The sequence below is a fragment of the Macrotis lagotis genome, chromosome 3, assembly GCF_037893015.1.
Source record: "Macrotis lagotis isolate mMagLag1 chromosome 3, bilby.v1.9.chrom.fasta, whole genome shotgun sequence".
NCBI lineage: Eukaryota > Metazoa > Chordata > Mammalia > Peramelemorphia > Peramelidae > Macrotis > Macrotis lagotis.
This window is the reverse complement of record NC_133660.1, coordinates 218,390-325,350: the sequence shown is the minus strand read 5'-3', so window position 1 is coordinate 325,350 and position 106,961 is coordinate 218,390. Positions and strand designations below refer to the sequence as shown.

The 106,961-nt window shown below is 47.1% G+C and overlaps 2 protein-coding genes and 5 pseudogenes across 3 annotated transcripts; 3 read left to right on the top strand and 4 right to left on the bottom strand.

The window, feature by feature from the left end:
* Nucleotides 1–3,132: 3,132 nt before the first annotated feature.
* On the top strand, nucleotides 3,133–5,677 carry LOC141517201 (GTPase NRas pseudogene; annotated as a pseudogene).
* Nucleotides 5,678–12,020: 6,343 nt separating this feature from the next.
* Nucleotides 12,021–13,851, top strand: LOC141515934 (GTPase HRas-like; annotated as a pseudogene).
* Nucleotides 13,852–38,297: 24,446 nt separating this feature from the next.
* Nucleotides 38,298–44,416, bottom strand: LOC141515932 (GTPase NRas pseudogene; annotated as a pseudogene).
* On the bottom strand, nucleotides 42,053–61,686 carry LOC141515931 (GTPase NRas-like). 2 transcript variants are annotated; one of them, XM_074227344.1, is made up of 2 exons: nucleotides 61,264–61,686; nucleotides 42,053–43,300 (listed from the first exon to the last, which is right to left on the bottom strand). In XM_074227344.1, the coding sequence occupies exons 1-2, from the start codon at nucleotides 61,645–61,647 to the stop codon at nucleotides 42,722–42,724; spliced, it is 963 nt and encodes a 320-aa protein (XP_074083445.1). In that variant the 5' UTR covers nucleotides 61,648–61,686; the 3' UTR covers nucleotides 42,053–42,721. The 2 variants fall into 2 exon arrangements, with proteins under 2 accessions (XP_074083445.1, XP_074083444.1); XM_074227343.1 differs by lacking the exon at nucleotides 42,053–43,300 and adding an exon at nucleotides 59,091–60,298.
* LOC141515930 (GTPase NRas pseudogene) lies at nucleotides 55,441–56,885 on the bottom strand (annotated as a pseudogene).
* Nucleotides 61,687–75,140: 13,454 nt separating the features above from the next.
* On the bottom strand, nucleotides 75,141–76,625 carry LOC141515929 (GTPase HRas-like). The gene is made up of 2 exons (XM_074227342.1): nucleotides 76,469–76,625; nucleotides 75,141–76,003 (listed from the first exon to the last, which is right to left on the bottom strand). Exons 1-2 carry the CDS (start codon nucleotides 76,589–76,591, stop codon nucleotides 75,722–75,724), a joined length of 405 nt encoding a protein of 134 aa, XP_074083443.1. The 5' UTR covers nucleotides 76,592–76,625; the 3' UTR covers nucleotides 75,141–75,721.
* Nucleotides 76,626–92,779: 16,154 nt separating this feature from the next.
* LOC141517200 (cardiolipin synthase (CMP-forming) pseudogene) lies at nucleotides 92,780–96,447 on the top strand (annotated as a pseudogene).
* The last annotated feature ends 10,514 nt before the right edge of the window (nucleotides 96,448–106,961 follow it).

The following is a 106,961-nucleotide window of genomic DNA, read 5'->3' as shown; positions in this document are numbered from 1 at the left end:
TATTTTTTCCACAGTTGACATTAACTATATTTCCCTTCAACCTATTCTTCCACCACTCCCATTTATTCTGTTCTCTTTTGCTCTCCTTTCACCCTGTCCCTCCTCAGAAGTGTATTATGTCTGACTACCCTCTCTCATGACCTTCCTCTCTTCTCTCACCTACATCCCACCTCCCCCATCTCCCTACTCCCATTCCCTTCCTCTTTCCTCTACGGTAAGATAGAGGTCTGTTTCCTCTTGCTTGTGTATATTTACTCTCTGAGCCATTTCTGGTAAGAATGAAGGTTCACTTTCATTGCCCCTCACCTTCCCGCTTCTGTCCCACTGCAAAAGCTTTGGCTTGACTCTTTTACATGAAATATCTTAGTCTATTCTACCCCTACGTTCCTTTTCTCCCAGTCCTTTCCTTTATCACCCATTGACTCCATCTCTATACTGTATGATACCATTATCCTCAGCTCCCTCCTGTGCCTGTCTCTACACGCTCCTTCTAACAGCTCTCGTACATGAGACAGTTAACATGAATTATCACAATATCCCATGCAAGAATACAAGTAGATCATCATCTTTAAATCCCTCATAATGAGCTCTTCCTGTCCACCCTCCCTAATGCTTCATTTCAGTCCTAGACTTGAAGATCAAACTTTCTGTTCAGTTCTGGCCATTTCAACAGGAAAGTTTGAAAGGTTGCTGTTTCATTCAAAGTCCTCTTTTTCCCACTCAAAGATGATGTTCAGGAGCAGCTAGCTGGCACAGTGGATGGAGCACTGACCTTGGAGTCAGGAGGACCTGAGTTCAGATCTGGCCTCACATAATTGGTAATTGCCTAGCTGTGTGACCTTGGACAGGTCACTTAACCCCACTGCCTAGAAAAAACAAACAAAAAAGGAATAAGTCTGGGAGGGAAAGACTTTTTCGAAAAAGATGTTCAGTTTTTCTGGGTAGTTGATTCTCAGTTATAATACAAGCTATTTTGCCTTCTGAAATATCATATTCCAAACTGTTTCCAACTCCATTCTTCCCAAGGACTCCCTATGTCTGGCAATATGATCACATATCCAATGAATTGCAGGTAGGAGGATTTTCTTTTCAAAGCTCAAGACAGGAGGAAACTAATTTTTATAAACATGGTATTATTTCTCCTTTTTCTTACAGTTGTTCTTTCACAACCTAGCTTATCTGGAAATAACTTTAATATAGTTATACATGTATAACTTATATCACTTGCTAAAAGGGGAGGTGAGTGGGGCAGCTAGGAGGAGCAGTGGATAGAGCACTAGCCCTGGAGTCAGGAGTATCTGAGTTCAAATCTGGACCCAGACACTTAATAATTACCTAGCTGTGTGGCCTTGGACAAGTCACTTATCCCCACTGTTTACAAAAACTAAAATGGGAATCTTTTCAAATTGACTTTGATTACTACATTTCTTTTCGTTTATTTATTTCTTTGTTTATTTATTAACTTATTTATTATAATTATATATTTATTTATATATTATTATAATTATATATTTATTTATATTTATATTTAATTATATATTTATTTATATTTATATATTATATTTATAATTATATATTTATTATAATTTATATATTTATTAATTTATTTAATTTATAAAGATTTTATTTGAGTTTTACAATTTTTCTCCCAATCTTACTTTCCACCCCCCACCCCCCACAGAAATCAATCTGTCAGTCTTTATTTTGTTTCCATGTTGTACCTTGATCCAAAAAATTGAGTGTGATGACAAAGAAATCATATCCTTAAGGAAGAAACAAAATGTATAAGAGATAAGAAAGATCAGCCAATAAGATATCTGTTTTTTTTCTAACTTAAAGGGAATAGTCCTTGAACTTTGTTCAAACTCCACGGCACTTTATCTGGATACAGATGGTATTCTCCATTTTGCGTATAGTCCAAAATTGTCCCTGGTTGTTGCACTAATGGAACAAGCAAGTCCATCAAGGTTGAATGTCACCCCCATGATTACTGCATTTCTGAGAAGAATTAAGTTTATCATGGTTGATCATCACACAATGTACTCTCTTTCTTCCATTTAATTTTTCTGCCTTTTCTTCTCTAAACTAAGAACTGCTATAGCCAAATTTTTCCTTCCTACATTAAATCCAAATGTCGAAAGTTGCATCACCTCTGTTACTACGTCTCTGGTTAGGTGATGGGATACATTTATTTATAGTTTTCTGATACATTTTATATTTGTTCCTTTGTTTTACAGGTATATGTAAAGATAATTTTTTTAGAATTTTTTTTTTGCAAGGCAAATGGGGTTAAGTGGCTTGCCCAAGGCCACATAGCTAGGTAATTATTAAGTGTTTGAGATCGGATTTGAACTCAGGTACTCCTGACTCCAGGGCCGGTGCTTTATCCACTACACCACCTAGCTTCCCCTAAAAGATAATTTTTAACATTTATTATTTAATGACTTCTTTCAAATTACATGCAAAGAAGAATTTTAATATTCATTTCTGTAGAATATTTTTTAACTATTACCTTTAAATTTTAGAAAAGGTATCTTATGTAATTTTGCTTTCTCTTATGTTTTATTTTTCCTTTAGGATATGATTTCTCTCTCAATACATTCAATTTTTATCAATGTATAGCATGGAAGCAATGTAAAGACTATCAGACGGTCTTCTGTGGGGAGTAAGGGGCGGGAAGTGAGATTGGGGAAAATTATAAAATTCAAAAAACAATAAAAAATCGATTTTTTTTAAAAAAGAAAGGTGGTGATGTCCTTTGAAAGATAGTGGAGACGTTTAGAAGGTGGTGGGGGTATTTGAAAGGTGGCTGTGGGGGTATTCGGAAGGTGCTGTGGGTGTCCAAACAAATGGTGTGCGTGCTCAAAAGGTGTGGGAGGCCTGGGAAAGATGGTGGGCCATTGCAAAGGTGGTGAGGGGGGTTGAAAGGTGGTGGGGGCATTGCAAAGGTGAGGGACCTGGGAAAGGTAGTGGAGGTGTTGAAAAGGGGGTGGGGCATTGGAAAGGGGGTGGGGGCAATCCAAATAGGTGTCATTTACCAAAATAAGTTCAAAATGTGTACAGGATTTAGACAGAAAAAGCAATATTAAGAGCAACCTAGGAGGTCCAGGACTAGTGCACCTAAAAGACTCAATGAAAGGGGAGCAGTTTCTGACCGAGGAAGAGATGGAGAACATCATTAAAAGCCAACTGGATGATTGGGACCACATTGCATTACAAAGGTTTTCCACAAACCTTCTGCACAAAACTACTATAACCAAGATCAAAAGAAATGCAGTAAATTGGAAAACAGCATTTAGAACTAGTATTTTTGACAAAGGGCTCATTTCTAAAGAAGAGAACTGAGTCAAATCTATTTTTCCAAAAGCCATTCCCCAATTGAGAAATGGTCAAAGGATATGCAGAGGCAATTTACAGATGAGGAGATCAAAGCAATCCACAGTCATATGAAAAGTTACTCTAAATGATTATGGATTAGAGAAATGCAAAATAAAGCATTTCTGAGGAACCACCTGACATCTCTCAGACTGGCCAATAAGATCAGAGGCTGAGGGAAGGCCGGAGAAGGGAACCAAGCTGTTGCTGCTACACTGCTGGTGAGTGGCTGCGGTAGGATTTGAACTCGGCTCTCTGCACAGCACTCCCAAGAAAAAGACTCCAGTCTAAAGGGGCCGGGACAGAAGGAGGGTGCTGCCGAGAGCGGAGGAGGGAGGGGGCAGACGGTTTTAGGATGACAGATGTTGGGGGGGGGGAGTGTCAGAAAAGCCAGGGAGACAGAGAGGGGCTGCCCGGGCCAAAGGCAGGGGCCCCCCCGAGTATGGAGGCCACGATGAGGGGGGGAGGGTGCAGCGGGGAGGAGATGCGGAGGAAGACAGGATGTTGCCGAGGAAGGGGCTGAGGGGTCCGGGTAGGGCTGCCCACACCCCCGCGTCACCCCCACCAAAAGCAGGGTTTGGGAGGCCTCGGAGCCTCCGGCCTGCTTCCTCCTCCGGACATCGAAGTGGGGCCCTGAGGGGGGCAGAAAGGGGCCTCTCAGGGGCCACTTAGGGGCTGGGGCCCCTAGAATCCCTGAACTTTGCGGGGAGGCGCTCCCCAAAGACACGCTGGTTCCCAGAAGTCCTAGCGCTTTGGGGTGGGGTTCCCAAATCCTGGGGGCGCGGCTCTACGTTGCCAGGATATCTGGGTGGGGAGGGGGCGGGCTTCCCGGGAGGCAGTACTTGAAGCTGGTGGGGCTGCGGTGCCCTCAGTCTCTGCTTCCCCTGAGCCCGTCCCTCTGCGCCTCCTGGTCAGGCTTCCTCGCTGACATCCCCGAAAGGGTAAGTAGAGGCAGGCGCAGCGGAGCGGGGCTGGGGAGGCAGTGAGTGAGCAGCCCCCCACCCCATGTGTCCGGGGTTGCATTAGTGCAGGGGACACGCGCTGAAGGGTTAGGGAACCGGTTCGGAAATCTTGGGGTCAGACCTGGAGGCCCAGGTCAAGGAAGTTCCCGGGGCCGGATTCTCAGTCGCCTCTGAATCCGGGGTCCCTGAGGCAGGTGGGGAGCCGGGTGGGTGGAGTGCAGGGCTTGGGGTCTACGTGACCCAAATTCAAAGCTCTTCAGTTCTGCGGGCCTCAGTTCCCCGAGCTGTAAAGTGGAAAGGAAATCAGCGTGACTGGATGGGGTGATGTCAGAACCCGTGAACTGTAGTCCCCCATCCATGCGGGTTTCCCTTTCCCCTTCTTTCCGTACCCCCCAGGTGGGCAGCCAGGGCAGAGCCAAGATGCCCTACAAGCTGGTGATGTTGGGCAACCGTGGTGTGAGCAAGAGCGCGCAGACCCTCCACTTCCTCATGAATCGCTTCGAGGAAGAGTACGAGCCCACGCTGAGAAATGTGTACCGCGGGCAGGTGATGGTGGATGGGGAGCGCTGCCAGCTGGCCATCGTGGACATCACCGGAAGGTTCCAGGACATTCGGGAGGGCTGCATGGACTGGGGCCATGGCTTCTTCTTTGTCTACACCATCGACTCCATCAGGACCTTTGTGGACGTGAGCCTCTTCTGGGACCAGCTTCAGAAGGTCAAGGGCACGAGTCGGGTACCCATGGTGCTGGTGGCCAACAAGGTGGGCCTGGCCCACTGCCTGGTGGACTCCGCTGTGGGCCAGGAAGCAGCCAAGAGCTTGGGAGTGCCCTTTGTGGAGACCTCTGCCAAGTCCCAGCAGGGTGTGGTGAATGCCTTCCAGGAGCTGGTTTGGGAGATCCAGCAGTCCAGGATCCCCGAGATCCAGTGGCCCCTGGTCCAGGAGCCCCAAGAGCACCAGGACCTCCTCCGGGAGCTCCAGGACCTTTCCAGTTTAGAGCAGGACCAGGGCTGCACGTTGGAGGAATGCATCACCTTCTGAGCTGGTGCCCCTGGTCCCGCCCCCTTTCCCTGATCCTGCCCAAAGCCTTGTCACCTTCCTCCTTCTGCCTGTTCTATGGAATTCACAAGGGTGGGGCCCTGCTAGACTCCACTCCCAGGATGACTTCCAGAGATTTTTGGTGGGATGCATCTGCATCCACCCAGAGGCCCAGGAATCCCCGTGCTAGCCCGGGAGTGCAGGTCCAAAGGGCCTTGTGCAAGTCTCCTGTGTGAGCCAGGGTGCCAGGGATTCTGCAGCTGCCCTCTTGGGGGAGGGGGCATTGGGTCTCCCAAAGTTACTTTTCTTGGTCTAAGTTTTATGATGAATAAAGACTTTTGGGTTGTTTCCAGGTATGTTCCTCGTGGTTTCTCCAGAGCCAGTGTGCTGGGGGCAGGAAGAGCAGGAGGGCAGTGGGAGGGCCCAGGGGAGACAGCTGGGCTGGGGAGGTAGGAAGGCACGGGGACTTTAACAGGGAGACCGTGGGCTTCAGTTTCCTCAGCAGGGAGATGGCGCAATGGTTGGAATGGCTTCTCGAGTCCTACCCAGCTCTGTGTCTAATTCAGAGACTAGACTAAAACCTATGAACCCCTTGCTTCTCAGAACCTCAGTTTCTTGATCTTCAAAATGGGGCTGATGGCACTTGACCACCCAGAGTTGGGGGCTGTCAGAGGAGACATAGAGGCCAAGACTAGGCATCCCTGCATGACCTGCCTGGCTTCCCCTTCCCACTGGGCTGGCTCAGCTGCTTCAGGTCCCTGATCGAGCCCTCTTCATCCTCATTGGTGGCTCTCCTCTATCACTTCTAGTTGGGCCCTTGCTTAGCCGGGCACTCATGCTCTGCTGCGGGCAGTAGCTGATCTGGTCTCTTAAGAAAAGCCAGCTCTGCCCCCCCACCACCACCACGCCTGACATGTCTGGGGAGGGAGTGGAGGGAGCTTTGGCCCTTCTCTGCTTTCTGAGCTGAGATGCGGGGAGGTAGTCCAGGGTGTGTGGGGGACCCTTCCACTGCAGGCCAGGCTGGGTGCTTGGAAAGGGTCTCCCCATTCAAAATTTGAGGCTGAGGATTGAGGGAATGCAGCCTTTGGGGGAGGAGTCTCTCTGGGAGGATGAGAGACCAGGAGCCAGGCCCCTACTCAGCCCCAAATCTGCATCGTAGTCAGAGGCTCCCTGTCTCTGCTCCCCAACTGCCCAGCCTGGGTCTTCAGGTCTGTGCTCCTTAGAATCCACCCCCGCCATTTCAGAACCCATGGAGACGGCTGGGACACGGTCCTCCCCAGCCTCCTCTGTAAGGACAGACAGAAGCACCTCTGTTGTCACATGAGGAGCTCCTGGGGAAGGGGGGTTAGGGTCCCCAATTCTCCAGAGAAGGGGGGCCGTAGTGGGCTGAACCCTTGCCCAGGGTCACCCAGCTAGTGAGGGGCTGAGGCAGGATTAGAACTCAGGTCTTCCTGACTCAAAGCTCCATGTGCTCTCTACAGAGATCGCTCCCACACTTTTCCTTTGCTCCCTGTTGGGGCCAGGTCTAGTAGGGGTCCCTTTGGGCTGAGGGGAAAGGGATGGGGATGCCCACTGGATGATTTTCAGGGCCCAGCTCCCCCTCTTCTGTCCAGCATGCCACCTTCAGCTCCTCAAGAGCCTCCCCCCAGGTTAGGCAGACCCTTCCCCTTTGCATCTTGGGAGACTTGGGCATCTTTGCTTCCATTCATCAGGATGTCTTCCAGGGTGAGCTCTTGCCCAGGGCGGGGGGGGGGGGGAGTCTATGTAAGCCCAGGGCTCAGCTTGGCCCTCTTCCAAGCTTCCCCTCCAGGGCAAAGGAGTTGCTGAGTGAACCCCAATCTTAACTAAGGAATCCACTTTCCAGCCTCGGACTTCTGTTCCTCTCGTTTTGGAAGGTGCCAAAGCATAGAAGGCAGGCAGCCTGGTCCCTCCTTACTTTGTGTTCAGATAACTACACCACCCTACTTCGTGCCTCAATTTCCCCTGCTGTAAATGAAGAAGTTGGGGCAGACAAGAACCTGGATGGGGGGGAGGCTGGGGAGCCTGGGGAAAATAAAGACTCGGACCTGAAAAGTTTCTCCAAGCTCTGAGGAGTTGGATCTGTGCCAGTGGGCACCCAAGGGTCACCCACGTCTGTCAGCCAGGTAACCAACCCGGGCCTGGTTCTGGGCTTTGTGGCCTCCCAGGCTTGGCGGGTGGGACCCACCGTTCGAGCTGTCCCGCAGGGGTCCCTCCCTCCCAGGCCAGGACTCCACGTGGCTCATGGGGGCCGGCTAGCTCACTGGGGGGACTCGGGGTAGGGCTCCATGGAGCAGGAGCGGGCGGGATGCCCGGAGACCACAGGGTGCGGGGGCAGAGCTTCTGACCCAGAGAATTCTGGGGTGAAAGGTGGTGCTGCTGTCAAGTCCATTTGCCAGGCTGGGCTCCCCTTGGTATGAAACCCCTTACCCTTGCGTCCCCCGCGTCTCTGGGGCGCCTTCTTGCTCAACTCCTTCTTCTCTGGGAAAGGGTAAGTAGAGACAGCTGGTCCTTAATAGATCAAGGATTGACCAAGCTGGGTGGTGGACTGGCATTCTCACCTCAGTCCTTGGGCCAGGCCGGGGGCCACACTAACTGGGGTACCCTGCCCTGGAGCCTCATTGCCCTCTGTCCTCCGGCAGCTTGTGGGGGAACCTGAGCAGAGTGAAAGGACATGGGGAAGACCCTAGAACCCCTGTTCTCTGAGTATAGCTTGGAGGGGGTAACAGAGGGGGAGTGTTCAATGGGGGAGGACACTGGCCGACCTCTAGATGTGGAAGCTCAACCAGAACAGAGAGATGACCCAAAGGCCTTTGTCCCCTCTGCCATATGTGCCAAAGGTATCGAACCAAGCCAGGATCCAGTCACTCACTTGGACCCCAGACCCAGCCAAAGAGGCCTATGATTTACTCTGGGCCCTTAGGGTGCATAAAGCCTGAAGGCATGGTGGGCACTGTGATCTCCCCTAAGAAAGGAGCTCAGTAACCACAACCTTCTTTAGGGAAAGTGGGCAGTGCCTATTTAGTCCCCCTGGAAGGGAGAGGAGATGACACACTCTAGGGTTCTTGGGGGTGGTGAAAGCACAGGAGACTGAGTGACCCTGAATCCCAGACTGGCTCTGAGAAGATAGGCCCCTGTTCCTTGGTGGGGATTCTCATGAAGGAGAGGCCCAGGGGCATCAGAGAGCTGTACCCCAGGGCCCGGCACCATGCTCAACGGGAACTACTTATAATGATGTTGAATGAGTGAGCATTGTTTCTGGGGACCTGGCCCTAATTTGAGACTGTGGGTGCAGCCGAAGGACCCCTGCTAGGAAAGGTTAGACTGCCCTGCTTGGCTAGGAGCAAAGGATTATCAGAAAGGAGCACCAAGGCTAGGTGTTAGGGAAGAGATGAGGAGAGCTCTGCGGAGGTACAGTGGTGGACTAGGGTCCCTCAGCTGTCACAGGCACCCTCTGTTGTCCCCATCTCCCTAGGTGATCAGCTGGGCCACAGCGCAGTACAAGCTGGTGGTGATGGGCAACAGTGAGGTGGGCAAGAGTACCCTGACACTCCAGTCAAGAACTGCAGTGTTTCTGACCACGACCCCTCCCTGGGAGACTCGTACAGTGCCCACCTAGTGGAGGATGTCGAGCTCTGCCAGCTGGACATCCTGAATACGATGGGCAGTGAGTAAGGATTGCCCCAGCCAGTGGCGGGACTTCATGTGCTGAGGACAAGGATTCCTCTGTGCTTACACTGTGGATGACATCAAGTATTCATGGATGTGGACATCTTCTGGGAGGAGCTGTGGAGGGTCAACAGCAATGTCCATGTTTCCTTCATCCTGGTGGCCAACAAGACAGACATGGCCAACTGCCAGGTGACCTGGGCCCTGGGCAAGGCAAAGGCCAAGGGTTTCTGGGAGCCCTTTGTGGAGACCTCAGGCTGGAACCAGAAGGGTGTGGAGCAGCCCTTCCAGGAGTTGGTTCTGGAGAACTGGAGGGTCCACCAGGGCCTCTCCTTAGCTGGTCAGGACCTGGGCTATGGGTCCAAGCCCTGCATGATCCTCTGAGGCTGTGCCTCTCTCCCTGGTTCTGCCTGCCCCCATCCTCCTGCCCCACCCCACAATTGGCCTGCAGGCCTCCATCTGGCCTGGCCAGATCCTCTGGATCCGGGCCCTGCTAGGCATCACCAGGATGTCTCCAGGAGCCTCTTGGGAACTCCAACTTTTGGGATTTTTGCTCATTTTTTCCCTTGGAGAAGGGATGTCCACCTCACTGACTTGGTTTCCCCACCAGGCCACAGACTCCTCTTCCTCCTGTCTAAAGCCTCCCTTGGCTACCCAGGCCCCAGAAGCAATGGGCCTCTGCCAGCTTTGTGTCTCATCTAGCACTGTGGGAATATGGGAACGTCTTGGGGGGCTGGGGCTAGGGGGGATTTTCTTTCTTGGACTTTCCCTATTATACCAAATCATGATGCCCCAGTAGAGGCCCTGGACTCCGGAGAGCAGCGCCATCTTGAATGATTATCCCTCCTGCCCCTGGGCTTCGGGTATTTGTTGTCTGGGGCCAGTCAAGCCTTGAGGTGTCCCAGAAGGCCATGTCCGGGGTGTTGGTGAGGAGCCTTGCCAAGAACTGGCCCCCAGTCAAGCATCCCCAAAATCAAGCTAAAGTGATGGATGGGGGGGATAGAAGGGGCCTGTTTCCTGGAGGTGGGAGACATGGGACTTAAGGGACTTGCCCAAGGCCACAGGGCTAGTCAGATGGCTACTGGGGTCCTTCTGACCCCAGGTGAGCTCTCTATCTCTATCACTCCCAGATGATCCTGATCTGACTTGTTGCCTCTAGGAGATGGGGGGGCTCACTGTCAATGACCTTGGCAGAGGCTGGCACTGCTGTGGGTCAGGTAGGGTCTGCCTACAGAGGAACCTTTAGCCTGCGTATGTCTGAGCCCCCTTGGGAACATTGGTGAAGCAGGCAGGTGGGGCATCCTCCTGATTCAGATTTTTATAATTGGTCAGTTAACAGCTGGGTGCTCTGGGAAGTTCTGTCTCTGCATATGCCTGCCTTCGATGCCACCTTGGCCTCCAATAATAGCATGCTGACACCTCTCATCTGGAGGAGCCAACCATGCCTCCCCCCCATTCCCCAAATGAAAAAGTGGTCATGTGACATGATGGTGATCTGTATTTCATACTGGACCTATTTGTCATCGTTCAGTCTTTCATTTCGGGCTGCCTCTTCATGACCCCATCTGGGATTTCCTTGGCAGAGATCCTGGAAGGCTTTGTGTTTCCTTTTCTGGCCCATTATACAAATAAGGAAACTGAGGTGACATAGTGAAGGGACTGGTCCAAGATCACCCAGCTAGGAAGTGTCTGAAGCTGGGATCCAAGTCCAGGGCTTTCTTTGGGCCTGGTACTTTATCTACTTTGCCACCCAGCTGTCCCTATTCCCCCTGTACTTGATTTTAAAAACCATCCTCTACAAGCATTCAAATAAGAAAAAGGGCCACAGCCCCTCGTTTTTCTTTCCCTGGTCCCCAAGTTTCCATTCTGGGCCTCTGTCCGTTCCAGGCAGTTTGGGAGCCAGGCTGCCCAAGTCCTGGACAAGCTTGGTTGGTGGGTTTTATAAATCAGCAGCCCAGGGGAGAGAGGGTTTTCCACCGTGTGACTGAGGCCTGTCCCTGGTGGTTGGGGGCACCTTGAGAGGCTCCTGACTGAACCAAGTCCTCTAGGGTTTTCCTCCCATTCTGAGACCTGGCTCTTAATCATGAAAGCCTTGGAACACAGATCTGGGGTGGGGGTGGGGTCAATGTCCCCATTCTTTGGGGTCTGGGAGCTGGAGGTGTCTAAAAGAGTCCAGTAAGAAGGATCACACATGCTGTCCCACTGGGCCTGCTTCACCTAAAGCTTGGGCTCTTCCTTTGTCTCCCTCAAGAACTCTGGAAAAATCAATCTATTTTTTTAAACAGCATTTTGTTCTTGCCCCAGAAGTGCCCCAGGGATTTGCCCCCAAAGCCCTGGCACGTGGGGAGCCTCAGCCCCCACTTCCAGGCTTCATGCCTCTGGTTGGCATGTGCCAGAGTTGAGGCTCCCAGGGAAAGGAAATGGCACCTGGACTGTGCTGTGTCCCCACCTGGGTACCCCCGGCCCAGCAAAATCCAGGGTCCAGGGCCCTCCGGTTCTTGGCAAGGAAATGGGCAGGTAAGACCACCAGTAATCGGGAGTGGGGAAGAGAGGAGGTGAGGTGCGGGGGGAAGGGAGTTGGGGAGGAAGCAGGTCCGGGGGGCAGGGGGATAGATTAGATAAGATCAGAAGCTGAGGTAAGGCCAGAGAAGGGAACCAAGCTGTTGCTGCTACAAGGCTGGTGAATGGCTGCGGTAGAATTTGAACTCGGCTCTCTGCACAGCACTCCCCAGAAGAAAAAGACTCCAGTCTAAAGGGGCCGGGACAGAAGGAGGGTGCTGCCGAGGCAGAGGGAGGGATGGGGCTTGGGTTAGGATGGCAGGTTGGGACCCAGCTTCCGAGGGTGTGTGAGGTGGGCTGCCGGGAGACAGGGGCCTGATGGTATTAGCCTGAGGGCGGGGATCGGGAGAAGGCAGGAGGGCAGGGAGGGGCTGACCTGGCCAAGGCAGGGGCCCCCAGAGGATGGAAGGCAGGAGGAGGAAGACAGGATGGTCCCAACAATGGTGCTGAGGCTCCGGGCTCGGGCTGGTCGGGGTTTGGGGAGAAAGCAATGCCCCCCAGAAGCAGTGGCTGGGAGCCCCAGCCCCTCCGGGCTCGGAAAGGGGAGCCCTCTGCCTCCTGCTCTGGACATCGATGGGGGGCCCTGCGGGTGCAGAACGGGGCTCGGGGCCGCCTAGGGGCGGCGGCACCTGCCACCTCTGAAATTTGGGGCAGGCGCCCCCCCCCCCAGACAAGGGCCGGCTCCCTTGGCCCTTGAAGAGTCCTAGTGATAGGGGTGGGGAGGGGGCGGGCTTCCCAGGAGGCTCCGCGGTATGGGGGCGGGCGGCCCCCGGGACTTGAGGTTCGTGGGCGTGGACAGGCCCAGGATCTCGGTGCTGCTTCTGAATTCTTGGTCTTGTGCCTCGTCGCCAGGCTTCTTCGCTGAGAACTCCCAAAGGGTAAGTAGAGGCAGAAGGCGCGGAGGCTGGGCAGCCAAACGTGGGGGGAGGTAGTTAATAGGTTAGCAGGTAGTGGCTGATGCCCCCCCATGTAATGCCCGGGACCGGCTCGGAAGGATTAGGGAGCCCGTCGGGAATCTTGAGTCCCCACTTGGGTCTCACTTGGGTCTCAGGTTCAGCAAGCTCCCGGGGTCCCATTCTCAGCCCCCTCCGAAGCCGGGGTCCCAGAACCAGGTGGGGAGTCGTCTGGGGACAGTCTCGGGGTCCTCATGGGTGGGGCGTGGGGTCTGCAGGACGCTAATTCAACACCAGCCTTAGCTACTTAGTAGATGGCAGAGCCAGGACAAAGCTCTACATTTCGGCAGACCTCAGTTTCCCCAGCTGTAAAGTGGGATTGCTGACAGCCTGACTGCCGGGGTGATGTCAGAGCCAGTGAACCGTAGCCCCTTTCCCCTTCCTCCCTTACCCCCAGGTGGGCAGCCGGGGCAGAGCCGAGATGTCTTACAGAGTGGTGCTGCTGGGCAGCTCTGGTGCGGGTAAGAGCGCACTGACTCTCCGCTTCCTCGAGAACCGCTTCGTGGAGGAGTGCGAGCCCACGGCCAGAGACTTGTACCAGGGGCAGCTGCTGGTGGACGGGGAGCCCTGCCAGCTGGCCATTATGGATACCTCCGGAAGGGAGCTGTACCGGGACCCGCGGGAGGACTGCATCCGCCGGGTCAGGGCTTCCTCCTGGTCTACACGGTCGACGTCATCAGGACCTTCGTGGACCTGAGCCTCCTCTGGGACCAGCTTCGGAAGATCAAGGGCACCAGTCAGGTGCCCGTGGTGCTGGTGGCCAACAAGGTCGACAAGGCCCACAGGCTGGTGAACTCAGACATGGGCCAGGATGCAGCCAAGAGCTTCAGAGTGCCCTACGTGGAGACCTCAGCCAAGACCAGGCAGGGGGTAGAGCAGGCCTTCCATGAGCTGGTTCGGGAGATTCGCACCCAGGCCCTGCAGGTCCAGGCCCGCCGGTTCCAGAAGTGCACGATCTTTTGAGCCGTTCCCCCTGCTCATGCGGTCCTGCCCCTCCTTTTGCTGACCCTACTCCCCTGGCCCTGCCCCAAAACCAGCCCACTTCCTCCTTCTGGACCCCCAGGTTCTCTCAAACTGACTTTTGGTGGAACCCATCAGCATCCTCCTAGGGGCCCTGGGCATCCCTGTGCCAGCTCGGGAGTGTAGGTCCAAAGGGCCTTGTACCAGGGTGCAAGGGATTCTGCAGCTGCCGGCCTGGGGGAAGGGCCTCGGGCTTTGTCACAAAGTTACTTTTCTCATTCTCAGGTTGATTACAAATAAAGATGTTACTGTGTTTCCAGGTGTGTTCCTCCTTGTTTGTGGGGAGCCGGTGTGCTGGGGGCAGGAAGAGCAGGGGGGCAGTGGGCAGCCCCGGGGAGACAGCCGGGCTGGGGAGGCAGGAAGGCAGGGGACTTGAACAGAGAGAACCCAGGCCTCAGGCTCCTCAGCAGGGAGATGGGGAGCTGGTTGGAATGGCTGCTTGAGTCCTACCCAGCTCTAGGTTTAACTAAGAGACTAGACTGAAAGCCAGCCTAGGAACCCCTTCCTTCTCAGAACCTCAGTTTCCTGATCTGCAAAATGAAGGTGATGGCACCTGACCCACCCAGAGTTATTGGAGCCACACTGGCAAAGTCTTATGGAAGCCCTGCAACAATGGAAGTCATAATCTCTGGTCACTTCCTCAGGCGTCTGCCCTAGGGCAGACCTCGCCTCTTTTTCTTTCTCAGGAATTTAAGTTCCCTCCCTGGTCCTTCCCCAAACCCAGCCAGAACTAGCAGGATTCTGAATCCCAGGGAGTCATCTCGGGATACGTCGTGGCATCAAGGAAATGGGGGGTGGCCATTTAGAGGCTGAAGGGTCTGCAAGACCCTGCAATCTTAAGCGTTCACTTCACTGGTGGGAATGGGGCGCTAGACAGGGGGAGCCTTGTGTCCAAGGGTCACAGAGAGAAGAAATCAATGTCCTTGTTGCTTCGGGGTGCCCTGAGACTCCCTGGGTTTGCTGAAACCTGGTGGGTCTGGCTGGCTTTGGGGAGGGTCCAGAGAGAACTGAGGCTGCTGAGTTGGAAAAAGTGGCCAGGGTCTGCCCTGGAGGCACTTCCATTGTCTTAGGGGCAGAACTCAGCAGGAGGGGAGAGCTGAGCTGGGAAGGGTGAGGGAAAAGGGGGTGAGGCCAGAGGAGGTAGTCCCAGCCCATCCCTCCTTGGGTTAGCAAGTGGCCATGGCCTGGCCTAGTGTAGTCCTGGGAACATGTGTCCAGTGGAGACCCAGGATGTGCTGGCATTTTGGTGAGAGCAAAGGACTCAGCAGGTCTGGGGTGGGGGGGAGTCTTGTCCTCCAGGTCCTTGATCCAGGGCAAGTGTGAGTGGGGGAGAGGGGAGAGCAGGATAGGGGAGGCAGGGAGAGGTGAGGTGGCTGAGATCCACTGAGGCAGGAGCCACTTTCAGGTTGGTGTAGATGAGGTTGGGGGGGGGGGGAAGAAGAGGAAATGGAGAGGAAGGGGGAGGAAGAGAAGTCTATCCATGGACCTGACCTCGGAGGTCAACTAGATGAAATCTCCCCTTTCTAGGAAGGCAGCTGCTGAACCAAGCCCAGATTTGGCCTGGGAGCCCTGAATCCATTAGCCCAATCAGCCCCAGGGAAATCCTCTGGCCTCTCTGACTCAGTTTCTTCTTTCAGACAGGAGGGTGTAGTCCTTTGGTGGGTGCTGTCTCTCAGATCATGACTCCCATATTCAGAGGAGGAGCGGGAGCCTAGCAACAGAAAACAACCCTACCAAAGTCTCTTTCTCCTTCCCCTCCTCCCTCAGGCTGCAAACACCATCATGATCCCCTGGTCCCCTGTGTCTGTGGGGTGGACACTGTCCTCTCCTCTAACAGCTGCCCAGGCTCCTCACCTTCCTAACAATTGAGAAGGGGTCCTGAGAATGTCCATCTTTGTCTTTGTCCAGTGGCTCTAATGCAAACGGTAATAGCTGGGGTTTGATTTCTACCCTCTGTGACCCGTGGACACATGGCTTCCCCATTTCTAGGGCCCCTTTCCTCACCTATAAAGTCAAGGCTTCAGATTGCCTGTCTTTGCAGACCCTTTGGCCTCTAAATATCCCCTCCCCCAACTGGAAGCCCTGCCATTCACTGCTTTCCTGCTCTAGTGAGTCCCTGCCCTCGACAGGTGAGTCCCCCCTGCCCCTTCCAGGCCTTGGTTCCCTTCCAACCCTGCTCTGGCTCCTACCGACATCAACAAAAGCCCCAAACCCCTGACCCTCAATCAGAGTCCCTGTTTTAAGGGTCTGACTCTGACTCCCCTAGTTCAAGTGGGTGTCTAAATGGGGTGCTGACTCCCTGTCTCTAATGAGGTATTTAAGTCTGTGTTTAACTGGTTATTTACTGGGTGGATTTCCTCCCTGGCCTCAGTGGACCATTCTTCATTTGGGGATATGTTGGACACACCCTTCAAGCTTCTGGATGGAAGAGACCTTGGTCTGTTGGATTTTCTTCATTTGACCAACCTCCTCAAAGTGGGGGGGGTCTCATTTTATTCCCATATAACCAAACCCCTCCAATCCACATTTGAGTTTCTCCTCTTGGTTCTGATGATTGAAAAGAAAATCTTCTGGATCCACAGACTAATAGACAACATAGCATCTCTCTTGCTTCCACTGGATGCCCAATTCAAACCGTTTTTTTTTCTGTTTCCCAGGACCAGGCAATGCTTTATTTTTTTAATCAAATTTCATTTCCCCCCCAATTATATGCAAAAGTAAATGTATCACAGTTTTTAAAATTCTGACTTCCAAATTTTCTCCCTCCCTCCCTGAGCTGCTAAGCAGGTTTTAGATTTTTTTTCATGGCAAATGGAATTAAGTGGCTTGTTCAAGGCCACACAGCTAGGTAACTATTAAGTGTCTGGGTGCCAATTTGATCTCAGGGTCCACTGACTCCAGGGCCAGTGCTCTATCCACTGCGCCACCTAGCCATCCTGATAGTAAGTAGTTTGATAAATGTTACGTATATTCAGTTAGGCCAAGCATGTTACTATCTTAATCAGGTTATCAAAGAAGACCCAGGACCAAAGGAAAAAAAAACCTGAAAAAATGTGACAATGTGCTTGTCCTTCACTCAGACTCCATCCGTTCTGTCCCTGGAGGTGAAAGGCATTTCTGTCCTGGGTCCTGTCATCTTGGCTCATTGTGTCACTGAGAAGAGCCAAGTCATCCCTCCTCATCCCCAGTACCGATGTTGGGGTGTGGGCATGAAGCCCCCCTCTTGTCTTTTCCCATTCTTCTCCTTTTGAATTCCACCCATCACTTTCTGCTTGAATTTGTTGACATTGAATTCCAAGAACTAACTTGGCAACTTCAACTAAAGTTAATGAGATCTTGGGTCCTTTATTTACACTGATGGAAACTGAAGCCCCAATGGGCAGGAGGTCATAAGGTCTGAAGTTCAGAAAAGTATCCATCATCTAGGGTGGGCTCTGATTGACATTTAGGTGGTAGAAGGAGCTGGGACTCCCCCGCTCCCACTCCTTTTCTCTAGGACTGTCTGCTTCAGTTTCTTTTTTGAATTTACTTACATTTATTTTAATATAAATTTGTTATTTGCTCTCCAATTGTATAAAATAGTATTTTCTACTAATCATTTTTCAAGGTTTTGAATTTTGCCATTTTCCCCATTTTCTCTCTCCCTTCCCCTCTCCCCCCAATAAAAGGCAGTGTGATAGCCTTTGCGTTTGTTTTCATGATATGTGTATATCAACATTTGGTTCAAAATGTCTCCATCGGGGTCACCCACTTAGTAAGTGACCGAGAGCAGATTTGAGCTCAGGACCAGAAGTCTTTGTGACTTCAAGCTCCAGGACTCTCCTCTCTACCACCAGTTGCCCCAGCCCTTCCCTAGGCTAGGTTGTTTCTCTACTGAGCCAGCTGAGTGCTCTCGGCTCCAGTTCAGCCATAGTCCTTTCTCCCAAGGCTTTTGAAGGTCATGATTCATTTGGCCTACATCTTCTCTGTATTCCAATCTTTTTTAAAGAATATTTTAAATTTTATTTATTCTATTTTTAAGGATCTAGATTTAATTTATAATATTACAATAATTTTGTTATAAGAGTAAACATAACTCCACCCAAGATGATGACAAGCCTCAAGAATACTGAGAGAGAGAGAAAAAAAAATGTCCTTCAATCTGTGTTCAGATTTCAGTGGCTGTGTCTCTGGGGTGAGCTGCATTTTTTATCCTAAGTCCCCCAGAGAAGTTGCTTCGATATTTTTTTCATAGTTGCTATTACTAGCCGTATTTCCCTAGACTCTATTCCTCCCAGCTCTCATTTATTCTCTTCTCTCTCTCCTTTAATGCTGGCCCTGTCTAAAAGTGTGTTGTAGCTGAGTACTCTCTCCTTCTCTCTTCCCTCTCTTCTATGCCCTATTCTCCCCGCCCTCCCCCCTTTCCCCCTTATCCCGTCCCTTTTTAGGGCGAGGGTTAGGGTTAGGGTTAGGGTTTGCTGTAAGGAGGGATCCAGCTTGGCTTTCTTAGTATGGGAGAACAAATAGCAACCTCGATCTGAGTAAGGGAAACAGCCAAGTCCCGTCCCATGGAGAGCAGAGATATTTCTGTAGTCTCCCCTGACCTTCTTACCATCTATGGACTGTGCTCTGGAGCTGCAGGCTGCTTTCCCTTGATTCTCCCTGCAGGTACCTTGGTCGTGTTCCTCACTCCACACTCTTTCTTTCAATTTCTAATTCTTTGCCACTACAAAAAGAGATGCTTTGAATATTTTATCCCTGTGAGATTTTTATCCTTTGTCTTGATCTCCTCTGAATACAGACCTGAAGTGTTACTGCTACATCAAATGGAAAGCACATTTTTATTGCCTTTGAGTATAATTCCAAATTGCTCTCCAGAAAGGTTGGATCTTCTCACAACTCCACCAACAATGCATTAGTGTCACAGTTTTCCCACATCCCTTTCAACATTGATCATTTTCCTTTCTAGTCATATCGACCAGTCTGAGAGGTGTGAACTGATAACTCAGAGATCTTTTAATTTTCATTTCTCTAATCAATAATGATTTAGAAAAAATTTTCATCTGCCTATAGATAACTTTGATTTTTTATATATTTGACTCAGTTCTCTATATATTTTAGAAATGACTAATTTATAAAAAAAAACATTAATCGTAACAATTGGTTCCCAGTTTAAAACATTCCTTTTCATCTCTGTTGCAGTAGTTTTGCTTGTGCAAAAAGTTTTTTAATTTAATGTTATCGGAGGCAGCTGGGTGGTTCACTGAATGAAACTCCAGTCCTGGAAATGAAAGGACTTGAGTTCATATCTGACCTCAGACATTTAATAATTCCCTAGCTGTGTAAACTTGGGCAAGTCACTTAGCCCCATTGCCTTAAGTAAATAAAAATTTTTTAAAAACCCATAATGAAATTGCAATTCTTTAAAAAATTTTATGTACTCAAAATTATCTAGCTTCTTTTTTTTCCAAGGCAAAAGGGGTTAAGAGGTTTGCCCAAGGCCACATAGCTTTGTAATTATTATGTGTCTGAGGCTGGATGTGAACTCAGGTACTCCTGACTCCAGGGCCGGTGCTCCACCCACTGTGCCACCTAGCCACCCCAGTTGTTCATCATCATCATTAAGTCCCTCATAATTTACCCTTCTCGCCAACCCCTCTGTGGTTCACCAGAGTCCTGTACTTGAAAAGCAAACTTTCTTTTCAGCTCTGGTTATTTCAACAGGAACATTTGAAATTCCCCTGGTTCACTGAAAGTTCATCTTTTCTCCCTGGAAGAGGATGTTAGGTTTGCTGGGTAGTTGATTCTTGGTTGCTTTCCAAGTTCTTTTGCCTTCTGGAATATTATATTCCAAGGCATATGAGCCCTTAATGTGGATGCTGCTAATACCTGTGTGATCCTGACTGCAGCTCCATGATATTTGTTAGAAGGAAAGTAGTAATGGGACTTGTATCAGTAAAGAAATGAAAGACACATCTGCCTAACCAATGTCCTTCCTTTTGCCGGAAGAAATAAAAACTCAGATGAGGACTATACAGAATATTGAAAACTCACATTTATGCATTATTAGATCTCTAGAGTGCTTTTGATATATTTGTGAATTTACATGTGAGCAGGTCATCAGATACCACAGAGATAGAAAGACAGATCATTGAGAGACCCTGCTCTAGGCTTTATAGAAATTTTGGGCAAAGCAATTTTTCATCTCAGTCTGACTTCCACCTCTTCTAAACAAGATCTTTATTTCCCAGATAGCTATAATATCAGGCTCCACAATGTTTAGTTGAATATGGAAAATATTCTATTAGGCATGTTTTAATGAAAAAAAGTATAAGGATTATCAAAAACAATAGTCATTGTCTTTGCTCTTAAAACACGATTATTTTTTTTTTTACTGTATACAGTGTCCTCTTGGTTCCACTCATTTTGCCATTCTTTTTCTTGGGCAAGTCTGTCCATGTTTTTCTAACATCACCAAGATCATGATCCCTTATAAAGCAGTAGTGGTCCATCTCAATCACATACCACAGCTTGTTCATCCATTCCCCCATCCCTATATTTTCCAGTTCTTTGCCACTACAAAGAGTTTTTTCCCCTTTTCTCTAATCATATTGGGAAACAGACATGATAATATTGTTACTGAGTCAAATTATAGAGGCTGTTTATTAAATCCTTAGGAATGAATCCAGATAGCTCTCCAGAATAGGTCAATCAGTTCACAGTTCCATGAATAGTGAATTATTGTCCCAATTATTCCACACCCCCTGCAACATTTGTCCCTTTCCCCTTTCATCATTTTAGCAAATGGGATAGGTATCCAATGGCATCTCAGCGTTATTTTAATTTGCATTTCTCTAATCAGCCATGACTTAGAAAATTTTTCATAGGCCTATATATTGTTTTCTATTCTTCATTGTTAAATTGCTTGCTCATTTCCTTTGAGCACTGAATCGGTTATGGAATGTCTCCTTATAGATTTTACCAAGTTCTTTATATATTTGAGATCTGAGGTCTTTATCTGAAAAACTGACTAAAAATTCCCCCCAAACCTTTTGCTTTCATTCTGATTTTTTTCAGGTTTTTGCAAGGCAAATGGGGTTAAGTGGCTTGCCCAAGGCCACACGGCTAGGTAATTATTAAGTGTCTGAGACTGATTTTGAACCCAGGTACTCCTGACTCCAGAGCCAGTGCTTTATCCACTGCACCACCTAGCAGCCCCTTCCTTCTGATTTTGATGTTCTTTATTCAAAACCCTTTTCACTGAATGTAATTTAAATTCATGTTTTACCTTACACAGCTCTCTCTTCTTATTCATGCATTATTTACCTATCCCTAAAACTGCTGGGGAATATGTTCTGTTTTCTTCAGTTTCTTGTAATATTTTTCTTTACATTGAAGTCAAGTATTCATTTTGATTTGATCTTGATAGCTAGTGAAAGATATTGGGAGTTTCCCATCCAGTGTGCCCTCAACCCCATCATGTCCTCTCAGGAAAACTAAGGTTTGGGAGGATGACTTTTTGGAGTGACCTTTTGTCAGTATTCCAAGATTAAATGAATCTCACTCCCTGGGCAAGTGATTCTCTCACACCACACATGAAGCTCAAGAAAAAGGCAAATGAAAGGTCAAAGTAGAGTTAAATTGTCCAGGGTGATGTTTGCATGCTAGGGAATGAATTTGAAGACCATTTCTTGTTTGTTTGTGTTTTTTTCCCAAGATTAGACACTATTATAAAAAAGGAACTAGGCAATAGACAGGAGAAGAAAGATACTCACAAAAGGAAAATGGAACCAAGCATAAGTAGGGCAGGAGATTTGGCAGAGTTGTCTAGAGTGTTCTGAGATTCTCCAGGTGGCAGTGATTTAAGGAGGCTAACATGTTCAAGCCTTTAAGAGCCTATGATTACATTCAAACCTAATATATGATACGAAGAGGTCACAGACATTGTGAAAGGGGTCCCAAGGCATTCATCCTTAAAAAGGGAATGCTGAATACAAGGAAGACATATAAATTATGAAATTATAGGAAAGGCAACACAGAATCATCAGCAGTAACTAATAAATCAAAGGAGAAATGAACAAAATTAAAATAAGGAAGTTATTGAACTATTTTTAAAAGCTATGAAGTGATATTCATAATTAAAAGAAAAATCTTCTCAATCAATAAGTATTTTGCAGTAAAGAAATTAGAATAGAAATTTCCTAAGGAAGAGAAAGGTATAAGAACTAATTTTGTGAATGTAACTACCTTGCCACGCCCCCTGTATTGAATGCAAGGGTGTTCTGTCTTACTGTATGCTAGGGTTCTCCAGGAATGTTATCAGAATTTGCTGTTTCTGTGCTCTCTCTCTCTCTCTCTCTCTCTCTCTCTCTCTCTCTCTCTCGATTCCAGTCTTCACAATGCACTTGCTGAAGTATTGGGCTTATGTCTCCTGTACCTCAGTTCCAGGAGCCCACTAACAGTCACTTTTGCTTTAAAAAGGAATCTTGACTACAAAGGTATAGAATATATTGATAGACATACTCTCCCAACTTTTGGAACCGTGCCATTTGTTTTTGGGTCAAGGAGGGTTAGGCCTTGCATTACCTCAGTTCATAATGAGCAGAATTCCAGGTTCCCAAGTTCTGAGCTCCTTTCTCCTCTTGGGCTCAATGCCCAGTCATCCTCTGAAGCATCGTGCCTGAAATCCTGGCTCCAAGGAGACCAAGGTTCGAACTCATGAGTCCAGTGAGAATGAACTTCAACACTTGAAACTGAGGATGATACAAAACAGAAACCCATATACCTCAAACCTGGGGGCAAAAAAGGGTGAGTGAGGAGGGAAAGAGAGCCTCCCCTTCCAGTTCAGTTGATGGGGCCCAGGCTACAGGTAAGCTTCATGTCATCTTTTCCTTCAACAAAGGACCATGGAAAGACAAAGAGGAAAACAATCTGGAAGTTTGACTGGTATACATTGGTTCACACCCACAGTCCAAATAGTGCTAGTCACATGGTAGGGGAGAAGGAGACCTCCATGTTAGGTAATCTGAACATGTTAGAAGATGCCTACTCAGATCCTACTGAAATGAATATAGAATAATTTTTCCAAAGAACTGAGAAGGAATCAAGTGAGAATATCAAAGTATCAAAGATAGAAAATTGAGTTCTTAAGGAATAACTTTGAGGTATAATAATGAGACTAGAAAATTGTAGGGGCTTTTTGGTGGAGGAGGTTAAGTTACTCAGGAGAATAGTAAATTCTCTGCTGTAATATTAAAACTAATGATAGAATTGGAATTCAGATGTTCGATGCAAGAAGGAAAATTAAGTGAAGAAACAAAAAGGTAGTGTGATTGTAAGAATACCTGAGAACTGTAAAAAACAATAATTATAAAGATAGGGTAGAAATGCAACATTGAAGGATCCTATGACTTCAGTATTGTCTTGCATTTCAAAAAAAGTATGTAAAACATGTAAACGATTATGATTAATAAATAGAAACTATTTTAATCATTAATTATGACAAATTAGTGAGAAATGTGAGGAAAAACCTGCAAAGTATATGCATAGAACAAGGGGTGTACAGTGATTTTCTGGTTCTGCTCGTCTTGCTCAGCATCAGTTCAGGCAGATCCCTCCAGGTTTCTCTGAATTCCCATCCCTCCTGGTTTCTCATAGAGCAACACTGTTCCATGATATGCACACACCATAATTTGCTAAGCCATTCTCCACTGGAAGGACATTTACTGGATTTCCACTCCTTTACCCTCACAAATAGGGCCGCTAGGAATAATTCTTTTTCTTTTTTCTTTTTTTTTTTTCTTTTTTTGCAAGGCAAGTGGGGTTAAGTGGCTTGCGCAAGGCCACACAGCTAAGTAATTATTAATTGTCTGAGAGTGGATTTGGAGCCAGGTCCTCCTGGCTCCAAGGCCGGTGCTTTATCCACTGCCGCCACCTAGCCGCCGCTGAGAATACTTTAGTACAAGGGATGTTTCCCTCACCCATTCTGGAGCCAGCCAGTGCCTGCAGGGAATGACATTGCCCCAGGTCCCAAGGCTGAGGAGCCCGGAGCCAGAGGCCAGGAGCGCCGAGCTGGAGGAACGGCCGGCTGTAGTGGAGGGGCCGTTGGGGCAGCGCCCGAAGCAGCCCCTGGGTGCAGAGCACCGAGAAGCCGGGGAAGAAGAGCGCGGCTCCGGCCAGCCGCAGCGCAGCAGCCTGGGCGCGGCGGGCGCTGACCACTCTGCGCTCTGCCCGGCCCGGCCCGCTCCACGTTGCTGCCCGGCCTCTGCCTCCGCCCCCCCCCCCGGCGCCCCGCTGGCCTGGCCGCGGCCGGAGGGGGAGTGGCGGGCCCGGACCCGGGAGCCCAGAAGGCGGCCACTTCGCGGAGCCCCACCGTAACATCCGCAACTGGAGAGTCTTCATCACCTCCCTCTGGCCATCCTCGCCTCAGGGGGCACAGCTCTTGGGTTCCCAGTCTGAAGCAGAGAAAAGGAAGGCCCCTGCCCACCCTGCCTCTTCTGCCCACCCTGCCCATCCTGCCTCCCCAGCCCACCCAGCGTCCCCTGCCCACCGTGCCTCCCTTGCCCACCCTGCCTCCCTGCCCACCCTGCCTCCCCAGCCCACCCAGCGTCCCCTGCCCACCGTGCCTCCCCTGCCCACCCTGCCTCCCCTGCCCACCCTGCCCAGCCCACCCTGCGTCCCCTGCCCACCGTGCCTCCCCTGCCCACCCTGCCTCCCCTGCCCACCCTGCCTCCCCAGCCCACCCTGCCTCCCCAGCCCACCCTGCCTCCCCAGCCCACCCAGCTGCCCCCCGTGCCTCCCCTGCCCACCCTGCCTCCCCTGCCCACCCTGCCTCCCCAGCCCACCCTGCCTCCCCAGCCCACCCAGCGTCCCCTGCCCACCCTGCCTCCCCAGCCCACCCAGCGTCCCCTGCCCACCCTGCCTCCCCTGCCCACCCTGCCTCCCCAGCCCACCCAGCCTCCCCTGCCCACCCTGCCTCCCCTGTCCACCCTGCCTCACCAGCCTACCCTGCCACCTCTGCCCACCCTGCTTAATTACACATATGACACAACATCATACTGTCACTGTTACCCGTGGGAAAGGAAGGAAGGAAATGTGTCTGTTCCTTTTAAAACCCCAAAGCCTCCACCTCCTTATTGCTCACCCTGCTCACCCCAGCCTGCAGCCCTCTTCAGTGGGACTTTTTCACCTCCTCGGAATTAAAATCATTTCTCAGCAAAAATGGAATGAAGACATCTGCCGACCCATTTGTGGAGAGGTGTGTTGGCATGGCCATTTGAATGAGCTCCAGCCCAGCTGGGACTCAAGCTCATCTTGGAACGGTGCCCAGGCCAGCCTTAGAGAAAACCAAGAAGATGAAATCCGATTTCAGTCAGTAGAATTTGGAGTCAGACTGTCCTGAATCAAAGCCTCCTCTGGTAAAGGACCTTTCCAATCATGTTGAAAGCAGCACTATGTAGAAAAGCAATGAAAGTGGTGAATCATTCAGCTTCTTCTCATTGTCTGCTTTTAGACTTTTAAGACCAAGTCCTGTGCCAACTTGGCTTGCTGGATCCCAATAATGTTTAAATACATTTTTCCTAAAGAGATCAATCCTTGTCATTTGTCATTATGTTTCCCTTCTCCAGAGCACAATTGTCTGGTATGCCTGCTTTTCTAGGGAAATATATAGATAACTCCTCGGCTTCTTTTCCCTTTCTTTCAGGGACCTCTCTTTTTGGAATGACTAGACTGAAGGGGGCAACAAGGTGGCACAGTGGATAGAGCACCAGCCCTGGAGTCAGGAGGACCTGAGATTAAATCCAGCCTCAGACACTTAATAATTGACTAGCTGTGTTAACTTGGGCAAGTCACCCAACTCCATTGCCTTAAATAAATTTAAAAATTAAAAAAAAAAACTTGGCTGAAGTCTCCTCAGGCTTCTCTCCCTCAATGGCTAACAGGGTCTTCTTTGAACATCTTCCATGGCCTCTCACTCCTCTAAGTAGTCGTTCTGTAACAGGGCTGGGGCCCTGGTCAGGCTGAAGTATTCTCTTCAGTCTTTTAGAAAAGGTATGGACAATTGTTCATGGTTAGACCAAGCTAATATAATAACAAGAACAATTTTACCTAAATTAGATTCATTATTCAGTGTCAATACAATCAAATTTCCAAAACCTTGCTTTAGTGAACTAAAAAAAGAAGTAACTAAATTCATATGGAGGAATAAAAGCTCAGGTATATCAAGGTAATTAATGATGAATATGCAAATGAAGGTGGTCTAGTCCTTCGAGATCTAAAATTAGAAAGCATCAGTCATCAAAATTGTTTGACTAAGAAATAGAGTTGGAGGATCAGTGGAATAGATGAGGTGCAAAAGAAACAGCAGGAAATGACTATAGTAATGGACTGTTGGATAACCCAAAGTTTCAGACTTCTGTGATTAAAAGTCACTCGTTAATGAAGTCTGCTGGGAAAAGTGGAAGAATGCATGGCAGAAATTAGGCCCAGACCAACATCTCACACACCGTATACCAAGGGAGGGTCAAAATGCAGACAGGATTTAAAAATATAAATGATGTTATAAACCAAAACCAAGGAATAGCTTACCTGTCAGATATATGGAAAGGGGGACAGTTCAGGATCAAGGAATAGATAGAGAACAGTATGAAAAAGAAGCTAGACAATTTTGAGTACATTAAATTTTTTTTAAAGAATTGCAATTTTATTATGGGGTTTTTTAAAATTATTATTTACTTAAGGCAATGGAGCTAAATGACTTGGCCAAGGTTGCACAGCTAGGCAATTATTAAGCATCTGAGGTCAGATATGAACTCAAATCCTGCCGTTTCCAGGGCTGGATTTCCATCCACTGAACCACCCATCTGTAGCTGATAACATTAAATTAAAAACATTTTTGCCCAGGCAAACTACCGCAACCAAGATGAAAAGGAATGTTTTAAATTGGGAACCAATTTTTTACAATTAATGTTTCTGATAAAGGACTCATTTCTAAAATACATAGAGAACTGAGTCAAATATACCAAAAAAAAAAAAAAAAACACGAAATCATTTCACAATTGAAAATGGTCAAAGAATATAGAAAGGCAATTTCTTTTTTTTTTAGTTTTTTTTTTGCAAGGAAAATGTGTGCACAAGGCCACCCAACTCGGTAATTATTAACAAGTGTCTGAGGCCTGATATTAACTCAGGTACTCCTGACTCCAGGGCCAGTGAGCTATCCACTGAACCACCCAGGGGCCCTGAAAGGCAGTTTTCAAACAAAGAAATCCAAGCTATCTATATTCAAATGAAAAATTTCTCTAAATCATTATTGATTACAGAAATGCAAATTAAAACATCTCTGAGTTACCACCTCACACCTCTCAGAATGGTTGATATGAATAGAAAACAAAATGATCAATATTGAAGGGGATGTGGGAAAACAGGGACACTGATGCACTGTTGGTGGCATTGTGAGCAGATTCAACCTTTCTGGGGAGCAATTTGGAATTATGCTCAAAGGCAATAAAAATGTGCATTCCATTTGATCCAGCAATAACACTACAGGTCTGTATTCAGAAGAGATCAAGACAAAGGATAAAAATCTCATAGGGATAAAATATTCAAAGCATCTCTTTTTGAAGTGGCAAAGAATTAGAAATTGAAAGCAGAAAGACTGTGGCGTGAGGAACATGACCAAGGAACCTGCAGTGAGAACCAAGGGAAACCAGCCTGCAGCTCCAGAGCACAGCCCATAGATGGTAAGGGGGTCAGGGGAGACTGCAGAACTCTCTCGGCTCTCCCTGGGACAGGACTCCGCGGTTTGCCCACACTCAGATCCAGGTTGCAGGGTGGCCTTCCATACTAAGAAAGCCAAGCTGGATCCCTCCTTACAGCGAACTCTAACACTAACCCTAACCCTAAAAAGGAACGGGATAAGGGGGAAAGGGGGAAGGGAGAGGGGAAATAGGGCATAGAAAAGAGGGAAGATGGAAGGGGAGAGTACACACTTTTGGACTGGGCCAGCATGAAAGGAGAGAGAGAAGAGAATAAATGAGAGCTGGGAGGAATAGAGTCTAGGGAAATACAGCTAGTAATAGCAACTATGGAAAAAAATATTGAAACAACTTCTCTGGGGGACTTATGATAAAAAAAAATGCAGCTCACCCCAGAGACACAGCCACTGAAATCTGAACACAGATTGAAGGACATTTTTTTTCTCTCTCTCACTATTCTTGAGGTTTGTCATCATCTTGGGGGGGATAGGTTTACTCTTATAACAAAATTGTTGTAATAATATAAATTAAATCTAGATCCTTAAAAATAGAATAAATAAAATTTAAAATATTCTTTAAAAAAGATTGGAATACAGAGAAGATGTAGGCCAAATGAATCATGACCTTCAAAAGCCTTTGGAGAAAGGACTATGGCTCAACTGGACCCGAGACCACTCAGCTGGCTCAGTAGAGAAACAACCTAGCCTAGCAAAGGGCTGAGGCAACTGGTGGTAGAGAGGAGAGTCCTGGAGCTGAAGTCAGGAAGACCTCTGGTCCTGAGATCAAATCTGGTCTCAGTCACTTACTAACTAGGTGACCCTGATCGAGAAATTTAAACCTATAGGCCTCCATTTCCCCATCTGTAAGAGGGCTTGGAGGAGGAAATGACAAACCCTCTAGCATCTTTGCCAAGAAAACCCCAAATGGGGTCACAGAAAGTCAAATGTGAAATAGTTGGCGTACAAGCAAAACTCCCGAATAAGTCAAACATTTTAATAGTGAGGCTGAAGAAGATGACGCAAAAGGAAACCTGTTTAAGGGAGATGGACCCGGGGATGTGGAATCTCCCAGGGAAGAGTCATTGAATGTCTTCAGCTTGTCCTGGATGGTGGAATCTCAGTTTCTCCCATGTCTCATGTCCCTCCAACTCTCAGGGCTGGATAATTCACTGCCCCCTTACCAGGACCCTGAAGAGAGGATACCGTTACCCTCTGGCCACATAGCATAGAGCTGGGTTCTGGACCCCTCCCAGGGTCCCCAGAGACCCACTGGAGGCTCTACCTTCTGCTCCTACTTGTGATCTCAGGGGAGGCAGAGCATCTCCTCCCCCATCCCACAGAATCAGTTTAGGAATAATTAAGTCCAAATGATAAAATCCATTGTTCTGCCATCTCAATATAGAATTGGACTATCAGAAGAGACCTACCTCCATGCCCTTCCTTGGCAGAGGGGGTTTGGGGCACTGGAGCACACACGGGAATACAGAAAATGTGAGAGTTTTTCAAAGCCTGGATGAGTTTTGCCAATTTTCTACCCTCTGAAAACATTTCTTTATGACCAGAGCATGGCGCTGAACATAGTTAGGTGAGAGGTTGAGGGGGTGGGGAAAGGCTAAGGACAATTAGATGGTGGAAAAGAGTGATAAAATGTGTTTCAAAGCCTATTGGTTGTTAGAGATGGACACTCAAATGAACCCGATTTACTGGACTAAATTGGAAATTATACAGAGAAAGGCTAAATGAGTGACTCCAAGACTGTCTAGTCTCAGTCCCTCATTTGACAGAGGAAGGAAACTGAGGACAAGAAGAGGGCATCACCCAAACTGCTAAGAGCTTGAGGGTTCCCCTTCCCTGTGGTTTCCCTTGGTCCTTGCCAAGGATCTCTAACTCCATTTCCTTTCTAGAGGCTCCTCCTGGCAGCACCCCCTCCAACCTCTTTTCTATCTTCACCCCAAGTTAGAGTTTTCCTGCCCCAACTCCTTTATTTACTGTAGGGGAAACTGAGGCAGGAAAGAGGGTGATGCAGAGAGTCCAGGGCAATATAGTTATCTGAACCCAGAGTAGGGAGGGACCAGGCTGGCTTCCTTCTAGGCTATGGCACCTTCTAGGGGAGAGAAGCAGAAGCCTAGGACAGAAAGCAGATTCCTTAGTTAAGATGGGGGTTCACTCAGCTCCTACCCTGCCCTGAAGGGGAAGCTTGGTAAAGGGCCAAGTTGAGTCCTGGGCTCACAAGAACTGACATCCCCCCTCCAAAATTCACCCTCGAAGGGGGCTTGGGGAAGAGAGCAGCTTCCCAGTGCCCCCCAATATAAGGAAGAGAGAGGGCATCTGAGCATAGGAAAACAAAATCAAAGCATCCCCGCCTTCAGGATGGTCACACTGGGCTAAGGGGAAAAACCTAAGCTCCAAAAAACGTCAATACAAAGGAAGTATCCATGATTTTTTTACTTTGGGAGCAGGGTGGGACTCAGGTAGGGGAGCAAGAGCTCGAGGGAGCTCCGTAAATGGGCAAGAGAGAACCTGGCCAGGGCATAATCAGGTACCCACGTGGCCAGGCTGTTGAGAAGGGTATGGTGGCAGTGCTGGAGAAGAGCCTCAACCATGGGAGGAGGCTGTAAGCTTATTCTAGATCCCAGAGAAACTGGCAGGTCTATGTCTGTCAGAAATGAGTAGGCATGCCCGACCAGAGGGCAGGAGTCTTGTGGGTGAGCTGCTGTGGACTCCAGGTGTGGGTGGGGAAAGGGCTACCCCTACCAAGGAGGGCCCTGGACAAACAAGACCCCAAAGTGCTATTTGGTTGAGGAGACCCTTTCCGATCACCTAGCCTGGCCTGAGGTGAAAGGGTGGCTTGCCCACAAACTCTGGACCTCCCCCCATCTCAGCTCAGAGACCAGAGAAGGGCCAAGACTCTCTCCACTCCCTGTACAGATATGACTCTAGAATCGGAGAGATGAAATCACCCAGTGGAGTCAACCAGGGACCAGGAGACAAGAGTGGGGTCTGGTGAGGCAGAGAGGGGAGAACATGTTTCCACAAAGATTTCTTCTGCTTTGAGGGCTTTCGTTCCCAACCATGGATCTTGACCCTAGAAGCAAGAACCTGTTAGAAATGGAGTTAGAGGGGGCAGCTCGGTGGAACAATGGATAGAACACTGAACTTGCGGCCAGGAGGACATGAGTTCAAATACGGCCTCAGGCACTTCATAATTGCCTAGCTGTGTGACCTTGGGCAAGTCCCTTAACCCCATTGCATTGCAAAAACAAAGCAAATTAAAAGAAAGAAATGGAGTAAGAGATCCTTTGGCAAGTATCAAGGGGTACCAGAGGGAAGGAGAGCCCCCAAGGTCTGAGCAAGTTGGCCATGAGACTTAGATTAGAGAAGCTGGCTGCAAAGGGGGTGAACCTTCAGTCCAAGAGGGACCCATGGGTGGAGAATGAGGAATTCTGGAGCCTGGTCGGCAGACTTGTTTTCCCCTCACACACACATATACCCTGGGAGCCCCCAAGCCCGAGAAACCACATTTCCAGCTTTTCTCCTCCCCAGACTAGTGACTGTCCCAGTGGCTGGGACAACTCAGCTGTTTATCCTCAGCTGCTGCCAGTGACCTGAGGATGTTCTGAGGCTGAGACCCTGGGGCGGGCAAAGTGGGGGTCTGCAGAGCAGGGGTCCACAGAACAAGGATCCATGCCTGCCTCCACTGCCAAGGAAGAAGACTGACTCTAGCAAGTCCCAATCTCAAGGCACCTTTGTTTCCTCCTCTGTGAAGTGGCAGTGATAACAGAATCCCCCTCTGAGGGTGACTGAGAAGATCAGAGACCTGGGAGCTGGAAAGGGTGGGGCCCATCTGGGAGATCTAGAAATGCCAGTGAGTGCTGTGACCATCTCACAATAAATAGATAAACAAAGTTCGTGATTTAGTCATCAGGTGAACAGTGGAGCAGAGATCCACTGAGAAGGGGTAGGGGCGTAGCAACTGGGAAGTCAGGAAGGAGTCCCTGTGTCAGGTAGCATGAGGCGGGGAGGGCAGGCTTTTCTTAGAGACCAGTCCAGCTACTGTCCACATCAGAGGATGAGAGCCCAGCAAAGCAAGCGTCCAACTAGAAATGATGGAGGGGATCTGCCAGAGAGGATGAGGAGGGCTCCGATCAGGGGCCTGAAGCAGCTGAGTCAGCCCAGTGTGAAGGGCTCTCCCCAGAAGAAGAAGCCAGGCAGGATATGTAGGGATGCCCGGCTGACCTGGCCTTGCCCCTCGGGGGTATGGCTGTTTTACAAGAGAGAGAAGCTTTTCCAATGTAGCCAACCATGGGAATAGGCAATGATGGAGGTGGTGCCCTCCTCTCTGGGAATGGATAACCCACTTGGGCATGGGAACGTGATAGGATTGTATGAGAAGGGAAAAGACCAGAGGACCCTGAAAAGGCTTCTCTGAGCCAATGGAGGGGTGCCAGCAGGACCAGAGCAACTCAGACAATGACCACCATGTTCAATCTAGAGGCAAAGACCTTGGAAAGTCTTAAGAACCAGGATCTGCTTGATGGCAGGTGGCTGTGAAGAGGCCTCTCATTTCTGGGCAGAGATGCAGGAAATGGAGCACACTAAGAACAAAAAAAAGAATATTAGGAAATACTTTAAGTTGTTTAAATGATTTAAGTTGAACTTATTTGCTAGGGGCTTTGTAATTACCATCTTACACCATCCTCCCAATAACCCTGTGAGATGGTACTGCTATGAGAGCCATTTTACAGATAAAGAAACTGAGTCGACACATTCCATGTTGATATATGCATATCATGGAAACAAATGTAAAGACTATCACACTGCCTTCTATTGGGAGGGAGAGGGAAAGGGAGGGAGAAAATGGGGAAACCTGCAAAATTAAAAACCTTGCAAAAATGATTACTAGAAACCACTATTGTATAGAATTGGAAAACAACAAATTTATATTAAAATAAATGTAAGTAAATTAAAAAAACAAACTGAAGCAGACAGTCCTAGAGAAAAGGAGTGGGAGCGGGGGTGTCACAGCTCCTTCTACCACCTAAATGTCAATCAGAGCCCACCCTAGATGATGGATACTTTTCTGAACTTCGGACCTTATGACCTCCTGCCCATTGGGGCTTCAGTTTCCATCAGTGTAAATAAAGGACCAGAGATCTCATTAACTTTAGTTGGAGTTGCCAAGTGAGTTCCTGGAATTCAATGTCATCAAATTCAAGCAGAAAGTGATGTCTAGAATTCAAAAGGAGAAGAAAGGCAAAAGGCAACAGGGGGGCTTCATGCCCACACCCCAACATTGGGACTGGGGTTGAGGAGGGATGACTTGGCTCTTCTCAGTGACACAATGAGCCAAGACGACAGGACCCAAGACAGAAATGCCATTCACCTCCAGGGAGAGAACGGATGGAATCTGATGAAGATCAAGCCCGTTGTCACATTTTTCTCAGGTTTTTCCTTTGGGCCTGGGTCTCCTTCCATAACACGATAAATATAGTAATAAACTTTGCATAAAAAAACATTTATAACATATAACAAACTGCTGACTGTCTAAGGGAGGGTGAAAATGTAGAACTCATAACATATAACAAACTGCTGACTGTCTAAGGGAGGGTGAAAATGTAGAACTCAGAACTTTAAAAATTGTGCTAAATTGATCTTTTCAGGTAATTGGGAGAAAAATAAAATATTATTTTTTTAAAATACGGGGCAGCTAAGTGGTGCAGTGGGTGCTCTCACCGGCTCTGGAGTCAGGAGGACCTGAATTCAAATCCAGCCTCAAACACCTAGCTGTGTGACCTTTGGAAAGTCATTTAACCCCATTGTCTTTCAAAAACATCAAAAACAAAAACTGAACCATGCCCAGCACTGCCTGGTCCTAGGAAACAGAAAAAACGGCTTGAATTCGGCATCCAGTGGAAGCAGGGGAGATGCTAGGTTCTCTATTAGTCTCCGGGTCCAGGAGAGCAACTTTTCAAAAAACAGAACCAGGAAGAGACACTCAAATGTTCATCAGAGGATTTGGTTCTATGGGGATAAAATGAACCCACCCCCCAGTTTGAGAAGCAAAGGATAAACCTGAAGTAAATGCAACAGACCAAGATCTCCCCCATCCAGAAGATCAAAGGATGAGTCCAACATATCCCCAAATGAAGAATGTCCCACTGAGGCCGGGGAGGATATGCACCCAGGAAATAAGCAGCTAGACACAGACTTAAATAGCTAATAATGAGAGGCAGGGAGTCGGCACCTCATTTAGACACCTACTTGAGCTAGGGGAGTCGGAGCCAGACCAACAAAACAGGGACTCTGGTTGAGGATCAGGGGTTTGGGGCTTTTATTGATGTCTGTAGGATGACAGACGAGGGTTGGAAGGGACCCGAGGACAAGAAGGTGCAGGGACTCACCTGTCCCAGGCAGGGCAGCTGTGCATGGCAGGGCTTCCAGTTTGGGAAGAGCCATTTAGAGGCCGAAGGGTCTGCAAAGACCTGGCGATCAGAAGCCTTCATTTTACAGGTGAGGAAACGGGCCCTAGAAAGGGGGGAGAAGGGGGCGGAGCCAAGATAGCCAAGAAGAGATCAAGTCTTAGGCGCTCTCGGATAAAACGCGTAACTAAGGACTCTAACTAAACTTTCAAGAGACAGAACCCACAAAGGGACCCAGTGAGGGAGTTCTCCTACTCAAGGTGATCTGGAAAAGAGCAAAAAGGCTCTGCTCCCCGGGTCGGAGGGGTGGATTGCCAGAGGGAAAGAACTTCAGCCTCCCGGAGGCAGCCCCAGGGCGCTGGGAGTCTCAGCTCACAGCAGCGGGCGAGTCTCCTGAGCTGCACCCCGAGGAGCACCGAGCACAAAGTGGGGGAACAGCGGGGGACCTCTGCCAGAGTGAGCACGTGGAGCCCCGCCCTCAGGGCACACAGTGACCAGCTTGGTCTTTCCCCAGCCCTGATCCAGGAAACAGAAGCAGGCGGAGCCAGTAAGTAGGAGCCCCCAGGGCATGAGCCCATTGAGCTGAGGGAGGGGAGTGAAGAGAGACTGCCCAGCTCTGTCCTCTGACTCTGGAACAGGACTCTGGGGCTCTGACCACATTCAGATCCTGATAGCAGTATAGGCCCCCCCATAAAACAGCACACCCCCCACCTCAGCCCCGCAGCAGAGGGGGGGCACTTACGGTCATTCACAAACCAGGAGGGAGGACAGAGTCTCCCACACGGAGACCCTTGTGTGAGTGTCCCAAAAGCTCAGGAAGCACCCCAAAACCAGGCCCAGGCTGGGAAAATGAGCAAGCAGAGAAATAAGAGGGAGACCATTGACAAATATTTTGCTCATGAGCCCAAGAAGGATCAAAATACTCAGTCTGAAGATGAGGAAGCACAAGCTCCTGCATCTGAAGACTCCAAAAAAAAAAAAACAGAAATTGGGCTCAGGCTATGACAGAGCTGAAAAAAGATTTTGAAAAGCAAATGAAGGAGTTGGAAGAAAAACTGGGAAAAGAAAGGAGAGGATGCAGGAAAAACAAGAAAATGAAGTCAGCAGCTTAGTCAAGGAAATCAAAAAAAAATGCTGAAGAAAATAGCATGCTAAAAACCAGCTTAGGTCAAATGGATAAAACAGTTCAAAAAGTTATTGAGGAGAAGAATGCCTTAAAAAGCAAAATTGGCCAGATGGAAAAAGAAATAAGAAAACTCTCTGAGGAGAACAAATCCTTCAGACAAAGAATAGAATTCAGGGAGATTGATGGATTTGCCAGAAATCAGGAATCAATACTTCAAAACCAAACAAATGAAAAATTAGAAGAAAATGTGAAATATCTCATTGAAAAAACAACTGATATGGAAAACAGACTTAGGAAAGATAATTTAAAAATTATTGGAATAAAGTCATGATCAGGAAAAGAGCCTTGACATCATTTTCAAAGAATTACTATTGGAAAATTGCCCTGATATTCTGGAAGCAGAGGGAAAAATAGAAATGGAGAAAATCCACTGATCCCCCCAAGAAAGAGATCCCAAAAAACCAACCCCCAGGAATGTTATAGCCAAGTTCCAGAACTCCCAAGTCAAAGGGAAAATATTACAAGCAGCCAGAAGGACACAGTTCAAATATTGTGGAGCTGCAGTCAGGATCACACAGGACTTAGCAGCAACTACATTGGAAGCTCATAGAGCTTGGAATATAATATACCGGAAGGCAAAAGAGCTTAGAATGCAGCCAAGAATGAACTACCCAGCAAGGCTGAATGTCCTCTTCCAGGGAAAAAGATGGACTTTCAATGAACCAGGGGAATTTCAAATGTTCCTTTTGGAATGGCCAGAGCTGAACAGAAGGTTTGATCTTCAGATACAGGACTCAGGTGCAGCATGGAGATTGGAGAAGAGGGGGGAAATATGAGGGACTTAATGAGGATGAACTGCATGTATTCCTGCATAGAAAAATGACACTGATAAAACTCATATGAACCTCCTCAGTTAATAGAGCAGGTAGAGGGAGTTTTTATAGTTGAAGCACAGGAGAAAGCTGAATTCGAAGATAAAATATGGTGTAAAATGGAGTCAATAGAAAAAAGGGAAATATAATGGGAGAAAGAAAAAGGAGAGGGGGAATAGGCCAAGATATTTCATATAATAAGATTTTTCTTTATTACAATAAGATATTGCAATGATATGGAAGGGGAGAGGCAAGGGGAATGAGGAAACATTTGGTCTCATCAGAGGTGGCTAGGAGAGGAAACAGCATATATACTCAATGGGGTATAGGAATCTGGAGTAAGAAGGAGGGGGGAGCAGGGGGAAGGGGTGGGGATGTGAATAAAGGAGGAGAGGATGGACCATGGTGGGAGAGTGGCCAGATATAACACATTTTCTTTTTTACTTCTTGCAAGGGGCTGGGATTGGAAGGCCTGTCCAGGACCATAGGGCCAAGTGGATTCTGGGCCTAAGGGGTGGTATGGGGGCTCAGGGCTTCTTGGCCCCAGGACGAGGGATCTGTCTGCTGCGCCACTCAGCAACCCTACAGCAGAGTCAGAGTGAAAGGAAAGAGAAAATATAGTACATGGTAGTGGAGAAATAAGAAAGAAGGGAGTTGTGATCAGCAATGGCAACCTTGGAAAAATATGGAAGTAACTTTTGCGATGGACTTACCATAAAGAATGCGATCCACTCATGACAGGGTTGTTGGTGTTGGAACAAAGACTGAAGCACATTTTATTATTATTATTATTATTATTATTAGGGGAGGGTGCAGGGCAAATGGGACTAGGTGGCCTGCCTGGGGCCACATATCAGGGTGATCTTTGGGTGTCTGAGGCCGGATTTGGACCCAGGTGCTCCTAACTCAAGGGCCAATGCTCTGTTTGCCACCCAGCCACCCCTACTATTATTAATATTTTATTTTATTTTGGGTCTTTTTTTTCTTCTTTTAGGTTTTTGCAGGGCAGTGGGGATCGGGTGGTTTGCATGTTACATGGCTGGGTGATTGTTGGGTCTACAGGGCTGTGTGTGGGCTCAGATGCTCGTGGGCCCAGGGCTGGTGCTTCGTCCATTGCGCCACCTCTCCATACCTACAATTATTACTATTATTCTTTTTATAATTTTAATTTTTTTCTCTCCCCTTTACTTTATCACCCAAGCAAGTCTATATTCATGGGGGGCGGGGTAATTTTTTTACTCTTAAACAAGAATATTTTAATAATTTAAAAAAATTTGTACAAAATGAGAATTAAAAAATAAAATTTAAAAAAAAGAGGGGGGGAGACATGTGTCCACCGGGCACAGAGGGAAGACATTGAACTTGGGATGCTTTCCCCGGTGGCTGCCATGTGCATTAGATCCACTAGACAAAGACAGAGATGGACGTCCTCTGGAGTCTGACATTCCTGGGGACCCCTGCTCAAATGTTAGGAAGGTGAGGAGCCTGGGCAGCCCCTGGAAGAGAGGACACTGTCCACCCCGCCGACACATGGGGTCAGCGGATCACTGCGGGGTTCACACCCTGAGGGGCAGGGAAGGGGAAAGACTTTGGTGGGGTTTTTCCCCCTGCCCCTACAATCCCTGACCTCCTCTGTTTATCAGGCATGATGATGACCCCGGCAGGAATTGGAATCATGATGTGAGAGACAGCACCCACCAGAGGACTACGCCCTCCTGTGTCTGAGAGAAGAAACTGAGGCAGAGAGGCCAGAGGATTTCCCTGGGGCTGATGGGGCTAATGGGTTCAGGGCTCCCAGGCCGAATCTGGGCTTGGTTCAGCAGCTGCCTTCCTTGAAAGGAGGGCTTCATCTACTTGACCTCCCAGGCCAGGCACATGGACAGACTTTTCTTCCTCCCCTTCCTCCTCCTCAGCCTCCCCCTCCTTCTCCTCCACTCCCCCCAAACCTCCTCAGATATTGGACCCCACCAAGCTCAAAGTGGCTCCTGCCTTAGTGGATCTCAGCCACCTCACCTCTCCCTGCCTCCCCTAACCTGTTCTCCCCTCTTCCCCACTCAGACTTGCCCTAGATCAGGGACCAGGAGGAAAAGACTCCCCCCACCCCAGACCTGCCGAGTCCTTTCCTCTCACCTAAATGCCATCTCTATCCTGGGTCCACTGGGCTCATGTTTCCAGGATTGCACTTGGCTTAGGGGTGGCTGGTCCTAGACACCACCTCCTCCTGGCCTCACCCCCTTTTCCCTCTCCCTTCCCAGCTCAGCTCTGCCCTCCAGCTGAGTTCTCCCCCTAAAACAAAGGAAGCCTGGTCTCAGAATTAGACCTAGAATTGGGCAGGACTTGAGAAGCCACCATCTCCCCAGCTCCCTGCTGAGGAAACTGAGGCCCAGTGTCTCCCTGTTAAAGTCCCCTGCCTTCCTGCCTCCCCAGCCCAGCTCTCTCCCCTGGGTGCTCCCACTGCCCTCCTGCTCTTCCTGCCCCCAGCACAGCTGCTCCGGAGAAACCACGAGGAACACACTTGGAAACAACTCAAAGGTCTTTATTCCTCATAAAACTTAGATCAAGAAAAATAACTTTGGGAGACCCAATGCCCCTTCCCCCAGGTGGGCAGCTGCAGAATCCCTTACACCCTGGCTCACAGAGTAGACTGGCACAAGGCCTTCTAGACCTGCACTCACGAGCTGGCACAGGGATGCCTGGATCCCTAGGTGGATGCTGATGGGATGCCCGGACCCCTAGGTGGATGCTGATGGGTCCCACCAAGACTCAACTTGAGAGAACCTGGGGGCTCCAGCAGGGTCTCCCCACCAGGAGAGCAGAAAAAAACAGGCAGAAGGAAGAAAGGGGCAGGTCTTGGGTCAGAACCATTGCGGGGGACAGGACCAGGGTGCAGGGCACCAGCTCACTGGATGGTGCAAAGCTTCAGCCTGGGATTCCCTCAAACCTTGCAGGGCCTGGAAACGCTGAATCTCCCGAACCAGCTCATGGAAGGCCTGCTCCACACCTTGCCCGGTCTTGGCTGAAGTCTCCACGTAGGGTGCCCCAAAGCTCTTGCCCGTTTCCTGGCCCATGTCTGAGTCCACCACCCAGCGGTCCTCATCTGCCATATTGGCCACCAATACAATGGGCACCGGATAAATGCCCTTGACCTTCCGAAGCTGGTCCCGGAAGACGTTCACATCCACGAAGCTCCTAAAGCTGCTGACATTGTAGACGAAGAGGAAACCCTGGCCCCGGCGGATGCAATCCTCACGCAGGTCCCGGAACAGCTCCCTTCCAGAGGTATCCATGATGGTCACCTGGCAGGGCTCCCCGTCCACCACCAGCTGCCCCTGGTGCGAATCTCTAATAGTAGGCTCATATTCCTCCACAAAGTGGTGATGGAGAAAGCGGATGGTCAGTGCACTCTTGCCCACACCACAGCTGCCCAGCACCACCAGCTTGTAGGACATCTTGGCTCCGAACCTGGTTGACCACCTGGGGCTATGGGAGAAAGGGGAAAGGGAAACCCATAGTGATGGGGGCTACAGTTCACTGGCAGTGACACCACCCAGGCCAGTCACGCTGTCATCAAACCCAATGTAAAGATGGGGAAACTGAGGCCAACAGAAGTGAAGACCTTTGAAATTGGGTCATGCAGAGTCCAAGCCCTGCACTCCACCCACCCGGCTCCCCACCTGCCCCAGGGACCCCGGATTCAGAGGGGGCTGAGAATCAGTCTGAGGTCCTTCCTAAACCTGGGCCCCAGGTCTGACCCCAAGATTTCTGACCAGCTCCCTAATCCTTCAGAGTGTGGCCCCTACATTAAGGCACCCAGGAACACATGGGGTGGAGGTGGGGCATGAGCTAACCTGCTGACCTGTTAGCTGCCTCCTGCCTTTGCTGCCCCTTCCCTGCTCCACTCTGCCTCTACTTACCCTTTCTGAATTGTCAGTGAAGAAGCCTGGTGAGGAGGCACAGAATCAAGAATTCAGAAGAAGAGACTGGAGGCCCCTCCGCCCCCAGCAGCATCGAGTACTGGGGGACGGTTGCCCCCACATCATGGAGCCTCCTGGGATACCTGCCCCCTCCCTACCCCCATCTCCTGGCTTCACAAAGCCCTGCCCCCCCCAGTGGATTTGGGAAACCCACTCCCAAATCCCTAGGGCTTCTCGGTGCCCACATACCTGGGGAGCTCTTCCCTCCAAAGTTCAGGGTCCCCCAAGTGGCCCCTGAGCCAGCACCTTTCTGCAGCAGCAGGCCCCCACTTCGATGTCCAGCACAGGAAGCAGAAGGCTCCCCTGTCCCAGCCCAGAGTCGGCCAAGCCTCCCCAACTCTGCTTCTGAGCAGGTGGGTCCTGGCTCTTCTCTCCCCAGGCTCCACCCTGCCCCGGCCTCAGCCCACCCTGCAGAGGGGCCCCTTCCCCTGGCCTGTCAGCCCTTCTCTGGCCCCCCGGCTCCCCTACCCCCCCCCCCCGGGCTGGACCATAACCCCCAGGTCTACCTGCTGCAGAGAACCCAGTGTACTCAAAGCAATTGGAAACAAGTTGAGTAAATCCCCTGTTTACAGAAAAGCTGTCCCACCCAGCCCCTGAGCCTTGGGTACAACCATCCTGCCTGACCTTCTTGGACCCCGGCTCTTTTGGCCAATAGGTCGGCCAGGTGCTGTGAGCATGTGACATCACCCACCTGCAATGAGGGGGGCCACACCCAGGTCTCCAGCCCTGCCCTGGGCAGGAGGGGGCAGTGGGGGGGGGGCCCTTTGCAGACTCAGACCCAGATCACACTCTGCTGCAGCTCCTCTGAAGGGGCCTGTTCCTTGGGGGCTTCTGGGGAGAAAGCTCCAGGTATTGGATCCTCCTGCCCTCCGGGGTGCTGCCCAGGCCCCACCCTGAACCAGGCAGTCGTCCCTGGGTCCCAACCCTCCATCCTTCCCTAAGCCCTCTCCCTCCCTCACCCTTGGCAGCACCCTCCTTCTGTCCAGGTCACCTTTACACTGGAGTCTTTTTCTTGAAGTGTTGTGCAGAGAGGCGGGTTCAAATGTTTCCACAGACACATTGAACTTATCTCATGCCTCCTCATGCCCCTCCTGCCCTGCATCCTCCCCAATCCCTTTCCCTCACCCCACCTCCTCTGTCTCCACTCAGGATCCCTGGGGGTCTTCCCTGCCCATTCTCTTGCCAAAAACCTGAGGTCCCTCAGTTTTGCTGGAGTTGAGCCTCCCCAATCTCTCTCCCCGGGCCCTGCAGCTCAGCCTAGGTAGCTCAGGTGGTGTCAGCACAATCCAGGTGCCATCTCTTTTCCCTGGTAGCCTCAATTCTCTCATATGCCAACCAGAGGTTTTAAGCCTCGCAGTTGTGGCTGAGGCTGCCCATGTGATAGGGCTTTGGGGGCTAATCCCTGGGTGCAATTCTGGGGCAAGAACAAAATGCTGTTTAAAAAAGATTTATTTTTATACACTTCTTTGGTGAGGCAAAGGAAGAGCCCAGGCTTTAGTGGAAGCAGGCCCAAAGGGCAGCATGGGTGATCCTTCTTACTGGACTCCTGAAGACATCCTCAGGCTCCAGACCCCAAAGAAAGGGGACATTTACTCCCCCCACCTTCCGGATTTGTGTTCCAAGGCTTTCATGATTAAGATCCAGGCCTCAGATTGGGAGGAAAACCCTAGAGGACTTGGTGCAGTCAGGAGCCTCTCAAGGTGCCCCCATCCACCAGGGACAGACACCAGCCACACAGTGAAGAACCCTCCCTCCCCTGGGCTGCTGATTTATAAAACCTACCAGCCAGGCCTGGCCAGGCCTTGGGAAGCCTGGCTGCCAAACTGCCTGGAAAGGACAGAGACCCACACTGGAAATCACTGGGCACAGGGCTGACACTCCTCTGGCTCTGGGCACGGGAGGGCCCATGGACAGGGTAGAGAACACGTCCACCCCTCCGAGCCCTGCACCTGGTGGTGGTCACTGAGCCATCTGGGCTGCAGGGATGCAGGGGATCACCAAGCCCTTCCCACAGGCTGACCCTTCAACAATTCCTTAATTGGGGGGGGGTGTAGGAAAATGAGTTTGAACCGGCTCAGGTGGGAAAGGGGATCAGGTGCCCTCCTCCCAAATTGGAGCCTGGGGGGGGAGGGGGCGGAAGGGCCATCCAGTCCAACCCCCCAACTTCTCCCCAGTGTGGACACTGAGACCAGGGTCCCTCACCTAAAATCTCCATGGTTTCCTAACTTCCTCACCCTAGTCTCTCCCCCAGCTCATACTACCCTCAGGTTACTCCAGCCCAAGCACTCTGGCCCCTGACAAACACCAACACAGAAACAACCCAACAGCCTTTATTCCTGACAAAGCCCAAAATGAGAAATGTAAGCAACTGTGAAGCAGATACAACAAGACAGAACAATCAGGGGCAACTGGGGCTGATGGGGCTAGAGAGATCACGTGGGGTGAGGAGATCACAGTACCCATCTGACCAGCCCCGTGGCCTTGGGCAAGTCCCTTAAGTGCCATGTTTCCCACCTACAGAGAACAGGCCCACACCCCAACCCCTCAGGCCCCCCTATAGGTAACTGCTCTCCAGAGTCAGGTTCTCTATTGGGGGACCATAATATTGTATAATAGGGAAAGTCCCAGAAAGAAAAGCGCCCCCATTCCCAGCCCCCAGAGATGGGAAGGCCACAGTGCCCGATGAGAGACTAAGTGGCCAGAGGTCCACTGCGCCTGGGGCCAGGGAAGCGAAGGGAGACCTTAGACAGGAGGAGGAGGAGGGAAGTCTTTGGCCTGGTGGGGATACCAAGGCATTGAGATGGCTCTCCCTTCTCCAAGGGGAAAAAAAACAAAAATCCCAAAAGCCCGAGGGGAGAAGAGATGAAGAGTTCCCAAGAGGCTCCTGGAGACATCTTGGTGAGGCCCAGTAGAGTCCAGACCCAGAGCAGTGGGCCAAGCCAGATGAAAGCCTGGAGGCCAGGGGGGACTGAGGCAGGGGCCAGGGGAGCAAGGCATGGGCTCATAGGATCTTGCAGCGCTTAGCCCTGCATTCCTCATCCTGCTCAGCCATGGTGAGGCTCTGCTGGACCTTCCGAATCTCCCAAACCAGCTCCTGGAAGGCTTCCTCCACGCTCTGCCGGTCGTGGGCAGAGATTTCTATGAAGGGCACCCTGAAGCCCTTGGCCGCTGTCTTGCCCAGGGCCCAGGTCACCTGGCGTTCAACCAAGTCGTTCTTGTTGGCCACCAGGACGAAGGGAATGTGGTCACTGCCCTTGACCCTCCACAGCTCCTTCCATAAGATGTCTGCATCCACGAAAGACTTGATGTCATCCACAGCATAGACGCAGAGAAAGCCTTCCCCCCAGCACATGAAGGGCCACCATTGGCTGGGGCAATCATCCCTGACTGTGGCATCCAGGATCTCTAGTTGGCAGGGCTCACCATCCACCACCAGATGGGTGTGGTACAAATCGCCCAGGGTGGGGTCGTGCTCTGACACAAGGGAATTATTGACCAGCTGGAGGATCAGGGCACTCTTGCCCACCTCACTGCTGCCCATCACCACCAGCTTGTACTGCGCCATGGCCCAGCTGATCACCTAGGGAGACGGGGACAACAGAGGGAGCCTGTGACAGCTGAGGGACCCTAGGCCACCACTGTACCTCTCCAGAGCCCTCCTCATCTCTTCCCTAACACCTAGCCTTGGGGCCCCTCCTTTCCCATCATCCCTTGCCCAAAGCCAAGTAAGGCAGGCTAAGATTCCCTAGCAGGGGTCCTTCGGATGCACCCACAGTCTCAAATTAGGGCCAGGTCCCCAGAAACAATGCTCACTCATTCAACATCATTATAAGGAGTTTCTGGAGAGCAGGGTGCTGGTCCCAGTGATACAGCTCTCTGATGTCCCTACTGAATGAGAATCCCCACCAAGGAACAGGGGGCTATCTGTTCAGAGACAGTTTGGGGTTCAGGGTCACTCTATCTCCTGTGCTCTCACCCCCCAAATAACACAAAAATGTGCTGTGTCCTTCCAGGAGGAGTAAATGGGCACTCCCCACCTTCCCTAGAGAGCATCATGGTCCCTGTCTACCTTAATTAGGGGACATCACAGTGCCCCCATGCCTTCAGTCTCTCCCCACCCCCAAGGACTTAAAGTAATTAATAGGGCTGCTTGGCTGCGTCTGGGTTCCAAGTTGGATCATGGCTTGGTTCTATACCTTTGGCACATCTTGTAGAGAGGGCAAAGGCCTTTGGATCATTTTACCTCCTTTCTTTTTGAGCTTTCACATCTGGAAGTTTTGCCCCTCCTCCCAGGACTCAGCCCCCCACCCCCCCACCCCCGGCTGTGCCCAGAGAATAGGGCTTCCAGGGCCCCCCATCTCCTTTCACGCTGCTCAGGAGGTCCCACAAGTAGCCCGAGGAGGACAGAGGGCAGTGCGGCTCACCCCCACAGCTGCAGGGGCAGGGCCCCCCACCTCAGTGTGGCCCCGGGGACTCCGCTGAGGCTGCCAGCCCACTGCCCAGCCCGGTCACTCCCCAGATCTGTTCAGGGCCCCCTGCCTCTACTTACCCTGTTCTGGAGAACACGGAGCAAAGCGGGAAGGCGCCGTAGAGTCGTGTCCGACACAAAGCAGGGACCGGTCCTGGCAAGCGGACTCGGCTGCAGCCCCCTCCTCTCCCCCCAGAGCTCTTTGGGCCAGAAGCGCCGCGCCCACGCCGCGTGGCCTCCGGGAAGTCCGCCCCCTCCTGCCCCCAGGGACTATGTGTTGTCCTGGCCTGGGAGGGTCGGGCCGGGTGGATGGGGCCCCCGAGGGAGGCCTGGAACGCCGGGTCCTGGAGCTGCCACATTGTAGCCAGTGGGGCCCGCGGGTGGGGAGGCCGCATAGCCCCGAGCCCGGGCATGGCCGGCCACCTGGCAGGCAGACGGGGCCCTTGGGTGCCCACTGGCACAGATCGAACTCCTCAGAGCTTGTTGTGGCCGTGGATTTTCAGTCCAGTGTTGTTTTCTCACAGAATCCCCACCCCCCGAGCCAGGTTCCCGCCCCCCTCCCCCCCTCTCAGTCCGGCTCCCCTCCCCACGCAGCACAGGGCAGCTTGCTCCACCTAATGCCGCAGTTCTTTGCTCCAGAACTTCTACTGGCATCATCTTGTGCCTCTTTAGCTCCCCCATGGCTCCTGCCAGGTTCAATCTGGTCCCAGGGAAAGACAACAGCTCCAAGTTTTCCCTCAGGCTCTCCCTCACACTTAGCATTTCCCAATTTCTTCCTCTCTTAGTCCAAGGATGTCTCTGGCTTAATTTCCTCCTCCACTTCCAGGTCAAAGATCTGCCGGCCTGGTCCCACTCTGACCTCCAGGTATTCCTCTCCCTGACTCTTGGAACCTGAAAAGACTGGCACATCCCAATGGTGGAGGATTGAGAGCCAAGGACCCTAAGGTGGAACTGATGCTGAGGGAAGGGAGCTTCAGCAGGACCACACTGGAGAGTGAGGTGGGGTGGCGACTGACCAGGAGCATCGTAGCTCTCTCCCTAATGAATATTGGTGCAAAAATCTTACACAAAATTTTAGAAATGAGACTACCGCAAGTTATTCCCGGGATAGTACACACTGATTGGGTTGGATTCATACCAGGAAGGCAGGGATGGTTCAACATTAGGAAAAAACTCAACATAATGAAACTATTAATAGTAAAACCAACAGAAATTAAAGGATTATCCCAATAGATGCTGGAAAAGCCTTTGAGAAAATGCAACATCCCTTCCTATTTGAAAAAATACTAGCAAATTTATGGGTAAATGGAGTTTTCCTTAAAATAATAAACAATATATAAAACCATCAATAAATATTACATTTAGTGGGAATAAACTCAGAGCATTACCAATACATTCAAGGTGAATCAAGGATGCCCAAGATCACCGTGACTATTCAATCTAGTATTATAAATGCTAGGAGTAGCAATAAGAGAAGATAAAGAAATCAAAGTAATAAGAATTGGCAGTGAAGAAGAAAAACTTTCACTTCGTGGAGATGATAAGATGGTATACCTAGAGAACCCAAGAAAATCATCTTAAAAACTCCTTGAAACAATTCACAAATTCAGCAAAGTAGCAAAAGAGAAAATAAACACACATAGATCCACATTTCACACCCTATAACAAAGTAGGGTCAAAATGAGTACAGGATTTAGACATAGAGAAAGATATATCATAGATAAATTAATAGCCAAAATATATTCTATCTGATCTGTGATCAATTTAATGACAAGACAAGAGTTAGAGCACATTAACTGCACAATGAATGATTTTGACTATGTTAAATTGAAAGATTTTTGCACTAATTAAATCAATGCTGCTAAAATTAGAAGAAAGGCAGAAATGTGGGAAACAATCTTCACCACCAGGAGGTATAGTAAAGATCTCATTTCTAAAATATTGAGAGAATTGCACCAAATTTGTAAGGTCAGAAGTCATTACCCAATTGATAAATGGTCAAAAGATAGGAACAGACAGTATTCAGATGAAGAAATTAAAACTATATATAGGCATATGGAAAAATGGTGCAAATCACTATTGATTAGAAAATGACAATTAAAGGAACTATGAGGTATCCTCTCACACCTATTAGATTAGCCCAGATAAGAAAAAGGGCTGATGATCAGTGTTGGAGAGGTTTGGGAGGATTGGGACCTTGAGACACTGCTGGTGGAGTTGTGAGTGGTTCCAACATTTCTGGAGAGCTATATGGAACTATGGCCAAAGAGCAATAAAACTGTTCATACCCTTTGAGCCAACAATTACAATTCTAGGATTCTATCCAGAAGAAATGTTGAAAAAAAATGGGAAGAGACCTACAAGTTCCAAAATAAATTCTAGGAGCTCTTTTTGTGGTGGCAAAGACTTGGAAATTGAGGGGATGCCCATTGGGGAGTGGCTAAACAAGTTATGGTCCATGAATAGTAAGGAATATTATTGTTCCATAAGGAACCACACATGGTCAGACTCTAGACAAGCATGGAATGATTTCGGGGATCTAATGCTGACCGAAGTGGAGAAGAGCCAAGAGAACAATGTACTCAATCAAAAGCATTATGAGATGAACAACCTTGATGGCATCAACTCCTCTCCACAGTCCAGAGTGCTAGGTAGTATTAGACTGGTAATGTCCTATATTATCCCCATCCAGAGGAAGAAGAACAAAACAAAACACACAGAAAAAGAAAACCCCCCTACTGAATCTGATGAACCCTTTATAAACAGGATCTCTTTTGTATCTATTACCTTAATCCTAATTCCCCATGCCCAAAATGACGAATTTATATGTTTCACAAAATATGTATGTAAAATGATAACCTGGCTAGTCCATAATGACAGGAAGGGGGTGGGAAGGAAGGGTGGAGGGAAATTTTGTAACTTGGATATGAGCATATTTAAATGGATGTAAATTTTTTTAAATGAACAAAGGAAAAAAGAAAAAAGAAAAGCCTTGTACAGTGGATAGAATACCAGCCCTGGAGTCAGGAGGCCCTGAGTTTCAACTTGGCCTCAGAAACTTAGTAATTGTCTAGTTGGGTGACACTGTGCAAGTCACATTGCCATAAATAATTAAAATTTTTTAAAAATAACAAAAGATTTGTGATGGAAAATGTCATCCAAGGCAAAAGAGACAGAGGCTGCCTGCAGATCAAGGCATATCTATTCTACTATTTCACTTAATGATATCACCGACCTCAGGTGGGTTTAAGGCTAAAAGGTCTGAAATGACTTCTCTAGTCCTACTCTCCCTGATGACCTCCAATCTCTAATTTCCGATTGCCTATTACACATTTGGAAGGGGATGTTGTGGATATAATACTAATCTATTATCTTCAACATGTCCAAAGCTAGACTTGTTCTCTTTCCCTCCCCAAATCCATCCCCTTTCCCTACTTCCCCCTTAATTCCAGGAGCACCATCATATGGCTCCACATTTTGTGTTCCCTGGATGGCCAAGGCCCATGTGTGGAGAAGTAAATGCAGAGGGAACAACGAGATCTAATGCAAGGAGGCCTAATTTTTCCACATCACCTCCAACATTTGTCTAAATTCTTGTCTAGCACTCAGGTTCTTCAAGGGACAAGTAAAATAATCTGGTCCTCCCATCTCTTTGAAGATTGACCACATTTTTAGGATCCACTCAGTCAAAGACTTTAATGTAGTCAATGAAAAAACAGTAGATGTTTTCAGGAATTTCCCTTGCTTTCTCTAAAATTCAACTCATCTTCCAAAGTCCTGTTTTATTTTATCATTTCAGTACATGGGATTTATTTTTTTTTGGTTTTGCAAGACAATGGGGTTAAGAGACTTGTCCAAGGTCACTCAGCTAGGTAATTATTAAGTACCTGAGGGCAGATTTGAACTCAGGTCCTCCAGACTCACTACATCACCTAGCTGCCCCTACCCATGGGATTTTCTTGGCAAAGATACAGGGATGGTCTGTCCTTACTTTCTCCACTGAATCATTTTTCTCAAGACTTTCCACTAGGACCTGTCTATCTGGAATAACCCTCTAAGCAGAGCACATACTTTCACTAGGCAAGCTCTCTCCCCTTGACATGGCAGTCGTCAAGGAGGAGAAGTGTTTCTCCACAAAATAGTGATGTCTTAAAGTAATAAGAAGTGTAGTCTATTACATTGACAACCAGATGGCAGCTTCAATTTAAACTGTCTTGGGCAATTCTGATCATTACCCAATAGTGGGGGTCCTTCCTCGAGCTAAACTGTCAAGTATTCAAACATTCCAACAAAGAGCTCAGATACAATGTACTTGGTCACGCTAATGACATGCCAAATGTATACTTAGTCAAAAACTTATTTTATAGAGAACTCACATAAGGCAAACCCTCTTAAGGAGTCCAGAAACTGCACTACTGGAAAACCCTAAAGGTCTCTCTTAAGAATTTTAGAATAGGCCAATGAGTGAGAAGAGTAGTGAGTGACCCTGGCAGGCCTGTTGTTGTGTTGCATTGCTCCTGAGTCCAGCTTCCCTGAGAGTGGAGACTTCCCCTTCATGTTCCCACTGCGACCAAGGGCGACTGAGACACGGTGAGAGTAATGCATGAAGAGAATCCCATGTCAGCCCAGACCAAGTCCAAGCAGGCAGACTTAGAAGCTCAGAGAAGAAAAGATGTGGAGACTTCCAAGAAATGGACTGTTGACCAAACCAAACAACACTGAGGATCTTCCTCATGGCAGGGTCACTCCAGGAGTGGGCAAATTGATCCATCAGGGCCAAAAGAGCAAGGGAATGACACCGAAGGATATCGTTACAAAAATCAATGAAAAACCCCAAGTTATCATTGACTATGAGTGCAAACAGGCCATTCCTAATAACCAGGTCTTGGGCAAGATCCAAAGAGCCATTGGTCTCAAGCTTCATGGGAAGGACATTGTAAAAGCACGTGAAATAGGGGAAATGAACACAAAGTCTCACAATTAGTTGGTTCAGACTAATCTCATCTGGTCAGTTCTCTTCACCACCAGAACCAATGCATTCCTTCACATTGCCTAGATGAACACAGGGGTAGCAGACATGTTTGGGGGAGGAAACTTCCTAATCTATACCTGTTGTAAAAAATATCTTACAAATTAAATGATTCTCTTGACCTTTTTTCCTATTCCTTCTGATTTTGAAGATTGTGGAACCAGAACTAATAAACTTCTTAATTTTATCAGAAAATGTTTATCTTTCTAGAAATTTATAATTTCTTGAGTCATTGGGACATATGGTGAAATGGGATCAATTCAAATTAATGTGTTTTAAGAGGAGGGTTAGTGTGGAAGGGGTTATATCTATTTGACGGCTAGGGATCTTGCAAAGTGTGCAGATGTATCATCAACTGAAGTGACCTCTGTTCTCCTTAGCCTGTATTTTCAAGAGAAATTAGTAAAAGCCTTTTACCCTTAAAAACACTTTAGAATTGATTATGCAGAAAGGGAGACACTGGCACAGGACCACCTGGCATGGTGTGCCCCCATCAGAGAGGGCACTACTCTTTATGAACAAGGCAGAAGAAGATCAGAGAAACGTGACATTCGTACGTTTAGAGTTAACACCCTGGGCTATTTGTGCCAGGCCTGTGGTAGAACATTCCAGGCTCAAATGGGTCTCATCAATCACAATTGGACACGCTGTGGAATGTTTCTAACATAGTGATGCCATTTTGATCTTCTTCAATAACAAAGGACAAGAATCAACCAAGGTGGCTCAGTGGATAGAGCAGGAGACACATCTGTGTTGCAATGTGACCTTAAACACTTACTGACTGTGACCTTTTCTATGTCACTTATCCCTGTTTGCCTCAGTTTACTTATCTGTAAACTGTGCTGGAGAAGGAAATCAAAACTTCCCATTATCATTGCTACGAATACCCTAAATGTAGACATAAAGAGTTGAATATAACTGAAAAACAACTCTATTATGTATGTTTGGTGGAATGAATGAAGGAACGTAGGACAGCATTGACCACAGGGGAGAGTGGCCAGGAATTGATGAAGTCTTTTCAGCCAAAACTTCATTTTATTCTAGTGCTGGAAGGCTTCCCGTTCCCAACTCCATCCATTGACTCTTCGTTTAATATATATGTGATGGATTGATGATGTAGATTTCTTCATTTCCTGGAAAATTTTGTTGGGGCAGATGATGAGACCCAAAGGCTTCTTCCACATGGAGAACTCCACCGGGAGCAAGGGCAGGAATTAGGACAGTCTGCCAGTTGTAATTGCTGAAAGTGTGATATCTTTAAGTTTTCAGGAAACACCAGAAAACAGGAAATTAGTTTTTTAGTTGGAATGAAAATCAAATTATTTCATCAAACGTAAATAATAACTTGTAATGATACTGTCATTTACAGCTAAAAATACTTGTCTTTATGAATGTTTGTGCATTCCTTCAATGAATAGTTGTTGTTTTTTCATATGAGAGGGGAAGAAAGCAAACATTTATGCAGCACCTGCTATGTCTCAGTAGATGGCTAAGAATTTGAGAAATATCTCATTTGAGCCTCTCAAAAATTCTTTATCATGTTCACAGAGATAGTTTTATTGTGTAGGGAAAGATTTCAAGACTTCACTTCCGGGACGGCTAGGTGGAGCAGTGTTATCCACTGCGGATCTCCTCCACATAAAACAGTCCAACTTGTACTTTGGTAGAGCTTTCCAGAAGTCAGAATTTGTATTCTTCACTGAGAGGAGGACAGGCATCAAGGGGACTGTCCACCCTGACAGAAGTTTCCCCAACTGGACCAAAATGCCTTGGTCAGACTCCTTACTTCATCTCTCCAGTCTAAGGATATTTCTCTTTGCTATTAAACGCCCTCCTTCATGGAAGGAAGGTGACCCATTGAAACCGAATTCGCCCGAACATACGGACATACTGACATTCAGGTCTCTTTACCCCCAACCCACCTGCACACACATGCACTAAGTGAGAACAACTCAACCACATTGGAGAGGAGTAAGGGAAGTAAGAAGTATTCACTGCTTCAGCTAGGTGGAGCAATAGAATGAAGATGCCAATTTGACCTAGCTCACTTCCTTTGTAGTCCCAGGGGTCCAGGCTGCCTGGCAGAAGTCTCCTTCTGACTGTGCCTCATTTTCCCCCTCTGTAAAATTAGAGTTGAACTAAAAGGGACAGTTTTTAGAATGACTAGTGGACCCCGAGACCCCTGCTGGGAACTGCAGTGGTCAGAAGGATTTTCAAAACACTCCTCTGATATTATTTGCCTATGAAAATACTCTTTTCTTTTCCAACTACTGAATGGTGTGAGGAAGATTTTTTGCCTGTAATTTGAACATATAGTAATAAACTGAGGCAGAAAGGTGAAAGCTGGGGAGCCCCCCTCTCCCTTCCATTACCAGACTTAAAGATGGGAAACAAAATGACATTCTTCTCCCTATTTTTTGGCTTTGGAAAATAGTACTTTTCATGAAAATACTTTATGTTCCTAGCTACTGGGCTTATTAGAATGGGTTTGAATAGAATGCGTATTTTGTTAAAATTGTGCTCCATTTCAGTGTCTGATGCAGTCAGTAGGAAAGGGAACAAAAGCTTGGTAATGTTTGACAAGCAGCACCCTGGGCTATTTCTCTTCTGGATTCTCAGCCTTCAGCTTTATTTCCTTAAGTCTAGCTGACTGCTCTCAGGGGGCTCAAGTACCCACCAGAATCCACAGAAGCCCCAGCATCTGGAGTCTCAGCAGTTTTGGAGGGTGTCAAGGAGCCCAGAGGACCCAGAGGGGGAGAAGCTTCAGGTTCAGCTGGGTCCCTTCCAAGGCTAATCCAGGTTCTTATGAACACAAATCTCCAGAGCCAGGGAGGGGAAACTTCCCATTTCAGAGCTGAATCTCACCCTCTGCAGAAGGACAAAAGAAGACCACCTCAAAAAAAGGAAGGCAAAGAAAGAACTCAGGGCTGGGAAGGGCATTGTTGTCTGACTCAGGAAGACGAGTTCAAGTCCTGTTTCAGGTGTGACCCTGGCTAAATCCCTGAACCCTAACCTGCCTCCTTTTATCCATCTGTAAAATGGGGATCCTCATAGCACGAGCCTCGCAGAGCAGTACAAGGGAACAAAGGGACAAGGTGCTAAGCCAATGGCAGCCAGGTTTTTATTATGTGATTTTTTTGGTTTCTCTAAAGCCTGGGAGCTTCAGCGGCACTCTGAGACTAGACCAGCCCAGTCAGAGGGACCCTAATCAGCAGAGAACAAGGTGGATGGTCAACAGTACCAAGAAAATCTTCTGAGACTTCCCTGGGGAGGGAAGGACCTCCACCAAGTGTAAGCCATCATTGACTAAAAAACCCCAAACAGCAGAAGCTGGGGAAGATGACTGACACCAGAGTCAAAGGAGGAAGGGAGGGGGGCGATCAATCACCCCAACTGAGAGAGGGTCTGAGCTTTAAGAGAAAATGAAACTGGAGGCTGGGCTGAGGGAGGCTCTGCTAGAGAGTTAAACAGAGAGGCAAACAAGTCCCAGAGGGATGGAGAAGGGGAGGCAGGGGCCCGGAGCCCCAGGTTTAAGGCTATAAAAGAACAAGTCAGAGTGCTAAAGTGTGTTTCAAAGCCTATCGGCTGTCAGAGGTGGAGGCTCAAATGAACCCCATTTACTTGGTGAAAATGGAAACTATCCATGAAGAAAAGAGAAATGAGTGAGTCCCACCCAGGCTGTCCAGTCCAAGAACCGCATTTGACAGGAAGGAAACTGAGGCCAAGAAAGGAGAGCATCAGCTATGCCCTGTAGAGCATGGGGCTCCCCTTCCCTGTGGTACCCCGTGGTCCTTGTAGAGGCTCTCTAACTCCACCTCCTGGCCAGAGGCTCCTCCTGGCAACACGCCCTCCAAACTTTCCTATCATCACTCCAGGGTAGAGCTTTGCTGAGACAACTCTTTCACTTCAAGCAGGGGAAACTGAGGCAAGAAAGAGGGTGCTAGGTATAGTCCAGGGCAAGGTAGTTATCTGAACTCAAAGTAAGGAGGGACCAGGCTGCCTGCCTTCTATGTTTTGGCACCTTCCAAAAGGAGAGGAGCAGAAGTCCTAGGCTGGAAAGTGGATTCCTTAGTTAAGATTGGGGTTCACTCAGCAACTCCCTTGCCCTGGAGGGGAAGCTTGGAAGAGGGCCAAGCTGAGCCATGGGCTTACAAGGACTCCCCCCACCCCAAGAGCTCACCCTGATGAATGGAAGCAAAGATTCCAAAGTCTCCCAAGATGCAAGGGGGAAGGGTCTGCTAAACCTGGGGGGAGGCTCCTGAGGAGCTGAAGGGGGCATGCTGGACAGAAGAGGGGGAGCTGGGCCCCGGAAATCATCCAGTGGGCATCCGCATCCCTTTCCCCTCAGCCCAAAGGGACCCCTACTAGACCTGGCCCTAACAGGGAGGAAAAGTGAGGGAGCAATCTCTGTAGAGAGCACATGGGGCTTTGAGTCAGGAAGACCTGAGTTCTAATCCTGCCTCAGCCCCTCACTAACTAGGTGACCCTGGGCAAAGGTTCAGCCCACTACGGCCCCCCTTCTCTGGCGAATTGGGGACCCTAACCCCCTCCTCCCGAGGTCCTGAGGAGCTCCTCATGTGACAACAGAGGTGCTTCTGTCTGTCCTTACATAGGAGGCTGGGGAGGAGCGTGTCCCAGCCACCCCCATGGGTTCTGAAATGGGGGGGGGTGGATCCTAGGGAGCACGGACCTGAAGACCCAGGCTGGGCAGTTGGGGAGCAGGGACAGGGAGCCTCTGACTACGACACAGATTTGGGGCTGAGTAGGGGCCTGGATCCTGGTCCCTCTGCCTCCCAGAGAGACTGGGAGGGGCACGCCCTGTTCTCAGGTCCCTCCCCCCAAAGCTGCATTCCTTCAATCCTCAACCCCAAATTTTGAATGGTGAGACCCTTTCCAAGCACCCAGCCTGGCCTGCAGTGGAAGGGTACCTTCACACACCCTGGACTATCCCCTGCATCTCAGCTCAGAAACCAGAGAAGGGCCAAAGCTCCCTCCACTCCCTCCACAGATGTGACCTCAGAATCAGAGATCAAATCACCCAGTAGACTCAACTAGGGACTAGGAGGCAGCAGTGGGGGTGGGGGTGGGTTAGTCAGAGAGGGGAAAACATATTTCCACATAGGTATCTTCTGTCTGGAAGGCTTTTGTTCCTGCCCCAGATCAGCTCCCAACAGGGGATCTTGTTTCCTGTATCCTGACCTTGAGACCTGGATCAGAGAAGCTGGCTGCAAAGGGGGTGAACCTCCAGTCCAGGAGGGTCCCATGGGGGGCAGGAATTCCGGGGCCTGGTCGGCCCAGACTGGCCAGGCCCCTCGTGGCCTTGGAACAGCGGAGTGCTGACCTGCCTTGCCCCCACACACACCCTGGGAACCCCCAAGCCCAAGATGCCTGGGTTCCAGCTTCTCTTCCCTCACTACCAGCTCTCCCACTGGCAGCTGCCAGTGACCAGAGGATGCTCTGAGGCTGAGACCCTGGAGCAGCCAGAGCAGGGGTCCACTGAGCGGGCTCCAGAGTGTGGGTCCACAGAGAACGGGTCCACACCTGTCTCCACAGGCAAGGAAGAATGGTGACCCTGGGCAAATCCGAACTTCTAGCAGCCTCCCTTTCCTCCTCTGTGAAGTGGCAGTGATAACAGAATCCCCCTCCCAGGGTGACAGATCAAAGAACTGGGAGCTGGAAAGGATTGAGCCCATCTGGGAGATCTAGAAATGCCAGCGAGTGACCAGCTCACGATAAAGTTGAGCATTTAGTCAGCAGGAGATCCACTGAGAAGGGGTAAGGGTATGACATCCGGGAAGAGAGAAAGGAGATCCAGTGCCAGGTGGTGGGGAGGGGTGGGCGGAACTGGCTTTTCTTAGAGACCAGGTCAGCTACTGTCCGAAGTAGAGGATGAGTGCCGGCTAAGCAAGGGCCCAACTAGAAATGATGGAGATCTGCCAACAAGGGTGAGGAGGGCTCCGATCAGGGGCCTGAAGCAGCTGAGCCAGCCCACTGTGAAGGGGAAAGCCAGGCAAGTTATGCAGTGATGCCCAGTCTCGGCCTCTATGTCTCCTCTGACAGCCCCCCAACTCTGCATGGTCAAGTGCTATAAGCCCCATTTTGCAGATCAGGAAACTGAGGTTCTGAGAAGCAAGCCCCTGCCCGGCTGTCTCCCTTGGACCCTCCCACTGCCCCCCCTTCCTGCCCCCAGCACACCGGACAAACAAGGAGGAACACAGCTGGAAACACAGTAACATCTTTATTTGTAATCAACCTGAGAATGAGAAAAGTAACTTTGTGACAAAACCCGAGGCCCCTCCCGCTTGCACCCTGGTTCACACAGGAGACTGGCACAAAGCCCTTTGTACCTGCACTCCTGAGCTGGCCCAGGGACGCTGATGGGTCCCACCAACAATCTCCTGGAGAGAACCTAGGGAGGGTCTAGTAGGGCCCCCCCCCCCAAGAAATGCAGAAAAGAACACACAGAAGGAAGAAGGGGGCAGCAGCTGGGGCAGGAAACCTTGTTCACAGGATGGTACAATGCCTGGACCTGTGATGCTGGTCTGGCTCAGGCTGGGGGTGGTCCTGGGGCTCCTGGAACAAGGGCCGCTGGACCACGGGGATCTGGCCCCCCCGCATCTCCACGATCAGCTCCCTGAAGGCCTTCACCACGCCTTGCCGGGTCTTGGCGGAGGTCTCCACGTAGGGCACCCCGAAGCTCCTGGCTGCTTCCTGGCCCAAGTCAGTGTCCACCAGCCAGTGGGTCAGGTCCACCTTGTTGGCCACCAGCACCACAGGCACCCGACCGGGGCCCTTGACCCTCTGCAGCTGTTCCCAGAACAGGTTCACGTCCACGAAGGTCTTGATGTAGTCCACCGTGTAGACGATGAGAAAGCCATGGCCCCAGCGGATGCAGTCTTCCCGCAGGCCCTGGAACGCCTCGGCTCCGCCGGTGTCCACGATGGACATGTGGCAGCGCTGCCCGGCCACCACCAGGTACCTTCGGTACACGTTTCGGATAGTGGGCTGGTAGTCCTCCACGAAGCGGTTCTGGATGAAGCGGACCGCCAGGGCGCTCTTGCCGACGCCCCAGCTGCCCAGCAGCACCACCTTGTACAGCATCTCGGCTCTGCCCCAGCTGCCTACCTGGGGAGTACGGAAGGAAGGGGAAAGGAAACCTGCATGGATTGGGGGGGGGGGGCTACGGTGCACGGGCTCGATCACCCCGGCCACACATGCTGGTTCCCACTTTCCAGCTGGGGAAACTGAGGCCAGCAGAACCAAAGAGCTTTGTCATGATTCACCTATCTAATAGGTGGGTAAGGCTGGCGTTGAATTCGGATCACTTAGACCGCAAGCCCTGCACTCCACCCACCCGGCTGCCCACCTGCCTCAGGAATCCCGGATTTAGAGGAGCCTCAGGAATGGACCGCGGGACCTTCCTAAACCTGGGACCCGGGGCTGACCCCAAGACTTCCGACGGCCTCCCCATCCCTGCGCGACCCTGCACTAATGCAACTCCAGACACGTGGGGTGGGGGGCTGACCCACTAACTGCCTCCCCCGTTTGGTTCCCCAGCCCTGCTCCGCAGGCCTCTACTTACCCTTTCGGAATTATCAGCCAGGAAGCCTGGCGAAAAGGAACACAGGGAAGAACTCAAGAGTTAGGGAGACTGAAAGACTCTCCAGCCCCCCCCAGCTTCAAGTACTGGGGGACGGCCCGCCCCCCACCACGCGGTGCCTCTTGGGAAGCCCGCCCCCTCCCCACCCATCACCTGGCAACATAAAGCCCCGCCCCCCCAATTGGGGAAAGCCGCCCACCCATTCCCCTGGGATTTGGGAAACCCATCCCCAGAGAAAGAACGTACCTGACAGTGTCTGTGGGCGGCGCCTCCCCTCGACGTTCAGGCATTCTAGGAGCCCCAGGCCCTAAGTGGCCAGAGCAAGCACCTTTCTGCACACCCCCAGGGCCCCCACTTCAATGTCCCAGGAGGAAGCAGCAGGCTCCGCTTTCGAACGCAGGGGGCCCTAGGCCTCCCAAACCCTACTGCTGAGGGGGGATCCTGGCCCTTCAATCCCCAAGCCCCGCTCTTTGGTACCTACTTGTCTTCCTCCGCATCTCCCCACCTCTGGACCCTACCCGCCCCCCACTCATCGTGGCTTCCATCCTCAGATGCAGAGGGGCCCCTTCTCTGCCATCCTGGCTTTTCTGACACTCCCCCCAACATCTGTCATCCTAAAACCGTCTGCCCCCTCCCTCTCCCTCAGCAGCACCCTCCTTTTATCCTGCCCCCTTTAGACTGGAGTCTTTCTCTTCTTGGGAGTGCCGTGCAGAGAGTAGAGTTCAAATCCGACCGCAGCCACGCACCAACCTTGTAGCCCGAGCAGCTTGGTTCCCTGCTCTGGCTTTACCTCAGCCTCTGATCTTTTCTCTTCCCTCGCCCTGCCCCCACTGCTCCCCAGCTCCCTTCCGCCCACCCCACCTCTTATCCCCCCCCCCCAGAACCTTAGGGGTCTTCCCTGCTCATTCCTTTGCCAAAAACCTGAGGTCCCTGGACCCTGGATTTTGCTGAGGTTGAGGCCCCCCAATCCCTCTCCCCTGCCCCTGTGGCTGCGCCAGGCCTACCCTGGTGGGGTCACAGCACAGTCCAGGTGCCATCTCCTTTCCCTGGGAGCCTCAACTCTGGCACATGCCAACTAGAGGTATGAAGCCTGGAAGTGAAAGCTATGTGCCAGGGATTTGGGGGCAAATCCCTGGGGGCAGTTCTGGGACAAGAACAAAATGCTGTTACAAAAAAAATTTTTTCCAGGTTCTTTGGGGAGGCAAAGGAAGAGCCCAAGCTTTAGTTGAAGCAGACCCAAAAGGGCAGCATGGGTCACAGGCAGATTTCACACCCCTTGGCCAGGTCAGCCTTTCTCTGCCGTCTTGGGTAAGGGCTAATTTAAAAAAAAAACCCAACCAACCAAGCCTGGGGAGCCCAGCTCCCAAAGTGCCTAGAAAACAAAGAGGCCCAGATGGGGGGATGCCTGGCAGAAGGCTGACACCCCTCTGGCTCCAAGCATAGGAAGGACCCATCAGCCCACGTACAGGGCAGTGTGTCTGCCCCTCCGAGGCCTGCAGGGGATCCCCAAACCCTTCCCACAGACTGACCCTTCAACAATCACTAGACTGGGGGTCAGGGGGTAGGGAGGAAAATGAGTTTGAGCCAGCTCAGGCGTGAAAGGGGATCAGGTATGCTTCTCCCAACTTGGAGCTTGGAGGGACCTGGGGGGCCATCCAGTCCAACCCCCCAACATCTCCCAGATGAGGAGACTGAGACCTGAGTTCCCACAGCTAAAATCCCCATGCCTTACTAACTTGCAAGGCTGTCTCTCTCCCCGAAGCCATACTGCCCTCCTGTTACTACTGCCCAAGCACTCTGCTCCCTAAGAAACACCAACACAGAAACAACCTAACAGCCTTTATTTCTGACAAAGCCTGAACAAAAACTGTCACCGACTGTGAAGCAGAGTTGAGGAAGTTCCTGTAGGCTGCATTCATTGTGTCCCGCCACCCCCAATCTTCAGCTGAATCAGGATGCCCCACCTGTCCTCTACACCAGGGTTCCCAGGGAGGCTCAGGGATGCCCAGACCAAAGGCCCCTGTGTAGCCAGACCCCACCTGACCCACAGCTGTGCCAGCCTCTATCAGGACATTCACAGCCAGCGCCCCCACCATCTCCTAGAGGCAACAAGACAGAAAAATCAGGAGCTGATGAGGATGGAGAGCTCACCTGGGGTGAGGAGATCCCAGTACCCATCTGACTAGCCCTGAGACCTTAGGCAAGTCACTTAACTCCCATGTCTCCCACCTACAGAGAACAGCCCCCCCCACCCCCACCATCCCCCCCTAGGAATGAAATGCTAGTCTAAGACAAAGGTGGACACACATACAAAAAACTACCCTGTGTCAGATCTTGGAGGGACCCTGAATAGGAGCTGTGTCAAGGTAGGATTCCTCCCCAACACCCCAGACAAGGCCTTCTGGACCACCCCAGGGACTATAACTGGCCCCAGACAACAAAACTCCAAGATCAGGGGCAGAAAGGAGAATCATTCTCGATGGTGCTGTTCTCAAGTCAGAGCTTCTATTGGGGCACCATGATTTTGTATAGCAAGGAAAGCCCAAGAAAGAAAAGCCCCCCCAGCCCCCTGAGGCGGAAAGGCCATAGTGCCAGTCGAGAGACAAAGCAGCCAGAGGCCCACTGACTCTGGGGCCTGGGAACTCAGGGAACGGCTTAGACAGGAGGAGGAGGGAATCTTTGGCATGGTGGGGATATCAAGGCAGTGAGATAGTCATCCCTTCTCCAAAGGAAAAAAAAGCAAAAATCCCCAAAGGCAAAGAAGAGAGGTTATGAAGAGTTCCCAAGAGTCTCCTAGAAACATTTTAGTGAGGCCCAGCAGGGCCTGGATCCAGAGGAGTGGGCCAAGCCAGATGGAGGCTGGGGGGGGGGGGCAGGACCAAGGATGCAAGGCTCAGGCTCACAGGATTGTGCAGGGCTTGGGCCCACAGCCCCAGCCGTGCCCAGGAGGGGTGATGCCCTCCTGGATTCTCCTGATCTCCCGAACCAGCTCCCGGAAGGCCCGTTCCACACCCTGCCGGTTCTGGGCTGAGGTCTCCATGTAAGGCACCTTTAAGCTCTTGGCCATTCCCTTGCCCAGGGACCGGCTCACTGGTTGGTCAGCCACGTCGGTCTTGTTGGCCACCAGTACGAAGGGAATAGGGTAGTCGTTGCCCTTGACCCTGCCCAGCTCCTCCCGGAAGATCTGCACATCCACAAAGGACTTGACGTCATCCACAGCATAGATGCAGAGGAAGCCCTGTCCCCAGTGCATGAAGTGCCGCTGCCTGATGGGGTGATCCTCACTTCCTGGGGTGTCCAGGATGTCCAGCTGGCAGGGCTGGCCATCCACCACCACATAGGTGCGGTATGTGTCTCCCAGATCGGAGTCGTGCTTCCAAGTAAGGCAGTTCTTGACTAGATGGAGGGTCAGAGCACTCTTGCCCACCTGACGGCTGCCCATCACCACCAGCTTGTACTTAGCCATGACCCTGCTGATCACCTAGGGAGACGGGGACAACAGAGGGAGCCTGTGACAGCTGAGGGACCCTAGGCCACCACTGTACCTCTCCAGAGCCCTCCTCAATCTCTTCCCTGACACCTAGACTCGGGGCCCCTCCTTTCCCATCATCCTTTGCCCCTGGCCAAGCAGGGCAGGCTAAGAGTCCCTAGCAGGAGTCCTTTGGATGCACCCACAGTCTCAATTTAGGGCCAGGTCCCCAGAAACAATGCTCACTCGTTCAACATCATTATAAGGAGTTCCTGGAGAGCAGGTGCCAGGCCCTGGGGTACAGGTCTCTGATGCCCCTGGGTGGCTCCTGCATGAGAATCCCTAACAAGGAATAGGGGGCTATCTGCTTAGAGCCAGTCTGGGGTTCAGGATCACACAATCTCCTGGGCTCTCACCCCCCCCCAAGGACCCAAGAATGTGCCAACTCCTCATCCTTCCAGGGGGACTAAATAGGCACTGCCCACCTTCCCTCTAGAGGGTCGTGGTCACTGCCCTCCTTTCTCAGGGGAGATCCCCCCATGCCTTCAGGCTCTCTGCACCCCCAAGGTCCCTGAGTAAATCATAGGCCTGGTTGGCTTGGTCTGGGGTCCAAGATGGATCCTGGCTTGGTTCGACACCTTGGGCACAAGTAGCAGAGGAGGCAAAGGCCTTTGGGGCATTTTTCCTTTCTGGTTGAACCTCCACATCAGGAAACCCCTCCCCCACCTCCCACCTCATCCCCCTCCCGGACCCAAGTCGTGCTCAAAGAGCAGGGGTTCAGAGACCTTCCCCATGTCCTTCCACCCAGCTCACGAGGGGCCTGAGGAGCGCGGAAGGGCAGTGCGGCTCACCCCCACCCCCTGCAGGGGCAGGGCCGCCCCCCGTCAGTGTGGCCCCGGGGACTCCGCTGAGGCTGCCAGCCCACCGCCCAGCCCGGTCACTCGCCAGATCTGTTCAGAGACCCTGCCTCTACTTACCCTGTTCTGGAGGCCACGGAGCTGATCGGAAAGGCGCCGTGGGGGCCCCGAGGGTAAGGGGTCCGACAGAAAGGGGGGGCAGTCCTGGCAAGCGGACTCGGCTGCAGCCTGCATCTCCCCCCAGAGCTCTCTGGGCCAGAAGCGCCGCGCCCACGCCCCCTGGCCTCCGGGGAGCCCGCCCCCCCCTCCGCGCAGCCCCGCCCCCCCCGGGCTGGCCGGCCCCCGGGGCCACGTGCAGGCCTGGCCCGGGAGGGTCGGGCCAGGTGGATGGGCCCCGTGGGAGGGGCCCCCGAGAGAGGCCTGGAACGCCGGGTCCTGGAGCTGCCACATTGTAGCCAGTGGGGCCCGCGGGCGTGGAGGCCGCATAGCCCCGAGCCCGGGCATGGCCGGCCACCTGGCAGGCAGACGGGGCCCTTGGGTGCCCACTGGCACAGGTTGGACCGCTCAGTGCTTGCTGTGGCCGAGCATCGTTTTCCTTGTGTTCCCCTTCTTCACCACAGTGGCCGCGGGTGCTGGTCCGCAAGGGGTGGGCGTGCCAGCTGAGCTCTACCTTGTTTCCACCATACTTTGAGGCAAATTGAAGGTGTTTACGAGAGGAAGCGTAGCCCCCACAGGATGAGGTGGAGGAGGAGAACAGTGCCCCTCCGGCGGTGGTCCGATTCCGAGGGCCCTGCCTCTGGGCAGCCCGAGGCCCCCGAGAAGGGGCTTCACTGCTGGTCCCGCAGTTGCTATCACTCGCTGTGCCTCCACTCTCTTCCTCCCCCCTCTCATTTACTTTGTTCTCTCCCTCCTTTCATGCTGGCCCTGTCCAAAAGTGGGTATCCGAGGACCCTCTCCCTCGGTCTTCCCTCTCTTCTATCCCCTATTCCCCTTCCCCCATTCCCCCTCATCCCGGCCCTTCCTTCTCCTTTTTCTCTAGGTAAGACAGATTTCCTCAGGCTCTTAAGTGGGTGTGGTATTTCCTCCCCGAGCCCTTTCTGAGGACAACGAAGGCCCATGCATTCCCCCTTGCCTTGTGGGCCAAGATTTTCAGTCCAATGTTCTTTTGTCACACATTGCCCATCCCCAGCCAGGTCCCCCCACCCCCAGCCCGGCTCTCCTCCCCAGGCTGCACAGGGCAGCTTGCTCCACTTCATGCCCCAGTTCTTTGCTCCACAACGTCTACTGGCATCATCTCGCCTCTCTTTAGCTCCCCCTTGGCTCCTGCCAGCTTCAATCTAGCCCCGGGGAAAGACAGCAGCTCCCAGTTTCCTCTCAGACTCTCCCCTGAACCTTAGAATTTCCCAATTTGTTCCCCTCTTAGCCCAAGGATGTCTCCTCCACTTCTGGGTCAAAGATCTGCTGGCCTGGTCCCACCCTGACCTCCAGGTCTTCCTCTCCCTGACTCCTGGAACCTGAAAAGGCTGGCACATCCCAGTGGTAGACAATTGAGAGCCAAGGACCCTAAGGTGGAACTGATGCTGAGGGAAGGGAGCCTCAGCAGGACCACACTGGACACAGGGAGAGCGAGGTAGGGTGGTGACCCACCAGGAGAACCGTAGCTCTTGGAGTGCAAAACGCCACCCACGTGAAGACAAAGCTGGAGTCTGCCTGTGGAGCAAATCCTATCAGTCTCACGTCTGCAAACTTGTAGGGTTGCTGCTATTCTCCCCCTTCTGGGTTTTTTTTTAATTATAAGGATTTGGGGTATTTTGAGTCTTACGATTTTTCCTCTGCTTACTTGGAAGACACTGGCAACAGTGTGTGGGAGCCCTAGCCGGAGGGAGTAAGCACCTGCTTGATTGGCTACTTAGAGTTGGGGGAAAACCAGGGCCTGGGGGGGGCCCTCAAGCCCTTGTTTGCTGCGAAAGAAAGAGAACTTGGCATCTTTGTCTCTCGGCTCCTCAGTGCCCCGTGAATAAAATGAGAGGCAAGGAATAAAGTAGAATTTGGCCGGCAGCCCCGTAACCCCCCACAGAAGGCAGTTTGCCAGTCTTTCCGTTCTTTTCGGGAATTTCTTTTCCTTTTGTTTGGGTTCTTCCTTCCTAACTTACTCTATGCAAATGGATCCCACGGTTCTCCAAGCAGACCTTAGATGGCTTGCTTTAAAGGGGAGGTGAGAGGGAGAAAAACGTGGGACTCCAGATCGTTCAGAAAGGAAGGTGACAAACTCTCGGTGCATGCCGGGGGTAGACCCTGATGGAAAAGTAGGTGTTGAAAAGGATCTGCACCTAGAATTAGAAGAACAAAGGAACAACCCACGAAGCAAAGGAGCAACAAAATAAGTGTATGGAGAAAGACAGTCCATCCCTAAAGCAGGGGCCTAGCAAAGGGACTGATGGAGCTTAGTACATTTGTACTAAGGGAGGATGAAAAAAAGGGGCTACAGCTGTTCCTCGGTTGTACCCGGGGAAGATAGGGGGAGAAAGGCCATTGGAAGGAAGAGGGAACACCGAAGATTCTTCTCCTCTTGGGTTAGAAAATTAGGCTGCTCCAAGGTTGAGCTTAAAAAGAATATCCTCGGGGCAGCTAGGTGGCACAGTGGATAAAGCACCAGCCCTGGAGTCAGGAGTACCCGAGTTCAAATCCCGCCTCAGACACTTAATAATTACCTAGCTGTGTGGCCTTGGGCAAGTCGCTTAACCCCATTGCCTTGCAAAACTAAAAAAAAAAAATCAGAGCATAAGCAGGAAAGCAGTCAGAGTCTCTCATAAAACCTTGAAGTAACTGAGGTCCTTGCAGGGCTGCCCCAATAACAACTCAAAAGCTCCTCAAAACCAGGGCAGAGGAGAAAGGAGTAAACAGAAAAAAAAGGAACCTGACCATAGACAATTACTTTGGCCCATGGAGGACCAAAATACACACTTAGAAGGTAACAAAGTCTATGCTTCTGTATCCAAAGCCTCCAAGAAAAATAGGAATTGGCTATTCAAAAATTATTCCCTTCCTATAGGAGAATTGATTCCCATCACTAGAAACACTTAACTTCAGGTGAGATAACCTCCTAACCTCCCGTTTGTATTGTAGGACTGCCTTTTCAGTTACTTGTTGGGCAAAAGGGTCACTGAGGTCTCTGAATTCTCACATTCTATGAAATCTTGTTATGGAAGATCACCAGCCTCCTCAAACAGCATGGCCTGGGGGCTGATAAGGTCTTTTGTGGTCCTCTGAACGGGAGGCTTGCTCTCCTGTGTGAACCCTGTAGAATATATCAGAAACTTTAGAATCTCCTGAGTCTTTATTTTCAGGCTATGGCAGACCTCAAAAAAGATTTTGAAAATCAAGTAAGGGAGGTAGAGGAAAAATTGAGAAGAGATATGAGAGCGATGCAGGAAAGACAAGAAACCCAAATCAGCAGCTTAGTCAAGGAGATACAAAAAATACTTAAGAAAACGCATGTTAAAAACCAGTTTAGGTCAAATGATTTTATTTATTTGCTTCTTTTAAATTTTACAATTTTCCCCTAATCTCACTTTCCTCCCCCACCCAGAAGGCAGTCTGTTAGTCTTTCCACTGTTTCCATGGTCTACACTGATCTAAGTTGAATGTGAGGAGAGAAATCATATCCTTAAGGAAAAAATAAAGTATAAGAGATAGCAGAATTACAGACTAAGATAATGGTATTTTTCAATTAAAGATAATACACAATTATCAAGTAGGATCTATAGCAGGTAGACAGGAATGATTTAATATTACAAAAGCAGTCAACACAATCGGACAGATAAATAACCAACCCACAGAAATTGTGTGATGCTGATCCATCTCCTTTTTTATATCCCAGAGAAAACAGACATCTCTCCATTTCTGCTTTTGCAAAACTCACTTTTGGGTCTCAGCACAGCTCCCACGTCAATACTGATGAACCATAAGGGTGGACTGGTGGGCATCCCAGGATAGTGAAGGGGAAAAGCTCCAAATCCATCTTTCTATGTATGTCCTTTTAAAAGAAAGAGGAGCAGCAGAGACTAAGGTCAAGCCATTGGGAGAATTGTGACTGAGAAGTCTCCAAAGTCTCTGATATGTTCTGTAGGATTCAAACAGGAGAGGAAGTCTCCTGTTCAGATGACCTCATCAACCCAATCCAGTTGTTGGAGAGGATTAGTTCCCTAGGATACCAAGAAATCATACAATGGGGGAAATTCCAAGAGACCTCGGGTTCCTTTGGCCCAGTCACTAAAGGAAAAGCATTCTGACTGTACTAACCAAGTGGTTATCTCACCTTGACTTAAAATTTTCTAGTGAGGAAGGATCAAATATATCTCCTCAGGGAGTCTAAACTCCTATAGGAAAGGAATAATTTTTGAGGTTTTTTTTAAATTTCATAACTCTTCATTTCAGTGAATTTTGGAGGTAGAAAAACATTGCAATTGCAAAGTATGAATGATTGAGAGCAAAGGACTCTGATGCATCTCTGATGCTAAATGAAGTGAGCAGAACCAGGACAACAGAGTGATGATCAACTATGATCAACTTAATTCTTCTCAGGAATGCAGTGATCCAAGTCACTTTGAAAAGACTTGTATAGTGGATAGAGCACCAGCCCTGGAGTCAGGAGGACCTGAGTTCAAATCCAGTCTCAGACACTTAATAATTACCTGGCTGTGTGACCTTGGGTAAGTCACTAAACCCCATTGCCATAAATAATTAAAATAAAAAAAAACCAAGAGACTTGTGATGTAAAATGCCATCCACAATCCAGAGAAAGACAGTGTCTGCCTGCAGATCAAAGCATTCTGTCTATACATTTTAAAACTTGTTTTATGTTTTGGTTTTCCTCACATTCTGATTCTTTTTTCACAACACAACTGGAATGGAAAAAAGTTTAACATAGTTCTACACATAAACTTATATTGCTTTCTGTAAAGGGAAGGTGAGAAGGGAGGGAGGGAGAAAAAATGGGACTTAATAATTTTACAAAAATGAATATTAAAATTTTTCATTGTGTAATTGACAATAAAACTATTAGAAATAAATGTTGAAAATTATCTGTTCAAGGAATTGGAAAAACCAAGGAATGTATAAACAAGAAGAGAAAACAAATGTATAAAAGAACGTAGCCCAGTCCTAAAAGAGGGGCCTAGAGAATGAGCTCACTATCTTTGAACTTAGGGTAGGTGGGAAAAATTTGGCTACAGCAGTTCATAGCTGGTTCCAGGAGAATATTAAGTGGAAAAAGAAATTGGAAGAAAGAATACACTGAAAAGTGTATAAAATAAGTCTCCTCCATTGTTGAGTTTGGAAAAGAATATCCTCCTACCAACAATTCATTGGATATGGAATCAACTGGTCCTTCGGTTCGCAGGTCTATGGGTCTCCCCAATATTCCCTTTCAAATGTTGCAATGACATTTGCTTTCATCTCTACTAAATCCACCTGGTTCCTTCAGTTCATTGGACTGCATTCCTTACTTCTCCACTTCTACCTTTCTTCTAATGCTTGACCCGTGTCCGTTCTTTTCTTTCAGAGAAAGCACAGTCATCTGTCCATTTCTGCTTTGCCAAAGCTCACTTTGGGGCCTTGGAACACCTCCCAGCTCAATACTGATGAACTGTATTGGTGGACTGGTGCACATCACCGGTGAGCGAAGGGCCAAATATCCACCTCCATCTTTCCTGGTATGTCCCTTTGAAACAAGGAAGAGTAGCAGGGACTACATTAAAGGGACTGGGAGAATAAAGACTCAGGAGATTCTAAAGTTTCTGATATGTTCTACAGGGTTCACACAAGAGAGCAAGTCTCCCATTCAGAGGAGGTTATCTCACCTCAAGTTAAATATTGCTAGTGATGGGAATCAATTCTCCTATAGGAAGGGAATATTTTTGAATTTTTTTTTACTTAATAACCTTTAACTCTGTGCAGGCTGCCTGTTGTTATTGTTCCTGTTTTGTCCATTGGGTCCAAACACTGCCAAACCCTCTTCCACATGCCACCTTATCAAACCACAGAAAAATAATTGTCACATGTTCTGACTTCTGCATGCTCAACTCAATGTCTGAGGTCCTTTCACTTGATCCTTAAGTGGCTCCTGTTCATAGACCTCTGATATTTTCAGTTTTCCTCCTTCAGAGAGTTTTAACTTGTCAACAAACTCTATAAATAGTCTTCTAAACTCTCAACTCAGTAATATCCTAAAAAGTAGGAGTCAGAGGAGGATGGAAGGGAATAAGCACTTCTTCAGGCTCTGATGTGACAGACACTGGTCTTTTAACATTAGCATCTCATAAAATATGTGTGATTGGTGCTTTGGTGATTCTCATTTTACAGTTGAGAAAACTGAGGCAAGCAACATTGAAGAAACATGTTCAGGATCACTCAGTATCTGAATCTATACTTACATGTTGTAGCTCCAAACCCAGTCTTCTATTCACTGCTCCTGAGCATCCACAACTTGTTTATTCCAGAAATTATGCCCTTAAAGCAAACTTCCATGGATACCATTCCCTTTTGGGGTTGTCATATCTGCTTGACTCCAAAAGGGTTTCTAGGCCTCTAAACCATAGACATCTTCATCAGGATGATTGCTATCCATCATGGATAGCTAGTCACATTAACTAGCCCTTTCAAAACTAGGATTTCTTAGGTTTCTTCCCTACTGTGAGATATTCTCTCACAAGTGTCTGTCTAATCTCTCCCTACCAAAGTTACCAACAAATCAAGGGCTCTTCAAACACAAGCCCTACTTCCTTCTCTCCCTTAAGGCTCCCACCTCATGCTCTCTTTTAGGTAGCCTTGGCCATAAATCTGCTCAGGAACTCACTGCTTTCCTTCTCTCATGTCTCATAACTAGGAAACTTGACATCACTGGATCATAGGATAAAGAGAAAGGATACTCCTTGTCCATCGGGTCAGCCACTTTCTTGGATAGAAAAAGAAACAGGGATCTAGAGAAATGAAGCATTTCCCCATTTCAGACCTAAATCTTTTGATTCCGATGTCGTTTTTTTCTGATTCTACCTTAGAATGTGACTGAACCCAGTGCTGCTGAATAGAAAAGGAGCAATTTCAATAGACTTTGAGACAGAGCTAAATGAGAAGTATGAGAAAAATAGTAAGTTTGGGGGTAAAAATAGGTGTTATAAAGGAAGTAGAAGGCAAGACTGTGCTGAAGGAGCCTATGTAAATTCAACCTCACCAAGGGTTGAAGGGAAGAAACTCAAACGGGCAGATTAGGCTTTGTCTTGCTGAAACTGGCTAAATCATTCCCAGTTAATGTCGCTGTTACTGTTTACAATGTTCTGCTGCTTCTGTTCACTCAAATTTGTATCAGTTGAAGTCTTTCCAGGTTTTTCTGAAATCATTTTCTGCATTTCATTTCTTTTAAGAAAATATTCTCTTGCATTCAAATCCAATAACCTATTCAGCTATTCTCCAATTGACCGGCCTGCCCTCAATTTCCTAATCTTAGCCCACACTACAAGATCTGCTAGAAATAGCTTTATGAAAATACGATCTTGTCCTTATCTTTAACATCTCTATTGAATCCTGACCAAGTAGTAGTCATCTGTGCTCTGTAATTCTGCAACTGCCTTTTTCTTCAACACTTCTATTCTCTTCACATTTACTTCTTGGAATAACCTTGTTTCAGATCTTCCCACATTGCCATTTTGATCCAAGAAAAACAATACTCTGTCATACCTTGCTTTTCCCTGTCAAAGGGCATCCTTGAGATACCTGTCATCTCACTCCTGTTCACCAAGGTTGTCCGCTTATTGATTGGTATGCACCCCCATTTGTTTAAGTGAGAACATTCACTCTTTATCTCAGTGAATCCTTGAGGCTGAAAAACCAGCAAATACAAAAGAGAAATGACTGAGAGCAAAGGCCTCTGATGCAGATGTGTTGCCGAATGAAGTGAGCAGAACTAGAACCCTGTACACAGCAATAGTAACACTCTGTGGTTATCAACTATGAGTGAGCAAAGACAATTCGAAAAGACTTGTAATGGGAACTGTGGTCCACATTCAGAGAATGATGGATTCTGCATCAGATTAAAGCATTCTATCTTCACATTTGAAAATATGCTTTATGTTTTATTGGGTTTTTTCCTCCCATGGGATTTTCCCCATTTGTTCTGATTTTTCTTTTACAACATAACATATTTGGAAATAAGTTTAACATAGTTTTATATATAGATAGACGGATATAGGTATAGATAGATAGATAGATATGTATGTATACATATCTATCCATCTATTATATATATGTATATAAAACACTTATATTGCTTGCTATAAAGGGGAGATAAGAAGGAAGGGAGAAAAATGTGGGACTCAAAAATATTGGGGGGGGGGGGCTAATTGACTTGCCCAAGCTTACACAGCTAGATAATTATTAAGTGTCTAGGATGAGGTCACATTTGAACTCAGGTCTTCCTGACTCCAGGGTTGGTACTCTATCCACTGAACCACCTAGCTGTCCCTGGGACTCAAAAACCTTACAAAATTCGCATGTAATTGGAAAAAGTTCTTCAAAAGTAAATGTTGAAAATGATGTCTGCATATACTCAAAAAAAACAAGGAATGGACAAGTAAAGCAACAAAAAATAAATGTATAGATAATGTAGACCATCTCTAAAGCAGGGCCCTCACAAAGGACCTGATATAACTTACTACATTTGAACTTAAGGTAGATAGAAAAAAAAATTGGCTATAGCACTTGATAGAAGAAAAGGTGGGAAAAGTAAATGGAAGAAAGAGGATACACTAAAGAGTCTATAATGTTGGACTATAAAAATAAATCTCCTTCAGTGTTGAGCTTTGAAAAGAAAATCCTCCTACAGATGCAGGGAGTTATGATGAGAAACAAATCTTAGAAGGAAATGTTATCTATGTCTGTGATGTCAATTGACTCCCATTGTTCCATTATTAAATGTAAATTCATAACCTCTCCTCATTTCCACCCCTCCTCCACTTCCAGTCTTTTTCCTGGTCTCGGTCATGTACAGAGGGAGGGATGTCCCCTTTGCCCATATTTTCCTGAGACTTTTGCCCAGAGAGTGGGTACAGACTATTAACCTTGGCTTGAACTCCTCACTCAAGGCTCAGCCCAATCAGTTCTCCTGACTCTCTCAAACCTCACCTAGAGGCCCTGGGGAAGCTAGAGGGTGGGCCTACTGAGCCAGGGTCCACAAAGCAGGGGTCTGCCAAACAGGGGTCCATGCCTGCCTCCACAGTCAAGGAAAAAGAGTGACCCTGGGCAAGGCACAACTTGTAGGAGTCTCTGTTTCCTGACTGTGAAGTGGCAGTGATAACAGAAGCCCCCTCCCAGGCTGACTGAGATCAAAGATCTGAGACCTGGAAAAGGTTGGGCCCATCTGGGAGATCTAAAATGCCTGCAAGTATTGTGATCATCTCACAACAAAAACAAACAAACAAACAAACAAATAAATAAATAAATAAATAGAGTTCCTGATTTAGTCAGCAGGTGAACAGTGGAGCAGAGATCCACTGAGAAGGGGTAGGGGCGTGGCATCTGGGAACTCAGGAAGGAGTCCCCGTGTCAGGCAGCTTGGGGGGTGGGGGGTGGGGGGGCAGAGCTGGTTTTCTTAGAGAGCAATATCAGCACATCAGAGGATGAATGCCCAGCTAAGCAAGGGCCCAACTACAAATGATGAAGGAGATCTGACAATGAGAATGAGGATGGCAGCTGAGCCAGCCCAGTGTGAAGGGCTCTCCCCAGAAGAAGAAGCCAGGCAGGATATGTAGGGATACCCGGCTGACTCCTGGCCTCTACCCTCTGGGATAGGGTTGTTCCAGAAGAAAGAGAAGCTTTTCTAATGTAGCCAACCATGAGAATAGGAAATGATGGAGGTGGTGCCCTCCTCTCTGGGGATGGCTAACCCACTTGGGCATGGGAATGTGGTAAGATTGTGTGAAAAGGGAAAAGACCTTGGAAAGACTTGAAAACCAGGATCTGTTCAAAGGCAGGTGGCTGAGAAGAGGCCACTCACTTCTGGGCAGAGATGCAGGAGACAGACTTCCAGGCTTGGCTAATGTGGGCATCTGTCTTGCCAGACTAAGAACAAAAAAGAAGAATATCTCACTTATTTTAGTTATTTAAATCATTTAAGTTGAACTTATTTGCTAGGGGCTTTCTAGTTTACCATCTTACACCATCTTCCCAATAACCCTGTGAGTTGATACTGCTATGAGAGCCATTTTACAGATAAAGAAACTGAGGTAAGACATTCAATTTTGATACATGCATATCATGAAAACAAATATAAAGACTGTCAGAATTCCTTCTGTTGTGGAGAGAGGGGAGGGAGGGAGGAAATGGTGAAAATTACAAAATTCAAAAATTTGATAAAAAAATGATTGGTACTGAACACAGACTGAAGGATACTTTTTTTCTCTTGCTGTTCTTAAGGTTTCTCATCTTTTGGGGGGAGGGGGCCTTATGATCACTCTCACAAGATTATTGGAATATAAAAAATAAACAAAAAAGAGAAGCAAAAATGATTGGTAGATGCTACTATAAGATTAGAAAACAAATACCATATTTGTGTTTAAAAAATAAATCGAGTAAATTTGAAAAAAAAACCTGAGGCAGATGACTGGAATAACTTCCCTAGGGTCACACAAAGAGGAAGCCTCAGAGTTCCAATTTTAAGTCAGGCTTTCCTCACTCCAATGTCAACCCTCTCCTCACCCAAAAAATGTATTGAGAAATTTGTTTTACAAACTGTTGTTTTTCTCTGGCCAGCGGTGATAGCTGGGAGTGGGAGGAACGAATTAATTTGTAAAAACTGCTACTTGAAAAATAAAAATTTAAGAAAATAGAGTTCTGGGGATAAGGGGTGGGAGTAGGGGGTTTCATTCAGAGCCCCCCTCAGTGACTAGCACTTATAAGACCTCAGGCAAGTCCGTTTCCATCAGTGTAAATAAATGACCCGAGATCTCATTAACTTTAGCTCAAGTTGCCAAGTTCTTGGAATTGCTGGGTAGAATACAAATGGAGAAGAATGGCAAAAGGCAAGAGGGGGTGCTTCATGCCCACACCCCAACATCGGGACTGGGAATGAGGGGGGGGGTGACTTGGCTCTTTCTCAGTGACACAAAGAGCCAAGATGACAGGACCCAGGATGGAAATGCCATTCACCTCCTGGGACAGAACGGATGGAGTATGAGTGAAGGTCAAATACATTGTCACATGTTCTCAGGTTTTACCTTTGGGCCTGGGTCTTCTTTCATAGCCTGATTAAGATAGTAATATACTTGGCGTAACTGAACATATATATATCAAATTTGGAACTCAGAATTTTTAAATGATGCTAAAATTACCTTTGCATGTAATTGGGAAAAAATAAAATACTATTTTTTTAAAATGGGGGCAACTAGGTGGCACAGTGGGTAAAGCACCAGCATCAACTCAGGAAGACCTCAGTTCAAATCCAGATTCAGACACTTTGACCTTGGGCAAGTCATTTAACCCCATTATCTTTGAAAAACATCAAAAACAAAAAATGAACTGTGCCCAGCATTGCCTGGTCCAGGAAACAGAAAAAAACTGTCTGAATTCAGCAAACAATGGAAGCAAGGAGTCCAGAAAGGAACTTTACATAAGAACCAAGAGGAGAATCTCAAATGTAGATTGGAGGGATTTGGTTGTATGGGAATAAAATGATACAACCCCATCCCCAGTTTGAGATGGTTGGCCAGATGAAGTAAATCCAAAAGACCAAGGTCTCCTCCATCCAGAAGCTAGAAGGGTGAATCCAACATATCCCCAAATGAAGAATGACCCATTAAATACCTAATAATGAGAGACAGAGAGTCAGCACCCCATTTAGACAGCCACTCGAACTGAGGAGACAGAGCCAGGCCAATAAAACAGGGACTCTGATTGAGGTTCAGAGGTTTTTGGCTTTTGTTGATGTCTGTAGCATGATAAGCCAGGGTTGGAAGGGACCCAAAGAGTATAAGGGGCAGGGACAGGAACTCACCTGCCCAGGGCAGAACAGATGAGCATGTCTGGACTTCCAGTTGGAAGAGGGGACATTTAGAGGCCGAAGGGTTTGCAAAGATCCAGCAATCAGAAGCCTTCATTTTACAGGTGAGGAAAGGGGCCCTAGAAAGGGGGGAGACATGTCCACAGTTCACAGAGGGAAGAAATCAAACCCGGGCTGTTTTCCCCAGTGGCTGCCACGTGCATTAGACCCACTGGACAAACATAGAGATGGACTTCCTCTGGAGTCTGACATTCCTGGGGATCCCTGCTCAAATGTTAGGAAGGTGAGGGGCCTGGGCAGCCCCTGGAAGAAAGGACATTGTCCACCCCACAGACACATGGGGCCAGAGGATCACTGTGGGGTTTGTATCCTGTGGGGAAGGGAAGGGAAAGAGAGTTTGGTAGGGTTTTTTCCCCTGCCCCGAGGATCCCCGACCTCCTCTGTATATCAGGCATGATGGTGCCCCCGGCAGGAATTGGAATCATGATCTGAGAGACAGCACCCACCAGAGGACTACACCCTCCTGTGTCTGAGAGAAGAAACTGAGGCAGAGAGGCCAGAGGATTTCCCTGGGGCTGATGGGGCTAATGGGTTCAGGGCTCCCAGACCAAATCTGGGCTTGTTTCAGCAGCTGCCTTCCTTGAAAGGGGGGGTTTCATTTAGTTGGCCTCCCAGGTCAGGTCCATAGACTTCTCTTCTTCTCTCTCCTTCCTCCTCCTCAACCTCCCCCTCCTTCTCCTCCTCTCCCCCCAAACCTCCTCAGATTTTGAACCAAGCTCAAAGTGGCTCCTGCCTCAGTAGATCTCAGCCACCTCCCCTCTCCCTGCCTCCCCTAACCTGTTCTCCCCTCTCTCCCACTCAGACTTGCCTCAGATCAGGGACCTGGAGGACAAGACTCCCCCCCACCCCAGAACTGCTGAGTCCTTTCCTCTCACCTAAATGCCAGCTCTATCCTGGGTCCCCACTGGACCCATGTTCCCAGGACTACACCAGGCCAGGCCACAGCCACTGGCAAACCCAAGGAGGGATAGGCTGGGACTACCTCCTCTGGCCTCACCACCTTTTCCCTCTCCCTTCCCAGCTCAGCTCTCCCCTCCAGCTGAATTCTCCCCCTAAGACAATGGAAGTGCTTCCAGGGCAGACCCCTGCCTCTTTTTCAACTCAGCAGCCTCAGTTCTCTCTGACCCCTCCCCAAAGCCAGCCAGACTCGGCAGGTTTCAACAAAGCCAGGCAGTCCTGGGGTACCCCGAAGCAAAAAGGACATTGATTTCTTCTCTCTGTGACCCCTGGACACAAGGCTCCCCGTCTAGGGCCCCGCTCCCACCAGTGAAGTGAACGCTTAAGATTGCAGGGTCTTGCACACCCTTTAGCCTCTAAATGGCCACCCCCCATTTCCTTGATGCCCGGGGTACACCGAGACTGACTCTCTGGGATTCAGAATCCTGCTAGTTCTGGCTGGGTTTGGGGAAGGACCAGGGAGAGAACTGAGGCTCCTGAGAGGGGAAAAGAGGTGAGGTCTGCCCTGGGGTGGACCCCCTTAGGAAGTAAACAGAGAATAGGACTTCTGTCGTTCCAGGGCTTCCATAAGACTTTGCCAGTGTGGCTCCGATGACATACCCCCATCTCTGGCTGGGTCAGGTACCATCACCTTCATTTTGCAGATCAGGAAACTGAGGTGGTGAGAAGCAAGGGGTTCCTAGGCTTTCAGTGTAGTCTCTTAGTTAAGCCTCGAGCTAGGTAGGATTCGAGGAGCCAAACCAACCAGCTCCCCATCTCCCAGCTGAGGAGCCTGAAGCCCGGGATCTCCCTGGTAAAGTCCCCTGCCTTCCTGCCTCCCCAGCCGGGCTGTCTCCCCGGGGCCGCCCACTGCCCCCCTGCTCTTACTGTCCCCAGCACACCCGCTCCCCACAAACAAGGAGATATACATCTGGAAACACAGTAACATCTTTATTTGCAATTAACCTGAGGATGAGAAAAGTAACTTTGTGACAAAGCGCGAGGCCCCTCCCCCCAGGCGGGCAGCTGCAGAATCCCTCACATCCTGGCACAAGGCCCTTTCAACACCTTCACTCCCGAGCTGGCACTGGGATGCCCAGGGCCCTAGGTGGATGCTGATAGGTCCCACGAAGAGTCTGCTTGAGAGAAGCTGGGGGGTCCAGCAGGGTCACCCCACCAGCAGTGCAGAAAAGAACAGAGGGAAGGAGGAAGGAGCAGGGCACAAGGCCACGTAAGCAGGGGAACTGGGTCAAAATATCGTGCAATGCTCGAACCCGCAGGCCTGGACCTGCAGAGCCTGTTCGCGAATCTCCCGAACCAGCTCATGGAAGGCCTCCTCTACCCCCTGTCCAGTCTTGGCTGAGGACTCCACGTAGGGCACCCCAAAGCTCCTGGCTTTATACTGGCCCATGTTTGAGTTCACCAGCCTGTGGGCCTTGTCGACCTTGTTGGCCACCAGCACCACGGGCACCTGACTGGTGCCCTTGATCTTCCGAAGCTGGTCCCAGAGGAGGCTCACGTCCACGAAGGTCCTCATGAGGTCGACCGTGTAGACCAGGAGGAAGCCCTGACCCGGCGGATGCAGTCCTCCCGCAGGTCCCGGTACAGCTCCCTTCCGGAGGTATCCATAATGGCCAGCTGGCAGGGCTCCCCGTCCACCAGCAGCTGCCCCTGGTACAAGTCTCTGGCCGTGGGCTCGCACTCCTCCACGAAGCGGTTCTCGAGGAAGCGGAGAGTCAGTGCGCTCTTACCCGCACCAGAGCTGCCCAGCAGCACCACTCTGTAAGACATCTCGGCTCTGCCCCGGCTGCCCACCTGGGGGTAAGGGAGGAAGGGGAAAGGGGCTACGGTTCACTGGCTCTGACATCACCCCGGCAGTCAGGCTGTCAGCAATCCCACTTTACAGCTGGGGAAACTGAGGTCTGCCGAAATGTAGAGCTTTGTCCTGGCTCTGCCATCTACTAAGTAGCTAAGGCTGGTGTTGAATTAGCGTCCTGCAGACCCCACGCCCCACCCATGAGGACCCCGAGACTGTCCCCAGACGACTCCCCACCTGGTTCTGGGACCCCGGCTTCGGAGGGGGCTGAGAATGGGACCCCGGGAGCTTGCTGAACCTGAGACCCAAGTGGGGACTCAAGATTCCCGACGGGCTCCCTAATCCTTCCGAGCCGGTCCCGGGCATTACATGGGGGGGGGGGCATCAGCCACTACCTGCTAACCTATTAACTACCTCCCCCCACGTTTGGCTGCCCAGCCTCCGCGCCTTCTGCCTCTACTTACCCTTTGGGAGTTAGCGAAGAAGCCTGGCGACGAGGCACAAGACCAAGAATTCAGAAGCAGCACCGAGATCCTGGGCCTGTCCACGCCCACGAACCTCAAGTCCCGGGGGCCGCCCGCCCCCATACCGCGGAGCCTCCTGGGAAGCCCGCCCCCTCCCCACCCCTATCACTAGGACTCTTCAAGGGCCAAGGGAGCCGGCCCTTGTCTGTGGGGGGCGCCTGCCCCAAATTTCAGACGGCCCCGAGCCCCGTTCTGCACCCGCAGGGCCCCCCATCGATGTCCAGAGCAGGAGGCAGAGGGCTCCCCTTTCCGAGCCCGGAGGGGCTGGGGCTCCCAGCCACTGCTTCTGGGGGGCATTGCTTTCTCCCCAAGCCCCGCCCAGCCCGAGCCCGGAGCCTCAGCACCATTGTTGGGACCATCCTGTCTTCCTCCTCCTGCCTTCCATCCTCTGGGGGCCCCTGCCTTGGCCAGGTCAGCCCCTCCCTGCCCTCCTGCCTTCTCCCGATCCCCGCCCTCAGGCTAATACCATCAGGCCCCTGTCTCCCGGCAGCCCACCTCACACACCCTCGGAAGCTGGGTCCCAACCTGCCATCCTAACCCAAGCCCCATCCCTCCCTCTGCCTCGGCAGCACCCTCCTTCTGTCCCGGCCCCTTTAGACTGGAGTCTTTTTCTTCTTGGGAGTGCTGTGCAGAGAGCCGAGTTCAAATCCTACCGCAGCCACTCACCAGCCTTATAGCAGGAACAGCTTGGTTCCCTTCTCTGGCCTTACCTCAGTCTCTGATCTTATCTCATCTCTCCCCCTGCCCCCCGGACCTGCTTCCTCCCGACTCCCTTCCCCCCACCTCACCTCTTCTCTTCCCCCCTCCAGATCCCTGGCGGTCTTCCCTGCCCATTCCCTTGCCAAGAACCGGAGGGCCCTGGACCCTGGATTTTGCTGGGCCGGGCCTACCCAGGTGGGGTCACAGCACAGTCCAGGTGCCATCTACTTTCCCTGGGAGGCTCAACTCTGGCACATGCCATCCAAAGGTATGAAGCCTGGAAGTGCAAGATGAGGCTGCCCGTGTGCCAGGGCTTTGGCGGTGAATCCCTGGGGGCACTTCTGGGGCAAGAACAAAATGCTGTTTAAAAAAAATAGATTGATTTTTCCAGAGTTCTTGGGGGAGACAAAAGAAGGGCCCAAGTTTTAGACGAAGCAGGCTCAGTGAGGCAGCATGTGTGATCCTTCTTACTGGACTCTTTTAGACACCTCCAGCTCCCAGACCCCAAAGAAAGGAGACATCGACCCCCCCCCCAGATCTGTGTTCCAAGGCTTTCATGATTAAGAGCCAGGCCTCAGAATGGGAGGAAAATCCTAGAGGACTTGGTGCAGTCAGGAGCCTCTCAAGGTGCCCCCATCCACCAGGGACAGGCCTCAGTCACACAGTGGAAACCCCTCCCTCCCCTGGGCTGCTGATTTATAAAACCCACCAACCAAGCCTGGCCAGACCTTGGGAAGCTCGGATCCCAAACTGCCTGGAAAGGACAGAGGCCCAGAATGGAAACTTGGGGACCAGGGAAAGAAAAACAAGGGGCTGTGTCCCTTTTTCTCAGTTGAATGCTTGTAGAGTACAGTTTTTAAAATCGAGTACAGGGGGAATAGTGGCAGCTGGGTGGAAAAGCAGATAATGTGCCATGCCCAGAGAAAGCCCTGGACTTGGATCCCAGCTTCAGACACTTCCTAGCTGGGTGATCTTGGACCAGTCCCTTCACTTTGTCACCCCAGTTTCCTTACTTGTATAATGGGCCAGAAAAGAAAACACAAAGCCTTCCAGGATCTCTGCCAAGGAAAGCCCAGATGGGGTCATGAAGAGGCAGACCTAACTGAAAGACTGAACGTTGACAAATAGGTCCAGTAGGAAATACAGATCACCATCATGTCACATGACCACTTTTTCATATGGGGAATGGGGGGGAGGCATGGTTGGCTCCTCCAGATAAGAGGTGTCAGCATGCTATTATCGGAGGCCAAGATGGCATCGAAGGCGGGCATATGCAAAGGCAGAACTTCCCAGAGCAGCCAGAGGTTAACTGACCAATTATAAAGATCTGAATCAGGAGGACGCCCCACCTGCCTGCTTCACCAAGGTTCCCAAGGGGGCTGAGACATACCCAGGACAAAGTTCCTCTGTAGGCAGACCCTACCTGACCCACAACAGTGCCAGCCTCTGCCAAGGACTATCACAGCCAGACCCACCCCCCATCTCCTAGAGGCTACAAGTCAGATCAGGGTCATCTGGGAGTGATAGAGATAGAGAGCTCACCTGGGGTTAGAAGGACCCCAGTACCCATCTGACTAGCCCTGTGGCCTTGGGCAAGTCACTTAACTCCCATGTCTCCCACCTACACCAAACAGGCCCCTTCTACACCCCCCCCACATTCCATCACTTTAGTTTGATTTTGGGGATGCTGACTGGGGGCCAGTTCTTGGCAGGGCTCCTCACCAACACCCCAGACATGGCCTTCTAGGACACCTCAAGGCTTGACTGTCCCCAGACAACCAATACCCGAAGCCCAGGGGCAGGAGGGATAATCATTCAAGATGGCACTGCTCTCCAGAGTCCAGGGCCTCCACTGGGGTATCATGATTTTGTATAATAGGGAAAGTCCAAGAAAGAAAATCCCCCCAGCCCCTGCCCACTAAGATGTTCCCATATTCCCACAGTGCCAGATGAGAGACAAAGCTGCCAGAAATCCGATTGCCTCTGGGGCCTGGGCAGCCAAGGGAGGCCTTAGACAGGAGCAAGAGGGAGTCTTTGGCCTGGTGGGGAAACCAAGGCAGTGAGGTGGTCATCCCTTCTCCACGTGAAAAAATAAGCAAAAATCCCAAAAGTTGGAGTTCCCAAGAGGCTCCTGGAGACATCCTGGTGAGGCCTAGCAGGTCCCGGATCCAGGGGATCTGGCAAGGCCAGATGGAGGCCTGCAGGCCAAGGGTGGGGTCGGGCAAGGGGACAGGGGCAGGCAGGACTGGGGAGAGAGGCACAGCCTCACAGGATCATGCAGGGCTTGGGCCCATAGCCCAGGTCCTGACCAGCCATGGAGAGGCCCTGGAGGACCCTCCAGTTCTCCAGAACCAGCTCCCAGAAGGGCTGTTCCACATCCTCTGGTTCCAGACTGAGATCTCCATGAAGGGCACTCTGAAGCCCTTGGCTCTTCCTGTCCCACAGCTGAGTCTACCAGGCAGTTGGCCAGGTCTACCTTGTTGGCCACAAGCACAATGGACTGTTAAAAACCGGTTGAGGCATAATAGAAAAAGCAAAACAAAAGGCAAATGAGGAGAGGAATGCCTTAAAAAGTAGGATTGGCCAGTTGGAAAAGAAGATAAAAAAGCTCTCTGAAGAAAATAACTCCTTCAAATGCAGAATGGAACTAAAAGAAGCTGATGAGTTTGCAAGAAATCAGGAAGAAAGAAAACTCTTTCAAAAAAGCCAAAAATTAGAAGAATATTTGAAATATCTCATTGGAAAAACAACGGACCTCGAAAATAGTTCCTGAAGAGATAATATAAAAATTATTGGGCTATCTGCAAGCCACGACCAGGAGAAGAGACTAGACTTCATTTTACAAGAAACAGTACAGCAAAATTGCCCTGAGATCCTAGAAGCTGAGAGTAAAATAGAAATCCAGAGAATTCACTGGTCACCCCCTGAAAGAAATCCCAAAAGCAAAACTTCCAGGAATATTATAGCCTAATCCCCAAACTCCCAAGTCAAAGAGAAAACTCTAAAAGCTGCCAGAAACAAACAATTCAACTGCAGAGGCTCCATAGTCAGGATTACACAGGGTTTTGCAGGATCTACATTAAGGGCTTGTACAGATTGGAATAGGATATTCCAGAAGGCAAAAGATCTTGGTTTACAAGTGAGAATTAACTACCCAGCAAAACTGAACATCTTGTTTCAAGGCAAAAGATGGACTTTCAAACATTCCTATTGAGATGACAAGAGCTGAACATAAATTTTGATCTCCATGTCCAGGACTCTGGTGAACCATAGGGTGGGTGGACGAGAAGGATTAAGTATGAAGAAGTTGATGATGTTGAACTGTTTGTATTCCTGCACGTGGAAAAAGATACTGATAGCTCATATGAACTTTCTCATTTATAAAAGCTGTTAGAAGGAGCATATATAGACAGGCACAGGGAGGAGTGGAATGTAATGGTATAATATAGTAAAAAGATGGAGTTAATGGGTGATAAAGGAAAGTACTGGCAGGAAGGGGAAGGAGATGAAGACGAAGCTAAGAAATTTTACATAGGAGTCAAGAAATAGCTTTTTTCAGTGGAGTGGAAAGGGGGAAGGAAAGGGGGAATGAGTGAGCCTTCATTCTCATCAGAAATGGCTCAGATAGGAAATAACACACACAGTTAAGAGGGTGATGAAATCTATCTTAGAGAAAAAATGGGAAGAGGGATGGGAAAATGGGGAATGGGGGGAGGGAAGGGTGGGGAATAGGTGATAGAAGAGAGGGAAGATTGTGGGAGAGGGTACACAGATACAACACACTTTTGGACAGGGCCAGGATGAAAGGAGAGAGAGAAAAGAATAAATGAGACTGGGGAAGAATAGAGTGGAGGGAAATACAGCTAGTAATAGCAACTGTGAGGAAAATATTGAAGCAACTAAAGAAGTCTTCTCACCTCAGAGACAGAGCTATTGGAACATAGACTGAAGCACATTTTTTTCTCTCACTATTCTTGATGTTTCTCATATTCTTGGGTAGGGGGATGGGGGCTTTATGTTTACTCTTACCACAAAATTATTGTAACACAAAACAAATAATCCAAAGTGGGAAGAGCTACTGGAGAATGTCACAAAAAATGATGGGTGTGTAGATGTTGTGAAACACCACTGTGCTGTCAGAAATGAGGAGAGGAACCATTTCCAAGCAACTTGGAAGACCTGGATGAACTGATGAAGGAGGAAAAGAGCAGAACCATAGGAAAATTTATACAATCAACCACATTTTAAAGACAAACAAGTCTCTTGAAAACTCTGATTAATGAAATGATCAACCTCAAGTCCAGAAATCAGATGATGAAGTATGCTACCCACCTCCAGAAAGGGATGGGATGGATGTAAGGGGCAAAAGGAGATCAGGCCAATATAAGATCTTGTTTTGCTTGACAATGAATATTTTTTTTTGTTTCTGCGAGGCAATGGGGTTAAGTGACTTGCATAAGGAAACACAGCTAAGTAAGTATTAAGTGTCTGAAGCCAGATTTGAACTCAAGTTGCCCCAGAAAATGAATATTTATTACAAAAATTAATTTTTTCCAGGGAGGTGAAGAGAGAGACACAAGAGATTTTGAATAATTAAAAAGATTCTAAAATGGCAGTACCAAAAGAATAAGCCAGGTTTTTGGCGATGCACCCCTACCCAGTGACCTCCGGGAACCACAACTCTGGTACTAGTCTCCCCTTTTCCATGCTCAGTACCAGGGTTTGCAGCCTGGCAATGGTCTCATTCTCCTTGGGGAGTTCATAGGTATGTAAAGAGGAGCAGGAGATGCTTCCATTCTGTTTGTTGGAGGCAATGTCACAGGTCCTAAGTCTCTTGAGTTTGGAAGCACTCTCCCTGCAGTGCAAGTTCCCTTCCGGGGGAATTCCAAAGGCTAAGGGAATCTCAGAGATCTCCCCAACAAACACTAGCTTGTTGGGAAACTGAGGCAGGTCCTCAGGCAGTAAATGGTTGTCAATATCCACAAAGCAGAGATTGGCCTGAAATGGGGGACAAGGGAGTGATGGTGAAGAAAAGGAAAGAAAGAGGAAGAGGAAAGAAAAAGAAGAGAGAGAAAAAAGAGGGAGAGAGACAGAGTAGAGAAGTAGCATTCACACAGAAGAAAGAGGGCTCAAGAAATGAATAAAAATAATTATATCAACATATACATCGGTGGTGCTTTAAAGTTTACAGAATAAAACTTACCTTGTTACAAAAAGAGAAATGATGATCTTGATGATCTTAAAAAAAACATGGAAAGATGCATTAAATGAGTGAAATGAGAACCAAGAGAATATAATATTTAGTAAGCGTGTTCTAAGAACTCTGAACAAATACGTTATTGACTATTATGAACACCCAAACTATTAATGACATATGAAGAAAGATGCTACTTGCATACAGAGAAAAAAGTGACAGATCGTATGTAGAGAATAATCTTACACATACATTCCTATTTGTATCTAATGGTAACCATCTCTGGGAAGCAGAAGGGGAAAGAAGAAAGAAATTGCATGTTAAGTTATGATATGTTTAAAAGGAATAGCAAGTTATACATAATAAATTTGCAGTTTCATGTACAAACAACTTTTTATAGTGTCATAGAAATGTTTTAGACCATAAAAATAAACGCTTAAAAAAAGTTTGTTTAAAATAGCATTCCTGACATCAGGAGTGTTTCATTCTACATGAAGAGAACACATTTACAGAGATAAAGCTAATCTGAGATGGACCAGGATGGGCCACAGGGAGAGAAGTTGAAGAAGAAGTCCATTCTAGGCAGGAGGCATGATGTATATAGATGAAATTGGGTAAGAGACAGAATGTTAAAGTTCAATAGTCCAGTTTGAAGGTCAAATCTAGTGACTGGGGGGTGGGAAACAGCATGAACAATGGAGGAATGGACAATCACATGTAGAAAAAACTGCAGAATAAACCTTAGGGATTGACATAAATCCCTTGCATTAAGGCAATCAAGGTGTGGTGATCTACTAAAGCAGCACCTTCAACTTTTAGGTATTGGCAGTGTTTAGGTATTTTAATTCCATTAAATAGTTTAAAATATACTCAATTAAACTGTGGTATATGTCATGGAACACTATTCTATTAGAAACCAGGATGGATGGGAATTCAGGGAAGCCTGTAGGGATTTGCATGAAGTGATGCTGAGTAGGATAAGCAGAGGCAGAAAAACGTAATACACCCTAACAGAAACATGGGGGTGATGATCAACCTTGATGGACTTGCTCATTCCATCAGTGCAACAATCAGGGACAATTTTAGGGTATCTCCAATGAAGAAAACCATCTGTATCCAAAGAAAGAATTGGGGAGTTTGAACAAAGACCCAACACTATTACCTTAAAAAGGTATATTATTGAATAACACCCACCACCTTTTGAAGGCCACCACCACCACCTTTCTTTTTTTTAATTTTAAGGCAATGGGGTTAAGTGACTTGTCCAAGGTCACACAGCTAGGAAATTAAGTGTCTGGAGCCAGATTTGAACTGGGGTATTCCTGACTCCAAGGACAGTGTTCTATTTACTGAGACACCTAGCTGCCCCCACCACCACCTTTTGAAGGCCACATTTAGAACTTCCTTAAAGAAGGAACATAGCTAACTGTAGAAGTCAATTGCAAACTGTTTTTAATGACTTCAATGGATTAAAATGTTTTTATCATCCATTTTCCAGTAGAAATAAAACAAATTTCAACAACAAATGTGGTATAAAGGCAAGATAGTGGTGATGATCCTGATTAGGAGCTTGATTATTTTGATCAATGTCCTCTTGATTCATTTATAGGTAGGTGGAGAAATATTTTATCTCCAATATCCCAAAGGTAAAGGGCCAAATGCAGTAATGATTGTTTTGACAATGGTTACAGTTTTTTCATTAAAACCTTGCCTAAAAAAATTTTAATGGTCAACTAAAAATTGAGTAGCCTTAGAGTTTGGCTGTCTAGAAAGTAAAGTAGGAGTTTCTTGTTTAGAAGAGATGAAAGTCAGACTAAGATGAAAAATTGCTTTGTCCATAATGTCTATAATGCCCCTAGAGGTTCTTCTAATAGTCTATCTATCTTTCTGTAGTATCTAATGACCCAGGCACATGTAAGAATAAGAAAAACACTCTAGAAATCCAATAATGCAAACCTCTGAGTCTGTAATATTCTATAGAGTCCTCGTCTAGGTTTTTATTTTTTTCTCCTAGCAAAGGGAAGGAGATAGCTCAGGCAAAAATGTCTTTGATTTCTTTACTGATATAGGTTCCAACACTATTTTCCTTCCAACTCAGGAAAGAAATTGTTCTTAATTCAAGGCAGTTCAAGCTAAAAAGTAGTAAGGTAGCAAGGAATATTGAACAGCATTCTGAAACTTCACTGGTCAGGTCAGGAAGCCTTGCTTCAGTACCAACTCTTCCTTGCCACTGCTGCTCTAAGTACAGGGAACTGGAAGAAAGGAAAACAAATAGCACCCTCCCTTAAGTAGCTCAAATCTAAGCCGACACACAATCTAAAAAACATTAAATAGAAAATAGAGAAGAAAACAGAGAAAAAGAACTACCTGAATGAGAGGCTTCACAACTTGCAAGAAGCCAGAGAAGGCAGGAAATCAAGATAGAAAGTGATGGTATTGCAGGTTGTATCTGGGAAGTATCCCATAAAGGAACAGGAAAAAGGTCAATGCCATCAGATCAGATGTAACACAAAGAGGGTTAGGTTACAAAAATTCTGGGAAAGTAGGAGAGGTTTAGATGTGAGGACTTTCAAAGGTCTTCCTGGTCCATTCTGGTCTGTGATCCTAAGCAAGAACATTCACTTTTCTTAGCCCCATGCATAAAATGGTGACAATAAGGGTACATAGCTCATAGATTACAAAAAAATTAATAATCAAGTGATACCATACATGCATAATATATACACAGTAATCATTGTAAACATGTACATACCCTGGTATTTCTACATATGTACATAGAAGGAAGTGGCAATCCACTCCAGTATCTTTGCAAAGAACAGTCTATGGATAGTAATGGCCTGACCCATGGGTCACAAAGACTTGGGTCTAAGTGAATGACAGAAAACAAAGACATCCAGATACATAATCTTAATACTGTCATACTGTGTGTATCACTCACAGTCAACAAACACTAACGATTCATAGCCACACTATAAACACATACATACATCATAAATACTGATGAATACCATCAATAAGCGGGCAGGATATTAAGAAATGTCAACATCCCTGGTTATTGCCACCAGAAGTTATAGAAAGGTTAGACTCACAGAGACCAATCTTAAAAACCAATCCACATTTTTCAAAGCCAATAATGGAAATTTTAGATTGAAAAAACAAAACAATAGAACTTATTAAATGAATAGAACCCATTATCAATTGACCAAAATTAGATACAAAATTTTCCTTCATGATTTAAAAATAAAAAATACCAAAAATATAAACTACTAAAATATAACTAAATATATAAATACAACTAAAAATAGATAAATATAAAAACTACTAAAAATATAAACACTAAGTATCATTGAGAAATCAACAAACCAAATTCACTCCACTATATTCTGAATATCATTGCAGAGGAAGGTATTGAGCCCAATCTTCAGTTCACATATAACATCGGTCTACATATAACGTTGGTCCAAATTCATTGTTGGAGTTCCGATCCAACCATTGTAGAGAAATTTGGAACTATTTCCGGAGGGAAATAAAACTGTGCATACCCTTTAATGCAGCAATTCCACTACCTGGTCTGTATCCCAAAGATCATAAAAAAGGGGGAAAGATGCACATGTAAAGGAATATTCCTAGCACCTCTTCTTGTGGTGACAAAGAATTCGAAAGTGAGGGGATGCCAATAAATTGCAGGATGACTGCAGAAGTTATGGTCTATTGATACAGATTTAACTTACATGAATTGATGCTTAGTGAAGTGATCAGAACCGGGAGACCATCATACACCTTTGCTAAACCCAAAGAGCATGATGGAGACCAGAACTGGATACGTTTGGAGATCTTTATTTCCCGGGGACTGCCTGTGGATGAAGAGTACCCAAAATCAGACAGTCCCTGAGTGTTCAAGGGATAGGGTTTTTATAGTATGGGGGGGGGGGGAGCGATACTGAGAGCAAGCAAGATACAGGAACAAAGACAGCAGTTAGATATATTTTCTTGTCATACTACTACAAACATAAGTAAACATATGGTTCAGTATAGATAGAATGGGGGGCTCGAAAGCGGCCACGAGGATGAATGAGGAGACGAACTTGGGATGGCCTTGGACAGAGAGAAAAGGGCAGAAACAGGAAAAATCAGCGTTGGGCTATGATGCCGGGACTGCGGAGAGGTCCACGGCTTCCTTCTTGGCCATCACGCGTCTGTGGAGGGACGGAGAGGGCCGAACCGGACGTGATGGCTCTTCGGGGAGGCCGCACACTGTTGGGGAGACCAGCTGGAGACCTGTCCTCGGACAGCCAGGGGCGCGGCTTTGGAGCGTCGGGTTTCAGCATCCTCGCAGTCCCTTCTCCTGGTGGGCCGATCTGAGGAGGGAGGAGAGGCGCTGCAGGTTCATGTCCCCGGTTGCCATGCAGAGACGCATGCTAGAAGACGAGCCTGACCTGTTGGCCTCGGCACCTTGCACCCACAGGTCTGCAGATGCCCATCGCCGCCCCAAAATGACACCCCCCCAGTTTGGTTCCTGGCAAAGACAAATTGGAGACGAAAGCCTAAATCTGATCAAAGATGTGAGGCGATTTCTCACCCTAAGTATATGGTCTTAAAATGGAAGGAGGCGTTATTCTGGGCTTTCACCTTGGCTCGGAGAATCCCTTGCTGCCATTCGGGTCTTCTCCACTCTTTTGGAGGCTGAAGGCCGGGGAAGGTGCTGCTGCCTGGAGAAGATGCCCAGAAGTCACCTGGCCCTCCGTGGTGGCCCAGGAGAGGAAGTTTCTAAGGACAGCATGGCATAGGACGTAAGACTAGGACAAAGGGACTTAGTAGATTAAACTAGGTAAATTCCTTCTCTCGGAGAGTTGAAAATAAATAACCCTAACCAACGCATAAGAATTTGTGTTGCTGAAACTAGCTAGGTCGTTCCCAGTTAATCAGGATGCAGGATTTCAATCACTTCCAATATCTTCAGGTTTTCTTGAAATCGTCTTCTGCATGTCTTTCTCGTAGCACAATATTCTCTGGCATTCGTACACTGTAAATTGTTCGGTCATTCTCCAGCTAATGGGCATGCCCTCAGTGTCCAAATCTTAGCCACCACTACAAGAACCACTAGCAATATTTTTATACAATAGATTCTGTTCTTTTCTTTTTAACATTTCTATTGGAATCTGGTTATAGTGGTCATCACTCTGCTACAATCCTGCAATTGTTTTTTTATTCAACTCTTCTACTCTCTTCACATTTATTTCTTGGAATAACCTTCCCTTCATATCTTTTTACAGTTCCTCTTCTAGCCAAGAAAAATTAACCTCGTCATACCTTGATTTTCCCTCAAAAATCACAAAGTCAGGACAACTCTTGTCTCCCTCCTGATCATCAAGGGTGTCCAATCAGGGACTGACGTGTACCCTCCAGACTCTTAGGTAGAAGGATTCATTCTTTATCTCAGTGAATCCTGGAGGCTGAAAAATACAGCAAATACAAAGTATAAATGATGAGAGCAAAGGACTCTGATGTAGACCTGAAGTGGAATGAAGTGAGCAGAACCAAGACGACATTAGACACAGTAATAGCAAGATTGGGTGAGGATCAACTATGAGAAACGTAACTCTTCTCATTCATGCAGCGATCAAAGTCACGTCTAAAAGCCTTGTGATGGAATAGGTCATCCACATCCAGGGAGAGATGGAATCTGCATGCATATCCAAATTTCATATTTTCATAGTTTAAAACATGTTTTATATTTTATGCTTTTTCCCTCAATGTTCCGATTCTTCTTTTACAAGATGAATTACATGGAAAAAAGTTTAACATAGTTGTACATGCATATTACTTGCTGAAAAGGAGAGGTGAGAAGGAAAGGAGGGAGGGAGAAAAATGTGGAAGACAAAAATCTTAGAAAAAAATCTAGAAAAAAGAATGTTGAAATTTTTCTTTGCATGAAATTAAGAAACTATTAAAATAAATGTTGAAAATTATCTCTACATATAATAGGAAAAAACAAGGAACAAACAAACAAGAAGATAAAAGCAAATAAATGAATAAATGAATGTAGCCCATCCCCAAAACAGGGCAATACATTTGAACTTAAGCTGAAAAAAATTGGCCCCAGCAGTTCATAGCTTGTGCCTGGAGAAGATAAGATGGGAAAAACAACTGGAAAAGAGGGGGTCACTGAAGAATCTCATAGTGTTGAGCTATAAAAATGAGTCTCCTCCAGGGTTGAGCTTTGAAAAGAAAATCCTCCTACCAACAAATCATTGGATATGTGATCCAGGGGTCCTTTAGTTCTCAGGTCAGCTCAGGATATAGAGATGTCCTATGAACCTTCTCTTCTCCATTGTTCCCTTTCACACATTTCAATTTACTATTTACTTTCATTTCTAGTGTGCCTACCCTGGTTCCTTTAGCTCATTCTCCTGGATTCTTTATTTCTTTCCTTCTGCCTTTCTTCCAATGCTGACCCATTTCCATTAACCTCCCCATTTCCACTTTGCCAAAACTCACTTTTGGGTCTTGGCACAGTTCCCGGTTCAATGCTGATGAACCCCAATGGTGCACGGGTGGGAATCCCAGGCTAGTGGAGGGGCAAAGCTCTGAATTCATCTTTCACTGTATGTACCTTTGAAACAAGAGTAGCAAAAACAAAGTTAAAGGATTGGGAGAATAAAGACTCAGACGTTTCAAAGTCTCTGATATGCTCTATAGGGTTCAAACAGAAGAGTAAGTCTCCCCTGCAAATGACAGCAAAAGACCTCAACAGTCCCATCCCCTTATTTGAGATGGCTGATGACCTAGGAGACCAAGATATCATAGAATGTTAAAATTCGAAGATACCTCAGTGTTCCTTTAGCCCAACCTGTAATTGAAAACACAAACAAGTGGTCATCTCAACTAGGCTTAAAGCTTTCTAGTGAGGTGGAATCAACTTTTTATCCTGAGGGAGTCCATCCAATTAGTGTTTGGTTATTTTTTGACTTGGTAACCTTTCACTCTTTGCAGGCTGCCCATTTTTACTGTTCCTATTTTGGCCCATTGGGTCCAAACACTACCAAACCCACTTCCACATGCCAAGCTACCACACCACATACAAATAATTGTCACCTTGTGACATTCATAGTGAGTCAGTAGCTAAAAAGGAAATTTTTCCTTCCCTGATGCTTCTTGGTCTTTCTATGATTGTATCATACGCCTCCCTGGAACTCCTGCTAATGTCCACCCATCGTCCTAATGGATTTCATGCCGCTTCTCCTCAGATTATCCAGCAAGCTGCAAATACACTGCAAGCTATTTAGAATGAATTCTGCCTTTTGCCCTTGCTTCAGCTGTAATTTTGTGGTTACTTTTTACTTTGCCTGGTTTGTAGTGTCCTATGACTCATGGGCATGCATATCATCAGTAGAAATAGATGTTAATGAGATGGGCAGTTTTTAATTTCCTAAAAGCACCACAAAATTTCTCAAATGAAATACAGTCTCCTATTCCATTGCTATTCAATTCTGGATTCAGCCCATTGTCCATTTATTGTTCCTATCCAAGAGTCTAAGTGACAATCTGGATGAACAAATCCCCTGTGAGGTGCAGGTCATAAAGAGTCCAGGTAAAACTGGGGTTTTCTTCACTTGACTTTTTTATTGTAGAGATAGTCAGAGCAGCTGCTTTGATATGGCATTGCTTTCCCTTCAGAGGCTGTGGAGTGTAGGCTTCATGTATATATGATAGTCCCATATGGGAATAGGAGGAATTGGAGAATTCTGTCATCTGGAGGGAGTTATACTCTTGTTTGGATTTGAGACATAATGTGCTCCATGACACTGACAGACTGATACAGTGGAACATAAATAGCAATTACAACCTACTGTTCAGAGTTCTGTTGCTGGCATTTTTATTTATTATGACTTGACTTCTAAAGGGTCTAATGCCTTCCCTAGATAAGGATTGGTGTAAATGATGATTAAAATCTCTTGTATGTCTAATTCATATGAATATAACTCAAATGCCTTTAAAAACATCATTAACACAGATATTAAAATCTGACAGAATTTAAAACAAACAGCATTAAGTTTTTAAAAATGAGAGAATATTAAAAGTTTATGGGGAAAAGAGGTTAGTTTGAACTAAATTTCGTTGCCTATTTATGTGACTTCCAATTCTGATTCTGTGATGACTCTTTGAATAACGGAGTATTTGAGTCCTGATAAGAGGAGGAAAATCCCTGGAAATGAAGAAATGAAGTAATTTAGAAACTAATGTAGAATATTATAAATATGGGGAGGATTGATGCAAAGTAGAATGATTTTACTGAAGGACATCCTGACAGGAGGGATGAGGGAAGCAGGACAACGTGAAATGAAAAAAGATTCAGAGAAACACAAGGCAGAAAAAAGTGACAGATTATGAAGGAACAAAGCAACTAAGAATGATTTTGGATTCTTTAAGCTTTCTTCAAATCAAGCTGCAGGGTTCAGCTAGGTGGCAAAGTGGGCCTAGGATAGGCCCTGGAATTTGGAGGAGCTGAGTTAAAATTTGTCTTCAGACATTTGACAATTAACTAGCTGAGTGACCCTGAGCAAGTCCAACTGTGAACTTCAATTGCTCCATTCTCCCCCCAAAAAGTAAAGCACATGTCAGCCTCGTTTTGATAGGATAGTTCCCTCCCAATTCTTTGCACAGACTTATTTCCACAAGAGTAAAGACTGGAGAGATGTCACCAGGTATCATTTGACACACATATCCAGAGGAGTGAGTGTAACACCCTCTGGTGGCCCAGTGATGAGAGTCAGGGTTGAGGTGACCAGGTGAGGCCATCATCCTTCTTCTCTTGTTGGTTCTTTCTCTTCTTGGCTGCTGGAATTATGAAGATAGCATGTGCTTCTTTCTCTCAGCCTAGAGAAGGCCCTCAGTATTCTTGAACTCTTTTCTTAGAAAGCTCTATCCTTCTCTTCTCTCTTTTCCCTTCAGGTCCTCAGGAAGAGATCTGAGGTAGGCGACCATTCAGAAGACTAGTGCAGGAATCAAAATTAAAGGTGATGAGGGCTGGAGCTAGCATTCATGGCTGTGTGAATGAAGAGGATTTATGTGAGAGAGTTGTGATGTAGTTGAAACAATAAAAGTTGGCAAAGAATCAGATGCTTAGATTGAGTGAGAACTGGGAATTGAGGATGACATGAAGTTTGTAGATATATCTGATTGGGAGAATGGTGCTACCCTCAATATTAATTTAGAAAGATGGGAAGGTTTGGGAGAAAGGATCATAGCTTGACATCAGATTTGTTGGATTTGAGATGCTTCCCAGACTTCTTGTCAGTTGGATTTGAGATTACAGCTCATCAAAGAGACTGGGGCTTACATAGATCTGAGAATCACTTGCATAAAGGTGATCATTGAACCACTAAGACACCAAAAGAGATGATATAGATCAAGAAGAAAGGATAGGGTAGAAGCTCAAAAGGACAGAATTGTCTACAATCACTCTATGATTTGATCTAATTTAACAAACCTTAATAATATTTTTAAATAGATGTTGCTATATAGAAAAATCCTTTTTTAAAATTGTATTTATTTAAGGCAATGGGGATAAGTGACTTGCCCAAGGCCACACAGCTATTCAGCTAGTATTATGTGTCTGGTGCCAATGCTCTATCCACTGCACCACCTAATTGCCCCATACAGGGCAATCCTAATTTCCAAGATATGTGAAATGAACAACTTTCAAAATATAGAGATTTAGCAAAATAAATCCAAACCATATGGGTACCAGATGAAGTGCATGTCATCTCCAATGTCCCTTCTAGCACTGAACTTGTCTAGAGGAAGTTTTCAATGAGACTTACAGAAGACACATTTATACCCTAACATTTTCATTCAGTTACAAAAGCAGCCATTTTCAGATGTGCAGTAAGCCAGAAAAATGCTAACCATTATAGAATAATAATAATAATATAAAAATAATGGTTCCTATCATTCCTTATCAAAGACCAAAATGACATCATTATGTTATAGACAAATTACACTCTGCCCAACTGTGGCTGATCAGGCCTATATGAGTTCAGAATGCTCCAGCATAAGTCAGGCACAAATAGTCAGTGTGAACACCTGAAAACCTGAACACCTGAAGTGTTTACACTTAGATATCTCACCTTTCCTGTGTTATTCATAGAGTTCATCTTCCTCTCTGATGGGGGCATTCCATGCTGGGCGGTCCTGTGCCCGTGTCTCCCATGCTATAGAATCAATTCTAAAGTTTTTAAGAGAGACCTTCAGGCCGACACTGTATCATTTCTTCTGACCTTCTTGTGAGAGTTTACCTGTGCAACTTCTCCCTAATATAGTCTTTTTGGTGAGCGTACATTTGACATTCTGCCAACATGGCCAGTCTATCAGAGTTGCACACTCTGTAGTAAGGTGGTAAAGTAATAAGCTTTGAACACTTGGCAGTTTAGCTGGAGAAAGCATCTCAGTGTCTAGTATCTCAAACTGACAAGTTTTGGCAACACCTCTGACAACCTCATCATCAATGTGGACCTCCCTGGAAAGAACACTGCCAAGGTAAGTTAACTTATCCACAGACTTCACAGCTTCTCCATATGCTTTAATCAATAGTTCCACTTTTGGATGATTTGGTGCTAGCTGGTGGAACCCCTGTGTTTTCTTGTTGTTCATTGTTAGGTCAAAGTTAGCCCAACCAGCAGAGAATTGATCCTTGCTTTAGTGGCTGCATTGAGGGCCAATCATCTGTAAACAGAAAATCATTCACTAACTTTCCCTGCACTTTGGTCTTGGCTTGTAACCTTTAAAAGATGAAGAATTTACTGCCACTGGGGTAGCTGACCTCCATGCTGTGTTCATCATCAGTGAAGGCCTATGAGAATATGGCTGAAGACATCGGGCTAATAAAAAAGCATGGGAGCAAGGACACACCCTTGTTTCATTTCACTGTTGGCTGAGAAATCACAAGAACGCTATCCACTCTCTAGAACCTGTACAAATTCACGTACAATACTGAGAGAACATTGTGTGATGAGCAAGTATGATAGGTCTCCTTCTTCACAACAATACAGTGAGCCAGGACAATTCCAACAGAATCATAATGGAAAATGCTACCCATAATCCAGAGAATGAATGACAAAGTCTCAATGTAGATGAAAGCATCTATTTTCCTTTTTTGTTTGCTTGGTTTTTTCCCTTTTTGATAATTTTCTGTTTTGTTCTGATTCTTTTTTCAGAACTGTGGAAGATTACAGTGGTAACATGATTAATATCTATGTCAGCCTCCTTGTTGTCTAGGGAAGGAAGTAGAGGTGGGGAAAAAGGAGAAAGATTTGGAAGTCAAAGTCTTATAAAAGTGAATGTTGAAAACTGTTTTTCCATGTAATTGGAAAAAAATAATATTTAATGGAAAAATATTTTAATTGCTAAAAGACTCATCAAATTCATGTAAAATCATCATTTTATTATATTCACAGCAGTGAATATCTGTCCAGTTATTCCAATCTTTTTTTAAAATTTCTATAAACTGGTCTTAGAGTCATATTTATATATTTTTTCTCAAAATATTTCCTTAGAAATAGATTATCCATTTGACCATAATTTTTGACAGAAATTATTTTCTTTTTGTTCCTTCCTGTTTGAGGTAACATAATTTAAAAAGTCAGTGATTTGGGGCATGTATTTTGTAAATGTGTATTTTACATGCCAAATCTGGTCAATTCATTTATTTTATTATTCATCAGTTTTCATACTGAAACAAAAAAAATGCTCTATACATTTCATTTGTTTTTGCCATTATCGTTGTATTATACTTACTATTATTATTTTGCTATTTGACTTCATTACTATTATAATTAGGCTTTCTGGTTGCAAAAATAGATTTGAGACCAATTTCTATTTCTCTCTTAAAGTTGTTATATGATGTGATTTTGATTATATTTTTTAAAGGGACTTAAATTCCTTAGGAGGTATTTGTGAAACATTGGGGCTATATTTCATCCAAAAGGTTTCCCTTTTTTAAAATAATTGTGTTTTATTATAAGATTATATGACTTGGGGCAGCTAGGTGGTGTAATGCATAAAGCACCAGGTCCTGGAGTCAGGAGTACCTGGGTTCAAATCCAGTCTCAGACACTTAATAATTACCTAGCTGTGTGGCCTTGGGCAAGCCCCTTTACCTCTTTTGCCTTGCAAAAAACTAAAAAAAAAAGATTTATATGACTGATTATTCTAATTATTTTCCTTATATAGTCATCTTTATATTCCCACCATTCTTTTAAGTTAGCACACCTATTTTATGAAAATAACACTGTAGCCTCTTTGAAAGGTTTTTATGTTAAAATGTTGTATCTATCATGAGACTTTTTTCCCCCTTGTTTTGTGTCCCTCGACATTGGGCATAGGAACACATTTCCTCATGATTTTTTTTAAATGTGTCTTTACAGTTTTGTAAAATTTTCTATGAATCATGAGATTTCTTTAGGTTACCTTCTTGATTTTGTGTCATTAGATTTGGGGTAAAGGATCACAATGTTCCTCTAATCTCTGGTCCTTATATTAAAAATGGATGGTACTGTGGTTTCATTGAAATTTCAGTTTTCTTGGCATAAAATGATCTCTAGTCATCCTTAAAAATACTCTTCATTTTTCTCCCATACTGTGGAATTTTCTTCAGCATTCACTTATTTTAGTAATGAGATTTTCCTAAATATATATATATATATAGCTGTTTTAAAATGTTTATTTTCTCATTTTTAGATTTTTAATTTTCAAATCCTGTATTTCACTGTACTTTATTTTATTTGTTATTATTATTTATTATTATTATTATTAGTTTATGTTTTAATTGTAGACTACTCAGTTATTTTTAGTCTCGTAAATAAGATACTTGTTTATATGTAACATCATTTTTCTATGCTTAATAATTTTCAAAAAATGCATTCTGATTTACCTTTTCTAGTTCATTTTTATTTGCTGTCTCTTTGCTATCTTTCCTTTGAAAGTGATTCTGAGGACCGCTAGGTGGCGCAGTGGATAGAGCACCAGCCCTGGAGCCAGGAGGACCTGAGTTCAAATTTGTCCTCAGACACTAGCTGTGTGGCCTTGGGTAAGTCACTGAACCCCATTGCCTTGCAAAAACTTCAAAAAAAAAAAAGATTCTCTTCTCGGATTTCGTTTTAAAAAATTTGAGGCCCGCCCTGATCCGGGGCCCGCCGCCTCCCGAGGCGGCTGGGGTCTCCCGGCCGGACCCTGGGGGGCTGCTCCCGCCCGCGCCGGGCAGCCCGCCCCCCCGGACCGGCGGGGTCGCCGCGGCCGCCTTGCGGCTGGCGGGCTGCGGCCGGAGGGGACACAGCTCCGGAGGGGGCAGAGCCCCCGGAGCACAGGCCGGCAGCCGCGGGTGGGAGCGAAGCCGCGGACTCGGCGCGGGAGCAGCCCCACCCCCAGCCTGTATGAAAACCCACGGACAACGTCAAATTTAGTGTCAGTGACAGGAATCACCTTGGCCCCGGTTTGGGGTTATTTGATTACGGAAGACTATTTCAATGTTGCACTAGGAGTTTTTGCTTTAGCCGGGCTGGCTGATTTGTTGCACGATTTATCGCTAGAAATGGGGCCAGCCAGAAATCTGCACTGGGAAGTGCCCCGGATCCACGCGCGGGGAAATTCTCATCAGTGTCCTCTCTCTTAGCTTGACATGTGCAGATCTCATTCCAGTTTCACTTACTTACGTGATTATTGCAAGAGATACAGTATCGATTGCTGCCGTTTTCACATCAGCTACAGAACTCTACCATCACCACCAACTCTTGCTGGATATTCCCATCCTTGCTATGCCACTACTAGGTTAAAGCCAACATTCATCAGGAAGGGGAATACAGCAGTTCACTTAATTTTAGAGCCAGCTTCTTTGGCAGCTCCAGTTTTCAATGATGTTGACAGCATTTATCTTCAAATACTTTAGTGTTTTACAGATTTCACCACAACTGCCTCAGCCTACAGTTATCATTATGACCGGTAAACAGTCCAGGTGATAAAAGGCAAATAAATGTCATCCACCATTATTATTTGGGAAGCAGCAAGACATCATTTACATCAGAACCATGTGGTAATCTACAGGACTCTCCCTTTTTTGTTAGTTTGGGAAAGACTTTATCAAAACATAAACCAGGTCAGTATCATCCCAAGTGAAGTCAAGTGCAGTGAAATTAAGCTTACATCATGTACTGCACCTATATGGAATTTTCCAATGTATTTTTAAAAAATACATAACTTGGAAATTTTTATCTTGGATTTCTTTTTTTTTAGGTTTCTTTTTGCAAGGCAGATGGGGTTAAGTGGCTTGCCCAAGGCCACACAGCTAGGTCATTATTAAGTGTCTGAGACCGGATTTGAACCCAGGTACTCCTGACTTCAGGGCCGATGCTTTATCCACTGCGCCACCTAGCCGCCCCATCTTAGATTTTTTAAAAATAATTTACAATTAGTCAATTTTGAATTTTTTAAAAGAAATATTTCCAGAAAAATAGCCTATATCAGGGTGGCTAAAGTGGCGCACTGGATAAAGCACCGGCCCTGGAGTCAGGAGTACCTGGGTTCAAATCCAGTCTCAGACACTTAATAATGACCCAGCTGTGTGGCCTTGGGCAAGCCACTTAACCACATTTGCCTTGCAAAATACCCAAAAATTAAAAAAAATTTTTAAAAAGTATTTTGAGGGGTAGCTACATGGCACATGTCAAAGGTTGCTTCATGTTTATTTGCTTTTTTCCTCTCATGGTATTATTTTCCCTTTTGTTCTGATTCTTCTTTCATAATATACATTATTTTCAATATGTTTAATTTAATTATTCTTGTATAATTTATATTATTTGATTGTAAAAGGAGTAAAGAGGGAAGTGCAGAAGGGAGGAAAAATTTTACTTTGCTTATAATTGGAAAAATTATTAAAAAATAAATGTCAAAAAGTATTTCTACATCTACTTGGAAAAATGAATGAACAAACAAGCACACAAAAAATAAATGTATAAATAATGGAGCCATCCCTAAAGATAGAATAAATTTGGCTATAGCAATTCATAGTCTGTGGCTGGAGAGGATAAGGTGGGATGAATAATTCGAAGTAAGAGGGTACACTGAAGAGTCTTACACTGTTGGAATATAAAACTTACTCTCGTCCAATGTTGTGCTTTGAAAAGAAAATCCTCCCACCAGCAAATCATTGGACATGTGATCCTCTAGTCCTTCAGTTCTCAGATCATCTACCCGAGTAGAAAATAACTCTAGAATAAGTCTTACAGATGGTCGGCAATCCTTTGCCTTAAGATGATTAAGGGGTGGCAACCTACTACCCCTTCAAGAATCACATTTTAATTTTAGATCCTTTGCTAAAATTTTAAACATATACATTATTCATTTAGTTCTCAGTTGGTATCAGATGGATGTCAGCCACCTATGGGCTCTTGGTAAGATCCTAGAGAATAAAACATTTATAAAATTAACTTTTGTTATTTCATTTTTAGCCTAAGAAAAATATTAATAGATGTAAATCATGAGAATGAAATCAATGTCAACTTTACAAAATTAACATTTGAATTTGTATTTTAGAAAAAAGAAAATACTGCTTCTCTTATCAGCAATAGGGAAATAATACACACATCCACACAAAAAAACACATAAATGTATATCTACATATAAACACACTTATCTTGTGATTGGGGAATAATTACATATCTTAAAATATATTAGTGTAAAATACTATTTTACCACAGAAGTCAGAACAATAGAAAGTTTTAGAAAGCTTTCTGTTAATGACACATGGGTGCAGGAGGAAAAGCACCACACTACCTTCCAAATGGAATGTCATTATTTTTTTATCCTTTAATTCAACCTTTTCCTTTTATTGATGGGAAAATTCAGATCTAAGGGACCTGACTTGACCAAGATCATATTTATATTTGAAAATATTCACATCTGAAAGTATGAAATTTAATATTTCTAACCAAATAATGAAGCTATTCTGTGAAATTTTATATACTTGACCCACTGCCTAATTCCTATTATCTCTTTTTTACCTTTTTTACCTTTTCTTTTCTTTTCTTTTTTTCCAATTAATTACAAAAGTAGTATCTACTGATTATTTTTGTAAGGTTTTGAATTTAAAAATTTTTCCCCAACCCTCCCTTCATTCCCCTCCCCACAGAAGGCTGTCTGATAGTCTCTATATTGTTTCCATGCCATACATTGATGTAAATTGAATGTTGTAAGAGCAAACATAAGAATAAACATAACCCCCCCCAATAAAATGAGAAACCTCAAGGAGAGAGAGAGAGAGAGAGAGAGAGAGAGAGAGAGAGAGAGAGAAAGAAATGTGCTTCAGTCTGTGTTAAGATTCCAATGGCTCTGTCTCTGGGTGAGTTACCTTCCTTATAATAAGTCCACCAGAGAAGTTGCTTCACTATTTTTCCCACAGTTGCTATTACTAGCTGTATTTCCCTCCAATCTGTTCCTCCCCACTCTCATTTATTCTATTATCTCTCTCTCTCCTTTCATCCTCTCCCTGTTCAAAAGTGTGTTGTATCTGAGTACCCTCTCCTTCAATCTTTCCTCTCTTCTATCACCTATTCCCCCCTTCCCTCCCCTCATTCCCCCTTATCCCATCCCTTTCATCTTATTTTTCTCTAGGGTAAGATAGATTTCCTCACCCTCTTAAGTGTGTATGTTATTTCCTCTCTGAGCCATTTCTGATGAGAATGAAGGCTGACTCATTCCCCCTGGCCTCCCCCTCCTCCACTCCATTGAACAAGCTTTTTGACAATTTTGTGAAATTTCTTAGCTTCTTCTTCATCGCCTTTCCCTTTCCTCCCTTTATCATCCTTTGACTCTATCTTTTACTATATTATACCATTATATTCTGCTCCTTCCTATGTCCAGTCTATCTATGCTCCTTCTAACAGCTCTTATAAATGAGAAAGTTCATATGAGTTATCAATATCTTCTTCCCATGCAGGAATATAAACAGTTCAGTATCATGAAGTTCCTCATAGTTAGTCCTTCTCTTCCACTACCTCTGTGGTTCACCAGAGTCCTGCACTTGGAGATCAAACTTTATGTTCAGCTCTGGTCATCTCAATAGGAATGTTTGAAAGTCCATCTTTTCCCCTAAAAGAAGATGTTCAGTTTTGCTGGGTAGTTGATTCTCACTTGTAAAGTAAGATCTTTTGCCTTCCAGAATATCATATTCCAGTCCCTAAAACCCTTAATGTAGATGCTGCCAAATCCTGGGTAATCTTGACTATGGAGCCTCAGTACTTGAACTGTTTGTTTATGGCAGCTGTTAGAATTTTCTCTTTGATTTGGGAGTTTGGGGATTTGGCTTATAATATTCCTGGAACTTTTTCTTTTCAAATCTCTTTCAGGAGGTGACTGGTGAAATCTCTCAATTTCTATTATACCCTCAGTTTTTAGAATCTCAGAGCAATGTTGCGGTATTATTTCTTGAAAAATGAAGTCTAGGCTCTTCTCCTGATTGTGGCATTCAGCTAGCCCAATAATTTTTAAATTGTTTCTTCTAGATCTGTTTTCAAGGTCGGTTGTTTTTCCAATGAGATATTTCACATTTTCTTCTAATTTTTGGCTTTTAGGCAAGAGTTTTATTTCTTCCTGATTTCTTGCAAAGTCATCGCCTTCCTTTAGTTCCATTCTGCATTTGAAGGAGTTATTCTCTTCAGAGAGCTTTTTTATCTCCATTTCCAGCTGGCCAATTCTGCTTTTTCAGTCATTCTTCTCCTCATTTGCCTTTTGTTTTGTTTTCTCCATTAGGCCTACACTGGGTTTTTTTTTTAGGATTTTGCAAGGCAAATGGTGTTAAGTGGCTTACCCAAGGCCACACAGGTAGGTAATTATTAGGTGTCTGAGGCCGGATTTGAACTCAGGTACTCCTGACTCCAGGGCCGGTGCTCTATCCACTGTGCCACCTAGCTGCTCCCCTACACTGGGTTTTAACATATTACTTTCTTCAGTATTTTTTGTATTTCTTTCACCAAGCTGTTGATTTTCATGATTTTTCTGCATTGCTCTCATTTCTCCTTCCAATTTCTCCTACATTTCCCTTAATTGCTTTTCAAAGTCTTCTTTGAACTCATCCATAGCCTCAGCCCATTTTCTATTTTTCTTGGAGGTTTTGGATATGGAAGCTTTGATTTTGTCATCATCTGAGCATGTATTTTTATCTTCCATGGGACTAAAGTAATTCTCTATGGTCAGATTCTTCTTTTTTCTGTTGTTTACTCATTTTCTCTGTCCAAGAGTAATCTATAGCACTTCCAAGACTGTGGTTTTTTGGGGGACCCCCCCCCCACTGGGACCTTTATTCCTCCAAGGTCTTATGCTCTCTTGTCTGTGCTTTGATATGTAGATGGCCCCATACTCCCCTCTGCACTGGAGCTGTAAGGAGGAATCCTGCTTGGCTACTTAGTATGGAAGCCCATACTACAACCTGGATCTGAGTGTCGGCTAGAAGCAGAGTCCTACCCTGAGGTAGAGCAGAGAAATCTCTGCAGACTTCCCTTACCATGTCTGGGGATGAAGGCTGCTTTCTCCAGATTCTCATCGCAGAATCTGTGGCCAGTACTCCTCACTCCACACTCATTCTGGTGGAACAGTGTTCTCTCCCCACCCCTTCAAGCTGTTGCTGGTGATCTCTGGGCTGGGTTGCACAGGCTGGGCTGCACCCACGGCTCTTTTCCCACCCCTGGACCTGGTGAAACACACCTTTCCCACAGAACTGCTAAATTGTCTTGGACTTAGAAAATGTATCACTCAGTCTTTCTGTTGTCTCTTCCCCTCTAAATTTTGGCTAGAGTTATCATTTGTTGGTTTTTGGAGTTTGGGGGGGGGGGAGGAATTCCCAGATAATGCTGCCTTCATGCCACCATCTTAGCTCCACCCCCCTCTCTAAGTCAATTCTTAAAGACTTGTGATGGAAAATGCCATGCACACCAAGGGGATGACAGAGTTTGCATGCACATCAAAACATAAAATATTCACATGTCAAAGGTTGCTTCATGTTTATTTGCTTTTTTCCTCTCATGGTATTATTTTCCCTTTTGTTCTGATTCTTCTTTCATAATATACATTATTTTCAATATGTTTAATTTAATTATTCTTATATAATTTATATTATTTGCTTGTAAAAGGGAGTAAAGAGGGAAGTGCAGAAGGGAGGAAAAATTTTACTTTGCTTGTAATTGGAAAAATTATTAAAAAATAAATGTTAAAAATTATTTCTACATCTACTTGGAAAAACAAATGAATGAACAAACAAGCACACAAAAAATAAATGTATAAATAATGGAGCCATCCCTAAAGATAGAATAAATTTGGCTATAGCAATTCATAGTCTGTGGCTGGAGAGGATAAGGTGGGATGAATAATTCGAAGTAAGAGGGTACACTGAAGAGTCTTATACTGTTGGAATATAAAACTTACTCTCGTCCAATGTTGTGCTTTGAAAAGAAAATCCTCCCAACAGCAAATCATTGGACATGTGATCCTCTAGTCCTTCAGTTCTCAGATCATCAGGTTTCAGCCCAGTGAAGGGCAGAAGCTCAACTTCCATCATTCATTGTATGTACCTTTGAAACAAAGAAGAGTAGCAAAGACTGAGTTAAAAGGATTGGGAGAATAAAGACTCAAAACGTCATAAAATCTTGGATATGTTATATAGGGGTCCAAAAGGAGAGCATGTTTCCCCTTCAGATGAGAGCAAAAGACCTCAATAGCCCCTATGGTGACATAGGCTACCAAGATGTTGTAGAATGGCAAATTCCAGGGGACCACAGTATTTCCTTAACCCAACCAACAATTGAAAACCCAGTCCTATAACACAAACAAGTGTTTATCTCAACTGAACTTAAAGTTTTCCAGTGAAGCAGAATCAAGTATTCATCTTGAGGCAGCCATCTCTCTTCCAGGAATGGAATAATTTTTGAGTCTGTCTTTATTTTAACGTCCTGTCCTTTGACTCTTTGTAGACTGCCCATTTTATTGTTCCTATTTTAACCTTTGAGTCCAAACACTGCCAAACACTCTTCCATATGTCAACCTACGAAACCACATAAAAATCATTGTCATGTTCTCCTGGCTTCTACTTTCTAGACTCAATAGCTGAAATTCTTTCACCTGACCCTTAAATGGTATATCCTCATGGACTCTTTTATTCTTTCAATTTTGCTCCACCAGAGAGCCTTTAGCTTTTCAACATTCTCTAAATATTCTTCTAAAACCTAAACTCAATAATACACAAGGCACCTAAAAAGCAGGGAGCAAAAGAGAACGAAAGGGAATAAGCATTTCTATATGCTCCAGGGTGACAGACACTAAACTTTCAACACTAGCATCTCATAAAATATGTGAAATTGGTTTCCTGATGAGCCTCTTTTCTCAGTGGAGCATGCTAAGAAAAACAGCATTTAAGTCACTAATCTGAATCTGAACTCAGGAGGTGAACCACAGCTGTGCTCTGTCCACTACTCCTGAGGATTCACAACTGCAGATTCCAGAAATTATGTTCCAAAAGCAAGCCCCATTGATAACATTAAACTAAGTCCCTAAACCATAGACAGCTTCATTAGAATGACTGCCACATCATGGATAGCCTATTCTCTCTCAAGTGTCTATCTCTTTCTACCTCTCCCTAATTTTGGGGGGTAGATCTCATTCTTTATGATAAGTCCATCACAAAAGTTATTTCCATATTTTTCCACTGTTGCCATTGCTGATCACAACTCCCTCCTTTCTTATTTCTCCACTACCATGTACTCTATTTTCTCTCTCCTTTCACTCTGACTCCGCTGTAGGGTCGCTGAGTGGCACAGCAGACAGATTCCTGGTCCTGGGGCCAAGAGGCCCTGAGCCCCCATACCACCCCTTAGGCCCACCATCCACCTGGCCCTGTGGTCCTGGGCAGGCCTTCTAAACCCCAGCCCCTTGCAAGAAGTGAGAAAGAAAATGTGTTATATCTGGCCACTCTCCCGCCATGGTCCATCCTCTCCTCCTTTATTCACATCCCCACGCCTTCCCCCTGCTCCCTGCTCCTTCTTACTCCAGATGTCTATACCCCATTGAGTATATATGCTGTTTCCTCTCCTAGCCATCTCTGATGAGAGCAAAGGTTCCCTCATTCCCCCTTGCCTCCCCACTTCCATATCATTGCAATAGCTCATTGTAATAAAAAAAAATCTTACGTGAAATATCTTGGACTATTCCCCCTCTCCTTTTTCTTTCTCCCATTCCATTTCCCTTTTTTTCTATTGACTCCATTTTTACACCATATTTTATGTTCGAATTCAGCTTTCTCCTGTGCTTCAACTATAAAAAGCTCTCTCTACCTGCTCTATTAACTGAGAAGGTTCATATGAGTATTATCAGTGTCATTTTTCTATGCAGGAATACATGCAGTTCAGCTTCATTAAGTCCCTCATATTTCCCCCCCTCTCCTCCAATCTCCATGCTTCACCTGAGTCCTGTATCTGAAGATAAAACCTTCTGTTTATCTCTGGCCATTCCAAAAGCAACATTTGAAATTCCCCTGGTTCATGGAAAGTCCATCTTTTTCCCTGGAAGAGGACATTCAGCCTTGCTGGGTAGTTCATTCTTGGCTGCATTCTAAGCTCTTTTGCCTTCCGGTATATTGTATTCCAAGCCCTATGAGCTTCCAATGTAGCTGCTGCTAAGTCCTGTGTGATCCTGACTGCAGCTCCATGATATTTAAACTGTCCTTCTGGCTGCTTGTAATATTTTCTCTTTGACTGTGGAGTTCTGGAACTTGGCTATAATATTCCTAGGGGTTGGTTTTTTAGGATCTCTTTCTTTGGGGGATCGGTGGATTTTCTCCATTTCTATTTTGCCCTCTGCTTCTAGAATATCAGGGCAATTTTCCTGTAGTAATTCTTTGAAAATGATGTCAAGGCTCTTTTCCTGATCATGACTGTCAAGTATTCCAATAATTTTTAAATTATCTTTCCTAAGTCTGTTTTCCATATCAGTTGTTTTTTTCAATGAGATATTTCACATTTTCTTCTACTTTTTCATTTTTTTTTTGTTTTGAAGTATTGATTCCTGATTTCTGTTAAATTCATCAATCTCCCTGAATTCTATTCTTTGTCTGAAGGATTTGTTCTCCTCAGTGAGTTTTCTTATCTCTTTTTCGATCTGGCCAATTTTGCTTTTTAAGGCATTCTTCTCCTCAATAACTTTTTTAACTGTTTTATCCATTTCACCTAAGCTGTTTTTTAGCATGCTATTTTCTTCAGCATTTTTTTGGATTTCCTTGACTAAGATGCTGACTCCATTTTCATGTTTTTCCCTGCATCTCTCTCCTTTCTTTTCCCAGTTTTTCTTCCAACTCCCTCATTTGATTTTCAAAGTCTTTTTTGAGCTCTGTCATAGCCTGAGCCCAATTTCTGTTTTTTCTTGGAGTCTTTAGATGCAGGAGCTTGTGCTTCCTCATCTTCAGACTGAGTATTTTGATCCTTCTTGGGCTCATTTGCTAAATATTTCTCAATTGTCTTCCTTTTGTTTCTTTGCTTGCTCATTTTCCCAACCTGGGCCTGGTTTGGGGTGCTTCCTGAGCTTTTGGGACACTCCCACAAGGGTCTCAGTGTGTGAGACTCTGTCCTCCCTCCTGGTCTGTGAATGACCATAAGCACCTCCCTCTGCCACGGGGCTGAGGTGGGGGGGGGCCCTACTGTTCTAGACTGCGATCAGGATCTGAATGTGGTCAGAGCCCCAGAGTCCTGTTCCAGGGGCAGAGGACAGAGCTCTGCAGTCTCTCTCTCTTCACTCCCCTCCCTCAGTTCAATGGGCTCATGCCCTGGGGGCTTCTACTTACTGGCTCCACCTGCTTCTGTTTCCTGGATCAGGGCTGGGGAAAGACCATGCTGCTTGCTGTGTGCCCTGAGGGCTGGGCTCCACGTGCTCACTCTGGCAGAGGTCCCCCGCTGTTCCCCCACTTTGTGCCCGGTGCTCCTTGGGGTGCAGCTCAGGAGACTCCCCCGCTGCTGTGAGCTGAGACTCCCAGCGCCCTGGGGCTGCCTCCGGGAGGCTGAAGTTCTTTGGCTCTAGCGGGCCACCCCTCTGGCGGGCCGCCTCTCGAATCCCGGGGAGCAGAGCCTTTCTGCTCTTTTCCAGGTTACCTTGAGTAGGAGAACTGACTCACTGGGTCCCTTTGTGGGTTCTGTCTCTCGAAAATTTAGTTAGAGTCCTTAGCTGATGAATTTTTTTTTTAGATTTTTGCAAGGCAAATGCAGTTAAGTGCCTAGCCCAAGACCACACAGCTAGGTAATTATTAAGTGTCTGAGACTGGATTTGAACACAGGTACTCCTGACTCCAAGGCCAGTGCTTTATCCACTACACCACCTAGCCGCCCCTAGCTGATGAATTTTATCAGAGAGCTCCTAAGACTCAATCCTTTCTTGTCGCCATCTTGGCTCTGCCTCTACCTCTCCCTATTAAATGTATCAGCAAATCAAAGACTCTTAAAACTAGAGCCCTACTTCCTTCTTTCCATTAAGCCCCCATCTCATGGATAAATTCTCTCTCTTAGGCAACCTTGTCTTAAAATCCTGTGACTACTGCTTCCCTTCCTTCATTTCTAAAACTAGGAAACAGACTTCACTGAATCATGGGATATGGAGAAAGGATGCTACAAGTCCATCTGGTCAACCGTTGTTGGAAAAATAAACTGTGACCTAAAGAAATTAAGCAATTGGTCTTAGATCTCACAAAATTCAGACCTAAATTTTTCAATTCCTAAGCTGTGGTTTTTCCTGATTCTTCCTTAGAATGTAGCCAAAGCCTGTGCTACTATAGTAAAAGAGCAATTTCAATAGACTTTGAGACAGGGCTGAATGGGAAGGATGAGAAAGTAATAAATGTTGGGGTAACAGTAAAAGCTGTAATGAAAATAGAAGGCAAGACTAGGTTGGAGTGTCTTAGGAGACTAATTTATGAAAATTCAACTTCACCAAGGGTTGATAATAAGAAACCCTGGCAGCTAAGTGGCACAGTGGATAGAGTACTTGGCCCTGGAGTTAGGAGGACCTGAATTTAAATCCAGCTTCAGGCACTTAATAATTACCTAGCTGTGTGACCTTGAGCAAGACACTTAACCGCATTGCCTTAAATAAATAACATTTTTTAAAAATAAGAAAATAAGAAACTGTAACCAGCAGATAAGCTGACACTAGTTAATTCATCCTCAATTAACCATCATACAATATTTCTGTTACTGTTTACAATGTTCCCTTGGTTCTGCTCACTCAAATTTATATTGTGTTATGTCTCTCCAGGTTTAACTGAAATCATCTTCTGCATGGCATTTTATATAGTATAATATTCTTTTGCATACACCAGAATTGGTCCAGTCATTCCCCAATTGATGGACATGGCCTCAATTTCCAAATCTTAGACACTACTACAAGAACTGCTAGAAAGATTTTGTACAAATAGGCTCATTTCCTATTTTTGATCTCTATTGGACGCTGACTAAGCAGTGGTCA

Bases quoted from the DNA above. Each gene is read 5' to 3' on its own strand.
- LOC141515931 (XM_074227343.1), bottom strand. From the start codon at position 61,647: ATGCCCGGGCTCGGGGCTATGCGGCCTCCACGCCCGCGGGCCCCACTG. The intron at 60,299-61,263 runs GTAAGTAGAGGC...CCGTCTCCCTAG, and splicing joins TCCGTGGCCTCCAGAACAGG to GTGATCAGCAGGGTCATGGC.
- LOC141515929 (XM_074227342.1), bottom strand. From the start codon at position 76,591: ATGGGGGCGGGCGGCCCCCGGGACTTGAGGTTCGTGGGCGTGGACAGG. The intron at 76,004-76,468 runs GTAAGTAGAGGC...CCTTACCCCCAG, and splicing joins TCTTCGCTAACTCCCAAAGG to GTGGGCAGCCGGGGCAGAGC.